Genomic DNA, 106,415 nt, shown 5'->3' with positions numbered 1-106,415 from the left:
ATAGTGTTGTAGTTTTTGTAACACATTGTTGGATGAATCTTTTTATATAAAAAAATGAATGTAAACATTTTCTTTAAGGAGTTTCCTTGGAGATGTACACCCTCGGGTTAAATAACAATTTGTATTTTTCAGAGAACATTATTATTATTTATTTTTTGTGGTTAATGTATCTTTCCTCTTTGTACCTTTTCTTTCAAGAAAAATACAATGTTCCAGAAGACCTCCAAATGTGAGGGGGGGGGGTCTTTAAATGTTCACTGTAGGAAATCTGGGTCTCTCAAACTAGCACTGGTGATTTGACAGGGTAAGGAGTCACTCTGTTATTATTTGTACCTGTTATCAGAATGACTGCAACGTAGAGTTCCCCCTAGATTCGCCGGAATAGAGGCCCAAATAAGTGCTCTGTTTCAAGACACCACCATTTTTTAGATTTTTTAAAAAAATTAATGAATTTGGTTAATAGTTCTGTATGTTTTGTCATTCACACACACAAAAAGCAAAAATGAGAATAGGCCTGCTAGAAGCTTAATTAGTTTAGGTGCACTTTGGGTAGATGGGGCAGACTCTCTTTTCAGACTTTGCCAGTAGGTTTTCTTTAGACATGAATTAATTTAATTTTATGAATTAAAACTGAAGTTCTGCATCCTTTCCTTCCTCCCTGAGAGACCCGTGACTGTCGATTTGTGTAATACACATGGTATGATGTATCTTTTGTATTCTTTAGCAAGGAAGAGGAACTCAATGTGTTTTTCCTACAAAACTATACTGAGAAATCAACTGAAGAATATACCAAGGACATAATAAATGTCCTTGGTATATTCTTATATTCTTCATTTATCAGTAATCAGTAAATGTTGTGTGTGTGTGTGTGTGTGTGTGTGCACACGTGCGCGTGTGTGTGTGTGCGTGCACGTGTGTGTGCATGTGCATGCGAGCTCAGTCATGTCTGACTCTGCAGCCCGCCAGGCTCCTCTGTCCATAGAAATTTTCAGGCAAGAATACTGGAGTGGGTTGCCATTTCCTCCTACATATTTTTCCATACCTAAGGATCGAGCTCACATCTCTTGTTTTCCTGCATCGGCAGGTGGATTCTTGGGTCAAAAAGAACACATTTGTTGACCTTGCTTACCTTAAAGATATTCATATTACTTATCTACAATTCTGGCTGCCATTATCAATAGGCAGTATTCAGTTTTCTTCACATAACTTCTGGCCACATATGATCACTGTGTTTTTTTTTTTGACAGACATTCAAATGAAGGGTACAAATAACCTCTAGAATATCATGTTAAAATTGGGCCGAAAACCTTCAAAAATGACTTGCAATGATCCCTCCCCCTGGTATTCATACCCTTGACTAATCCCTTGCCCTTGAATGCGGGTTGGAGCTAGTGTTTTTCTTCTAATGAACATGGCAAACATGATGCCATATCAGTTCCAAGATTAGACCATAAAAGTCTGATCTCTGTCTCACTGACATGCTCTCTTGCTTTCCCATTTCAAAGAAGCCAGGTGCTGTGTTGAGAGCTGCCTTTTAAAGAGGTTCAAGTGGCAAGGAACTCAGGGTGACCTTGGGTAACAGCGGGAAATTGAAGTTCTCAGTCCAACAGCCTGCAAGAAACTGAATCCTGCCAATAACTACTAAGTGGGCTTAGAAGCAGATCCTACCCCATTTGAACCTTCAGATAATTGCAGCCTGGGCCCATGCCTCCCTGCAACCTTGTGAGAGACCCAGTGCAGAGGACCGTGTTAAGATATATATGGATTTTTTTCTGGACTGAGAAAAGCTCTGAGATTATAATTGCTGTTGCTTTAAACCACTACATTTTGGTGGTAATTTATTATATAGCAATAGGTAATAAATATTTCCCTATAAATATTACTTTTCTCACTTAACAATACACTATGGAAATATGTTTAAATGAATTGATATAAGTTTGATTCATTCTTTTTAATAGTGGCATAATATTACCTGGTAGAGATTTATTGTTTTTTTTTAAATTTCTTTATGGCTAGTCATTAAGGCCACTCTATTTATAATTGCTAAATGTTTTGAAAATACAATTAGAGATTTATTATCTTACTTTCTATATTTCAGATGTTCATTTAGAAACTGGGAAAAACATATAGATAAGAAAGTATACTAAAGAAGTCACCTTTTCATTCCATAATAAAATGTGGATCAAATTATAGTTTTAAAACAAAATATCATTACATCAGAATTATATTTTTTTGTTTGTTTTGAAGGAAACACTTGGACACTTTTAAAAAATGTAAAAATAAAAAGAAACACTTGATTTTAACTCAACTAACTATGTGGATTCTCTTTAAATTCTCTTCAGAAGTATAAAATTAATGTAATTATTTAATCTTAGGATAGAAGGGATGCTAAAAACTATCCAATATAATCACTTATTTCATATATTAACTCCCACTAAAAATTTGCCATTGAAAGATATTTTAAACAGTAATTTATAATTTTACTAATTATACAAATGTATATTTGTGTAAAAATGTAAATATATGAATTAAAACTGAAGTTCCGCATCCTTTCCTCCCTCCCTGAGAGACCCATGGCTGTTGATTTGTGTAGTATACATGGTATGATGTATACTAGTATTTTGTATACTCTCGAAGGCCTTTAATTCACTCCCACTCCAGTATTCTTGCCTGGAGAATTCCATGGACAGAGGAGCCTAGCAGGCTATGGTCCAAAAGCTTGCAATGAGTTGGGCACCACTGAAGCATCTTAGCACTATATAGTGCTTCATGATTTATGATCAAGCTTAAAGAATGGAGACTGCTATGTTTCTTTCATGTTTTGTTATTTTATACTTATATTGAGCTAATTTTAATTTTTTGTTATGTGAAATTAATATTATTTTACTTTTATATGAGTGAAATGATGTTAGTAGCTAAGCTGGCAAACAACATTCCTTCCATTTAAAGCATCTCTAAGTAACTTTCACCTAAGGAAATGTTTTCAAACCATGTGAAGCTGAAACTTTGCCTGCAAACATTTCCACTGACAGTCACTTTCTTAGTTTAAGTAAGGGCTAGATATGTTTTTTTAACACTCAATGTCCTAATGCCTTTAAAACAAAAAAAATTTTTTTCAGCCTGAACGTCAAAAACACATTTTAGAAATGCCTGTTAGTAGAGTAAACATTTCAACCAAAAACACATTTGAACTGTTAAATTCCCTTGGTGAACCAAATGTTTTGCTTCACAAATGGTTTTTAGATATGTCTTGGTTCCAACTCTATTTCTTCTGAAATATCACTGTGAGGATTTCATAAATTAAGAGCCTTTTGGGAAGCTATTTACAGAGCACCTTCTTTGTGCTGACTGCCACGACAGGTACTGATTCAATGATAAATAAATACTACACAGTCCCATCCTTTAAGGAACATGTTATGAAATGGAAGAAACAGAAAAATATCAGGTGATAAATCCAATATAATGTAGCATGTCAGAGTCAGTAATTCATTCATTCGTTCATTAATCCATCGATGAAATCTTATTTTTGTAAGCTCTTAGATGGGCCAGGCATTATCCTAGATGTACTATAGCTCTGGCTTCTCTGAATTAAGAAGGGACATGCAAAAGAGCACAAAGAGTAGATGCCCAATCTCCATAGACAAAGGAGATCAGGACAAGCTTTCTGAGAGATGATACACCAGCCAGGACTTGAAGGAAAGAAGGCAGTCACTGCATAGGAAAAGAAAACCATTATCAGCCAACATGAGGCACCAGGAAAAGTAGATCATGGATGTGGAGGACAAGCTGGGAGAAGCAGACAAAGACTAGGCCATGTATACATGTGGCGGATTCATTTTGATATTTGGCAAAACTAATACAATTATGTAAAGTTTAAAAATAAAATAAAATTAAAAAAAAAAAAAAAGACTAGGCCATGGAGGACTCTGCAGCCTATCTTTAGGACAGTAAGAATCCAGAACTTGAACAACAATGTTCTTGCTGAATCCCAGCTGCTTACTAGTTCAGTGATAATAAATTTAGTCCTCTTACTACCTTAGTGACTTTTGAAAAAGAAAATCTGATAAATTTTCAATGGACTGGAAAAAAAAATGTTCAGCAAACTGTGCCCAGTAATATATTGGTGGTTAGTCACACTGTGATGTCAAAAAAGTCAGACTAAAGTAGATCAAGCTTACATCCAACGGTCTGGTTTATCCTATAATTTGGTGATGTGGCAAGGGCTTTACATGCTATTAACAGTGTGAAAGTTTTCCATGCCTTTGATTTGGATTTACCAGCAAAGAATTCATCTAACAGTGGTTATGTACAATTGGTTAAAGTGATAATGACTTTTGAAAACCTCTATAGAGCTATGAGGGCTTCTCTGGTGTTTCAGATGGTAAAGAATTCATCCTCAATGGGGGAGACCTGGGTTCATTTCCTGGGTTGCGAAGATCCCCTGGAAGAGGGCATGGTAACCCACTCCAGTATTCCTCCCTGGAGAATCCCCATGGACATAAGAGCCTGGTAGGCTACAGTCCAAGGGGTCACAAAGAGTTGGACATGACTGAGTGACTAAGCCCAGCACACAGAGCTGTGAAGATTTTAAAACATTGTAAGGTGAGTCAAAATAGTATACTACTGTTTAGGGATTATCAATGTGATGCAAACACTCCATATTCTGGTCAGATTTTCATTGTTGAAAACTAACAGCAGAAATTTGGAAAAAACATATCTCTGGGCCTTAGTTTCTATAAAACTAAGGGAACTGGGTCTTTTAGTCTTTTCTAGTTATAAAATTATGCAAATCAAAGTCATATACTTTGTGTGTGATAAACATGTCCTTCTGAGTGACAGAAATATGTAGTAGCTCAGTTACTGGCACAATTGTTTATATCAGTATATATTAAACAATCAATTTTATATTTACTATGTACCTACAATGTTGAAGTAGTATAACAGGTAATGGGAATATGATGGCTATGTTCATTTGTGCTAGTTATCAAACTTTTCTATCTCGCTACACTTTATGGGTTCTTGGCAGAATTGTGACTACTTCTGGCCAATGAGTTGTCAGTGAAACTCAAAAGTCATTTTTGGGCCATAGCAACTGAATGCTAGTTTGGTGGCTCAGTTGGTAAAGAATCTGCCTGCAATGCAGGAGACACAAGAGATGCAGGTTCGATTCCTGGGTCAGGAAGATCCCCTGGAGAGGGAAAAGGCAACCCACCACTCCAGCATTCACAGTCCACAGGGTCGCAAGAGTCAGACATGAGTTAGCAACTAAACCACCACCATTAAGATTCTCAAGTGCTCTTTTCCTTTCCCAGGAAAATTACTGATGTCCTAGATAATAGCTATTCTATCAGCCTGAGTCTTGGTGAACCCTCAGCTGCTATGAATATACAGAATGAGTGAGAAATAGACTTTGTTTTAAGCTCTTTAAATGTGGGGCTTGTTTGTTACTGAAGCCAAACGTACTATATCCTAATTGACAGAATGGGGAGTGAGACAAATAAGGCCTCTGTTCTTGTGGTGCTTACAGTCTAGCAGGAGGTAACAGATAAGAAACACATAAGGCATTTTCAGATAGAGAATGGCTAGAATAGATTACAAATGACCTGGAAGTCTGCAGCCTATCATGTGACCTCATCTCAGAGATTTCCATCTGTATCTTTGTAATCCAGTTGCTATCTAGTCTCTGTGTGTTCCCTAAACAGGCTGAATTTATTCCCATTTGTTCAGGGCCTTTGCACACACATTCCTTCTGCCTGAAATGTTCTTTACCGAGATCTGGTTGGTGACTTTTCATCCTTTTGGTCTTGGTTGGAAGTTTTTTTCAGAGGTGTCTTTCCCAAACTGCACTTTCCTATATTCCCTCACTAGTCTTTACCCTATTGCCTGTTAGAAAAGAGTTGTCTTCATGGCACTCATCATTATTTGAATTTTTTTTTTTTATTTGCTTACTTATTCATTATTTGCCTCCTTCCTCTATGTTGTGACTTTATCAAAGGAAATCAGTCTTGTCCACTATTTTATTCTAGTCTTCTAAAATAGTGATGAATACATAATAAACTTTTGTTAATGATGAACTAGTTAAATTCATATTCTGGTTTCAACTAGATTATTTCTTGTCAAATTCCCCTAAGAGAATTGTTTCTTTGCACTGTGCACCTTGTTTTTAGCCTTAAAGACACTGATGGATACACACAGCAAAATTTACTTGAAGAACTATTTGGCTCATTGGTCCGCCACTACAGAAAATATCAGCTATTCAGCTGGCAGCAAAGAACTGAGATCTGGAAGTTCAGTCCCATTTATGACACTAAAATGAGAAACCAAGGTTATTGCAAAAAATTCTGTTTTTACAGTCCGGATTTCCATTCATTCTATCTGGATATGCTATACGACATGAAAATATTGGTAAATCATCAAGTTACTTTTTTCTTTTTTATACCATCATGTTCATATCATGCCCTGCCCCGCTGTCCTAGAAATTCCACTGGGGAAGTGGCAGAACAAGAAGCAATGTCCTGAACTGGGAATGGACAGGAAGCAGTGCCTCCTTCCCTGTCTATGTTTACTCAGAATTGCATACACCAAAGTATAGGATTATAGCTCTGGGCTAGGTTTCCTTGTGCAGTCCTCATTTGGTTGCAAATAATTTATAAAGTTTTTCCACTGACAAGGTCAATCTCTCAAAAAGCCAGTCATGGTGCACTTATTTTTATCATTTATGCCCATAACAAACATTTTCCAATAATCGGCTATGATGGTTAATTTTATGTGTCAACTTGACTGCACTGAGGGATGCTCAGATAGCTGGTAAAATATAGTTTCTGGTTGTGTCTGTGAGGGTATCTCCAGAGGAAATTAGCATTTGAATCAGTAGACTGAGTCAAGAAGACCGTCCTCACCAACGCAGGTGAGCATCATCTGAGTCACTGAGGATTAGAGGATTGAGGATTAGAATAAAAAGGCAGAGGAAGGGTGAATTCTTTCTGCTACCCTCAGATATTGGTGCTCTTGGTTCCTGGGCTTTCTGACTCAGATCAGGATGTACAGTATTGGCTCCTTAATCCTCAGGCCATTGGATGGAAGAAATCACACCACCAGTGTACCTTCTTCTCCAGTTTGCAGACTGTAGAAGTTTTTGGCCTCCATAACTATGTGATACAATTCCTATAATAAATCTCCTCATATATGACAATTTAACTATTTCTCTTTCTTATTTGTTGTGTTTTCTTGGAGGACACTGATTAATACACTGGTTATAACCAGGTTGTAGATAAATTTTGGTCTATATTAAGAATTATGAAATGCAAAATTTTAAGGCAGCTATTGCAACTTAACAGCTGTCCATTCTAAAATTATTATTGTTTAAATTGCAAAGCCACTATACCACACTTTAGCCAATCTGTAAGTATTAATATTTTTGAGTCATCAACAGTCCAGTTTATTAAAATAATTAAATATCAGTATTTCCTGCATATTTCGCCCTCTTCATCTCATTGCTTTTAGTTCTAAGTTTAAATGAGTTTCAAATAAGTTCTAAGTTTACTTTTGAAGATGATGAGCATAAGAGCAAACAATATTAGCAATCCAAGGATGTCCTTATTATTTGTCATTATTTTCTTTCAAAACTAATTAAATGGAAATAATATTTTAATCTTTTATTCACATACAGCATTGTTGATACTGGGGGCATAATAAACTAAATATTTAAATTTTTCATTCAAATACTAGACCCCAGCCTGGAAAATTAAGTTATTATAATAAATAATTTTTATTTGATTTTCTTTAAACATTAATGCCCATTACTTAAAGAATATCTCCTTAAATCATTCAAATGAAAAAAGAAGAAAGAACTGATTTTAGTAAACAAATAGCAATGTAAAACTCAATAACAAACTTACCTTAAAAACTACTGTGTATACAAAAATTTTGAATAACATTCACATTTGAGGGAATGCAGATATGTGAAGGAAAGATTTACGTGATCTAAGCCAGCTCCATCCTAAAGGAGATCAGTCCTGGGTGTTCACTGGAAGGACTGATGTTGGAGCTGAAACTCCAATACTTTGGCCACCTGATGTGAAGAGCTGACTCATTGGAAAAGACCCTATGTTGGGAAAGATTGAGGGCAGGAGGAGAAGGGGATGACAGAGGATGAGATGGTTGGATGGCATCACTGACTCAATGGACATGGGTTTGGGTGGACTCCTGGAGCTGGTGATGGACAGGGAGGCCTGGTGTGCTGTGGTTCATGGGCTCACAAAGAGTCGGACACGACTGAGCGACTGCACTGAACTGAACTGAACTGAAGCCAGGTAAGATTTGATAGATATAGGTAAGAATTTGGTATGTTTATAGAGATTTTATTTTGGAAAGAACTGGCAACTGAAGAAAAACAATTATCTGTTGCTAATTTAAACCTATTATTACTCAATATTAGTTTAAATCCACCTTCATGATTTCAGGTGTTTATTTTCCCTATTGCTGGCTGCCTTAACAATATTTTGCTTTCTGAAACCAGCAGTGAAGGTTTAAAACCCATGCAGTATTTTCTTCTCATAGTCCAAGAAGAAACTTATTTTTCTCCTTGATTTAGAAGTAACTCACCTCAAATCCTTGATCAAGATTTTTACATTTCAGTTCAAGAAACAGTTCAGTTATCTGTGAGAGTTGCCTGGTCCTTAATAATCTCTAAACTAAAACAGCCATTATTCAAGAATTTAGTTTAGTTAAAATTACAATTTTTACTTGCTTTGTTGAATTTAAAGAAAACCTTTACTCTATTTAATAGGTTTATTATCCAATTACGGGTACACAGCTGGAAATATTCAAATGAAACTTATGCTTCTCATAGTTTATTTTTGTTTCAGCATTTTAAAAATACACTTATTTCTGCATTTTTGAGCTGTAGTCACTGAGTCAACTGTTTCCAAAGCCCTCCTAATCTTCTCTTCTTCTATGAGTACTAAAGTGTGTGCTTGAAGGATAAGACTGTGTCTTTGTTGTCTTTGCCTGCCTGGCACTGGAGCAGCAAGTAAATTTCATCTCCTGTGTCAATTGCAAATAGATGGCTAGTGACTGCCTAGAGTGATGTATTGAGAATCAATCTGAGGCCCTGTCTGACATCAGTGGGAAAGATTGCTCTGTTTGATTAGAAATGCCTGCTATTGCCATGGCCTGGCAAGGAAAGGATAGCTCTGAGGAAAGGAATTGATATTTGCTCTCCTTGTCTTTGTGCTTAAAGAGGTACCTATAATAGCTTGGCATATACTGAAGGTTTTCTAGATAAGTGGATGAACTTAATTTTATTTGGACAATGCTATGCAGAAAGAAAACTCTGAAGTTCCCTTTGATGCCAATCTTCTGAGTTTTCTTTCTGAAACATTAAAAGCAACCAGTCCATAACCAATCCTTCCTTGGATTGGCCAGATAAAATAAAAAGAATTTGGTCTCATTAAGACTGAACTCCCACAGTGGTCAATAATTTACCATTTACTTTCTACTCAAATTATGTATTAGTCCTTAAATCCTATTTGTGTCCGTATGTATATCTAGTGTTAGTCATTCGGTCATGTCCGACTCTTTGCAAACCCGTGGATTGTAGTCCACCAGGCTCTTCTGTCCATGGAATTCTCCAGGCAAGAATACTGGAGTGAGTTGTCATTCCCTTCTCCAGAAGATCTTCCCAACCCTGGGATCCAACCTGAGTCTCCTGAAATGCAGGCAGATTCTTTCCCATCAAAGCCACCAGGGAAGTCCCAATATCTATCTGGGATAGTGATATTTTTGATGTGGCTCTTAATTTTATTGTGCCTATGTTCATGGTTAAGTTCAGTTCCATTCAGTCCCTCAGTCGTGTACGACTCTTTGAAACCCCGTGGACTGCTGCTGCTGCCGCTACTAAGTCGCATCAGTAGTGTCCAAATCTGTGCGACCCCATAGACGGCAGCCCACTAGGCTCCTCTGTCCCTGGGATTCTCCAGGCAAGAACACTGGAGTGGGTTGCCATTTCCTTCTCAAATGCATGAAAGTGAAAAGTGAAAGTGAAGTCCCTCAGTCGTGTCTGACTCCTAGCGACCCCATGGACTGCAGCCCACCAGGCTCCTCCGACCATGGGATTTCACAGGCAAGAGTACTAGAATGGGGTGCCATTGCCTTCTCTGCCATGGACTGCAGCACACCAGATTTCCATGTCCATCACCAACTCCTGGAGCTTGCTTAAACTCATGTCCATCAATTCAGTGATGCCATCCAACCATCTCATCCTCTGTTGTCCCCTTCTCCTCCTGTCCTCAATGTTTCCTAGCATCAGAGTCTTTTCAAATGAGTCAGTTCTTCACATCAGGTGGTCAAAGTATGGGAATTCCAGCTTTAGCATAAGTCCTTCCAGTGAATATTCAGGACATTTCCTTTAGGATTGACTAGTTTTATCTCCTTGCTTTCCAAGGAACTCTCAAGAGTCTTCTTCAACATCACAGTTCAAAAGCATCAATTCTTTGGTGCTCAGCTTTCTTTATTGTCCAGCTCTCACATCCATACACAACTACTGGAAAAACCATAGCTTTGACTAGATGGACCTTTGTCAGTAAAGTAATGTCTCTGCTTTCTAATATGCCATCTAGGTTGGTCATAGCTTTTCTTCCAAGGAGCTAGCATCTTGTAATTTCATGACTGCAGTCACCATCTGCAGTGATTTTGGAGCCCAAGAAAATAAAGCCTGTCACTGTTTTCATTGTTTCCCCATCTATTTGCCATGAAGTGTGCAGTCATGAAGTGTGTAGGTCAGGAAGCAACAGTTAGAACTGGACATGGAACACAGACTGGTTCTAAATAGGAAAAGGAGTACGTCAAGGCTGTATATTGTCACCCTGCTTATTTAACTTCTATGCAGAGTACATCATGAGAAACGCTGAGCTGGAAGAAGCACAAGCTGAAATCAGGATTGTGGGAGAAATATCAATAACCTCAGCTATGCAGATGACACCACCCTTATGGCAGAAAGTGAAGAGGAACTAAAGAGCCTCTTGATGAAAGTGAAAGAGGAGAGTGAAAAAGCTGGCTTAAAGCTCAACATTCAGAAAACGAAGATCATGGCATCTGGTCCCATCACTTCATGGGAAATAGATGGGGAAACAGTGGAAACATTGTCAGACTTTCTTTTTTTGGGCTCCAAAATCACTGCAGATGGTGATTGCAGTGATGAAATTAAAAGATGCTTACTCCTTGGAAGGAAAGTTATGACCAACCTAGATAGCATATTCAAAAGCAGAGACATTACTTTGCCAACAAAGGTCTGGCTAGTCGAGGCTATGGTTTTTCCTGTGGTCATGTATGGATGTGAGAGTTGGACTGTGAAGAAAGCTGAATGCTGAAGAATTGATGCTTTTGAACTGTGGCGTTGGAGAAGACTGCAAGGAGATCCAACCAGCCCATCCTAAAGGAGATCAGTCCTGGGTGTTCATTGGAAGGACTGATACTAAAGCTGAAACTCCAGTACTTTGGCCACCTCATGCGAAGAGTTGACTCATTGGAAAAGACTCTGATGCTGGGAGGGATTGGGGGCAGGAGGAGAAGGGGACAACAAAGGATGAGATGGCTGGATGGCATCACTGACTCGATGGACATGAGTTTGAGTGAACTCTGGGAGTTTTGAAGGACAGGGAGGGTACTGGCGTGCTGTGATTCATGGGGTCACAGAGTCGGACACGATTGAGCGACTGAACTGAACTGAACTTGAGCATTCTTTGGCATTGCTTTTCTTTGGGATTGGAATGAAAACTGACCTTTTCCTGCCCTATGGCCACTGTTGAGCTTTTCAAATTTGCTGGCATATTGAGTGCAGCAGTTTCACAGCATCATCCTTTAAGATTTGAAATAGCTCAGCTGGAATTCCATCACCTCCACTAGCTTTGTTTGTAGTGATGCTTTCTAAGGCCCACTTGACTTTGCATTCCAGGATGTCTGGCTCTAGGTGAGTGATCACACCATCGTGGTTATCTGGGTGATTAAGATTTTTTGTGTATTTTTGACGCTTCTTAATATCTTCTTATTCCTTTAGGTCTGCACTGTTTTTGTCCTTTGCTGCGCCCAGCTTTGCATGAAATGTTCCCTTGGTATCTAATTTTCTTGAAGAGATCTCTTCTGCTGCTGCTGCTGCTGCTAAGTCGCTTCAGTTGTGTCCGACTCTGTGCGACCCCATGGACAAGCAGCCCACCAGGCTCCCCCGTCCCTGGGATTCTCCAGGCAAGAACGCTGGAGTGGGATGCCATTTCCTTCTCCAATGCATGAAAGTGAAAGGTGAAAGTGAAGCTGCTCAGTTGTGCCGACTCTTAGCGACCCCATGAACTGCAGCCTACCAGGCTCCTCCGTCCATGGGATTTTCCAGACAAGAGTACTGGAGTGGGTTGCCATTGCCTTCTCCGGAAGAGATCTCTAGTCTTTCCAATTCTATTGTTTTCGTCTATTTCTTTGCACTGATCATGGAGGAAGGCTTTTTTACCTCTCCTCGCTATTCTTTGGAACTCTGCATTCAGATGGCTATATCTTTCATTTTCTCCTTTGCCTTTCGCTTCTCTTTTTTTCTCAGCTGTTTGCAAGTTCTCTTCAATCATTTTGCCTTTTTGCATTTCTTCTTCTTGGGGATGGTTTTGGTAATCGCCTCCTGTACAATGTTATGAACCTCCGTCCACAGTTCTTTACGAACTCTATCTATCAGATCTAATCCCCTGAATCACATTCATGGTTGGCCCTAGGAAAAAATATGAAGCAGGCTAAGTGTGCTCCCTGTTGCCTAAATTTTATGTGTATGATTTGTTTTCTTTTCCTGCATGGCTTTTCCTATAGTATCAAAGCCTGCTTTCAGGAAATGGTCTGCTATTATACAGTCTAATACTTTTAAGACGATGTGTTAATCTTTACGTTGTTCAGTTGCTAAGTCAACTCTTTGCAACCAAAGGGGGCCCAACTCTTTGTGACCATGGACTGCAGCGTACTAGAATTAATCTTTATAGGAGTATTTTAAAAAATGTCTTTTCTATTTCTAGAAGACTGAATGACTTCACTTTCACTTTTCAATGCTTGTCAAAATGCAAATAACGAAATCTACTTTATAAGTTGTATTAGGATGTGTGCTCAGTCATGTCTGACTCTTTGGGAATCCTGTGGATTGTAGCCCACCAGGCCCCTCTGTCCATGGGGATTTTCTAGGTAAGAAAAGTGGAGTTGGTTGCCATGCCCTCCTCTAGGGGATCTTCCTGACCCAAGGATTGAACCCGTGTCTCTTATGTTCCTACATTGGCAGGTGGGTTCTTTATCACTAGGGACACCTGGGAAGCCCTCTACTACATATTGTTGTTTGGTCACTAAGTCATGTCTCACTCTTTGAGACCCCATGGACTGCAGCATGCCAGGCTTCCCTGTCCTTCACTATCTCCTGGAATTTGCTCAAATTCAGATCCACTGAATCAGTTATGCCATCCAACCATCGAATTCTCTGTTATGTCCTTATCTTCCTGCCGTCAATCTTTCCCAGCATCAGAGTCTTTTGCATTATAGATAACTAATGAGAACCTATTGTATAGCACAGGGGAAAAAATGAAGGTATAACCTGTTTGTAGGACATATTGAAAGGGAAAGGGAAGTCGCTCAGTCGTGTTGGACTCTTTGTGACCCCATGGACTGCAGCCCACCAGGCTCCTCCATCCATGGGATTTTCCAGGCAAGAGTACTGGAGTGGGGTGCCATTGCCTAACTTAACCTTAAAAATGCATTCCAATATACAGTAGATGCAGACCAAAACTGTTTGATTCCACTTCTAAAAGATACCTAGAATAGTCAAATTCATAGTCAGAAAACATGCTAGTTGATAACATAGATGCCAGGGCCATGTGTGGGGTGGTGGTGGCAGGTATGAGTAGTTAGTGTTTAATGGGGACAGAGTTTCAGCTTAGGAAGGTGAAAACTTCTGGAGCAATCTGATGGTGAGATTTGCATAACAGTGTGAATGTACTCAGTGGTACTGAACTTTACAGTTAAATATGGTTAAGCAATATGCTTTATGTTATGTCACTTTTACCACAATAAAAAAATTTTTTTAAAGAGCTATGTGATCTTAGACATATTATCTAACCAGAGTCTTGTTTTTCTACAAGGTTCCTCCCCCATACTTTCTACCCAGTAGATTACTAAGAAGTGAGTATGAAGATTACTATGAAATGAGATCATGGCTAGGAAGCATCTGGCAACATCAGGCGCATGGAAGGTGATCACTGTTTGAGGTGCTCGGAGGATGAACAAGCAAATGAAAAGACTTTGGGGGACCCCAGAGGAAAGAAGAAGCAGGTAAGAAGATTCTGGAGGGAAGGGATGCTGAAGTCTGGGGAGGCCTGAGGAAAGATCCCAGAGACTGTGAGCTGGGGTTCTGTTCCACAGCAGGACACTTCAGAGGTGACGGTAAAACGCTTCCAGCCACACTGGTCTTCGGTTCCTCCCAGAAAAACGCTGTGTTCCAGGAGTAGCACAGCGAGGCAATTAGCAGATTGCAGAGGGACCGGAAATCAGGGGGCGGGCAAAGACAGCTGCAGACAAATGTTTTTAACTCCAGAGTTACTCTCTACTAGAAAAGGCAAAATGTCCAAGGTTGTTTTTTTTTTTTCTTCCTAGATCTATATACCTACTCTTTTAATCTGAATAACCTGGCTTATCATGAAGCAGCAGGAGAAACACAGAGTCCCTCCCCTCTTTCAGCTGCTCCCCTGTCTCATGGAGAAGAGGCACAGCTAAGGATCTTCCGGGCGACTCTCCATCGAGTCTAGCCTCTCCATCGAGTCTAGCCTCTCTGTGCTCCTCTTTTATGCTTCCTCCCCAACATATCAACAGAGGAACTGCCATACAGGAGGTAAGATCCCGGAGAGGCAGATGTCGGGTCAGTTGTCCATACCTCCATTTCTGTTGTCTTGCTCATCAGTTTCTTTATCTGAGGGCTGCCTGCGGGTGAAAACCACGACATAGTAACTGCCAGCACCAATTTGTCTTTGACATTTTTCACGTTTCCCAAATGCCACCAGAAATTTGTGGCTTCACCCCACAACTCTGAGCAAGTTCAATGCCTTTCCTAGGGCCCCAAATGAAAACTGAGCCCCTCCGGGCTTCCAGTGGTGCACTGGCACACAGAGCTGGCTGGAAGGCGAGCTTGCATCATAGCCTGGCCCGGGGGTCTGCCTCAGCTTTGGGGGTGGTCAGGGCTGAGATGGCAAAGCTCGTGGGCTCCGTGGGGAGTGGACCCCTCTGCTGGCCCTGCCTTAGGCGCTGAGTTACCACCTGCCCCAGTATGAGGATTGACACACAGATAAGTAAGTTCAGCCTCTCAGTTGTGTCCGACTCTTCACGACCCCATGAATCGCAGCACGCCAGGCCTCCCTGTCCATCACCAACTCCCGGAGTTCACTCAGACTAACGTCCATCATCTCATCCTCTGTCATCCCCTTCTCCTCCTGCCCCCAATCCCTCCCAGCATCAGAGTCTTTTCCAGTGAGTCAACTCTTCGCATGAGGTGGCCAAAGTACTGGAGTTTCAGCTTCAGCATCATTCCTTCCAAAGAAATCCCAGGGCTGATCTCCTTCAGAATGGACTGGTTGGACCTCCTTGCAGTCCAAGGGACTCTCAAGAGTCTTCTCCAACACCACAGTTCAAAAGCATCAATTCTTCAGCGCTCAGCCTTCTTCACAGTCCAACTCTCACATCCATACATGACCACAGGCAAAACCATAGTCTTTACTAGACGGACCTTTGTTGGCAAAGTGATGTCTCTGCTTTTGAATATGCTATCTAGGTTGGTCATAACTTTCCTTCCAAGAAGTAAGCGTCTTTTAATTTCATGGCTGCAGTCACCAACTGCAGTGATTTTGGAGCCCCCAAAAATAAAGTCTGACACTGTTTCCCCATCTATTTCCCATGAAGTGATGGGACCAGATGCCATGATCTTAGTTTTCTGAATGTTGAGCTTTAAGCCAACTTTTTCACTCTCCACTTTCACTTTCATCAAGAGGCTCTTTAGTTCCTCTTCACTTTCTGCCATAAGGGTGGTGTCATCTGCATATCTGAGGTTATTGATATTTCTCTTGGCAATCTTGATTCCAGCTTGTGTTTCTTCCAGCCCAGCGTTTCTCATGATGTACTCTGCATATAAGTTAAATAAGCAGGGTGATAATATACAGCCTTGATATACTCCTTTTCCTATTTGGAACCAGTCTGTTGTTCCGTGTCCAGTTCTAATGGCTTAGCACAAATACAGGGCTTCTGTGGTGGCTCAGATGGTAAAGAATCTGCCTGCAATGCAGGAGAACTCAGTTGAATCCCTGGCTGGGGAAGGTCTGCTGGGGAAAGAAATGGCTACCCACTCCAGTATTCTTGCCTGGAAAATTCCATGGACAGAGGTGCCTGGTGAGCTATAGCCCATGGGGTCAAAAGAGTCAGACAGGACTGAGCCTCTAACACTCATTCACTCAGTACAAATACAGTGCCAGGAATATGATGGACACTCATTAAATGAAAGATATTACTCTTGGTGCTAATCCTTGTATGTATCTCAAACATGTTTTCCCTTCACAAATATGTCTGTGAAAATGTCATTTCTTATTATATTAAACTTGAATATTTGTAGTACTAAGGCAAGATGAGCATGAAATGCTGCAACAAATCAGTATCTTCTATTTTCCCAACCAAAAATGTTTCAAGAACTAAGGACAAACAGCAAGAATAACTGGCTTGAATTTCACACCACTTTTCTGTCTGCACTATTATTTTGTATATATTTGTGTGTGTGTATACATAAAAGTGAAATAATTTTTAAGCAAAAAAAAAAAAAAAAGTTTAGAGAATATGGTTAACAGATACCTCAGGACATGGATCTACCAGTGGGCTGGCAATAGTTTCAGGACAGTTTTGGTCCTTCAGCCAGCCACCCTGGGATCCAGCTGCACCCATCAGCCAGCTGACACCAGTTGAAGACATCTCAGACCCCACAGCCAGCCATGTCAGGAACTAGCCCATCCATCAGCAGTCTGACAGCAGCCTTGACACCCCCAGTCATGACTTACACTGTCAGCAGGCTGACACCAGCTCTGGGAATTTTCAGCCCCACAGTCAGCCATCCTAGGATTGGCTCTGTTGACCAATGGGCCCCCACTAGCCCTGGGGCAGTGAAGCCAAAAGTGTGACCTGAGCCTGCCCAGCAACAAGGCAGCAACAGGACCAGAACTTCCAGGCAATGCAGACAACTGTGTCAAGACCCTCCACACTTTTCAACAGCCACAGGTCTCCACGTTAGGCAGGGCTTGGCAACCAACCAGGCCAGGAGCCAGCCAAGCCTACCAGCACACCCACAGTAGTCAGCCCACCCTAACAGAAGAGCTCCTAGAGCCACATAGAGAGCGCCCTTGGAGCATACAGCTCTGGTGGCCTGAAGGGAATATACTTTTGGGCCTCATAGGAGATTTCGTTTCTTTTTTAAAAAATTTATTTTTTTATTGAAGGGTAATTCTTTACAGAATTTTGCTGTTTTCTGTCAAGCCTTAACATGAATAAGCCATAGGTATCCAGTCCCATCACTTCATGGGAAATAGATGGGGAAACAGTGGAAACTGTGTCAGACTACAGTGTTCTAATTACATTCTTTTACATATAGCTGTCCAGTTTTCCCAGCACCATTTATTGAAGAGGCTGTCTTTGCCCCATTGTATATTCTTGCCTCTTTTGTAAAAAATAAGGTATCCATAGGTGTGTGGATTTATTTCTGGGCTTTCTATCTTGTTCCATTGTTTTATATTTGTTTTTGTGCCAGTACCATACTGTTTTGATGACTGTAGCTTTGTAGTATAATCTGAAGTCAGGAAGGTTGATTTCTCCAGCTCCATTCTTCTTTCTCAAGACTGCTTGGCTATTTGGGGTCTTTTGTGTTTCCATATGAATTGTGAAATTTTTTGTTCTAGTTCTGTGAAAAATGCCATTGGTAATTTGATAGGGATCACATTGAATCTGTAGATTGCATTTGGTAGCATAGTCATTTTCACAATATTGATTCTTCCGACCCAGGTACATGGAATATCTCTCCATCTGTTTATGTCATCTTTGATTTCTTTCAATAGTGTCTTATAATTTTCTGTGTACTGTTCTTTTGTCTCCTTAGGTAAGATTATTCCTGGATATTTAATTCTTTTTGTTGCAATGGTGAATGGGATTGATTCCTTAATTTCTCTTTCTTATTTTCCATTGTTAATATATAGAAATGCAAGTGATTTCTGAGTACGGTTTTGTATCCTGCAACTTTGCTAAATTCACTGATTAGCTCTAGTAATTTTCTGATACTATCTTTAGAGTTTTCTAGGTACAGTATCATGTCATCTGCAAACAGTGAGAGCTTTACTTCTTTTCCTATCTGGATTGTTTTTATTTCTTTATCTTCTCTGATTGCTGTAGCTAGGACTTCCAGAACTATGTTGAATCATAGTGGTGAAAGTGGACACCCTTGTCTTGTTCCTGATCTTCGGGGGAATGCTTCAGTTTTTCAGCATTGACAATAATGTTTGCTGTGGGCTTATTATATATGGCCTTTACTATGTTGAGGTAGGTCCTTCTACGCCTATATTTTGAAGAGTTTTAATCATAAATGGGTGCTAAATTTTGTCAAAGGCTTTTTCTCCATCTCTTGAAATTTATCATATGGATTTTATCTTTCCATTTGTTACTATGGTGTATCACATTGATTGATTTGTGTATATTGAAGAATCCTTGCATTCCTGGAATAAACCCAACTTGATCATGGTGTATAAGCTTTTTGATGTGTTGCTGAATCGTGTTTGCTAAAATTTTGTTAAGGATTTTTGCATCTATGTTCATCAGTGATATTGGTTTGTAGTTTTCTTTTTTTGTGTTGTCTTTGTCTGGTTTTGGAGTCAGGGTGATGGTGGCCTCATAGAATGAGTTTGGAAGTGTTCCTTCCTCTGCAACTTTTTGAAAAAGTTTTAGAAGGATAGGCATTAGCTCTTCTCTAAATGTTTGATAGGATTCTCCTGTGAAGCCATCTGGTCCTGGGCTTTTGTTGTTTGGGAGATTTTTGATCACTCCTTCAATGCCTGTAATTGGGTTGTTCATAATTTCTATTTCTTCCTGGTTCAGTCTTAGACAATTGAACTTTTGTGAGAATCTGTCCATTTTTTCCAGGTTATCCATTTTATTGCCAGATAGTTGTTCATAATATTCTCTTATAATCCTTTGTATTTCTGCATTGTCTGTTGTAACTTCTTTTTCATTTCTAATTTTGTTGATTTGATTCTTCTCTCTTTCTTTCTTGATGAGTCTGGCTAAAGGTTTGTTAATTTTATCTTCTCAAAGAACCAACTTTTAGTTTTATTAATCTTTACTATTGTTTCTTTCATTTCTTTTGCATTTATTTCTGAGTGGATCTTTATGGTTTCTTTCCTTCTACTAATTTTGGGGTTTTTTTGTACTTCTTTTTCCAATTGTTGTAGGTGTAAAGTTAGGCTGTCTAATTGATGTTTTTCTTGTTTCTTGAGGTAGGATTGTATTGCTATAAGCTTCCCTCTTAGAACTGCTTTCAATGCATCCCATAGCTTTTGAGTTGTTGTGTTTTCATTGTCATTTGTTTTTAGAAATTCTTTGATTTCCCCTTTTATTTTTTCAGTAACCTGTTGGTTATTTAGAAATGTGTTGTTTTATCTTCATGTGTTTGTGTTCCTTACAGTTTTTTTTCTTGTAACTGATATCTAGTCTCATAGCATTGTGGTTGGAGAAGATGTTTGATACAATTTCAATTAAATGTGCTGAGGTTTGATTTCTGACCCATAATGTGGTCTATCCTGGAGAATGTTCCATGTGCACTTGAGAAGAAAGTGATTTTTCTGCATTTGGAAGGAATGTCCTGAAGATATCAATGAGATCCCTCACATCTAATATATCATTTAAGACTTATGTTTTCTTATTAATTTTCTGTTTTGATGATTTGTCCATTGGTGTGAGCAGGGTGTTAAAGTCTGCTACTATTATTGTGTTGCTGTCAATTTCTCCTTTTATGTCTATTAGTGTTTGTCTTATGTATTGAGGTGCTCCTATGCTGGGTGCATAGATATTTACAATTGTTATGTCCTTCTCTTGGATTGATCCCTTGATCATTATGTAGTGTTCTTCCTTATCACTTATAATCTTTATTTTAAGGTTTATTTTGTCTGATATGAGGACTGCTACTCGAGCTTTCTTTTGCTTCCCATTTGCATGGAATATATTTTTCCATCCTTTCAGTTTCAGTCTATATGTGTCTTGAGGTCTGAAGTGGGTTTCTTGTAGACAACATATATATGGGTCTTGTTTTTGTATCCATTCAGCCAGTCTGTGTCTTTTGGTTAGAGCATTTAATCCATTTACATTTAAAGTAATTATTGATATATATTTTCCTATTGTCATTTTGTTAATTGTTGGGGTTGCTTTTGTAGATCGTTTTTCTCTTGTATTTCTTGACTATGTAAGTCCGTTTAACATTTGTTGTAAAGCTGGTTTGGTGGTGCTGAATTCTCTTAACTTTTGCTTGTCTGAAAAGCTTCTTATTTCTTCATCAGTTTTGAATGAGATCCTTGCCAGGTCCAGTAATCTTGGTTGTAGATTTCCCCCTTTTATTACTTTAAATATATTCTGCCATTCCCTTCTGGTCTGCAGAGTTTCTGCTGAAAGATCAGCTGTTAAGTGTATGGGGTTTCCCTTGTGTGTTACTTGTTGCTTTTCCCTTGATGTTTTTGATATTCTTTCTTTGTGTTTAGTCTTTGTTAGTTTGATTAGTATGTGTTGTGTTTCTCCTTGAGTTTATCCTGTATGCAACTCTTTGTGCCTGTTGAACTTGATTGACTATTTCCTTTTCTATGTTGGGGAAATCTTCAACTATAATCTCTTCAAAAAATTTCTCATACCCTTTCTTTTTCTCTTCTTCTTCTGGGACCCCTATAATTCGAATGTGGGTCCGTTTTATGTGGTCCCAGAGGTCCCTGAGACTGTCTTCAGCTCTTTTCATTCTTTTTACTTTATTCTGCTTTCAGAATTTATTTCCACCATTTTATCTTCCAGCTCACTGATTTGTTCTTCTGCTTCAGATATTATGCTATTGATTCCTTCTAGAGTATTTCTAATTTCAATAATTGTGTTGTTTGTCTCTGTATGTTTATTCTTCAGTTCTTTTAGGTCTTTGTTAATTGATTCTTGCATTCTCTCCATTTTGTTTTCAAGGTTTTTCATCATCTTTACTATCATTATTCTGAATTCTTTTTCAGATAGTTTGCCTATTTCCTCTTCATTTATTTGGGCTTCTGTGTTTCTAGTTTATTCCTTTATTTGTGCAGTATTTCTCTGCCTCTTCATTATTATTATTATTATTTTTTAAGTTATTGTGTTTGAGGTCTCCTTTTCCCAGGCGTTAAGGGAAGTTTAATTATTTCCTTGACAAAGCTTGAATACGTTCTTCCTTTTGGTTTCTGCCTTCCTGAGTTTGGTCCAGTGGTTTGTGTGAGCTTAATATATGGTGAGATTAGTTCTGGGTTTTTGTTGTTTGTTTTTCCTCCGATGGGCAAGGCTGAGTGAGGTGGTAATCCTGTCTGCTGATGATTGGGTTTGCATTTTTGCTTTGTTTGTTGTTTAGATGAGGTGTTCTGCACAGGGTGCTACTGGTGATTGGGTGATGCAAGGTCTTGTATTCAAGTGGTTTCCTTTGTGTGAGTTCTCAGTGTTTGATACTCCCTAGGGTTAGTTCTCTGATAGTCTAGGATCTTGAAGTCAGTGGTCCCATTCCAAAGGCTCAGGGCTTAATCTCTGGTCAGGAACGAGGATTCCAGGAGGGTTTGTTATTAAATGGCATTAAATGAGATTAAAAGAAATATCCAAAAATGAGAAACCAAAGATGAACCCCAGACAAATGGAAGTTACAAAATTAGGCAAATAATAATTAAATAATGGAATATACACATATACATATACATCCATGAGCAAAGTGAAAACAGTCCAACAAAAATATAGTAGATTGACCTGGTGAACAAAGGAAATCAAAAATTATATTTACCAGTTAAGAACAAAGCTAACTTAAGCACAAACTGGAAAACAAAACTAAAGCAAGGTCCTAAGTGGGGAATAAAGCAATGAAAACAAAACAAACAAATATGTTGAGAGGAAAGGAAAGAGAGAAATGAGAGAATAGATATGCAAAGTTAAATAGAGGTAGATTATGAGGATTTATATACATTAGAGATTAACCGCAAGGGGAAAAGAACAGTAGGAAAGGCAAACAAAGGAATAAATGTAGAAAAAATATAATAGGTTTTAGAAAATTAAAAATATAAAAAAGAGAAAAGGAAAAAAATGTAAGAAGAAAGAAAAAAGGAAAACTCCACAGAACTTAAAAGCCCAGCATAGAGGCAGGGGTTTAAAACAACAATAGAAAGTGTGACGTAATATACACACACACACACACATATGTATATACACCCATAAGCAAAGTCAAAAGAGTCCAACAAAAGTAAAGTACAATAGATTGACCCAGCAAACAAAGAAAACCAAAAATTATATTTACCAGAACAAAACTAATTAAAGCAGAAGCTAGAAAACAAAACTAAAGCAAGGTGCCAATTGGGGAATAAAATAATGAAAATAAAACTAACAAATATGTTAAGAAGAAAGGAGAGAAAGAAAAGAAAGAATAGAGATGCAAAGTTAAATAGAGGTAGATAAAGAAGATTTATATATGTTAAAGATTGACTGCAAGGGGAAAAGAACAGTAGGAAAAGCAAATAAAGGAATGTATATAGAAAAGATAATAGGTTTAAAAAATTGAAATTACAAAAAGAGAAAAGAAAAAAAAAAAAGAGGAATACTCCATAGACCTGCAAAAGCCCAAGTAGAGGCAGAGGTCTATGACAACAATGAAAAATGTGACAGAGAAAAAAAATAAAAAAAACTCAATAGCTTAATTGGATTTCTTAGTGCCAATAAAATTGACAACTACAACAGAGGGGGAGGGAAAGAAAAAAAATCCCAAAGAATCTACAGAACAAGTTAAAAAATAAGAACAGTAAATGTTTTTCTCGAGTCACTGCTGTCAGAGTCCTTTCCCTCCCTGGGAGTCACAGTCCACCTTACCTCCCTAGGGTGACCTCCAATGCTGTGCTGATCTCTGGACCTGCTGTGGAGGCAGCTCAGATTCTAATCTGGTCCCAGCCCTGTTTGTTCTTGCCTCCAATGTTCACAGCTATCAGAACCAGTGTTTTCTTTTGTGGGAGCTCTGAACAACCTTTTATATATTCCATAGACACAGAGTCTGCTTAGTTGATTGTGTGGATTTAATCTACAGCTTGTACAGCTGGTGGGAAGGTTTTGGGTCTTCTTCCTTAGCCACACTGCCCCTGGGTTTCAATTGTGGATTTATTTCCACCTCTATATGTGGGTTGTCCACTGGGGTTTAGCTCCTGAGGCTGCCCCGGAGGGCTTGGGTTTGCCCCTTTGAGGGCCAGATATGGAGGTGGTGCAGCTGCTTGGGCCACAGAGTTCTGGCAGCACCAGGTACTCTTGGGGTTTGGTGGCTAGGGCAGCAGGAAATATAGTGCTCTAGAAGGGTATGGCAATCAGTTTTGGCCAATACGCTCCAGTATTCTTGCCTGGAGAACCCCCTCTCTGACAGAGAAGCCTGGCAGGCCACAGTCTATGGGGCACAAAGAGTCGGACACGACTGAAGTGGCCCTGTGTGCATAGACACAAGACTATTTTTGCCTGTGGCAGCAGGGAGAGTTGAGTGTGAAGGTGGTGCAGATGCTTGGCTTGAGGGGACCCTGGCAGCGCCAAGTGTGCAGGGACATGGACTGCCTCTGCCGCAGGAGTTATGGCCCTATCAGAATCTTTTTTTGAGCTTCTTGTAGCTGGCATTCAGAAGGTCTTTTTGGCCAGTCTCTTTCCATAGGTTCGCCCATTCAGGCACTTAGAGGGCTCCTTTGCCTGGGGCCTTTCTCTATTGTTTGGTGCCTCAGGCACATAGAGGAACCTCCCTGACTGGGGTCCTACTCTGTAGTTTGGTGCATCAGTCACTTAAACAGCACCCTGGGTGGGTCCTACTCTGTAGTTCGGTGCATCATGCATTTGATGGGCCAGCCTCTCTATTCAGCTGCCTGATGCTGGCAGGTAGGGAGAGAGAGGCTATGGTGATGGCTCCACCCCCTACGCATGACTCAGCAGTATCACCTTGCTTCCATGGCTTCCTGGCTTTCCTCCACCGGCATTTCCCACCACGATCTCCTCCCTCGCAACCCCTCAATCCCTCTCTCTGCAGTCAACAGCTGCCCTTGCCCTGGGATTGCTCCACAACCCCTAAACTCCAGCACCCAGCCTCTGCGCCTTCCAGGAGACCAGCGTTCCTGTCCGAGGTATGTATGGCTGTGACAAGGACTGTATGATTCTCATTCCATTTACGCTGCCACAGATCAGCTCTTTTGCTCTCAGCCTTAAATGTTTCTCCTCTGACTCAGACAGTTGCCCCGCTGTGGGGATCGGACCCCTGCTTCAGTTCCCTCACCCACTGAGGGCAGGTCCAGTCCTACTAACACTCCTGTTTTTCCCCCTAGTTCCTTTGTCCTACTGAGTTTTGCATGGTTCTATATATTCTTTTCCACTGGTCAGCTACTCCTGTCCACCCTGAGCTGGTGTTCTACGTGCACTTCCGTATCTGAAGGTGTATTCCTGATATATCCGTGGGGAGAGATGTATTCCATGTCCACCTACTTCTCCACCATCTTGTTCTCTCTGAGATTTCTTATAATAGACCACTTCTCTAAGATCGGAAAATGTAACTAATCTACCAAATACATAAAAGTAAAACAGAGAGTAGGTAAAAATGAAACAACATAGGAATATATTCTAAACAAAGGAGCAAGATAAACCCTCAGAAGAACTAAGTGAAATGAAGATAAGCAATCTACCTAATAAAGAGTTCAAAATAATGATCATAAAGATGCTCAGAGAACTCAGGAGATGAATAGATGAACACGATGAAAAGAGTTTTCTAACAAAGAGTTATAAAATATAAAGAAGAAAGAAATAGAGATGAAGAAAATAATTAAAATAAAAATACACTAGAAGAAATCAATATATTGGCATATTGGAAAAAAAGCATTAAAGGCATGAGGACAGCTTCAGAGACTTCTGGAATGATATCAAGAATACTAACATTCACATTATAGAGGTCCTAGAAGGAGAAGAGAGAAAGAAAAGGGCAGAGAACATATTTGATGACATAATGGCTGAAAACTTTCCTAATCTGGGAAAGAACACAGGCATCCAGGTCTAGGAAGAACAGAGAGTCCCAAACAAGATGATCACACCAAGACACATTGTAATTAAAATGGCACCATTTAAAGATAGAGAATATTAAAAGCAGCAAGGAAAAGGCAACTAGTTACATATAGAGGAACTCTCCTGAGGTTATCAACTGACTTTTCAGCAGAAACTCTTTAGGCCAGAATGGAGTGGGACAATATATTCAAAGTGATGAAAGGAAACACTTTACAACCAAGGATACTTTACCTGGCAAGTGTATTTTTCAGACTTGAAAGAGAGACAAAGAGTTTCACAGGTACGCAAGAGATAAAAGAATTTAACACCATAAAACCAAGTTTACGGGAATTTAAAGGGACTTCTCCAACTGGAAAAGAAAAGGCCCAAACCAGAAATTTGAAAATGACAAAAGGTAAAATCTCATCAGCAAAGGCAAATATATAGTAAAGGTAGCAGATTAACCATATATAAGGCTAGTAGAAAGTTTAAACAACCTTAAAGGTTAAAATCATCTGTATCTACACTAAGTAGTTAAGGAGTACATTGAATTTACCAGAGGTGGGAGGTGGCAGGAGCAGAATTGAATTAAGGAAGTTAAAATGTACAAGCCTCCAGTTAAAGATAAATAAGTACTAAGGATGTAATGTACTAATTGTGATCACCATATCATGATGCATGTAAGTCAGATCATTTTGCTGTACCCTTAAACCTATATAATGCTATATAAGTCAATCACATCTCAATAAAACTGGGAGAAAAAAATATTAAAAATATGTCTAAAAGAAACAGTTTTTAGCAGTCCAAATCCAAAATAGTCCTCTGAATAACGAAAAATTGATGGTATAAAAGCCTGCAACATATACCATGAATCTGTTTTGTTTTCCCATTTAGATTATATGCTGCTTGAAGGAAGAAAACAATATTTATAGCTTCATAGTGCTTTCCATAATGGTATACACATAATGTAATTTAGCAAAAATTATCTGAAAAAATATAGCAAACTTTCCACCAAATTTCATGTAATTTTTTTATAATATAGATTCATCATGGACTGCCTGACTTAGAATGCATTTCTCACCCTCCTTTGCAACTATTTCTCACATGAGAATGTGTGCTCAAATGATTATCACTTCAGGGTCAAAGTGGTAAAGAAGGGAGTGCGTTTGCTCCATGTTCTCTCTCTTTCTGAGGACTCTCGATTCAGACTTTGGGGCCCTGAGGGTTGTGGAGACATCCAACAGCAGGAGTTTGTGTCTCCATTACCACCAGGATCACTCACACTGAACTGTCAGGGAGCAAAAAACTTTCATAACCCAATACTGATATTGAAAATTATATATATATAATTCTATATTAAAATAATTATATAATATATGTAATTATGTATTAAAATAATTATATATATATATATATGCACACACACATACATACATACATATATATATAGGCTTCCCAAGTGGTGCAGTGGTAAAGCATTCTCCTGCCAGTGCAGGAGATGCAAGAGACATGGGTTTAATACCTGGGTTGGGAAGATCCCCTGGAGTAGGAAATGACAACCCACTCCAGTATTCTTGCCTGGAAAATCCCATGGACAGAGAAGCCTGGTGGGCTACAGCCCAAGGGGTCACAAAGAGTCAGGCATGACTGAACATGCATATATATATACATATATCAATAAAGATATAGAAAATTTAGCACTTATTTGTTGCAGTAGATAATCATCACTAAATGAATATAGCACTCATTTTTCGTTCACATGCCCTGGATTCTCCCCTGAAGCCCAGCAAATTTGAGTTGCTCTCAACATCAAGCCTAATTTGACTCCCCTGCTAACTTTGACTTTTATCCTTATTACAAATTGCAACCTCTGCTAGCTTAAATATCTAAAGTCTGACACCCGAATATCTAAGGTTTTGATATGCCATGTGTTATAAAACCTAGTAGAAAACTAGCTGTGTTGGCATTCTTATAATGTTCTACCTTTTAGCATATCAAGACAGGATGATGCAACACCACAACATTGTTGTTTTATTCTTATGAAGTATTTCTGTAGATTGTTGGTCAGAATGATTAGATATTTTGGCCCATGACTACTCTGTGGCCTATCAATGACAGTTTGAGTTATAAAACTTACTGTCTTCTGTTTTTCTAGATTTTCTCTATATTAGGGAATCCATGGTACTTATAAAACATGCCTGAATGAAAACCAAACCAACCCAACCCAACCCAATCATCCAAAACAGAAGTTTTTGTTTGGATGGCGAGAGGACTAAAAATCAAAGAGTAAATTACTTTCAATTGGTATCTTTCAACTATAATTTCACAAAGTTGTTGTTTGGAGCATTTTTATGTTGTATTTTCAAACATTTTTTTCTACATAATGGTAAAATAACAGTCATTTGGTCTTTCTCAAATCTGACTTGTTTTGTGCAACAACACAACTGTTCATCACAGGACATGTTACAAGAAAAGCCTAGAATGATTAAGTCTACTTTATTTTAAACACACTCTGCTTTTGAAACACTGCAAATAAAAACCATCTTCCAAATCCGCTTTGACAACCTCCATAATAGCTTAAAATTCTAAATTAAAAAAAAATGTCAAATTGTGCTTATGTGCATAATTTAAATGATTTAAATATTTTCAACTTTTTATATGAAGGGAGTCTAAGTCATTTGCTACCCATCACCTATCGATCAGAAACTATATCAGAACATAACAGTAATTCTGGTGACGGTCACTTTAATTGACAGCATAAATGATAATGTACAGTGTAAGAGAGGAGAAGGTAGAAACCTAGGGTTGAGCTTCAGTCCTGAAAGTCACTAGAATCATGACCTTGAGGAAGTTATCTAAACTTTCTGGATTATTTTTTTTTAACCTGTAAAATGGTGAAATAGAAATAATGCATATAAATAATGTCTGACACAGAGTTGCTCAATTATGACTACAATTAACTCTTTTATCTCCTCATTACATATGTAAGTCATGTAAGTCTTGGGAGAGATGCTTAAAATTCCATAAATTTGAGGACTTTTAAAAATGCTTTAGTCCAAAAGACTGTTCTATACATCTGTGTCTCTTTTGCTGTCTCACATACAGGGTTATCGTTACTATCTTTCTAAATTCCAGTAATTAGCCTCTAATTAAAATAAATAAATTTCAAAAATGCTTTAGAATCAAAAAGAGTGATAGTGCCAGGAAGATTTTTATATCAGCCAGCTCTTACCACAATTGTTGGTAACAAATGATCTGAAAACAGTGATTGACAACAGTGGGAATTTACTGTCTTGCTGTAAGTTCTACAGGTAAACAGGAAGATCTGATTTAGGATGGGCTCATCCTTACAGGTCTGGGTTAGGTGGCAAGCTCTAGATTTTGCATTAGGTTCACTTGGGCTCATTGTGCTTGGATCTAGGGCCCAATTGCAAGGAGCACATCCAACTGGGGTGAGCTTTTGTCATGGAATCACCAGGCACAAGAAGCCAGAGAAAACATTCAAGCACATCTGCTAGTATTTCAACTAATGAAGTGAAAAAGTGTACAGTCATCCCACGTATCTGCAGATGTGGAATCCATGGATACACAGGCCAACTGTGCTGTGCCCTTTTATATAAGGGATTTGAGCATCCTTGAATTTTGGTACCCCTCGACAGTCTTGCTGACTCGATGGACATGATGGACACCGACTCGATGGACATGAGTTTGAGTAAGCTCCAGGAGTTGGTGAAGGACAGGGAAGCCTGGGGTGCTGCAGGCCATGGGGTCGCAAAGAGTTGGACACGACTGAGTGACTGAACTGAACTGAATGACAGTCTTCCACCCAATACCCTGTGAATTTTGAGGGACAACTGTGCTCTCAATGGCTTGGAAGTTGAGCGGATGTTGTGGGACACTCATTTCAGGGTACAAAAGAAGAATAAAAATGTTTAGGTCATCGGAACAGAAGAATCAAATCAAACAGCAGGTGTTGCTAGACTTTAGTCACAGTTTAGAAGAAACAGAATGAGACAAGAAAGAGAAGGGAGACAGAAAAAGATTCAAGGCAGTTCTGAGGACTGATATGCAATAATGCTAAAGAGACAAACATATCCACAATAGAAATGACTTTAAAAGCACCAGTTAGATTTGAAAAACAGCATGCATATTTAGCTTCATCAAAAAGGGGGACAGACAGAGCAGTTATTAAAATGGACTTATGTGTGTTCAGTATTACAACTTATTCAGGCGAAAGCAAGTCACTCCTGGATCATCTCTGAAAAAGATCCATTATTCTTACAATAAAATATAAGGTGAATTGAAAGCCAGGTGAATGATTAGTTTAAATGAAATAAACTGTTTCTGCACAATGTTAAAACCATTTTTTCCGTGTCTATTTACATGAAACAAATATGCTTATATCTAATAACTCAATTAAAACAGATCTATCAGAATATTCATTATTTAATAAATTATTAGCTTTAGTTTCATTACTGTGTATGCTGAAAAGTTTTTTATAACAGTACTTTAAAAATATTTATTCATTGAAACTTTTCATAAGCTCAGATTGAGTCTCTTGAATAAACTGGATGAATAATTTTGTAAGAAAAATTATAATTAATTTTCATTTACATGTTCAATCAACAAATTATCTAAGTTCTAAATATATACAGATGAATGAAAAATAAGGATCCCTGCCATGAAGAAGTTCAGAGAAAAATTAATACATGATTTTATACAACATTTTTGGAGCTATAGTTGGAGAATACACAAAATACACATTTTCAGTACATACAAAGGAAGTGAAAGTATCATCAAGATGGTGGTTTTGGGTTGACTTGGAAGGATCAGTAGAGGTTGGTTAGGTAGGGGGTGGAACATTCAGATGGAAGGAACAATGAACGTGGAAGGGCACAGTGGCTGACAGATACAGCACTTGTGAGAGATGAGTCATCCAGTGTGGCAGGAGCCGTATCTACTTTGCAGGGAAGTGGGAGGAGACATGGTTGGAAGCATAGTTTGGAGTCAGGATGAAGAGGCACGTTAGTCAGGCTGTGTGCCCTTCCTACAGCCCTTCTTAGACTCTCACCTGCCCCAAGATGACCAGTCATTTCCAGGTTCACAAAAATTTTGAAAACTGTTTTTGTTGGTAACTTCTCAACTTGAATTGAGAACACATGTAGGAAATCTTAGGCATTTGCTTTCATAAGCATCATGAAAAATCAGCAGAGAAAGTCAGTCTTCATAGAGAGAATGAAACAGATATAGTGAGAAGCAGGAACAAAAGCTAGTGTGGGTTTGGGAAATGGGAAAAAAAGACAGCTGCTTTGAATCATAATGCTTCCGAGAGCCTCATCCTGGGACCCTGTGAGTCCAGTGGTACTTTTGGGCTTGAACTTCTGGTGTGTACTCTTTGATTTAAGTTAGCTCACCTTCAATTAGATTCAACCAAATCCTCTTCCTAAGTCAGTTTCAAACTTTGACCGGTGAGTGGTAGGAAAAAAAAATCTAAGTATTATAATTGTAATAAATTATAACAGCAACAATGATGACAACACACACAGGCTGTTACTGGGTAACAAGCTACCGTATGAGCATTTAAAGGTATTAACTTTAAAGGTATTAACTCATGAATCCTCCATATAATTGATGAGTCACATGTTATTACTAAACCCCCTTTTTAAGAATGATTAGACTAAACTGAAATATAATTATTACCAGTCTAAACTAAGGTTGATGTGCCAATCAACAACAAAGTCCATAAAAGAAACTAATGTATTGGAGACTGGCAAGAGCCTCCAGTGAGGAGGCTGTTCCAACAAGTAGAGATGTGGGCTGGCATGGACTGATTGAGATGGACTGGAGTAGTGTTGGTGGGAATGGTAGGAAGATGACTGATTCAGGAGATACTTAGGAAACAGGATCAGTAGGGCTAGGATGTGGAGGAGAGTAGTCAAGGAGTTTCCCCAGGTTTCTGGCTAGAATAAGAGTGGTGGTGCTAGCTCATGTCCTAAAAAAGTGGACACTTTTAGAGGGTCTAAGTGTTGGGATGCAACACTGCTTTTCTCACTGTAATCTCTCCAGGTCTGTGTCTGAGCTCCTCCCTGCATCCACTATCTCAACCCTTCCTCAGTTCATTGAAGTCTTTCCTCTCTCCACTTTACATTCCAGAATTTGGGATGCTTATAGATTACAGATCTAGATCTATTAATCTTATCTATCAATCTACAATCTATCTGCTCTCTTCTTTCATCATCATCATCACCACCACCACCACCACCATCATCATCATCAATCTTCTCCAAAATGTATTATCTTCCCCTTTCTCCAAATATTAAATACTAGACAGCTGAAACAACAAATATGGAGTTACACTCCCTCTCACCCACTCTTCTCTGTCATTCTGTTTTGACATCCCTCACTGAGGCAGTGACTAGAGAATGTCCTAACTAAAACGTGGAATGGCCAAAAGGAAGGAGAAACGAGTGGAAACAAGTAACATAAAGCATAAAACTTAAAAATACAATCTTGCCACCACATTACTTTCTTTGTTGAGGGTTTTGGAAAAGAGTTATTAATGATTAATGCTAGTAAAAGAAGTAAAGGGTGAAGAAGTAAATTACAAGAAAGAGAAATATACCTATTCTTTTAAGTAGTTTCCATTAGAAATGAATAGACAATAAGCCACAGTTAGAGCATGAAACTGGGTGAGGTCAGAGCTTTAACTTGACTGAAATTTCCTAAGATTTGATACTGACTGCCTCCTACATGTGTTTCTTCATGAAGCCCTATTTCCTGCCCTGCACCATTGCTTTTTCTTGACTCAGTTTCCCAACTCATACTCAGCTCCTTGTATCTTTGGCCAACACTGCCTCATCCTTTGAATCACTGACTTAATTTTTAGGCCATATTTAACATTTGCTGTCATTTAACATTTTTTGGTAATTTTCTCAGGTTTCTGGATTCTGTCCTGCTGTACCTTACTCTAAGTAAAATATAAGAAAATCTTCTAGAAAGTTATCCATTCATTTTCAGTGTCCATACCTTTTGATTCAAATTAATGGTGATTATTAATTAATTTGATCCAAATTAATTATGATTATTTTGAATAGCTATAAGTGAAGGCATTTTGTTTAAGCTAAGCTTCTAGTTATTAGAGAGTTTTTCAATGATCATCCCAGTTCTACCTCCCTGGAACCAGAAAATGACTCTTCTTTCATTGCCCTAACATCCAGCTAGGGTGACTAATCATCCTGGTGTTCATAGGATTCTTCTAGTTTAAGCACTGAACCTTTCATATCCTCAGAAACTCCTCAGTCACAAGCAAAGTGGGACAATATATTTGTCATCGCTCTCTTTTCATGATCACAAAACCTAGTTAAGGGACTTCTTTTTTTTCCCCTTTACTGTGTTATTTCAATAGCTTCCTAACTGGTCTTCAGTCATTCCTTATTAAAATCTGAATTGCCTTTTACCACCAGTTTAATTTTCCTACAGGGCTGTTTTGGTAATGTCATTGCCTTGTTCAAATACTTTGAATGTCTCCCTTTTGCCCATCAAATGAAACTTAAATGCCTTAGGCTGGTATTTGATGTCCTTCATAATCTTTCAGTAGCCAACCTTTCTTGTTTTTCTTTTGATGACTCAGAAGTCACTTCAGTATCTTTCAGAGCTTTGCAGTCATTATTATAAACAACTGTACTTTTTTTTTTTTTTTACTGGAATACTGAAGTGACTCAGTGTGAATTTCTAGTTGATAAAAAATGGATAAAGCAACACTTTTGTATATCAATTCACATTTCTGTCTTTCCTAAATGTTTATGTGGAATTATAGAGTAGATCTTAAAAGCAAATTTGTTTCTTTATAGGGAATGTTCAGTTTGAAACAGTTGTTACAGCACATAGGATAGGAAAATAACCATAAAACAACCTGGAAGTTGACAATTTTTTAGCAAGCCATGATTACTTTTCTAGTCATTCTTACTGATAAAAACTAAACTTGCACTATAAATTATTATGTTGTTAGTTTCAAGGGGGCTCAATTAGTAATTACAACTCTTCTAAATTCTGTTTCATTGTTTTCTTTTGTAGTTAGAAAAAAACCTGACAGTCCTCAATTGTTTTATTTACTTATCTTCATAGTAATTTTTAATGCCTTAAGAAAATATCCTCAGTGGGCCATAAAAACAATACCCTGTACATTTCCCTTTGCCATGACTAATAAGATGGTCTTCTTCACATGGAAGAATAACCTAGACTTTTCTTCCTTTTTTTCTAAGCTTCTTTTTTGCCTCTGGAATTTTTCAGGCTGATTTCCGGCCCCCTCACAGTTAGTTTTATTGATGGGTTTACCTTCGTCTGTGGAGGGGTTTAGGGCATCTCTATTTATAACCCTCCAAGCTTGGTCTAAACTCCTGAGGGGTTCTGCTTGTTCATACACTGTTGCTTTCCTCCTTGTAAAGACTTTGGAGTAAATCCATTATTGCCCTTCAAAGCAGGCAAGTGGCTATTAACAGTGCTTGGTACTTGCTAATATACATACTCTCATCCATCATCTCTTTGTCCTTTTGTTATTCAGATGCCAACAATTTCAGCACTGGTCTCTGCTGTGACTTTTACTCTATTTTAGGTGCATTTCTCATTAAGAACAAAAATGTGTAAACATCTTATGCTTTAAATGAATGGACTGTTTAAAAATGTTCTTAGGTTGGCATTGTGTTTCAAATGAAAATGTCTTAGAGTTATATGCACTTTCATTTTTTAAGGCTGCATTATTAGAGTAAGTTTGTATCAATTACCTATCTCTTTCCTATTTTCTTCACTAATAACAGTGTATAAATCCCTAGAACTAAATATCATATAACTATGATATGACCTGGAATAGGGGCTTTTGAGTCTGTGATGGCTTTAAAACATGGTCATGAATACTTTGACACTTCTGCCATCAAGAGATGGGGTCTAGGGTCCCTCCTCTTGAATCTGAGTAGGCTTGTGATTCTGACCAAAGACAAAGATAAAAATACTACATGACTGCAAACATTAGGTTATAGAAGACCATACAGCTTCTGTCTTGTTTTCTGGAACACTTGGAGCCTTGAGCCACAGTGCTAGATGTCTGATTATCCTGAAGAAGCCATGCTTTGATGATGCTCATACTATATGGAAAGGCCACATTCAGGCATTCAAGTTAATAATAGCCCAGCTAAGTCAGTTTTGTTTTTTTGTTAAAGGTTTATTTATTTATTTACTTTTGGCTGTGGTGGGTCTCTGTTGCTGTGCACAGGCTTTCGCTAGGTTGGCGAGTGGGGCTACTCTTCCTTGCGGTGTGCAGGCTTCTCATTGCAACGGCTTCTCTTGTTGTAGAGCATGGGCTCTAGGCACATGGGCTTCAGTAGTTGCTGTTCTTGGGCTCTAGAATGCTGAGTCAGTAGTTACGGCTCATGAGCCTGGTTGTTCTGCAGCACGTGGGATCAGGGATCTGACCAGTGTCCCCTACATTGCAAGGCAGATTCCTAACCACTGTACCATCAGAGAATCCCTAAGCCTAGTTTTTGAGTATCCCCTAATAAGGTACCAAGTCTGTAACTGGACTGAATTTTCCATATACCTACTGTTCCCACACATGAATATTTTTTCCCATTATCAGCATCACTCAACAGAATGGTGCATTTTTTATTCCCAAGGATGAATCCACAGTGACATATCATAATCACCCCAAATCCACAGTTTACATTAGGGTTCATGCACGGTGTTATATTTATTTGGGGCCTGTTTCTTCGCTCTCTAGTTTGTTCTATTTATCTGTCAGTTATTTCTACAATACTGCACTGTCTTGACTACTGGAGCCTTACATTAAGTCCTTTAAAAAAAAAGAGAAATTGATTTATAATGTTGTGTAAATTTTTACAATGAGTCTTGAAAATGAATATAGCATCAGACCTCCAACTTTGTTGTTCTCTTTCAATGTTGAATTTACTATTCTGGGTCTTTTACCTTCCCATAACTAAACTGATTGCCACTTTAGAATCAGTTTGTTGATATTAATAAAATAATTTTCTGGGATTTTGATTGGGATTGCATTGGCTCTGTAGATCTAGTTGGGAAGAGCTGAAATGTTTACAACATCGAGTCTTCCTATCCACAAACAAGAAATATTTCTCTATTTACTTATTCTTTGATTTTGTTCATCAAAGTTTTATAGTTTTCATCACTTAGGTCTTGTATGTATTTAGTTAGATTCATACCTAAGTAATTCTTTTTTGGTGCTATATCTGTCTATCTATCTATCAGATCAGTTGCTCAGTCGTGTCCGACTCTTTGTGACCCCATGAATCGCAGCATGCCAAGCCTCCCTGTCCATCACCGACTCCGGAGTTCACTCAGACTCACGTCCATCGAGTCAGTGATTCCATCCAGCCATCTCATCCTCTGTCGTCCCCTTCTCCTCCTGCCCCCAATCCCTCCCAGCATCAGAGTCTTTTCCAGTGAGTCAACTCTTCGCATGAGGTGGCCAAAGTACTGGAGTTTCAGCTTTAGCATCAGTCCTTCCAAAGAAATCCCAGGGCTGATCTCCTTCAGAATGGACTGGTTGGATCTCCTTGCAGTCCAAGGGACTCTCAAGAGTCTTCTCCAACACCACAGTTCAAAAGCATCAATTCTTCGGCGCTCAGCCTTCTTCACAGTCCAACTCTCACATCCATACTTGCTAAAAAGCAACCATTGCACAATTAAAGAGTAAAAAGGCAGCCCACAGAATGGGAGAAAATATTTGCGAATCATATATCTAATTAAGAAGGATAACATACAGTGTATAGAGGGAACATCTATAATAAATAGCATATATATATATAATATATATAAAACATACAGTGTATAGAGGGAACATCTACAATAAATATATGCTATTTATTGTAGCATATATATATATATATATATGCTATTTATTGTAGATGTTCCCTCTATACACTGTATGTTATCCTCCTTAATTAGATATATGATTTGCAAATATTTTCTCCCATTCTGTGGGCTGCCTTTTTACTCTTTAATTGTGCAATGGTTGCTTTTTAGCAAGTATCTTGATGTATTAATTCAGTTAAAATCAAGTTTTGAAAATACATCATCATAAATGTAAATATGATAGTAGATTTAAAATCAAATCAGGGATGGTTCTCATTTTAAATCGGGCTTCACTTTGAGATTCACAGAATACATGGTTTTGGTGAGACAATCAAGTAAGCAAGGGGCTCTTCCCTGCAATGATGGCATATTTCCAGGAGCAAAGGATTCAGTTGTTGGGAACTTCTTAGTCAGTGTCACTCGCAGTGAAATGCACAGCGTCCATCAAGTGCACTGGTGGTCTCCTCGCTGTAACTCCCAGCAGCCACTGCACTGATTTCTACCCATCGTGTTTTGCAATTTGTTGACTGAAACCCCCTGGAGTAACTCTTGTAGCTCTTGAGGTTAATGCAGTAATTCAGTGTCATAGTTATTGACCTTATTATTTTGACTTCAGAAATTCATGTATAGCAGAATGATCCATTTTTATTTTCTTTTAAGGAGTTTGATTTACTTTCCTTTGGTGTTGCCTTATAATTACATACCTCAAAGTGTATCTTAATTGATCACTTGAAGTTTTCTCTGTTCATGTATCCATAAATCTTCATTATGCTTGTTTTAGCACAGATGTCTTCAATAAAGATTTATGTTCGGTTCAGACTTCTGGTTAGGGCATAACTTCTCTTTCAGCGAGGTGGAAATCAACATGAGAATTCTATGTGAGATTTTAGAGAAAATAGGAAATTCCTATGGAAGTTTAAAAGTCACTAACCTTTAGGCAAAGTCTTGACCTTTTTACATGTGAAATATAGTGAAATAAGTTTAATATACACATTTTGGGGCAACAGTCAACAAAAATTATTACCAGAAATTTAATATTTCATGTATTCCTCTACCTTCTAGAAGCAGTTTGGTACCTGTTTTCCTGAACCTTTGAACACTGGATAGATGAAGATGATTTGTAAGTTTGGGATTATAGTTCTTACATGTATGCAGCTCAGTTCTTCATAGGTTCAACTTAATGCCTTTCTCTGGACCTGTAACATTCTTAAAGATGCATTAACTATACGTTTATCTTGAGAAACCATTAGAAGTTTGTCAGAGCACATATCTGTATATTGAAAAGAGAGAAAACTAGAGCCAAGAAATGTGGATCCTAGGTCTGCTCTGTCAACAGTTATCTCTGTGACCACTGGCAAGTCACTCATATTTTCAAGCTGTCATTTTCCTGATTAATCTCAGCTTATTTAAGCCTCTGACATTTTATTTTCCTATATGTATAAAAGTTATATTAAAATGTAGAGGAAATGCTTTTCCATCTATATGCACACACACAATCTTCCTGTCTTAACTCACCTCATGTCAATTATTGTCTCTGTCAACTCACCTATTTTAAATAACAATATACAAGCAGTGCTTACTTATTTATGTATCACACTCAGAGGGCACATCATGATGAATCTATAATGGATGTAGCGCGGACAGAGTAAATATGTTATGGATCCTGTCCCTGACATTCATAATTTCTGATATATATCTGTATTATTCTGGCAGGACATCAAGATAATAGTGAAATGCATCAAAATAAGACAAAAAAGTAGTAATAGAAAAAAAGGGAAAGTTGTGACTTATACTCCATTTTGATGGGGATATTAATTTCATCATGACAAAGAAGACTGTGGCAATTCTGTTTTTTTCATTAATATCTAGATAATATTTAGAAGAAAATGACCAGAAAGGCCTATGTGTTGAGAATCACTGACATAGGTGGAAAGGTTAAAAGAATATATAGTCTGGAATGACGAGTCAGGGGAAACAGATGATTGTATACTCATAATCAAAGTGGTGTCATTTAGATTTAGGTGTTAAAACAGATCAGATGGTGAACTTTGGTAAATTCAGTGTAAGTTTCACAGAAATGGAGTTTTATTCAATATGAGGGAAAACTTTCTAACTATTTGAACTGTCTAATAATAGATTGGGTTGTCTTGTGAGACAGACCATTTCCATAATGGGAATTGTTCAGGCAGAGGTCGAATCAGTAGACAAAGCTCAAGCCTGCTTTCCAGGCAGATAACTTACACAAGTAAAATGGGTCAGTCAGGGCAAAGGAACTGCATGTATTCCATCTAAAGGTAGCCGGATCTTCTGATTTTTTTCTATAGAGTCAGGAAATTAGGATTTTTTTATGTAAGTTTTCTAACATGTATATGTTGACTTGAAATTTTTTTAGACACTCTGTGAACTAAACAAGATACACCTGGTTTGAGGACAATCTGATCCATATAGTTGGGTCTCTCAACTCTATTTGTGATACCTAATAGCTAGCCACAGGTTTGGGTGTTTGGAAGGTCAACATGTGAAAAATCTAAGGGTATCAAGTCCTTGTACTTAAGGAGTAAGTATGATATTACTAATTGATTTATTTTTTATTTTTTTAAATATTTATTTTGAGTTGATTATTGCTTTACAGTATTGGTTTGATATCTGTCATATATCAACTTGAATTAACCATATGTGTACATATGCCCCCTCTGTCTTGACTCTCTCTCCCACCTCCCACCCATTCCCACCCCTCTAGGTTATTACAGAGCCCTAGTTTGAGTTCCCTGAGTCATACACCAAATTCCCATTGGCTATCTCTTTACATATGTTAGTGTGTATGCATCCATGCTACTCTCTCCATTTATCTGACCCTCTCCCTCTTCTCCCCAACCCTTGTCCATAAGTGTGTTCTCTATGTCTGCATCTCCATTGCTGCTCTGTGAACAGATTTGTCAGTACCATCCTTCTAGATTCCATATGTATACATTAGTATATGACATTTGTTTTTCCCTTTCTGACTTACTTCACTCTGTATTATAGTTTCTAGGTTCATCCACCTCATTAGAACTGACTCAAATGAATTCATTTTTATGGCTGAGTAGTATTCCATTGTATATATGTACTATAATCTCTTTCCATTCATCTGTTGATGGACATCTAAATTGCTTCCATGTCTTGGTTATTGTAAATAATGCTGCAATGACCGTTGCAGGTACACGTTTATTTTTCAGTTGTGATGTATTCAGGGTATATGCCTAGGAGTCGTATTGCTGTATTGGTTTTATTCCTAGATTTTTAAAACAGGAATCTCCATACTGTCTCTCATAGTGGCTGTAACAATTTACATTCCAACCAGAAGTGTAGAAGGGTTCCCTTTTCTCCACACCCTCTCCAGAACTTGTTTGTGAATTTTTTGATGATGGCCATTCTGTCTGGTGTGAGATGATATCTCATTGTAGTTTTGATTTGCATTTCTCTAATAATGAGTGATGTTGAGCATCTCTTCATGTGTTTATTAGCCATCTATATGTCTTCGTTGGAGAAATAATAATTAATTTGTGATGTAAAGTCATTGTATGTACTAAGTTATATATATATATATACACACACATATATATATATATATGTGTTAGTTGTTCAGTTATGTCTGACTCTTTGCAACCCCAAGGACTGTAGCTCGCCAGGCTCCCCTGGCCATGGAATTCTCCAGGCAAGAATACTGGAGTGGGTTGCCATGCTCTCTTCCAGGGGATCTTCATGACCTAGGGATTGAACCAGGGTTTCCCATATTGCATATATATGTGTGTGTGTGTATGCATAACCATATAGGACTAAAGATTACCTCTCTCAATAAAACATGTTAATACAAGAGAAAACACAAGGCTACCAACATTCTTATCACCCATGTTTTTGAAGTCAACTATGTAAAACTAGAATGGGAGGGAGAAAACTTCAAGCAGATTTTATAGGTCTGGATAGTGCTTCAGGAAATGAAACCTGAAGAGTCAAGGGTCACCAGCTTGGGTTAATATAGTTCATGAATCAGCTCTGGTGTTTTCCTGACTTATATGCATAGTACATCATGAGAAAAGCTGGACTGGAAGAAACACAAGCTGGAATCAAGATTACTGGGAGAAATATCAATAACCTCAGATATGCAGATGACACCACCCTTATGGCAGAAAGTGAAGAGGAACTAAAAAGCCTCTTGATGAAAGTGAAAGTGGAGAGTGAAAAAGTTGGCTTAAAGCTCAACATTCAGAAAACAAAGATCATGGCATCCGGTCCCAACACTTCATGGGAAATAGATGGGGAAACAGTGGAGACAGTGTCAGACTTTATTTTGGGGGGGCTCCAAAATCACTGCAGATGGTGACTGCAGCCATGAAATTAAAAGACGCTTACTCCTTGGAAGGAAAGTTATGACCAACCTAGACAGCATATTCAAAAGCAGAGACATTACTTTGCCAACAAAGGTCCGGCTAGTCAAGGCTATGGTTTTTCCTGTGGTCGTGTATGGATGTGAGAGTTGGACTGTGAAGAAGGCTGAGCACAGAAGAATTGATGCTTTTGAACTGTGGTGTTGGAGAAGACTCTTGAGAGTCCCTTGGACTGCAAGGAGATCCAACCAGCCCATTCTGAAGGACATCAGCCCTGGGATTTCTTTGGAAGGAATGATGCTGACTCTGAAACTCCAGTACTTTGGCCAGCTCATGCGAAGAGTTGACTCATTGGAAAAGACTCTGATTCTGGGAGGGATTGGGGGTAGGAGGAGAAGGGGGCGCCAGAGGATGAGATGGCTGGATGGCATCACCAACTTGATGGACCTGAGTCTGAGTGAACTCCGGGAGTTGGTGATGGATAGGGAGGCCTGGTGTGCTGTGATTCATGGGGTCCCAAAGAGTTGGACACGACTGAGCGACTAATCTGATCTGATCTGATCTGATGAGGTCCTTTATTGTTTATAATTTAAATTGTTTTATATATATATTTATGTGTGTGTGTGTATATACATATATATTGGCCTGCTATTTAAATAAAATGGCACTATCTCACTTCCCTTTGGGAGTCTAGAGCCTTCTCCAAGATTTCCACAAATCTTTAGGGCTTATTTTATTAGTGCCTCTTTCTGTTCTGTGAACTTCTTCCTCTCACTTATATCCTGCATCCTGTTGCTTCTCCCAGGCCTGCACCAATCCACATGTGGATCAGACTGTGGGAAAGCATCAGGACAGGTGCCATGTAAAGATGGGAGGAGAGGAGTGTAGCTGCCACTTAGCTCCAGCCGGTGATTGAGATACAGATATTGCATTACACACAAGGCAGTCTTGTTCATGGAGACTTGGAAGACAATAGAGGGAGATTATGTGGGAGAAGGCAATGGCACCGCACTCCAGTACTCTTGCCTGGAAAATCCTATGGACAGAGGAGCCTGGTGGGCTGCAGTCCATGGGGTCGCTAAGAGTCGGACATGACTGAGAGACTTCACTTTCACTTTTCACTTTCATGCATTGGAGAAGGCAATGGCAACCCACTCCAGTGTTCTTGCCTGGAGAATCCCAGGGACGGGGAGCCTGGTGGGCTGCCGTCTATGGGGTCACACAGAGTCAGAAACGACTGAAGTGACTTAGCAGCAGCAGCAGCATATGCAGAACAGTCTATAGATTAATATTAAATATTAGACCTCCTACTGCTTAAAAATTGCCTGGGCCCCATTCGAAATTTGTCATAGGCAATTTTCTTACCAGTTTTTGTTTGAAAAATTTCTAACATCTTGACAGCGCCTTCTGTCCTTTCCTCTTCATGGCCTTTTCTGCCCTGACCCCCATAACTCAAGTTCATGCTTCTTCATGAAATCCAATTCCTTACCCCTTTGCTGAACTCCCTCTAGTTCTGCCTTTGCCTATCCAAAACTGCACTCAATTACTCTAAACAAAGGTCCTATACTCTTAAGTCTCAGCCTTTCAATTACTTATCATACCAGCAGGATCTTTGAAATGACTCTTTCCTTTCCTAAGATCCTATTCTTGGGTATGAGCTACTCCCACTCTGTCCATGTAAGTGAAAAGCAGACATGCACAGGTTTATCTTTCTCCCTGCTCTGAAGTGTTTCTTTTAGACAGCAGGAATATAAAAATACAGCTAGTTTTTCTCTAAACTGTATTTTTTTCTTTTTGTTTTCAATTATATTGCGATACAATATTCAATTCTGTCTTACATACACTTTGAAGCACACAGGGATTTCTGTTGCTTGAAGTCTGCTGAGAGTGGATGATGGTTCAAAGTAAGTCCTGGAAAGACTGGATACGTGGCTGGCAGGAGAAGGCCCCAAGGGAAAACTTCAGCAGCAGACATCATGGGAGAGAAGATGGGGAAAGAGAATACAGACTTCCAGCCCTACTAGAATAACCTTTACCAAAATTATTGTAGAGGCTGGAGAAATCCTTCTTTCTCTCCCTATCTTTTTGCTTTAGCCCAAAGTGGGGAGAGTCACTTATCCCTTTTCCTCCTCTATTTTTTTTTATTATATAGGTTGATCCAAATTACTATTAGATCCCCAAATCATGGCAAGTTCCCTTTGGCTTGACTCTATAATTATTAGACTTTCTTGCACTGAACTGGGCTTTCCTAGTAGTTCAGCGGTAAAGAATTCGCCTGAAGTACAGGATATGCAGAAAATGTGTGTTCGATTCCTGGGTCAGGAAGATCCCCTGGAGAAGGAAATGGCAACCCACTCCAATATTCTTGCTGGGAAAATCCCATGGACAGGGGAGCCTGGTGGGTTACAGTCCATGGGGTCACAAAGAGTTAGACATGACTGAAGTAACAGCACGCACTCCCTCGACTAAAGTGGGTTTCTTTCTGGCTCTCTGTCAGTACGCTGTAAACCATTCCCATTCTTAGTTCTCAAAGGGTGGTTCTCAAAAGCAACACCTGCATCAGCTGGGAACTTTCAGTTTCCATTTATTCTGCTGGACAAGCAGTGTGGATTTATCTTTGGTTCAGTGGAGAGACCTCTTGCCCCTGTGTGTGTCCTTCTTATAGGGAAATCATGAAAGCAACCATCAGTAAAGGCTAGTTAACCTACTTTGGGAGTAGGCAGTCTGAATTTGGGTACTAGCCCTAGAAATTCCAATTCAGAGTCTGTGTTATATTGGATTAAGTTTTGCTTCTTCGTAGAGGCAACATTATATGGCAGGGAGACACTCAGAGTCAGTTGGATCTGGGTTTCCAGCACAGTTCCGTTTCTTTCAGACTTTGGAAATCTGAAATGTCATTCAGGTATTCTAAACCTCAGTTTCCTCATTGTTATTAAAGAAATATAAAATTTGTCATGCAGGCTGTTTTAAGGATTGGCCATTAAAAAAGTAACTAGCACAGTCTGATTTTAATGTGTTCATATTTTCTACTTTTGAAAAAGACATCACCCCAAATGATGTATATTTACAGTAAGATAAATATACCAAGCATAAGAACAAACCAAACAAAAGAGATTATGCAGAAAATAAAAAAAGAAACCATCAGATCACAATATATTTTTTCAGAAATATATATGGATGATATATTGAGAAAGGAAAGGGGGGCGGAGAGAGAGAGAGATTGGTTTATAAATTGGTTAATAAATTGGCTCAAGTGATTGTGCAATGTGGAGACCCAGGAAAGAGATGCAGTTTGAGTCCAAACGCAATCTGCTGGCAGAATTCTGTCTTCTAGAGAAGTCAGTATTTTTTCTATTAAGGCTTTCAACTGATTGGATGAGGCCTACCTACATTAGAGAGGGTAATTTGCTTTACTCAAACTCTACTGACTTAAACATGAATCTCACCTAAAAATATCTTCACGGAAACAGAATAAGTATTGGGTACTGTGACCCAGCTAAATTGACATATAAAATTGACCACCACACTAAGACTACTTTAAAATTCAAGTTTGAGTTTCCTGGTAGTTGAGGGAAAAAAGGAGGACATGTTTTTTATTCAGTCCTTTTTTAAGAAAAATAATTTTCTTATAGAAATCATTTTCCCCTATACATTAATTTACAAATATGTAGCTACTTTTACTTCTTCCCAGTTTGACTAAATCAACTTCGTAGATATCTTTGAATTAGGAAACATGCCATCTCCTGCCTCCAATCTGTCACCAAATCCTGTGATTTCTAACTCCAGTATTCCTTAGAAATTATGCGCTTCACTCCCCGGTTGCCAGTGCCTTAGTTCATCTCTCATTGTTTCTCACATGAACCTTGGCAACATCTTCCAAATTTATCTCTGCTCCTCCTGCTTTGGTCATTTCAAATGCAGTCTGTACGTTATCAGCAGGCAGTCCCCTTTTAGGACAAAATTATTACTTCTTTGTTTAACAATTGTTTCTGATATCCCAATGTATAAAGTCCAAGGTTTCAGCATGACTCTTCCATACGCACTTTAGTCTTTGACCATATCAAATTATTTAGAATTTTTAGAATATGCATTATTTCATACATTTCTGCCTTTGCACATTGCTGTTTCCTCTGCTTATACTGTCTTCCTTATTAGTCTAGACAGATACCAATCATTCCTTAAGACTCAACTCAAAGGCCCTCTCCTTTGTTGGACTTCTGTGACACAGGTAAACAAACAGCCACTTCTCTTTCTCTTCCCAAGAGTGACTTAAACATTCCAGTTACATCTCCTTGGATGTTGGAGTCTGAAACTGGACTGCAACATAAAAAGTTACAATTACTCTTGAAAATCCCTTAAATTGCCCGTCAAGTGGAGTATGTAAGTCTGTGCTCACGCCACAGTAGAGACTGACAAGCTGTTACTCATTGAGTCCTACAGTGTCTTTTCTCAGATGTTGGAGCAGTATGCATTTTCATTAATTATGTACAGTAAAGCAGTTGGCTTGTATTTAGCTTATATTTCATGATATGTCTATGTATATAAAGTATCTTTAAAACGAGATTTGTAAACTATTTTTAAATCCTCACTCTGAGTGGCACACATTAGCTGAGCTGAGGCTGACTAGGAAAACCATTGACCACCATTTTCTGTCCCATGCACACACTAGGGTATGTGCTCCTTGAAATGAGCACGGTGCAGAATTACCTGCATAGTTTACATTATTACTTTCTCTTTTCTTTCTTTTTTTTCCTCTTTATTTCTCCCTCTCTTGTACCATGCTTCCATAGTTTAATGCAATCAGGGTAAATGATTATACTCTGCTGTGTGTAACTTGATTGTACTCTATTAATCTAAGTATAGCACTCAATCACACTGTGATGCATTTTAAACCTTCTTTTAATCCTTAGTCCATACCACAGTGAAAGCTGCATGAGGGCAGACCTGTATTTTTCATTTCTGTTTCCTTTCCTAATACACATTAGGACTTCAGTGACCATTGCGTGAGTGGGTGAGATCAGTTAACATAAGGCAAAGGGCAGGCTCTGCAATTCCCTTCAGCTTTAGTTATGAACTTTGTGTGTGATGAGGTAGAAATTTAACATCTCTGGCCGTTTTTGATCAGGTTCCACACAGGGTTAAAACTAGTCTACTTGATATGCTTGTGAAAAATAATATGGGACAGTCAAATTACTGCATAAATGCTAAATAATAAAGTGACAAGCACAGTATGTCAGGGGACGCATGGTAATGCAACTATGTCTGTAAAACATTTACTGTATTTTGTCTCTAAAATGTACAACAACAACAACCCACCAAATGGCGGCATCTGTGCTTATTTCCTCCCTGGTCCTCGATATTTGGAATCTTTTCAATGTTCAATGCCCAAAAATGCAATAAATATTTTTACTTTGGTACATTCTTATTTTAACATTGGAATTGGTACCAGCCAGAATTGTGGGGTTACTCACATCATGTGACTTTCCTCTACCACCATTCAATGTGTTTATAAGGGAAAATTGATAAAATGAGCCTTGAAGGCAGTCAGGGAGGGAAACTGCATGGGAAGAGGCAGCACAAAATGAATTCTGAAGGTTAAGTGTGAAAGGCCCGAGAGGGCTCTATTTATAGGCAACTTTGTAAAATTGGTGCTTGGGGTAGGAGGCAGCAATAACAGGTGTCCAGAAACAGACTCTGCAGGAAAGGCTGAAGGTTGCAGAGTTATATGGGTTGGGAGAGGAATGAATACATAATACAGAGATCAGAATGTTCTTTATTTACCACATCCTAGGAATGACTCTAATCATGGGACCCTGAAAATCTTTAATATTTCACAAGGCATAACAGGGCATGCTTTGGTATTGTTAAACTCAAATTTATGAATCGGAGATATTGTTTAGCTTAGGGTATTATTAGATTATAGATTTATTAACTAATTGGCTTGTCAAGTTCCTAAAGGCAGAAAAATGTGTAGAAAACAAACAAACCAGACTGAATCAAAAGCCATCAGTATGTTACTTAACACATGTTTAACCAGCCATTGGAGGGAATCTATATCTGCTTGTGGTATCAAGAAGATTCCTTCTCTTCTAAGGAAACTATAGATAGTGTAAGTCATCTAAGTCTCTTTTCTAATTTGCTGTTTGTAAGTTTAGAAGTAAATATGGGATCCAACTGTAGCCAGTATAATATTTTGCAGGATGATAAACATATTTTAGTCAATCCCTGGCTTCATCTTATATCTTGCTTATACGTCTTACATCTACATCTTATGTTCTTTTTCACTTTCACTTTTAATTTATGTTCTATAAGTTTATATTGTCTTGAAAGCATCTTTAAATACTTTCTCAGATAAGGAAGGGAAGGCATATAATTCATTACATAATTATAACAAATCCCATTAGTATACATTGCTAGGTACCAAGAATCAATAGAATTACTCTTGTTCTCAAGAAGTTTACAACCAAGTGACAGACTTTATGAAGAACTGTGCCTTAAATGAAGAATCTTTTTAAAATACAAGTTTTAGAAGTAGAGAAATATGAACATCCTCAACGGGAGGAGGAATACTTGATTCCATGGTTAACTTTGTAGTTCTACTGTGGGCTTTGTGTGGCCTCGGGCAAGATGGATAAGCCTCTCCAAGCATCAATATTTTATTAAGAAAAGGTGGATTCATCTTGGGACAGTCAAACACTCGGATAATGTAAAAGGATGAGAAGCATGGCCTGTGTTATATTGTTATATAACATTTGATTATAGTATCACCACCACAAAACTAGCAGAAAAAAAATGTCAATTTAAATCACATACAAAAAGGAAAAGATGTGTTTCAAGTGAAATTCAGCAGATTTTCAAAAGGAAAGTGCCCTACCACTGAGGCTACAGGTATGATAAGTGCTGTTTTCATTTTAAGCTTCTATTTTCAGCAGTTTGAGACAAATATTTGGAATTGTGGTGTTAGTGTAAGAAAATATTGTATTTTTGGAAAAAAAATACAAACATAAGCCTATCTAGGGTTTTAAGGCTAGAAAAGAAGGAAACTGAAGAGAGTAAAACTGGAGAAGATCTCCACTGGTTACTTTTAAGTAAACTTTAGAGCAATGAAAAACAAAAATACCTGACATTTGCATCAAAATTTTCTCAAATATTTCTTATTTTTTATTAATTTTTTAATTCTCTCTTTAATAGATATGATATGAAGCTTGTAACACAGTGCATTACTTTGTGGAAAATGGTGGCAAAAGTATTTTGGGAGAGAGGGAGAAGAAAGGTGTAGAAGTAGGCAGGTAAAATTATTATATTTAGGCTTACTGATTTTTTGGAAAACTGGGGCCAGAGATGATAGAACATACCTGGCTCTGGATTCAGATACACCTGGGTGGATCCCAGTTTACTTTGTGACACTGGGCAAGCCCTTAATTTCTCTTGTCCTTGGTCCTTTATATTCCTTGCATATACTGGGCATAACAGTAGCCTTGTGGAAGAATGGTCTTCCCGAGTGACTCAGATGGTGAAGAATCTGCCTGCAAAGTGGGAGACTGGAGTTTGATTCCTGGATTGGGAAGATCCCCTGGAGAAGGGAATGACAACCCACTCTAGTATCCTTGTCTGAAGAATTCCATGGACAGAGGAGCCTGGTAGGCTACAGTCCATGGCATCACAGAGTTGGACACAACTGAGCGATGAGCACTTTCACTTTGTGAAAGAATAAAAATGTGTACCAAGTTTCTAGCTCAGTGCCAGGCATGAATGGAGGCTCAATAGATGCCAATCAATAGGACAGGGACGATTCATCTGAAATCTTCTTTAATTCCTTTGACCTGTTTGGGTGAGGAAGAGAAATAGTGGCTTTGCTCTGTTATTTTGCTCCATTGGTGCGTGGAAGGTTACTTTAGATAAACTAATTTAATTGTCTTTAAACTACTGCGTAAAGCCCATCTTTCTCCAGTTTTAACAAAGTGGCTCCCTCCAGGTTTTCATTTGTCATTGAAATCTGCCTTGATCAAGAGCTAGCTTCCAGGAGGTCTGGGATTATGTGCCTTCCTTATTCATTTTCAGAGGGCAGGGACCATGTTTTACAAAAATTTATAGTAGCCAACACAATAAAATGCTAATTTTACTTCTTCTTTGAGCCATAACTTTTCTGATGTTACCATGTCAGGGCACCCAAAAACCAGCTTGATCTCTTACTCCTCTTTTGCTTTTACTTCTTGAACTACTTGCCACTGGTGACTAGCAAAGCAAATCAATACTTCTTGAACATATACTCTGCAAATCATCTTGCTTGGTCCACTGCACATGAAGGGGGAACAGCTTAGCTCCCAACCTCAGGTATAAAATAAATGGGAACTTTCTTGATTTTTCTATAATTAAATTTAATCTCGTTTTTGAACCTCCAGTTCACTAAATCATACCCACTTAATATTAATCAAATTGGGGTTCTTTTTTCCTCCAGATTCTATGTGTTAGGAGTTGGAACACATTCCTGGGCTCTTTATTTACCAATGCTGACATCTGCAGAAATGTCTTCATACAGATCTAGTCCTGAGAGTTTGGTCTTTACTGTTTACTAGTTGGACTTCTTTCATTCCTTCTTGCAAAACCTTTGAGTTCAAGTTCATTCCCAGACTGCCAGGACATATTCAACTGCTCCTCTACTCCTCCTGGGAAGGAGTTCTGCTTCTATGGACATTTCAGCTACCTGGACTCCTTTCTCTGCTGCCATCCAGTCCTCAGCAGCCTGCCAGGAAAGACTTAGTTAAATCTATTTGTGAGCAAACGGAGTCTCAGAGAAGCTTAGGAACTTGCCAGTTGCCATATATTTCACAAGTAGAGGAGCATATTTTTCGAAGCAAAGCTCAACTGACTATAACTAGAGTTCCTTTCACTATGCCATGCTGTCTCTTCGGTTGTGTCTGACTCTTTGCAACCCTAAAACCTGTAGCCCACCAGGCTCCTGTGTCCATGGGATTGTCCAGGCAAGAATACTGGAGTGGGTTGCCATGCCCTCCTCCAGGGAATCTTCTGGACCCAGGGATTGGCTCAAACCTGTCTTTCGCATCTCCTGCATTGACAGGTGGGTTCCTTGCCACTAGCACCACCTGGGAGGTATTAAAATGTTAGGCCCTTTCAATTCTCATGCTAAAATCTATCATTGAATACCAACTTTCAATAAATTAACTCATAATTTTAAATTAAGTGTCACTCTGGAAAATAAACACCAAAGTTTGAAGGTAATGTTTTTCAAAATACAATCTACATCAAGATTACCTAGACTGCTTATTAAAAATGCCTATTCTTGGGCCCAATCACAGCCCTACAGAATCAGTATCTCTAGTAGCTGGAACATGGAATATGTATTATTAATAAGCTCACCTCATACTTATTATTCATGCCAAAATTTGAAAACCGTTGCTTTAATATGTATAAACAAGTTTATTTTGATCTTGGTAAACAGGCAGAAAGGTATGAAATATGAGGTGCTACAGTTTTTGAGTCACTTTATCAGACCAACTAACTACTGAAAACTTTGGAGATGGAGGAATGACCTTGATTCTGGGGGAGGGAAAAAAAAAAAAAACAACAATGAAGAAAACAGAGAAACAAAAGATGGGTTCCCGAGACAAATTCCTCTCCTTTCTGGTTTTGCCTGCAGGCAACCCCGTACAAGTGTGTATAAACTGGTGAAAAAGCTTATTTGGAATTTAAACCCAAAGAAACTTCTGGGTTAAGAACTATATTCCCAAATGAAATAACTCCGTTATTATTTTTAATTCCCCTTGCCCAAATACCCCAAGGCATTAAAGCTGCTTGATATAGCAGTCTAGGTGTTAGCGCACTCTCAGAACCAAAGCAGCTTTTCTATTTTATTCTTCACATCGCAGTAAAAATGTGTTAGATGGGTGGGATGTCTGGTTTCAAAATTTCAGAAATTTGCACCTAAATTGCACCTGTAAAATATGTCCTCACACATGCAAGAGAGTCATTTTACTTGCAAATTATTGTTTTGCATATGCAATTACTTGCTTGCATCTGGATATACATTTTGTGGGACAATTAAGTGTTTATGTTAGAAAATTAGATCACTAATTTTGTGTTCATTTATATAAAACTTAGAACTTAAACTTCCAGAAATTTTTTAAGGCAGAAAGATCAGTATGTGCTGCATATGGCCTAAACAGGGTGTGGGGGATCATTGTTTTATCCAGTCGTTTGTTAATTTGACAAGTGTTTCCTAAATGCTACTGTGGGTCAGGTGTTGCTCTAGACCGCTGAGGTTACAAAGATAACTTGATGGCCTCACATTCCAGAACATAGATATTAACATTGTGTCCAGTTGGGTTTAGAGAGACTAGTAATTTGTTAGTATATTGTTTAATAACTTCAAAACAAGGAATTTCCGTTATGTGTAATCATCTGAATCTCAGGTTATTTCCCAGCATGTGCTATGGCGAGTTGAAAAATGACAATTGTCATTATTCCTCACTATGTTTAGCTGATGGGGTGAGTAATAAAAAAGGAAAACCATTTCTGAATCTGTTTTGCTTGCTTTCTAGTTCATGAAATCATTATGATAGTTTTTGTGTTTTCTGTGGGATTGTTGGACTCTTCAGTTCAGTTCAGTTCAGTCGCTCAGTTGTGTCTGACTCTTTGCGACCCCATGAATCACAGCACGCCAGGCCTCCCTCTCTATCACCAAAAACCGGAGTCTACTCACACTCATGTCCATTGAGTAGGTGATGCCATTCAGCCATCTCATCCTCTGTTGTCTCCTTCTCCCTGAGCATCAGGGTCTTTTCCAATGAGTCAACTCTTCGCATGAGGTGGCCAAAGTATTGGAGTTTCAGCTTTAGCATCATTCCTTCCAATGAACACCCAGGGCTGATCTCCTTTAGGATGGACTGATTGGATCTCCTTGCAGTCCAAGGGACTCTCAAGAGTCTTCTCCAATACCACTGTTCAAAAGCATCCATTCTTTGGTGCTCAGCTGTCTTCACAGTCCAGCTCTCACATCCATACATGACCACTGGAAATACCATAGCCTTGACTAGATGGACCTTTGTTGGCAAAGTAATGTCTCTGCTTTTGAATATGCTATCTAGGTTGGTCATAACTTTCCTTCCAAGGAGTAAGCGTCTTTTAATTTCATGGCTGCAATCACCATCTGCTGTTCGACTCTACAACAGACCATATATGGATAACTCATAAAAGCATGATTTGGTTAAAATTAAAGGTTAAGAACAGTCTTTGAATGCACCACCTTCTTATGGGATGATATACAGGGGCTTTGAAACAACTAGTCTTAGGTTTCTGCACTTTTCTCTGTGTATAAACTATATTTTAAAGGGCTTAATTTGTTGGAAAACTGACTTCAAGAGTGGAGAGATATTATTTTGCACACCTACACGTTGCTTAATAAATAAAATACATTGATACACATGCATACATATGCATCTTATTTCTGTAAAATCTATAGAAAGATAGTGGTCTGTAAAATACATTCAAATATCTCAGAATTTAATTAATAATAAGTTTACATATATATTGAGCTGAAAGAACATTGAAAATATTTTGGTTCAATTACTTTATTTGACAAATGAGTAAAACTATGGCTTGGGAAGATTAAATGGCTTTTAAAGATCATATAGAAGCTAGAATAAAAACTAAAATCTGTTACATCGGCTTTTATTTTTTAAAACACAAAAACCTTTTGTGAATAAATGTAATAGGAGCCAACTAACATTATTTTTGCATGTGTTGTTAAGTCATGTCTGACTCTTTCTCGACCCCATTAACTATAGTCCACCAGGGTCCTCTATCTGTGGGATTTCCCAGGCAAGAATACTGGGTGGGTTGCCATTTCCTTCTCCAAGGGATCTTCCTGACCCAGGGATCCAACCCACAGCTCCTTCCTGGCAGGTGGATCCTTTACCACTGAGCCACCTGAGAAGATCTTACCATAATGTTGAATGTGGACCCTCTTTAGATAAAGGCGGGAGGAAGACAAAATTTACATGAAATCAGAGAAGAGTTAGGAAAGCAGGAGAAGTCCATCCTGTTTCTATTAATAAACTAGTGGTCTTTCTAGTAAGCACAAAGCTTGATACCCATCAAAGGCCAGTAAAGAAGAGGGTGCAGGAATGGTCAGGGAAGAAATAGGGACAGAGATATCTGGGCAAGTTACATAAATACACACTGTCTTTTTTCATTTGTTTGTTTTAATTAGAGTCCCAACAGGTATTTAAGTGTCAATTAAAAATTAAGAAAATTACGAGGTTTATTTACACAGGATCCAATTACAGAAGGGCGATCTTGATAGAACTACAAATAGAGACATGATCCTAGGTTAGTAATCATGAAGCTGCCTCTAGACATGAGGGGATGAGGAGAGAGAGTGGTTACTAGAATTCCAGAAGGATAAAATTTTCCAGAAAAGGCTGTCTTGAGAGCAGCAGGGACTTGTAGTAGAGGAACACAGTCAGCTTGAGGTGAGGAAAGTAGTTCTGTAATATCAGGGAATAAATACCCTGATATTATTCTCTACTCATCTCTTCTTTCTTGCTGTTGTGCCCATTTCCTAATTCTAAATGGAAGTCAGTTGATATACTCTATCAGTGAGGAAGAAGCAGGGCAAAAGGTGGGCAGAGACCTGGAGAGGCAAACAAATGATGCAAGGTATATTCCTGAAAAGGATTAAGCACTCTTTCAAGGATATATTGACAGTGTGTGTCCAACTCTTTGGAACCCCATGGACTGTAGTCTTCCAGGCTCCTCTATTCATTGGATTCTCCAGGCAAGAATACTGGAGTGGGTTGCCATTTCCTCCTCCAGGAGATTTTCCCAACCTAGGAATTGAACCCAAGTCTCTTGCATCTCTGCATTGGCAGGCAGATTCTTTACCACTGTACCACCTGGGAAGCCTATGTATCAATATTACAAGATAACATAAGTTAAACTATCATGTAAGAAAGAAAAGAAATGATGTCATTGAGACCAAAGACTTATTTATACAACTGTTCAAATGAGATGGACATTTATCTCTCATATAATAGTTCTAGAGATAATGGTGATGGAGTGCTTAGTTGCTCAGTTGTGTCTGACTCTGTGCAACCCCATGGACTGTAGCCCACCAGGCTCCTCTGTCCGTGGGGATTTTCCAGGCAAGAATACTGGAGTGGGTTGCCATGCCCTCCTCCAGGGGATCTTCCCAACCCAGGGACTGAATCCAGGTCTCCTGCATTGCAGACAGAATCTTTACTGTCTGAGCTACCAGAGAAACCCAGTGGTGATGGAGAGCAGGTAGCAGCTCTGTTCCATGAGGGTATCCACTGACTCAGATTCATTCTCTCTTTCTGCACTGTTCAACAGCACTCTGTTTGCATTTGAATCCACAGAAAGGTCAAATTCTGTGGACGGTAAATAGTTTCCTCTTAAGGAAGTGACTAAGACATTGCACACATCATTTTCTGTGTAGGATGCTCATTTTCTGTACCTTCTCAGATTCTCTCAATGTTAGACCCCTCTGTGACTCTTGGTTGTTTGATTCACCTTGGCCACCAGTGGCCTGAGTGGACTCTGGTCGAGTGGTTGTGCCCGTAGGCCTGATCAGTCTTTTGCTCTGGAAAAGCTGGGCGTTCTACTTGGCCCCCATGCGGGAGTTCTATGCATTGTACAGATACATCTTTCTTGCATCAGGTGATTAGCTGTGTGTCCCTGAAATATCATGTGACATCTTGCATGCCTTACTTCCTCTTATCTTCATCCTTGACCCCCTGACTTTACAACTCTCCAAAAAGCATTCTTGCTTCATCCTTGCTTCAGGCTTTGTGTTCTTGGGATCCTAGGATAAGACATACCTATTCACATCTAGCTGATCAGTCCTGTTCCATGATGAAACTTGAAATAGGAATTTCTTTAAATATAAAAAATGAGAGAAACACAGTTTATGCCAAAAGGAAACAAAATTAAGTCAGAATAAGATCAACAAATAAACTAAGACACAATAAAATGCTTAATATTACCCTTTATACAAATAGAACTAAAGTTTGGTTTTAACTTTCATAGAAGCTGGCATGAAAAAGAAAACATTGTTCATTCCTATGTTCATGATATCTGGGAGAGTAAGAAAACAAACTTGAATCCTTAGGAGAATTCCAAATTCTTGATATGAGGCTTAATAAAAGTTTCTTTTTGAGTCCTGTATCTGTTACTATCAGAAGTCAATAAAAACATCCAAGTAATAATGACTTCATAATAAAGATATTTGATTATCTCACTTAAAAAGAAATCTGGAGGGAAGCATCTTAAGGTTTATTTGGCGATCTTTTAATATCATTAAGAACCCAAATTCTTTTCATCCTTCATTTTCTCCCATCCTCAGTATATTGTCTTTGATCTTTTAGCTTGTCTTTTCTTGGTGACAAGGACCAAAGATACAAAGTATGGAAGGAAATGTACGGCAAGAAAGAAGTCTCCTTTCATGTCTCTCAGATTTTATTGGGATAAGGGAAGATATTTCCTGAAGTCCTCCCCCCAAACTTCCAATTATGTCACACTGGCCAGAATTGGGTAATCATGGCCACTGGAACCTGCAAGAGAGGCGGGGATGGCCTTTTTTGAACCTGGAAAACTGGCATAGGGAAAAGAGTTGAGAAAGGCTGATGGAGAGTCAGCGAACAGTGCTTTTATGGGTTCTCACAAACAGAACGACTGTAACATAATGAATAATATCCTAGAGAACAAGTTTCACTAAGCACGGCCCTATTCTCTATGGCTATATCTTAAGTGCTTTCCATTTTTACTAATAGCATTATACTATCATATGACACATGCAAATAATTCCTCACGATTGGGACAGATAGGATAAAATGGGTACAGCCTAGCTACACAGGCAACTGATCTGACTTGCACATTTTAGAATATAGGATATCATGTTTGGGCTGAATGTTCTGAAAATCTGTCCCTGGATTTTCTCTCTCTCAACTACATGTTCAAGGTATAGAACCTGCCTGCAATGCAGGAGATGCAGGAGGTGTGGGTTCGATCTCTGGGCTAAGAAGATCCCGTGGGGGAGGTCATGGCAACCCACTCCAGTATTCTTGCGTGAAGAATCCCAAGGACAGGGGAGCCTGGCAGGCTACAGTCCATGGGGTCACAGAGTTGGACATGACTGAAGCGACTGAGCCCACATGCACATAAGGCTAATTTATACAGAACTGAGTTCCAGATTATGCTCCATGGAAAATGCCTAGGAATGACTCCATGATTTTGCCAATTGTATACTGACTCAGCTATAAGTTAGGAGTAAAGTTACCTGTCTTTGGAAAAAACCCAAGATACGTAATGGGGAATACAGGCATGTTATTTCTGCTTGGATATAATCTTACCAGGGGGCCAGAATTCTGCTCAGAAAATTGTTTTGAATTAGTTTCTGTGTCTGCACAAATGGGCAATAAAGGCACCCAAGATATACTCCATATTGTGCTGTGGGGCATAATTATATCTGAAGAATCTTAGGGCAGGCAAAATCATATTTGCCTGGACAAAAGTAAAATATTCAAAAAATATTCATAAAATGCTAAGTTTTCAGTAGTGTCATTTCCTGGTGTACCCTCTAAGATGTACTGTTAGTGAATATGCACCAAAATAACTAAATGAGGTAATTCGTTGTATGGGGTTGTTATTTATATACCAATTAAAAGTAATAGAATGGTTTCCAAAAATAAGTACTTTCGTTTTAGAATAATTTCTCTGTGCTTCTTTTTGGCAATAATCAGCAAGTAGAATTGTTGATTCGGGCCACTACCAGTATGAAATCATAAAACTGTGCCATCTTTATATAGTAGAATCTTTGTCTTTTTCTTCTTAAAGGTAACATGAGCCAACATTTATCCGTTACCTACTTAAGTATCTCAACACCCATGAAGTAGACATTATGTTTAAAATGTTAAGTGACTTACAAAAGTTGTGTCCCAGTTATACAGCTGAAAGTGATGGATCTAGAACAACAGACAGGCTTGAATCTAGTGAGTGCAAAAGTGAACTAGGATCACTAGGAAATGAGAATGGGAACTGTCCAGAATCTCAGCTTGGCATAGACCCATGATCTCTGAGTTCAAGATAATAAAGCAGGAGAGGTACAAAGTGTCTATCTTTTTCTCATACAATGTCTGTTTGATGAGACAAACCCGAGCAGAGTCATAAGCTGAAGCCTTCACAAGTATTTTCATAATCCAGCTCCATCTGGCAAATGAAATTCCCACTCACATTCCAGCATTTGATTGCTGGTGTTATTGTTATTTTTCACCTTTTTCTTGTTTTTAAATGTGCCCCAGTGAAAAGCTGGATAAGACTATGTCAGGCACTGGTAATTAGAAACAGTTTTTAAATTGGAAGTCTTATTTCGTGGATTTTTAAAGTGCACTTTTATTTACTTTTTCCTATATTCTTAAATTCTAATCTCTGTCTTCTAAGGCTGTAACTCTAGTTTTATGTCTTATGTTAGTGTTCAGAACCCCGTCTCTCCCCACACTCTTCACAGATAGCACAGACACAGCTCACATGTACACACTATCATACACCATCCATACACGTGATCACACACAGCTGCTTTCTTTTTCATACCTGCAGCAGTCATACACAATTGGGCAGGAATTAGTGGCACAAAATGGCTCTTAGAGGTGTAGTCTTTTGAAGTCAAATATCAGAAGTGAGAGACGAACATGGAAAGCTATACTAGCAGTGCCTATGGAGAACTAACGTTTTTCAAGACTTTCATCCATGCAGGATATCAGAGACATAGACCTATCTGAGTTCAGTATGCACCCTCTGTTAGGCCATACAGTTCAGTGGACGGTGATATTTTGCGATTAGAATTGCCTGGTCTTAGCAGCTTCTCCCCCCAACAACTCAGAGGTCACTAGGTATCTACCCTAGATCATTCAAATAAAGACTCTTCTCTGTCTCTCTCTGTATAAGATTTATTTCTGTTCAGAGTAGATGGTGAGCATTAACAGGTACAACCAAGAACATGTGTGAAAGCACATCCTGAACTTAGGCTGATAAGAATTGAAGAAGAACAGAGCCCCAGGATAAAGTGAATTGGGAAGGATTCAAGTTAAAAAGGCACAATATCTCAGATTTACAATAGAAAGAAAGAAAGAAAAAGATATATATATATAAATGATGGAAGAGAACACAGGTAATTTGAAAGCCTGAGGACAAGAGCATGATCTCTTTATTTCCCCAATTAATAGTTTCTAGAGTTATTTCAGGTTTTATCACCCCATAAGATTGTCTCATATATCTGAAGCAAAGCTGTGCTTTTCCTTATTTTGAAAGATTTCCCTTTATATTCCCCAGGATTTACTGAACGAGTTTTCACTTTGTTGATGAAACCTGTATATCAATAATCTAGCAGACAGCACTGATAGTCTTGAAGCAAAATTATGGTGGAATAATTAAATCCAATTTAGAATACCACATGATGCTTTGCATATGGTGATGATGATTTGGAAAACTGATATTGAAAAGCGGACTAACACAATTTTCAACAATAATTTTACATTTCAAATTATTCTATTTGGATTCTCAGGGCAAGTGTGTTAAGAGAGTGCTAAAACAGTACAAAGTTAGTGCAAAGGTGTTGCAATAATAAAATATACTGAGTACATTGTCCAAATATTTGTTTTTGATCTCTTAACAAAGAGGTCAAAAAATATATCATCTTTTCTTTTAAAAGGACACTAATAAAGTCATGGAACCAGATAGAAGTTCTCTAAGTTCTAGTTTAAAATGGTAGGTCTGGGTACAGTGATGAAATAGGATTTAATTCTGCCTAGAAGATAGAGGGTAGTGAAAAGTGCTTTGTAGATGAGATAAAATTTGAACTAGTCCTTAGAAGATAGTCAGTACTGGGACTTCTATCTAGTTATGGTGAACCAATTAATTTGAACCAATCTTTCCTGTAAGGAGGGACTTCCCTGGTGGCTCAGATGGTAAAGAATCTTCCTGCAATGTGGAAGACCTGGGTTCAATCCCTGGATTGGGAAGATCCCCACAGAGATGGGAATGGCAACCCACTCCAGTATTCTGGCCTGGAGAATTCCATGGGCAGAGGGGTCTGGCGGGCTACAGTCCATAGGGTGGTATGGGGTCACAATGAGTTGGACGCAACTGAGTGACTAACATTTCCCCTTAAGGACAATTTCAAAAGCCTCTCAAAATCTTTTAAAAGAAGTCCTTAAATAAATCAAGGTGTTTGATGAAGACTTATCAAGTAGGATCTGAGAGGATAAGGGGATGAGCATCACCTTTGACAATCCTCAGGCTCTTGGTCCAGGGACCAAGGGCATGAAAATTCCTTATCTTAGGGTAGGAAGCCCAGTAGGCTGCACCCTAGGAGTGAAGGTGAACCAGTAAGCTGCTTCTGGATTTGTATAAAGATGATCCCAGAGTGTTAATTCCCATTGGAACTTGGCAGATACAATGACACATCCTCTCTGGAGAAAGATAACATCATCCTAGTTCTCAAATTATTTCTATAAACAATTTCTATATGAAAGATTCAGTACAAAATAAAAAATGATCAGGCATTCAAGAAGATAAAATAGCATGAACAAAACCTATAACATATAACAGATGAAAGAAACAGTCTACAAGGTTATTAGGTATAGACTTTAAAATAACAACTCTTACTAAATCAAAGGAGACAAAGATTAAAAAATTTAGCAGAGAATCAATTGGAGACTCTTGAAATGAAAAATACAATGATTCAAATTAACTCAACGGATTTAATAGCAAATTAGACACAGCTGAACAGAAGAAGAATTAGTCATCTAAAAGATAGGTCAAAAGAAAATTTCTAGACAAGTAATGAGACCGCTGTGATGAAAATAAAAAATATAAGGTGATATGTGAAGTGAAGTGAAGTAGCTCAGTTGTGTCTGACTCTTTGCGATCCCATGGACTGTAGTCTACCAAGCTTCTCTGTCCATGGGATTTTTCCAGGCAAGAGTACTGGAGTGGGTTGCTATTTCCTTCTCCAGGGGATCTTCCTGACTCAGGGATGGAACTCAGGTCTCCTGCATTTCAGGCAGATGCTTTACCCTCTGAGTCACCAGGGAAGCCCTAAGGTGATATAGAAGGGAGGTATGTACATTATTTAGAGTCCAAGAAGGAGAGGAGAGAAAGAGAAATGTGTGAGATGCATTTTTTTGAAGAGGTAATGGCCTAAATTTTCCAAAACCAAAAGCAAATATCAGGGCTATGATTCAAGAAACTATACAAACTATGGGTAGGGTAAAAAATCCACCATTAGACCTATTACAATAAAATTGCTGAAAATCAGAGGTGAAGGGAAAAACCATCTTAAAAGTAATTAGAGAAAAGAGAAAGACTTCTTTCAAAGGAACTGATTTCTCCACAGAAAGTATGGAGGCCAGAAGAAAACTGAATGATGCTTTTATATTACTAAAAGAAGCCTAAGAATTCATCAAACAAACAAGGGTTGCAGGTATATTTCTAGCACTGTCCAAAGACTACAGTTCACATAGGAGCAAGGGCAAGGGAAGAATCTTTTTCTGGCAACGTCATTCGTATGTGGGGGTTAGAGATGACAGAGGACTGAGAACGTTAATATACTGAGAAATCTTGTCCCTGATATACTTATGGTTGAGGAAAAAAAGGCTTCCTATGATAAAACTTGAATTTGAAGTGTCTTAATTGGTAGAACTCGATCAAATTCTATGGTCTAGATCTGAGAACCAGTGAAACTGATGTCTCTCATAGTTTCTGTCCTAGGGGAATCTCTTCACCTCACCATGGACTAATTGCTTTGTTCTCCTATAAGTAAGCACAAGGAAATGTTTACATTTGTAGTCAGTATGACTGTTGTGACTATAATTCATTTGTTCAAAATTCATTTAATTGAGTTCAAATAATATCTGAAATTAAATAGTAGTTCAGAAGGGTAATTTATATTTAATTAGACACACAAAGGTTGTCGTGAGCAATGATTAATGGACTTCACCCTTTGTATATGTAAAGAATAATTTAAAAAAACTTTATTATCCATCTACCTCTCTGCCCATAAGCTTGAGTTATTTTAGTAACTAATAGAAAATGTTTAATCTATTATATGTAGCAATTTTATGAACTGTTTTTTAATCACAAGGCTATATAGTAGCATACCTAGTCCTTCACTTTTTTATACATTTCTTTTTAAATTTTCTCTCTTTGATCACAATTTTAATTTAAGCAGCATTGCATGCTCTTTGCATATGGTTAAGTTCATATCCATAAAGCATTTTAACTCCAGGGGTGAACAGTATTCGTTGATGCAGTACATTTACTTAATGAGAAAATAATACAGTTAATTATCTGTAAGAAACTCAGAATCAATATAGCAGGACTTTCTCTTCATAAGGAAAGCTACTACATATATATTTATACTAGTCTCTGCAGTGTGAGTAACACTGTAAAATCACTGTGCTTGTGAAGAGAAACAGTTTAGAGGCCTCTGCTAAGTAGGATTTACTTTTCTGATCTATTGTTGATGAGAATGTCATCCAGCAATCTTTAGTCATAGGAAGTAGTAAGTACAGGAAGGGAGCAAAGGAGTTGAGAGAAATTTTCTCTCCTAGAGAGGCTTGCAATTCTAGGTGGTTTTGGGAGAAGCAAGCCTAAAGAGGGAAGGAAATATTCAATACAGAACTTAAAAATAATAAATTAAGTCAAGGAACTCATTTGAAATAGAAGATGATTTATTTTGGTTAAATGTATCTAAGATATTAGTGCAAACTTCAGCCTAGTGCACTTTGGAGAAAATATATGATAAAGATTTTTTTTTTTTTTCCCAGTGTGTAGGAGCAACTAACAAACTGAAAAATCTGTCTTGCTTCAGAGGTATTACTATAATCCCTGGTGGGCAAGTTATTGTGATAGCAATTACAAATTGCTCAGGGGCCTACAGATCTTAGAAATCTTTAGAAATTACCTGGAGGGGCAAGAGAGGGCTCCAAGAAGAGCTGCTAAGCTTCCTGAGCCCTGTCAATCCAAAATCTACAAAAATACGGCTTCTCAGTTTCAAAGTCTTGAGTAGCAGGGCAGCCATCTTAGAAGTGCACTTCTGCCTTCCCCAGTGATGGAAATGTACAGAGCAAAGTGGAAACGAAAACAAGCTGTAGATACACTGAAACTAGCACCTGTGCTGGACGGTAGTCCTAGCACACTCTCAGTTGATGCTCTTAATCTGCCGATCCTCAGGGAAAAGACCACTGCAGCAAGTCACTTCTGGCTTTTAAAGTGGTGGACTCATTTGTGAAAGGAGAAGTTATTATTTAGTCAAATTCAGCCATGAATTCATCAATGATTTAAGGGAAGAAACCAATATCTTTATTCTAAAGGCATTTCACCCATCCAGCAAGCCAAGTCTGTTTTATACTTAATGATGTTATGAAGGATTGAATGAATGGTTATTGCCACATTATATGGGTGTAAAATTAAGGGTGAAGAAAATGAAAAACATACATCTTTTCAGGGTCAAGGCTTGATGAATTTTCTTTGCCCCTGATCTGGGGACATTTATGATCTAAAATTCTCTCTGCTCATGAGGTGTTTCACATTACTGATGGTCCCTGCCTGCTGGAGCTTTTACTCCTGCAAATATTACTACTTATAACAGGCTGATACTTTTGTTTGTAATTTTAGTCACTTCAGCAAATATAAATAGGTGACTCAGCCTGTTAACAAAGAACATTTGAGAATCCTGGAACACAATCCTGTCTTTATGTTATCTCTTATCTCAGTACCCTTTGTGGGGAAGTCAGGAAGAGAAGATGGTTAACACACATCCCAGTCAATCCCATGTGATTATTTGCCCAACACAGAAATGTAAATGGATTAGTACAGCATGTTTGAGTGTATTCATGGTGATCTTCTAGACTTATCATTTCTAAGTTTTACTTAGGCTACAACAGGTGACAGAGGTTCACACTTTTTTCTGAGGGGGGCCAGGAACTATAACCCTATGTCAGTCACAACAGAAATCTATAGTTAAGAAAGATTCTAGACCTTAACAACCAGGAAGAAACACATAAATCCTAGTTGTGAGTCAAAAGTGACTCATATCCTGATAACTGGTTACTCTGTTCCTTCACCAGAGAAATGGCATAAATCAGAGATGTAGGAGCTCTTGTGGAGTCACAAGATCCCACACACTTATGCTGCTCTGATAAGCATCATCATCATCACCACCACTTTTTACAATTAAACAGTGCTATTAATTCTGCAAAGCACTTTCATATTGATGATGTCTTTGATTCTCACAGATAAGCAGGTGGGTATTACCACAGTTCATTTTGTAGATGAGGAAATCAAGGCACAGGGCCATTAAATAATTTGCTTAACGTCACATAGCTAATTAGTATCAGATTGGAGCCTCTTCACCATCAGACTTGGGCTCTTAATAGCGAAAATTTTCAAATAAGAAATCAACATCCTAATTTTTTTCCTATGCAAAGGGTGAAAAATATTATTAGTGACTTCAGCAGAGGTTGTGGTAGAAGCTGGGTAATAAAACTGTGCAAAAATAAGTCTATCTTACCTAATTCAGATTGTTTGTAAGGACTGTATTTAGAACAATATATTCATTTGACCCCAAAGCTATGGTGGAAGGCAGCAGTATGGCAGCTGAAGCTTTCAGAACTGTAGAATACTAAACTCAGGTTAAAAAGATACTGTCCATGCAAATCAAATGATAGGTACTTACTGTTTCAGCTTCACTTTTTAAAAGACAGCTTTGAATAGGTAACCTAAGTCCTTATCAGAATATTTTTGGCTTAAGATGAAAAACTTGGTGGGGAAGATGAAGTTCAGTTTAACTTGTGTCAGTCAATGCCGTGCTTAAGTAATTGTGAATAAATGTCTTTTGATCATTAAGGACATGTCCACTTGCTAAATAATCTAAATTTTATTTAACCTAAACTATCTGCTCCAGAGTACTCTCTATCAATTGTGTGACTCAAGAAAAGCACTTAATTTCAGTAAGTCTCAGTTTCCTCATGGGGGCTTCCCTGGTGGCTCAGTGGTAAAGAATCCACCTGCCAGTGCAGGAGATGTGGGTTTGATCCCTGGGTCAGGAAGACCCCCTGGAAAAGGAAATGGCAACCCACTCCAGTATTCTTGCCTGGGAAATCCCATGGACAGAGGAGCCTAGCGGGCTACAGTCCATGGGGTCAAAAAGAGTTGGACACGGCAGAGTGACTGAAACAACAGTTTCCTCATATAAGTCAAGTGTTGGCTCAGATGTTTTGCATATTTGAACTTTGTACCAAGTTTGACAAAGGACAGAATCCTCTAGTTTTTCTGTAAAACATGATTTCATTTTCTTTATTTCTTGTAGGAGGAAAGGTGGGAAAAGTTGTCACAGAAGCACTTACTGAATAATGTATCCTTTCTCCATGCTCATATTTTCAAATGACAACTTGAACATTCGCCTTCATTCCATCTGATCCTAGGCTAGTTCGCTGTTGCCACTTGTTTCCTAAACGCAGCCGTTACAATGGTTCTGTTGCTGTTTATTGGTTTTAGACAAGGTAAGAGTAAACATTGCCAAGAAACTTTCAGGGATATGCTATAAGCTTTAAGCCTAACAATTTTATCTTTATTTTATCCTTAGGAAAGAGAAAGAGAGGAGAGATAAGGAAGGAAAAGAGTTTTTCCAAATATGTGATGCTTAATAAGACTTTTCTATTTTCCATCACATCACATTAATTGTTTTTAATTCTTTGAGCTATCTTGGCATTCATGAGATATGACAAACTGAAGGAGCAGAGGGAGACATTTATTTCCAGAAGAGGTCAGAGAGCATAATCAGGGGACAAAACTAGTAAGTAATCAAGCATGCGGTACACACTTTCATTAAGGCCCATGTGTTACCAAACCACAATATTTAAATTTTCTGGTTCCTGCTGTTTAGGCTGAAGAGGTTCTGTTAGGGTTTATTTCAGTTATATTTTGCAAAGGATAAATGTGTGATATTTTCAGTCTTATTAGAGGTGCAATGTTTTATTCTAAGCTTCATCTTCACTTACACGAAAGGAAAAAGCTCCTCGTGATGGTTAAATAATAAAGAAGGCTGATTGCTTACAGAGTCAAGTAACAAGACTCGATTGTGTGCCATGATCCAATCTCTCCTTAAATCTTGAAATTCTTATCCAACTTCATGATGGCATCTGTTGGGAGGAGAAAATTTCCATGGCACATCTTTGTAACAACCCCAAATCTCATGGAAAGAAGCCAGGAGAAAAATTTAAATGAATGTAATCCCCTAGGAAAGATACACTTAGAAATATTGTCTTAATGGGAACTTTGTTTGCTGACAGTGAATAGTCTACCCAGATAACACCAACAACATCTGCTGCTGTTGGTAAAAACTGACCTCTTAATCATGAGCTACTGACATCAAAATGACTGCAGGCTGTTGGAACAACACAAGTTTTCCTCAAGCCTGTCTCAACAATATCATGCAGACTGAAGGCCAAAATAATATTTTACTTTTTGTTTTAAATGCAGTTTGCTAAGACAAGGTAAAGGGAACACACAGAACAGGGAAGAACAACAGATCAATCAGGTGAGATGAAGGTGATCTGATTTGTTTGGCATCTGCTCTGGAAGAGAAATGCTCTGGTATGCCTTTTATTTCAACTTAGATTTGTCAATTTGGGGGAATTATCTCTCTTTTTCCCTTCAGTAAGTCCATCTTTACTGTGACTGTGCCTACTGTTTGTTTTGATTACAGGACGTTGGGATACCAGTTTTCTGACCAAAATATCTGTGAGAAGAGGAAGGATATGGGGGAGGGAACCACTGTGCTTTACAGGTTAAAGGTCCTTACCTCTAAATCTCTGTCTCAGGCCACGGAAGTGACAGAATATGACTTCTATGTCATATAGTCAGGGATTTGATGGCTGTTTTATTTGTGATCCAGAGTAGTTCACTTTGTTGTCAGTCTGCTGTCATTTAAGGTAAAGCAGCAAAATAAATACATCTGTTGATCCTCGTGGCTAACTTAGAAACTGCATCTCCTGACATAGTATTTTAGGTTATTTTATGTTATCTATTTCTAGAGTACAAAGAATTTGAAAGGACCGAAGAGGTCATCTAGTCCAATTCCATCCTTTCACAATATTCCTGGCAGGAAATCATCATTCTCGCTTGTGTATTTCTAGTTACTGTGTAACTAGTAACAAGCTTTACAACAGAGATGGCAGGGAAGAGCCCCAGCCTACCTCTAGGAAGTTTCCACAGTAAGAGAAAAAACACGTGAATCTCTATTCTATAGATCATCTCTTCAGGTAAATAGAGAATAGCGAAACAAGAGAATACTTCACTACTGCATTCTCCCCACACTTAGGCCATCTTTTCAGGACTGTTGACAGGTAATTCCTCATCTGATGTTGTCCCACGTTGCTAGATCCCTCTCTGTCCTGGCTTCTTTCCTGTGGACACAACTTAGGGTATCTAGGATTATTTTAAAGTGTATTACATGCAAAATGGAACAGAACAGACCTACCAGAACGAAAGGATTTCAGAATTGAAAGGAATATCCAATTTTTTAAAAAGTAGAAATAGGACCCAGAGAAGTTGGGCAAATTGTCCAATGTCATACGAATAGGTCTCCTCTTCCCCCAAACAAATCTCTTTTCAGTTATTTTCCCTAAACTGAACTTTTTCAACCAGATATAATATTTCAGATACTATCTGATCTGCCCAGACCTTGGGAACATATGCATTTGCTTTTTAAACAGCCATATTATTTTGTTGTTTATTTTGTATTACTTACATGGTAGTTAAATCGAGTCATACACAATTATGTTTTCTCTTATGTTTTGTCTTTTGAAGTTTAGCAATGTGCAAGTGTCTCAAGATATTATGTTTGTGTCCTTTCATCTAATCAGTATATCATCTATCCTTCTTTGACTTGTGCAACTATTAATTGTCAGAATGTCTTGGTTCAGATTATTGTTAAAATATTCAACAAGACAGAGGCAAACCAACAAACAAGCAAAAACAAACCAAAAAAAATGCAGCTTTGTATCATTATATTGGACTCTAGTTCTAGACTGATGATTCATTCCTCAAGACATTTTGAACCATTGCTTAACCATGGATGTTTATGCTTAACTCTGTACTTACCCATGTTACGGGTTTCCTTCTTGTCTACAAACATTCTATGAAGATGTCTTCAGAGATGCCCTACTGGAAGTAAGGCATTGTCTAGGATCTGATAATTTTATTTGAAAAGGAAAAGAGGTTACTGTGAAATGATTTATTCTTATATTCCTCAGTATCACTTAGAGATCTCTTTCTTTTCTATGTGCTCACAAATCTGTTTAGTAACTTACTCTAGAATTTTTCCAGGGATTAATGAAAAATCCATACATCTTTGGTATTATTGTTAAAAAATCTTTTGGAAATCAGTGCCTTTCCCAGGACCTATATTCATGAATTCTCAGACTGTTACAATGTTTAGGAGATCATATGTGTAAGTGCTTAATAACTTGGTATATAATTGTTGTTGTTCAGTCACCTACTTGTGTCCTACTCTCTGTGATCCCATGGACTGCAACACTGCAGGTATATAACTGTACTGAGCTTAACTTAAACCTATTTAAAGTTGTTTGTACTCTGTTAGAAACTAAACCTTGGTTTCAGTTTCCTTTTACTAATGTTCATTGTCTTGGGGAGTACTTCTCAATTAAAAAAGAATATCATCCAGTTTAATCAGATTGTATTATTATTATTAGGATATTAGTACAATGTGTGTGTGTGTGTGTGTTCAGTCACTCAGCCATGTCTGACTCTTTGTGACCTATGGACTGTGGCCCACCAGGCTTCCCTGTCCATAGGATTCTCTGCCATTTTTTTTTTTTTTAATTAAATACTGACTAGATAAGAAGAACATTTATAAAGTATATGTCATTTATGGAGAAAAGGATATAAAAATACCCATGTACAAACACACAGTTTAATAATTAGAACATTTTCACTTACTGTGAAGTCATTTGGATGCTCTGCCCTAACTACATCTCTTTCCTTCTGCTGTCAGAAAAAAAGTGCTATACTAATTCCTCCTTGAGTCTCATTTGAAGATGTGATTCTATTTTTCTCCATGGGCTCTCACTTGTGGTATTTTCGTACTCTACCTAGCTCTGATATGCGATTTTCCTTGCAGCCCCTCATTTGGTGGAGTAGTGGTAGTCATATACATATATACATATATATATTTTTTTACAGTTTTGCTGAGAGCTTTGAATTTTAGGAATTCAAATTTAAGTGGGTGTGTGTATTTCCTATTTGACTTGCCATCTTGGTGTTGGGCCTTTATCTACTATATTCCTATGCCGCAAGGACTGTGAAAAGCTCACTGGAGCTCAGTAAATCCCTCATTTTAGCCAGCAACTGGGTTTCTGCGGGATTTACTCATTTCTCTGGGCTCATGTTTGCTGCTGGTTTTTGATCTCTGTGTAGTTGTTATTTTCTAGGTCAGTGGTACATTTATAAGTATATGTTTTCTATGCCTTAATTAACGTTTAAGTCATTTTCAGCAGGAGCATTGATTAGGAAATGAAAGTGTGCTCTACTCTTTCCACTTTGAGGTAATTCTTGATGGAGAAGACATGATGAAAACAGGAGTCGAATAAATAGTTCTATTATTGACTGATGTCACACCATTGTGTGGCCTTATCTTCTGCTATTAGCATAGCTGTTGTCTTAGTATCCTTTCCCTAGTTTTTGTTTATTTGCTGTTTCTACTTTTGCACTTATCCTCAGTTCTGACCTTTTGTATTTGTATGGATTATATTCAATCTGATATTATAAGTCCTCTCAGTTTTTGGAAATTTTTCACCTTTAAACTCTTTAAAGATGGAATGATAACTATCTTTACAAAGGTACAACAGAGTCTTAGAAAATTTCTTTCTAAGAACTTGCATCAAATTAGTTATTTTTCCTGTTTTATGGACCCTCCTTATTCATGAATCTGTTTCTTTATAAGAATATCTTGATCCCATATATTTTGGGATTTGAAAAGCCATAAAGCATTCTCTGGCACATTATATAGCTATATAGTATAAAACATATGCTCTGTTCTTTGAAACCAGTCATTGTTCATTGTCTCAGGGAGTACTTCTCAACTGCAAAAGGATATCAACCAGTTTAATAAGATATTAGTACAATGTGTGTGTGTGTGTTCAGTCACTTAGCTGTGTCTAACTCTTTGTGACCCATGGACTGTAGCCCACCAGGCTCCTTTGTCCATGGGATTCTCTAGGCAAGAATACTAGAGTGGGTAGCCATTTCCTCCTCCAGGGGATCTTCTTGACCTAGGGATCAAACCTAAGTCTCTTGTGCATCTTGCATTGGCAAGAAGATTTTTTATCTCTAGCACCACCTGTCTGCCCTCTGATGGAGAAGGATAAGAGGCTTATGGAAGCTTCTTGATGGGAGGGACTGACTGAGGGGGAAACTGGGTCTTGTTCTGATGGGCGGGGCCATGCTCAGTTAATCTTTAATCCAATTTTCTGTCGAGGGCGGGGCTATGTTTCCTCCCTGTTGTTTGACCTGAGGCCAAACTATTGGAGGTAATGAAGATAATGGTGACCTCCTTCAAAAGGTCCCATGCTTGCACTGCTACACTCAGTGTCCCCAACCCTGCAGCAGGCCATTGCCGACCCATGCCTCCTTGGAAGCAAAGTTATGACCTAGACCTAGACAGCTTATTAAAAAGCAGAGACATTACTTTGACAACAAAGGTTCATCTAGTCAAATTTATGGTTTTTCCAGTAGTCATATATGGATGTGAGAGTTGGACTGTAAAGAAAACTGAGTGCCAAAGAATTGCTGCTTTTGAACTGTGGTGTTGGAGAAGACTCTTGAGAGTCCCTTGGACTGCAAGGAGATCCAACCAGTCCATCTTAAAGGAAATCAGTCCTGAATATTCATTGGAAGGACTGATGTTGAAGCTGAAACCCCAATACTTTGGCCACCTGATGCAAAGAGCATTTGAAAAGACCCTGATGCTGGGAAAGATTGAAGGTGGGAGAAGAAGGGGATGACAAAGGATGAGATGGTTGGATGGCATCACCGACTCAATGGACATGAGTTTGAGGAAACTCCAGGAGTTGGTGATGGACAGGGAGGTCTGGCATGCTGCAGAGTCGGACATGACTGAACTGAACTGAACTGAGCGCCACTTGGGAAGTCCATTAGTGCAATATAGATAACTAAACTCGTTTCACTTATTAATGTACAGTCTGATTTCATTTGGAATATTTAGAGAATGACTTGGCTTACTCAAGGCTTTTTCTTATTAAAAAAGTAAAGGGCTCTTTCTGATTCTCGGTTCTTAGTGCCCTACAAAGATAAGACAAGATGGGATCAGTGGTGTAGTAAGTAGCTGAATTCTGCCTTGATATGATAGAAATGACTCCTGGTATATTTCACCTAGTTCAGATTCTGAATACCACTGGAACACCTATGAGAGATGGGAGAAATTAAAGAAATAGAACAACCTATTATTCATCATACAGTGATCTTTTATAACCACCTCAAATCTTTAGAGTGTTCGTTTTGAACAGAAATTTATACCTTGGTGGTATTTAATTTGGAACTTAGAATGTGGCATTTAGGCTGATTCATCATTTTAGCAACTATCCCTAGTTTCAAAACATTTACTATTTATTATTCAAGCAACTGGCACTATACATTGAATAAGACTTAAAGGAGAGTTGAATTACTGCTGTTTGTAAATGTTTCCTTCATAAACTATATTAAATCTAAAATTTGATTAATTTTAATACTTATAAAACTAGATGTAGTAAACAAAACTGACACAGGTATATTTTATATCTGTGAATACATGACTTTTATGCAATTCTCACTTTTTTTTACTTTTATAATTGTGAATTTATATTTCTTTTAAGCTGGAAGAGTTTGTTGATTGTTTTGCTTTGCAAATCTTGGTCACTATGACTTGAAATTGTACAGAAAAACTGGAACCTAGGTTTTCTGCTGTGTGTAATTTATGGACTCGAGATAATCTTGACTTCCTTGTAAATTTTATTAATTTTGGTAAAAATGTCATTGATATTAGAGGAGGTTATATACCTTGAGAGAAGGAGAATGGAAACCCTTAAGATTCTTTCCTTGAACTTAAAGAAAGTTTGAGCCTAACAGGGGAGAAATGAATGTACACAAATGATGGAACAAATAGAGGACTCAAATAATGAGAACAAGCACACCTATTTAATCTGATAGTTCTAAACTAAAATAATTGTGTTATGGCTTGCATTGCTTTACAGTGTATTTCCCAGTCCCAGTGTGGTGACTTTCCTTGCAGACTAGCTCATGAGAGTGAATCAGATGGAGTGACCATGGTAAATTATGCTCTAGTGATATAAGAGATTTTGACATATTTGTTGTAAGGCTAGAGAATAAGGAAAGAAATAATACTTAAAATCTGGTCTTTGTTGGGGTTTCAGTAAACCATAAAACATCCTTCAAGGGCTAAATGGTGAAGGAGCCATGCTTCCTCGCCTCTCCAGTTATTCTCTGTGTCTGAACTCATAGTTTCCATGGATAAGAACAAAATCACTATCAGTATGGCCACTATAGTCTTCATGTATATCTTGCATACTTACTATGTACCATTAATGACAGGAACCATGAGTTAAATAGACTGCTACAAATATGAAGTAGCATAAATATTTAACATTATTGTATTTTCAGTGGACTCAAATTTTTGATCCTTGCAAATAATAGTGAATAGGAACTTAAGAGAATTGTGTCTAGTAGAAACATGACTTTCAAAGAAAACAAAAAAGTTTTCTGTGTTGCAACCAGAAAGACTTTTAACACTTGGGTTTTTTTTAACTGATGAATTTATATTGACATACAATAGTCACCCAAAGGCCATAGTTTACATTAGAGTTCACTTTTGGTTTTGTACATGCAATTGGTTTGGACATGTCTGATGATATGTAGCCATCATAATGGTATCATACAGAGTATTTTCACTGCCCTAAAAACTCTGTGTTCTATCTATTCATCTTTCCCTTGACAAAGTCACCTCTTGACATGTCTCCACAGTTTTGCTTTTTCATGATGTCATATAGTTGGGATCCTACAGTATGTATCATCTTTATATCGCCTTCTTTTAAAGTGGTGGTGGTGGTTTAGTCGCTAAGTCATGTCTGACTATTGCGACTCCATGGACTGTGGCCTACCAGGCTCCTCTGTCCATGGGATTCTCCAGGCAAGAATACTGGAGTGGGTTGCCATTTACTTCTCCATCTTTTACTAATCACTAGATGGTGACTGCAGCCATGAAATTAAAAGACGCTTACTCCTTGGAAGGAAAGTTATGACCAACCTAGATAGCATATTCAAAAGCAGAGACATTACTTTGCCAACAAAGGTCCGTCTAGTCAAGGCTATGGTTTTTCCTGTGGTCATGTATGGACGTGAGAGTTGGACTGTGAAGAAGGCTGAACACAGAAGAATTGATGCTTTTGAAGTGTGGTGTTGGAGAAGACTCTTGAGAGTCCCTTGGACTGCAAGGAGATCCAACCAGTCCATTCTGAAGGAGATCAGTCCTGGGTGTTCTTTGGAAGGAATGATGCTAAAGCTGAAACTCCAGTACTTTGGCCACCTGATGCGAAGAGTTGACTCATTGGAAAAGACTCTGATGCTGGGAGGGATGGGGGTAGGAGGAGAAGGGGACGACAGAGGATGAGATGGCTGGATGGCATCACTGACTCGATGGACGTGAGTCTGAGTGAACTCCGGGAGTTGGTGATGGACAGGGAGGCCTGGTGTGCTGCGATTCATGGGGTCACAAAGAGTCCGACACGACTGAGCAACTGATCTGATCTGATTTGATGCTTTTAATGTTCCTTCATGTCTTTTCATGGCTTGATAGCTCATTTATTTTTAGCACTGAATATTATTCTATTGTCTAGATTTACCACAGTGAATTTATCAATTCACCTACTTAAGTATATATCAGTTGCTCCCAATTTGGCAATTATGAATAAAACTGATATAAACATTTGTGTACAGGTTTTTGTGTAAATACAAGTTTTCACCTTAAAAGCATTATTACCCAAACAAATAAAAATACTTAGGTATAAATCTAACAAAATATGTAACAATGTGATCTACATGAAGAAAACTACAAAATTCTGATCAATAAAATCAAAGAAGAACTAATAGTAGGGCTCAATTAAACCTAGAACAGAGATTACTTCAGATCATCCTGCTGCTGCTGCTGCTAAAAATAAACCTGAGGGCTTCCCTGATTGCTCAGTGATAAAGAATCTGCCTGGCAATGTATATATAAGATGTGTATAAAGAACACTTGCAGCTCAACAACAAGACAAATCACCTAATTAAATAATAGGCAAAATATTTGAAAAGTATTTCACAGAAAGATATATGAATAGTCAACAAGCACATAAAATATGCTCAACGTCATTAGTTATCAGGAAATGCAACATAAACCCACCATGGGATATCACTAAACAACCATTAGAATGACCAAAATTAGAAACACTGACAATACCAAGTGTTTATAGGAACGCTTAGACTTGGCTGGTGGAAACGTCCAGTGGTGCAATGACTTTGTTAAACAATTTGTACCTTTCTTATAAAGTTGAATATACTCCTAGCATATCACTTAGGGCTTCCCTGGTGGCTCACATGGTAAAGAATCCGCATACAATGCAGAAGAACCGGGTTCTATCCCTGGGTCAGGAAGATTTCCCTGGAGAAGGGAATGGCTACGCACTCCAGTATTCTTGCATAGAGAATTCCATGGACAGCGGAGCCTGGTGGGCTACAGTCCATCGGGTCACAAAGAGTCAGACAAGACTGACCGACTAACACTTTCACACATACTAGCATATCACTTAACCTTTCCACTTTCCAGATATTTACCGAAAATAAGTGAAAATATATGTCCTCCAAAAGAGGATACTCTTTCCTCTAGTCATTTGTTTGTGGTAATTTTGACAGTAATATTGTTTAGTTGCTAAGTTGTATCTGACACTTTTTGTGACCTCATGGACTGTAGCCCCTCTAGGCTTTTCTGTCCATGGGATTTCCCAAGCAAGAATACTGGAGTGGGTTGCTTTTTTCTTCTCTAGGGGATCTTCCTGACCCAGGGATCAAACCTGCTTCTCCTGCACCTGCAGGTGGGTTCTTTACCACTGAGCCACCAGGGAAGCCCAATTTTGGCATATAGAAATTTAAATTTTTAAAGAGTCACAACAAAGACTGTATCTACACAAAGACTTATACAGGAATATTTCTAATGGATTTCTTTATAATAGCTAAAAACCTCAAAACAACCCAAACTGTTCATGATCAAGATAGATTAATTATGATATAATAGCAAAATACTATCTGCAATAAAAAGAAATGAACTACTGATACATACAACATGTATGAATCTCAAAAACATGAAGTTAAAAAGCCAGACAAAAGAGTATATACCATATGATTCCATTTACATGTACTTCTACAAGAGATTAATCTCTTTTCAGTAACAGAAAGCAGATTAGTTGCTTGGGGTCAGGGTGAAGGGCTGATGTCAGGATAAGAGAATAATTAACTGAAAATGAGCAGAAGAAAACTTTCTTGAATAATGGAATCATCTTGAATATGGTGGTGGTTATAAGGTTTACAGCCAACAAAAGCCATCAGACATACACTCAGAATGGAGCATGAACTATATACTTCATTACTGACTGAATGAATGTGTGTCTAAGCAAACTCCAGGAGACGGTGAAGGACAGGGAAACTTGATATGCCACAGTCCATGGGGTTTCAAAGAGTTGGACATGACTGAGCAACTGAACAACAACTATATACCTTGACACAGTTGACTTTTTTTTAAGAAAGGATACTCTTTCCTCTAGTCATTTGTGGTAATTTTGGCATTGATATTGTTTAGTCACTAAGTTGTATCTGATTTTTTTTGTGACCCCATGGACTGTGGCCCTTCCAGGCTCGTCTGTCCATGGGATTTCCCAAGCAAGAATACTGGAATGGGTTGCTGTTTCCTTCTCTAGGGTATCTTCCCTACCAGGGATCAAATCGTGTCTCCTGCATTGGCAGGTGGGTTCTTTACCACTGAGCCACCAGGGAAGCATAATATTGGCATACAGAAATTTAAGTTTTTTCACAGTCAAACTATATTAATCTTTCATCCACAGTTCTTGAGTTTTGTGTCATGTTTAGAAAAACTTTCCTTGAATATTTCATAGAGAGGTCATTTGACAGAATGTTTTATAATGTAGATTCAGACACCAGATAGCCATCAAGAGACTATTCACACTTGTGCAAATTAACCTCTATTTTATAATTTCATCATTTAAGAATATGTAGATAAAGTTTTTATTTTAAATGGTAGACAGTGACAAAATGTAGTTAAAATAGAATACTCATAGATACACTGAAAGGCTTAATTAAAACTAGCTATTTTTATTACTATATTTCCATAGTGTTTATTATTTGAATTAACAGCAGTACATGGATTATAATGAACACCTGTGTAGACACTATGGACTGTTGTCAAATCTATCTCCATTAACATCCCGACAAGTTTGTTTCAGATGTCCTTCCTTTGAGGGCAGCTGGATTCCTTTTTGTATTCTTTGATTCCAGTCTTTCCCCAACTTACATATAATCCCTTTCCTGAAATTTATGTGCATTTTTCTTGTCCACAAATATAAAATATATAAAAATAAAAACTAAAAATATATAAAAATAAATATTATTGGAATTTTCAATTTTGTATAAATATTTGCATTATTATACAACTTAATTTTCTTAATCAACTAATACAGTTGAAATTTATCTATGATTTTACATGTCAAAACAATTCTTCATTTTTATTTTTCACATCTATGTTTTAACCTAGTTGGATTTTACTTTCATATAAGTTATGATGTAGGCTTGTAATTCAGTGGTTTTGTTAATGGTTGTTTCTGTGTGTGTTAGTCACTCAGTGGTGTCCGACTCCATGAGACCCCATGGTCTGTAGCCTGCCAGGCTCCTCTGTCCATGGGATTTTCCAGGCAAGAATACTTGAATGGATTGCCATGGCCTCCTCTAGGGAATCTTCCCAATGCAGGGATTGAATCTAGGTTTCCTATATTTCAGGCAGACTCTTTACCATCTGAGCCACCAGGCAGGCCCTTATTAATGGTTAGCTGGTATCAAAATGGTGTATAGTATTTTGCCTCACATATTTGAAATTATACTTATTATTTAAATTTTTTTGTTTCAATTTTATGTATAACTGACATACAGTACTGTATAACTTTTGGAGAAGGAAATGGCAACCCACTTCAGTATTCTTGCCTGGGAAATCCCATGGATGGAGAAACCTGGCAGGCTACAACCATGGGGTCACAAATACTCAGACGTGGCTTAGTGACTAAACAACAACAACAACAACAACAACTGTATAAGTTTAAGGTGTAAAGCATAATGATTTGACTTATACACATCATGAGATGATTACCACTATAAGTTTAATGAACATTCATCATCTCATATAGATACAAAATTTTTTTTCCTTGTGATGAGGACTCAGGATTTATTCTTAACAACTTTCCTATATAACATACAGCAGTGTTAATTCTATTAATCATGTTGTATATTACAACCCTAATATTTATTTTATAATTGGAAGTTTGTATCTTTTGATCACCTTCATCCAATTCCTACTTCCACCCACCACTGCCTCTGGTAATCACAAATCTGATCTCTTTTTCTAAGAGTTTGTCTATTTGTTTGTTTGGTTTTTTTTTTGAGGTATGATTGACCTGCCATACTATGTTATTTCCTGGTTGTTCAACATAGTGATTCAGTAATTCTATACATTACAAAATGATCAGTCACTATGCTAAGTCTGGTAACCATCTGTCACCATGCCAAGATATTACCTTGTTATTGACTATATCCCTCACTCTGTACATTTTAATCCTGGGACTCATTTATTTTGCAACTGGAAGTTTGTAACTCCTAATTTCCCTCACCTGTTTCGCTCACTCCCCACTCCAGTAATCATGTTTGTATCTCTGACTATGTTTCTATTTGTTATGCTTATTGTTTTTTCAGTTCAGTTCAGTTCAGTCGCTCAGTCATGTCCGACTCCCCGCGACCCCCTGAATTGCAGCACGCCAGGCCTCCCTGTCCATCACCAACTCCCGGAGTTCACTCAGACTCACATCCATCGAGTCGGTGATGCCATCCAGCCATCTCATCCTCTGTCGTCCCCTTCTCCTCCTGCCCCTAATCCCTCCCAGCATCAGAGTCTTTTCCAATGAGTCAACTCTTCGCATCAGGTGGCCAAAGTACTGGGTTTCAGCTTTAGCATCATTCCTTCCAAAGAACACCCGGGACTGATCTCCTTCAGAATGGACTGGTTGGATCTCCTTGCAGTCCAAGGGACTCTCAAGAATCTTCTCCAACACCACAGTTCAAAAGCATCAATTCTTTGGCGCTCAGCTTTCTTCACAGTCCAACTCTCACATCCACACATGACCACAGGAAAAACCATAGCCTTGACTAGAAGGACCTTTGTTGGCAAAGTAATGTCTCTGCTTTTGAATATGCTATCTAGATTGGTCATAACTTTCCTTCCAAGGAGTAAGCATCTTTTAATTTCAAGGCTGCAGTCACCATCTGCAGTGATTTTGGACCCCCCAAAATAAAGTCTGCCACTGTTTCCACTGTTTCCCCATCTATTTCCCATGAAGTGATGGGACCAGATGCCATGATCTTCGTTTTCTGAATGTTGAGCTTTAAGCCAACTTTTTCACTCTCCTCTTTCACTTTCATCAAGAGGCTTTTTAGTTCCTCATCACTTTCTGCCATAAGAGCGGTGTCATCTGCATATTGTTTTTTAGATTCCAATATAAGTGAAATTTTACAGCATCTGTCTTTCTCTGACTTATTTTACTTGGCATAATAACCTATAGTTCTATCTATGTTGTTGAAATTAGAAGATTTCATTCCCTTTTATTCCATTGTATATATACCACATCTTCTTTACCCATTTATCTATTGAAGGGCCCTTAGGTTGCTTTTACTTCTTGGATATTGTGGATAATACTTCACTGAACATAGGGGTGCATATATATTTTCAAATTAGTTTTTTTGTTTTCTTTGGAAAAATACCCAGAAGTAAAATTATGCTATTTTGCATACTACTATATATAGACTTATGTAATAATATGTTTAAAATGTATTAAGCATATTTGGGTTTAATTTTGTCTTCTGTTATTTTGATGTAAATCTTGTATTCTGTGGCAATACCACATATTTCAAATATTTTAGCTTTTTACTTAATGATTGCAACTTATATTATTATATGTTTGAGTGTAGATATATATGGAATACATATATAATCATAATGCTGTAAATGATGTTATTTTTAATTTTTAGATTTATAATGTACAAAACACAGAAGACAATTATCGCTGCAGAACAGATATAAACATTGTGTATCTTGACAATTTAAAAATAATATTATAAGTAACAACCCTGGAGAAAGGGAAGAGGGAAGACTGGTTGAATAAAGTTTGAGTGCTAAAATCTTAGTCTTTCCAAAGTGGGGAATCAGTAGGTCCCATGTAAGCTTACTGAACAAGTCCAAATTTATTGTTTAAGTTTAAACATTAACTATAAACCAAAATTGGGAAGTAGAGAAATAGTGTTAATATTCTAGACTTTTTATCTTTTAAAGGACTGTCAATAGATAGTATTTAAGATGGTAAATCAAGATATAAGGGCACATATATATTATTTAAGTTATACTGAAAACTTCCAGAAAATCTAAAAATTGAATTTATTAATAATAATTATTCCTAGAGAATGGATTAGATATTGGGGAATAAATTTTAACTCATGTTTTATACCCTCACATGTATTACTTTCACCATGCTATGCTATGCTAAGTCGCTTCAGTCATGTCCAACTCTGTGCGACCCCATAGACAGCAGCCCACCAGGCTCCCCCATCCCTGGGATTCTCCAGGCAAGAACACTGGAGTGGGTTGCCATTTCCTCCTCCAATGCATGAAAGTGAAAAGTGAAAGTGAAGTCGCTCAGTCGTGTCTGACCCCTAGCAACCCCATGGACTGCAGCCCACCAGGCTCCTCCATCCATGGGATTTTCCAGGCAAGAGTACTGGAGTGGGGTACCATTGAATAATTTAAGAAATTAATTGTCTCCAGGGCTGCTTCTTAGGTGGCTCAGTGGTAAAGAACCCACCTGCCAATGCAGGAGATGGGGGTTTGATCTCTGGGTCAGGAAGATCCCCTGGAGAAGGAAATGGCAACCCACTCCAGTATTCTTGCCTAGAAAATTCCTGGACAGAGCAGCCTGGTGGGCTGCAGTCTGTGGGGTCACAGAAGAGTTGGACATGACTTAGAGACTAAATAACAATTGTCTCCAGACTATATCACTAGATTTTGGATAAATTTTACCAACTGTATGCCACAAGGCAAAGGCAGATGATCCAGGGACTGATGTAGGACTCATAAGATTAAGTCCCCAAACTAACCGTTATAAGGAATCACGAATTGTTGGATCACAAAAAGGTTTACAAGAAAAATAGCTCTGTCACTAATTAATAATCAAAGTCTTAGAACCAATTTCAAAAGAGTAAGTTACAAACTATTTAATTAGTAGAATCTTTATTTTTTCTGGCAGTATTAAGAGAAGATTCTCTGGTGATAGGGCTTTTTCTCTGATTATGAAGGCTAAAGAGAAGCTGTCTAGAGTAGGTATATCCTATTTTTTTTTAATGGAATCAGTTTTAGTTTGATAGGTATTCTTGAAATATTTGACTTTTTAGAAGATGAAGTCTTCAGTGAAGATGCTGATTTCCTTTCAAATTAGAGTCCCCAAGAGACTCTGAATTAAAAATCAATACTGATTCATGAACATCTTTCATCTGACATTCAAATGCCATCATTGAGATGAGAGTTATAGCAAGGCAAGTTGTTGAAGCTTCAGGGCTATCTTGATAATTCTCCTGATATTATGCCAATTTCCTCTTGTTTGATTCTGTCAGTTATTACTGAAAGTGAATTACTTCTTTCAGTTCAGTTCAGTTCAGTCACTCAGTCATGTCCAACTCTTTGCCACCCCATGAACTGCTGCACACCAGGCCTCCCTGTCCACCACCAACTCCCAGAGTTCTACCCAAACCCATGTCCCATCGAGCCAGTGATGCCATCCAACCATCTCATCCTCTGTCATCCCCTTCTCCTCCTGCCCTCAATCTTTCCCAGCATCAGGGTCTTTTCAAATGAGTCAGCTCTTCGCATCAGATGGCCAAAGTATTGGAGTTTCAGCTTCAACATCAGTCCTTTCAATGAACACCCTGGACTGATCTCCTTTAGGATGGACTGGTTGGATCTCCGTGCAGTCCAAGGGACTCTCAAGAGTCTTCTCCAACACCACAGTTCAAAAGCATCAATTCTTCAGTGCTCAGCTTTCTTTATAGTCCAACTCTCACATCCATACATGACCACTGGAAAAACCATAGCCTTGACTAGATGGACCTTTGCTGGCAAAGTAATGTCTCTGGTTTTTAATATGCTGTCTAGGTTGGTCATAACTTTCCTTCCAAGGAGTAAGCATCTTTTAATTTCATGGCTGCAATCACCATCTGCAGTGATTTTGGAGCCCAGAAAAATAAAGTCTGCCACTGTTTCCACTGTTTCCCCATCTATTTCCCATGAAGTGATGGGACCAGATGCCATGATCTTAGTTTTCTGAATGTTGTTAAGCCAACTTTTTCACTCTCCTCTTTCACTTTCATTAAGAGGCTCTTTAGTTCTTCACTTTCTGCCATAAGGGTGGTGTCATCTGCATATCTGAGGTTATTGATATTTCTCCCGGCAATCCTGATTTCAGCTTGTGCTTCTTCCAGCCCGGTGTTTCTCATGATGTACTCTGCATATAATTTAAATAAGCAGGGTGACAATATACAGCCTTGACGTACTCCTTTTCCTATTTGGAACCAGTCTGTTGTTCCATGTCACCATTACCCTACTGAAACATTCATATTACTGCACATCCACTCATTTTCAAAAGTAATTTCTCCTCTGACCCTTTACTTGTTGAGAGATAGGACTCCAAAGTGACATTCTACTTTCCACTACATTTCTGGCCTCAAAATTTTCTGACTCTTCTTTTTCCTACTGAAAATCCTTAGGAAATCTATATTCTCTCACTTAAGCTCTACTACTAATGCTTTGGTTTAGAAAGCCAGTAAATACATCTTCTATCAGGAACTGGTTGGATAAGTTCTATTTTGGTCCAGTTGATCTGCCAGATTGGGATACATCACACAGGGTACTTTTAGAACTATATGAAGCAATGACCCTGGCTGATGACGAGTCCAAAAGTAAGAGCTATGAAAAGATATTTTTAGATCTGATAGAATCCCTTGGATCATGCTCCATGGGGACCAAGGATTATTTTAGAAAAACAGCTTATCGGGGTAGATAGAAAGCAATTTTATGTATTATATTTGTGAGAGACTTTAGAATTCTATGCTTGTAGATAAATACTAGTTTGTTTTTAAGGGTTTAGAACTTTTCTCTTTCTGGCCCTTGGGGGAAAAGGAGTAGGAGTAGAGACAGGAAGGTATTTTGGTGAATTGGCCAAATCTACTCTTCAAGGTTCAGGGGCTCTGCTGTCAAGCCCAACTCAAATGATAAGAGCTATTTTATTCTGTTTTTTATATAATTCCCTGGCAAGCAGAATATGATATCTGTCTTAACACTTATATTCTCCCTGCCAAAAGCGCAGGCAGTATGTTTGGACATATGGTCTCATTTTTATGATCTTTTAACCTTTATTTATTCTACATACCCTATGGCAGAGGTAATCACTTGTGGGACTTGAATTGCTAGGAAAGGGTCCCATCTGGAGCCTCCTTGCTTCTTCAAGGGAAACATTTTAAAGATAAATAGAATCATTTAAATATGATCATTTCAGTTCCATTCTTGATGAACTTACATACTGGTATAATATGTGTGTGTGGCAAGGGGAATCTATGGGACATTTTGCCTATGTCTCTTTCTGGAGTTTAGCACTATAAAAAAACAATGTAGTAAGATAAGAAACCTGTGCTGCCCACCAGTCTTGGTTAGAAAGAATTTTTTTAAAGCTTGCTGCTGCTGCTGCTAAGTCGCTTCAGTCGTGTCCGACTCTGTGCGACCCCATAGATGGCAGCCCACCAGGCTCCCCCGTCCCTGGGATTTTCCAGGCAAGAACACTGGAGTGGGTTGCCATTTCCTTCTCTAATGCATGAAAGTGAAAAGTGAAAGTGAAGTCCCTCAGTCGTGTCTGACTCTTAGCGACCCCATGGACTGCAGCCCACCAGGCTCCTCCGTCCATGGGATTTTCCAGGCTTGGTCATAGATATCTTGAACTATTTTCTCCACAAGTGGCTGTATCAGTTAGGATTATGTTTGCCACAAATAATAGCGAGCCCTGAACAACAATGCTTACAAAAGACAGATATTTAATTTCTTTTCATATAAAACAAGTCCAGAGTTACACAGGTCAGACTTGTGTGATAACAATATGACTTATACACAGACTCCTTCAGTGCTTCTGCTTCCTATTACTGCAGTGTGGCCTTTGTCTAAAAGAGCTTCCAGAGCTCCAGTCATGACATCTGAATCTCAGGCAGTAGGCTAAAGGTGGGTGAAGGTTGAGTGATAAGGGTTAACTTGTCCAGACAGAGCTCTTGCAGTAAAATCTTGATTGAAAGCAGTCACTGAGGTCATCTTTTGGGCTTCCCAGGTGGCTCTAGTGGTAAAGAACCCACCTGCCAGTGCAAGAGACATCAGAGATGAGGATTCGATCCTTGGGTCTGGAAGATCCCCTAGAGGAGGGCACGGCAACCCACTCCAGTATTCTTGCTTGGAGAATCCCATGGACAGAGGAGCCTGGCGGGCTACATCCCAGAGGGTTGCAAAGAGTTGGACATGACTGGAGCGACTTAGTACAATGTCATGTTTGTCTCATTCCCAATCTTCATAAATGTTTTAATCTTTTTGTAAATATATTATGGTTACAGCTGTTTTAAATTAAAAAATCAGACTAAGGAAGTTCTCTTTATTTTTAATTGCTAATTTAAAAACTCTGAATGGTTGTTGAATTTTATCATGTGCATTTTTCTTGCAGTGTTTGAGATGTCCAATAGTTTGTCTAATATATTGATTTATAAGGTGAAATACATCGGTTCTTTTTTTTGAAGATTAAATCAATTTTACATTTATGGGGGGGTGGGAGGAATTGGTTGATTAGGATTGACAATATACACTATTGATAATATGTATAAAAGAGATGACTCGTGAGAACATACTACATAGCACAGGGAACTCTGCTTAATGCACTGTGATGACCTGAATGGAAAGGAAGTCCAAAAGGGAGGTGATATATCATTATGTATGGCTGATTCAGTTTTCTGTACAGCAGAAACTAAAACAACATTGCAAAGCAAGTATACTCCAATAAACACTAATTTAAAAAATCTTAACATTTATGGAATAATTACAGCGTAATCATTATTTTAATATATGACTGGATCCAATTTGCTGATATATTGTTTAGTATTTCTTAATTTGTATTTATGAGAAAAATTTGCCTATAGTTATCCTTTATTGTATACTTATCAATTTTTATTATATTAGTTTGAAGTGACCACTGTTTTTCTCTTTGTTAGAAGAATTCTGTAAGATTGATATTATTTCTATCTTGTATAGTTAGAAGAATTTACTGCTGAAACCATCTGTAGGCTCTTTCATTTTGGGTAATGGTAACTCCTGCTTTCTTTTCTCTTGATCGGTATTACTAGAGATTTGTTAATTTGGTAAGTCTTTCCAAAGTCAAATAATTGACTTCATCGATTTTTCTATATTGTACATTTGTTTTCTATTTTATTATTTTTACTCTTATCTTCATTACTTAATGCCTCCTATGTTATTTGGATTTTATTTACTGTATTGTTCTAATTTTGGAGACTGCTATTTAGATAATTTATTTTTAGTGTTTCTTATCTAATCCATGCATTTAATACAAACTCCCTTCTAAGCTATGCTTTTGTTGCATCCCACAAATTTTGATATGTGATATGGGAAATAGATGGGGAAACAGTGGCAGACTTTATTTTTTGGGCTCCAAAATCACGGCAGATGGCGATTGCAGCCATGAAATTAAAAGACGCTTACTCCTTGGAAGGAAAGTTTTGACCAACCTAGATAGCATAATCAAAAGCAGAGACATTACTTTGCCAACAAAGGTCTGGCTAGTCAAGGCTATGGTTTTTCCAGTGGTCATGTATGGATGTGAGAGTTGGACTGTGAAGAAAGGTGAGCACTGAAGAATTGATGCTTTTGAACTGTGGTGTTGGAGAAGACTCTTTAGAGTCCCTTGGACTGCAAGGAGATCCAACCAGTCCACTCTAAAGGAGATCAGCCCTGGGTGTTCATTGGAAGGACTGATGTTGAAGCTGAAACTCCAATTCTTTGGCCACCTGATGCGAAGAGTTGACTCATTGGAAAAGACTCTGATGCTGGGAGGGATTGGGGGCAAGAGGAGAAGGGGACGACAGAGGATGAGATGGCTGGATGGCATCACTGACTCGATGGACATAAGTTTGAGTAAACTCCGGGAGTTGGTGATGGACAGGGAGGCCTGGTGTGCTGTGATTCATGGGGTCCCAAAGAGTCGGACACGACTGAGCGACTCAACTGAACTGAACTGAACTGTCACTATTATGCAGTTAAAATACTTTGTAATTCTTCTTGTAATTGCTTCTTTGACTATGGATTACTTGGAAATTACTTAGAAATCTATTTGGATATTTTCTAGTTATCTTTTTATTTCTTTCTAGCTTAATTTCTCTGTGGTCAGGGAGCATAATACATATTCTTTTATTAATCTTTTAAAATTTTGCTAGACTTGCTTTGTAGACCAACATATGGTCAAGTTCAGTTCACAAAATAAGTATACACCTGTGTGAAGCATCCCATAGATGCCCATACATGTTAATCAGCTGAATTTAAATTATTTGTATCTTCTATATCCTGATGATTTTATGTCTACTTGATTTCTCAGTTATTAAGAAAGGAGAATTAAAATTTTCCACTATGATTGTGTTTCTCTTCCTTATAGTTATGTCATTTTTTTTGTTTTATGTATATATCATAGATATATATTTGGGCTTCCCAGGTGGCGCTAGTGGTAAACAAAGTGAAAGTGAAGTCGCTCAGTTGTGTCCGACTCTTTGTGACCTCATGGACTGTAGCCTACCAGGCTCCTCCCTCCATGGGATTCTCCAGGCAAGAGTACTGGAGTGGGTTGCCATTAACCTACCTGCAATAGTGCATATAAATTTAGCATTTTGAACTTCCTTAGACTTGGCCTTTTATCATTATAAAATACTTCTCCATTTCTCTAGTACTGCTTCTTGCATCAAAGTCTATGTTAACTGATATTAGTTTAGTTACATTGACTTTCTTTTGTGTAGTGTTTGCATGGCATATCTTTTTTCATTTTACTTTCAGTCATTCTCTTTTCATATATCTAAGGTTTTTCTATTATAAACAGAATATAATCATATTTTGTTTACTACCTTAGTCTTACAATCTAAACCTTTCAATTAGAGTGTTTAATTTATAAGCAAAATTATACAAATACAATTATTTCCAGGGACAAAATTATATCAGATATTACTATTTGCTTCCCTTATGTCCTGCAAGTTTTTTATTCACTTCACTATTTTATTCACTTCACTATTCATTAAATAGTATTTTTCCAAAAAATAGAGCCTCTATGCCAGCAATTATTTTCTTTCAACATTTAAAAGATACCATTCACTTATGTTCTACTTCCTTTGGTTTTCATAAGAGATCACTATCAACTTTATTATTTTTTTCTTTTAAGGTAATATGTCTTTTTACTGTGGCAACTTTTTCTCCTGTATGTGATTTCCAGGAGTTTTATTATGGTATCCCTAGTTGTGATTTTTTTCTCATTTATCCTTTTTGGAATTTCATTCTTCAAATCTCTGTCTTAATTTTTTCACAAGTTCTGGACTATTCCTGTTTACTATTTCTTCAAATATGCTTCTGCTTCTCATTCTCTCTCCTTATATTTTGTATTTCCAATTACACATATCTTAGAGCTTTTCACTACATTCCATAGCTCATTTATATTCTTTTTACATCTACTGTATATCTTTTGCTCTGTATTTTTAGCTTGGTTATCTTCTAATATTCTGCCTTCTAGACTACAAACTTTCTCTTCTGATGTGTTCCTTTTGTTATTAAGCCCATTTTTAAAAATTCAGTTGTTGGGTTGTATAGCATACAGTTGCTTATGAATTTTTGCATCTTGTCTATTTTCATGTACAGATTAATCACACTTAAGGTGCATGATTCAAAATTCTGATATATGAATTGCATATGGAGTTATCTGAATTATCTGTTTTTTTTCTCTTGGTCATTTAATATACCTGGTAAGTTTTTATTAAATACTAGCTATTTTGTATAAAGGTATAGTTATGACCAACTGATAACAACAACAACAATAGTAGTTCTGAATTATACTTTTTCCTTTAGAGAATAGTTATCCTATTCTCTCATGCAGAGCTTAAATAAGATCAGAATACAATTTTATTCCGAGACTGAGCTAAATAGAGGCTGTTATATTATTTGTAAGCTTTGATCAACCTCCAGTTTGTTTCCACCCTTAAAATGTAGTATTCTCGAATTCTAAACATTGGGATTAATGTGTTTAGTAGAGTCTCTATTTTCAAGTCTAATTATTATTAGTATTATTTTTTTCCTCATCACTGTGAGACTGCTGACAATTATCTTTACTTTTCAGTCTTTCTATTTGGTTTCTTAGCCTTCTCCCTAATGCAGTCAGAATTCAACAAATACTCGAGTGAAACAGTGTCAAGTGCTGAGCTCAATTCACTGTTAATTCCATTTCTTTTGAATTTTTGCTCTATACATTCTAGTTTCTGTGAAAGCCCTAAACTTTATGCTTTATCTCCGTAGTTCTATGAGAATGTCAAAGCTCTTCTGGATTTTCTTCCTCATAGCAATGTCCTCCTTCCCAGATTCCCAGCCTCCCATCTGTACCAAAAGTATAGAAATGCCTTTAGCAGAAGAGTAGCTAACAGATTATATTAGGTCATCTTTCTGTCATTCAATTATTTCCTTCTTTCTGGTACGTGTGCCTGTTAAGTCCTGGCTTTTGGGAAAGCTGTCTGATGCTTTCAAACAGGTTTTTGTTTCAATACAGATTTTAAAAATATTTTCAATGAATGTACTAGTCTTTCAAAAGCCATGGTATCTCAATTGGAAATAAAGTACTCCCCTTAAAAACTAATATTATATTAATCTTTTCTGGAGCTCAATTAATGAAGAAAGTGACTAGAAGTTAGAGATATTTTACTGGTGGGAAAGTTGAGGTTAAATAAGATACTTATGGAGGTCTTACTATGAACAGAGTTTCCCTGATAGCTCAGTTGGTAAAGAATCTGCCTGTAATGAGGGAGACACTGGTTCAACTCCTGGGTTGGGAAGATCCCCTGGTGAAGGGAAAGGCTACCCACTCCAGTATTCTGGCCTGGAGAATTCCATGGAGGAGTCCAGGGGGTTGCAAGAGTTGGACATGACTGAGTGACTCACTTTCACTTACTATGAACAAATGGTGGAATTAATACATTAAATGATATAGTCATTATAATAATTACTTATAATACTGATAATAAAAGGCATAATAAAGTCTTTTTTCTGCTAAAGCTTATAGATTCATAGGAAACACAAAATTAATCTACTGAATTATTAGAGAAAAATGTCAGAGTATGGTCATACACAATAAAGTATGTTTATATTCTAGTTGAGGAGTTGGTATAATATAGCCAGAGGGCCAAATCTGTCCCATAGGCTGTTTTTGTAAGTAAAGTTTTGTTGGAACACAGCCACAGTCATTCTTTTATATATTGCTACAGTAGCAGAATAGTTGTAACAGAGATTGTGTAGCCTGAGAAGCCAAAAGTATTTACTAAATTACTGTAAAACAGAAATAATTTGCTAAGTCTTTTTGTAATTTTAGTATTACTTTGGGGCATCATTTTTTTCTCTTCTAGACCACATAATTTTAGTTGATGGAAAATTCAAAAATACCTTCCTAAATTAAATCATTTCCTTCTTTTGTGGTTATTTTAAAACCATTTATCTTTGCTGGTTCTGTTGTGAGGACTTCAATTCTGTGGTTGTAATCTTGAATTATTACTGTTACTTGGACTGAACCTACAACAGAATTCATTTTGTTTGCAACTGACAAAGACTTCTATCTCCTGTACAAAATTCTTGTGACTTCTGTTGTTGCATCTTTTCCTATCCTGGATACCATTTATCTTGCTGAGATTATAACTGAAAAAAAAAAAAAAAAAGCATTTTGAACTGTTGCCAATTTTGGAGTCAGAAGGCTCAAAGGGGAAAACAATTTCATGTTTGGAGATTTGCCATGAGGCATTTTACTTCTCAAGGACCATCTCTTAGGGAATATTGGGCCAAGTGGAGTATTCCCAGGAGAAAGAGAGGGCTCAAAACAGCTATTATCTATATAATTGTCAGCTTAGAGTTCTCAATAAGGACAGATTTTCAAACCGTTATTCTTTCCTTTCTGGCATCTTCTCTTCCACACCCACTCCTTCATTTTTATGGTGCTCCTATAGTGGTAGCACTCTCTATTCCCCCATCCCCCTTTTCCAATTTTAAGAGAATTTTTAAAGTGCTGGCTCGTTGATTTGAATTGTTCTTTGGGGCTTTGATCTGTCTTATGTTTTGTAGTAACTGGTACTCATTTTGGCTCTTTGTGTAAATAATTGCAGAGGCCATTAACAGAAGATTAATTGTTGACAGTTTCATTACTCTTGGAATAAATAGAAAGTCCATGAGCTGAGATTGAAGAGGCAACAGAATAGCTTTGAAACTGTAGAAGACAGATTTCCAGGATATATTTTTGAGGTGGCAATGTCAGACAAATAGATATAGTATGAATTTCTAAAGTTCCCACCCTAATGTCCCTCAAATGACATAAATGAATTGATGGGGAAACAGAAGCATAAAACCAAAGGAAAAAATTCGTTTTCAAGGCAGGAGTTCATTAGTGAATGCAATAGCACATTTGAGGTAAGTGGAAAAAAATTCAGTTTGTCAACAAATTGTCTCATCCACATAGTCAAATTACCAGTGTTGATAGATTCCCGCACTAACTGACCAAGTTGATTGTTTATATTATAATGTGAATTTAAAATGTCAATTTTTGTCAGTCTTCCACCTGAAGTAGTACTGAATACACACAGGAGGTTACTATAGTACCTCCTGATGTTTCTTTGTGGGTGAATTCATCAGGTAGTATTGGTGACCCCCAAAACCTCAAGTGTGATTTATCAGCTGAAATTCTAATTGATTATATTGTCAACAGCCTTTGTAGTCAATTATGCAAAACCACAGGGTCAGGTTAATTGATGATAGCACTTCAGTCCAGCATGCTGATGTTTTACTCTAATCCAAGAGGAGTAAATACCTACATAAAGATTACCATATTGGTCAGTCCAGAATAGCCCTAACAGCCCAAATCTTCATAAGTAAAAAGTGGGTATGACCCATCACAATTGATCAGAGTCATTGATTGACAATCCATGTTATTGACAAGTTCCTCTTGACCACTAAATTACTTCTTATTTCTATTAGATGTGAAGGGCTTACAACTCAGGCTTAAACTTGGACATTTTTCTATCTAAAGAACCATTTTGTTACCCTTATATTGTTTTCCTTTCTCACTAAAATGTTGTGATTTGAATGGAAGGCAGTGTTTGCAGTGTTTGAAACAGCTAGTGAAAGGTTTTTAGGGAGAAAAGCATCTAATTACTAGTGGGAAAATTCCTTTAGCTCTCCTCTATTTTTGAAAGATAAATGAAGGAGCTGTAAACGTTTAACTCCAATTATGTTTCCATTTAGTTGATGCTATTGAGGTTGATTTGTATGTAACCAGAGTGAGTTGTTCATGTTTAGAATCAGGGTTTTTTCTTGTAGTTGTAGAGATCACAGTGGCATTTACACCTGCTAACCATAGGCTTTCATTACGATGATTGATTGCTTGCATTGATTTATTTGATATGTGGGCATTTCTATGGTGTGAGTTTTCTCTGTAAAATGTACACAGTTCATCATTTGGGCTCTTCTCTTGCATTGCCATTAAGGAAATTTTGGGCATGTTTGCTTCCAAAAGGCTTTTCTTGATTAGGTAAAAATGTATTGCCTTTGAAGGAATAAGATATGAATCACTGAATGCTTTTCTGGGTTGGAGTGGTGGAGGGGACACTTAATGAAAATCATTTTTATTAACATTTAGATGTCTTTTTGACTTGATAGCTGTGGTTGCCAGTTTATTTAGACATCTGCTCCTCTGGTTGAAAGCAGACTTAAAATCAGAGGGATGTTCAATGTTTACCACTTAAAAGGGTAGAAGCAACTCACATTGGTTCTTCCTAGGCCCCGGATTGTACTCTGAAGCTCCTTTTGAGCTATCATAAATGAGGTCATTGAACTAAATCAATCCCTGCTTACTAGGAAATCCTATTTAAAAAAATCTTTACTAGATTTGTAATCTAGTAAATTGAAATTGTAAACTAGATTTGTAATCTAGTAAATTCTAATTTGAAAGCATAAGAAACTTACATACTTATAGTTAGTTGTACTGTGTCCCCCCAAACACATATCCATGTCCTAACCCAAGTACCTGTCAATGTGACATTATTTGAAAATGGGGTCCTTGCAGATGTAATTTAGTCATGTTTCTAGAGATGAGATCATTTTGGATTTCAGAAGGGTCTTTCATCCAACAATTGCTATTCTTCTAAGAGAGGGAGATTTAAAAAACACAGTAAAGAAGGTCATGTGAAGATGGAAACAGAGACTGAGTCATGTTGCCTCATTCCAGGGGTGGGGTGAATTCCATGCCTGGGGTGAATAACTAGAATGTCAGGAGGTACTAAAAGCTGCAAGAAGTAAGGAAAATTCTCCCCTATGGCCTTTGAGAAAGTGTGGCCCTACTAACACCTTGATTTTGGACTTTTGGGCTTCCAGAACAGTGAGAAATATTTCTGTTGCTCTAAGCACCAAGTTTGTGGTGATTTGTTGCAGCAACACTAGAAAATGAATACAGTATTCATGTTGTAGTCTGTGTGAACAGCATCCTTAGATTTGTGTCTTGTACCACCTGTACTACTTGACTGGACAGCCCTGACCTTCATGCTTAGAAAATACCCACTGCCAAATTTACTACCAAATATTTGCATTCATGCAACTTGATTCATGGAATCTCTATGTTTATACTTTGATTTATTTTGAAATCTTAGTCAAGAAATTATAAGACCATATAAAGTTTTCCTGGGCTTCCCTGGTGGCTCAGTTGTAAAGAATCCTCCTGCCAATGCAGGAGTTGTAGGAGAGCCCAGTTCGATCCCTGGGCCAGGAGTAGAAAATGGCAACCTGCTCCAGTGTTCTTGCCTGGGAGATCCCATGAATAGAGGAGCCTGGTGGGCTGCAGTTCATGGGGTTGCAAAAGAGTTGGACATGACCTAGTGACTAAATGATGACAACAAAGCTTTCCTAGTTAAATTTCAATTGAATTGGTCTTGAGAACTGGGTATTCTACTTAACTTAATTAACAGCTCACTTTATGTTTTCTATGATGGTCTCTTTAACTTTTATACAATGCTTACAAATTTATCATTTCATATAATTGTATTTTTCATTGTTCTGCCCACAGAGCCAGTATATACAACAACAGAAAACACATACAAGTTACATCTCTTGCCCATAAATAAAGAATGACAGGGACTCAGGACGAGAACTCTCTTCTCAGAACTCTTATTGTCAGTATACTCAGGTGAGCACTTGGTTATCCTAAGATGGGTTTCGTCTCAAACTGTTTTTTGGGGTATAAATCTTATTGCAACTATGACATAAACTTTCTGAAAGAAGCAACTGCCTTAAACCCATGACCATTGCCCTCCCAGGGTTATTCCGGGTGGTGGTGGTGTTTTAGTTGCTAAATCAGGTCTGAGTCTTTTACAGCCCCATGGACCGTAGCCCACCAGGCTCCTCTGTCCATGGGATTTCCCAGCTGGGTTACTATTTCCTTCTCCAGGGAATCTTCCTGACCCAGGGATTGAACCCAGGTCTCCTGTATTGGCAGGGGGATTCTTTACCACTGAGACACCAGGGAAGCCCTGTTCCTGATGTAGTTGCTGGATAAATGCTAATCCAACTAAACTGATGTGTGGGCTTCTGACTCAGCGTTAGCACTTTAAATCATTTCCAGAATTTCCTACAGGATCTAAGAATGTATGATAATGAAAAATCATCAAATCCCTCCCTCCAAAACCTTTTACTTAATACTTTCAAGTTTTGGTGAAAAAAAATTAAACATTATACAGAGAAAAGATTTTATAACTTTTATCAATTATTTAGGAGGGTTCTACCCTCAGAAAAGAAATCCACATAACCTACTCCTAGAGGAAGGTAACTTAGGAAGCTAAGTTTGTGATAAAGGGTTTTTTTGAGGGGGAGAAGATAGGAAAGGATAATTTGTAATATTAAAAAAATAGTTGTGTAGACTGAAAATTGGGCAGCTCTTTTAATTTGCAGGAGTGGACAAAATGGGTGACTTTAATCCCATGAGGGGAAGGGGCAAACTCAGATTGGCCACTCTGTATTGAACCTGAGTATTTCTTATTTTAATTGACAACATTCACATCTTTGAGCTTCTCATTTAGACTTTGATAAAATCAACTTGCAGAGGCAGATGGCGGGCTGTTATTTTTAATTCACAAGCCATGTTAAATGTATGCCATATGTTATAGAACTTTTCAGGCTCAGCCTTTTGAGTGCTACCACAATAAACTCACCAACTTACAGAAAAGGAAATCTGACAGGAAGAATTATGCACTTGCGGGTTACATTTTTGAAAACTGAAGTCAGTTACTTGTCTCTTTGCCTGACTTAAGGAGGGGTAGGTGGGGAAGAAAAACCTCTCAGCAAAATGAGAAACCACACATTGAAATGGTAATATCTGAGTAAAAGAGAAGTGGGATTAGGGGATCAGATTGTAGCTTTGTACTGAGAAGTGATATGTCACATCAACAGTACAACACTTCCCAAGAATATATGAGGCGGGCCATTATAATCCATAAAGGGACTGAAACATGAGTTCTAATTTGTATACTGCTAACCATACTCAGCAGGGGGGCTCAGTTCTCTGGCCCTCAGTATTCATATATCAAAATCTAAAAGTTGAATTAGGTAAATTCTAAAGTTTGTTTTAGAATTTATATAGCGCAGATCACAACCTACACTCATTGTTACTCACAGTTAATCATTGCCGCCTTTATAGGGGCTATGTTATAGAAAATTGATCCTTTTTAAAGAAGCTCTTCACTTGTCAAGACTCTCAATTTCATGGGCCTTTTGCAAATTTCCATTAATGAAGGTCAGCACAGTGTTAGAAAAAGATTTTGAGTTACTTTTATGATCTCTGCTTACTTGTTCATCTCTATGTCGAAGATGATCTCTGTGCCTTCTAGGTTTAATATCTGAAACATCTATACTGGTGATTGAGATACAGCAAAGCTTTTGGCCACCTGCCTCTGTTTGTCTGGATAGAAGTCACTTCCCAGAGACATGATTCTAGTTACCTGACCAGAGTGTGTGGAACTCAGGGATCATTATCCAATGATGAGAAATCTTGTGTCTCCCTGTTACAAGATTTAATATGAATACTGACATTCATCTTAAATATCTATTAAAATGAATTTTAACTTTTTTTTCCCTTTTATTCATACTTAAAATAGGAAATGCCTTCTGCTCCAAGAGTAAGAGATAAGGGAGAAATGTCAGACAACATTAGAAATCTTTGAACTAGTTGGTTGGAGGTCTAGGAGATAGACAATGGAGACTTTTCACAAGCTTTTCATAAGCTCCTCATCCTTTTATTCTGTTCTTATTCTTGGAACCATGAATGTAACAACCATGTTCAGTAGGAAGCACAAGAGGTAAGTCAAGGTCTTCCTGGTGTATCTTGGGAGGGGTAGAGGCAGGCACAGGAGTGTCTAGTGCTGAGATCTCAAATTCCTTGTTTAAGGATTTGTCTGAATTAAGGATTTAATTGTCTGTCCTCTGTTAAAGGTGGGCATTGCACAGGAAATGTACCCCTTTTCATAACTCAGAATTACCCTTGTCTAACACTCAGACTCTTTCCTTATTATAACTTCCTGGTTTCTATCCCAAGGTGCTATGCTAAAGTAGCAGCTCTCTGAGATGATTTTCTTGTTCCTATCTGGTTTGACTTTTGCCACTGCAAACAGCATTTAAAGAGAGCTTTCCCTTACTCCTACGTGCCTACCTCCACTCCTCCAAGCCTACTTCTTCTTTGCTTTCACACTTGTGTGTATGTGCACACACGCACAAAGCTGTGTAGGCATCTTGTGTTACAGTTACCATCGTTGCCTGCCCCTATACAGATTGTACTTCCCTATGCACGTTCCATTCATACCCATTTCTTTACATGTTTGTCTTTGTCACTTTTCTGAACCTGAACTCCTTGAGGGCAGCGACCTTGTCCTATTTATCTTTGTTTTCCCAGTATCTGGCTGAATCTGGCATATTAAGAGTAAGGACGCAAATAGATGTTTGCAGGGTAAAAAAGAGGAATGAAAGTGCAGTAAAGTATGATTTCATAAACATCTAGTTAGGTCAAGAATTACTTTAATTTCTAGGTCATTTACTCATTCAGTCATTCATTAGACAACCGTTTCGCTGATTATTTTATGAAAGAGGTTGTCATCACTGCTTACTATACAGAGTTTGCTGTTTGTGTATGTGTGAGTGCCTTTAATCTACATGTGAATGAAATTAACTATTAAATGGGAAATTATTCATTTCACAGTGTTAATCATTCCTACTAATCTTTTTGTTGCCTTCAAAGTTTCTAGAACATTTTTATATATAGATATCTGGTCAAAGTGTGCTGCACTGCCAACTGTAGTTGAGATCTGAGAGTCCAGAATAGATGGACCAGATGGGCAGCTTCCCTCACAGCAGAGTTTCCCAAAGTGCATTCAGCAGAATACTTGTTTCATGGGGTGTTAAAGGGATGTTACTAGGTGTGATAGGAAAAGGAACAGAGATAGAGATAGAAATTGAGAGAGAGAGAAATTGAGGAGATTTATATACTCACATATATTCATGTATATAGATATATATATGAATATAAAATATATATTCATAGTTCATATATACATGAAACATTTTGATTCAATGATGTTAAATAGACATTACTTTAAGATTTTTTAGAACTTTTGATCCACTAATGTGCTTTGCAAATAAATAAAAAACAAATGTATAATATCTAGCACTTCTCAAATACACTTTTTTCATGAAATTTAAAACTTTTAAAGCATTTTTCAATAAATGCTGGTTCTATAAAACTTTAGAAAATAGCTAGATTATTACATTACAGCTCAAGGACATCCTCCTATCTGGTTGTGCCACATTTTATGAATCCGTAGATTTATATTTATGAGATCTCAGCTTGTCTTGAATTCTGGTATACATGTCTTTGTAATTTTTCTGGATTTGATTTTATTTTGGAAAAGGAAATGACAACCCATTCCAGTATTCTTACCTAGAAAATTCTGTGAACAGAGGGGTCTGGCAGGCTACAGTCCATGGGGTTGCAAAGAGTTGGACATGACTGAGCGACTAACACACACACTGGGAGAACTGATGCTGAACCTGAAAATCCAATACTTTGACCATCTGATGCGAAGAGCTGACTCATTATAGAAGAGCCTGATGCTGGAAAAGATTGAAGGCAGGAGAAGGGGGTGACAGAAAATGAGATGGTTGGATGGCATCACTGACTCAATGGACATGAGTTTGAGCAAACTCTGGGAGATGGTGAAGGAAAGGGAAGCCTGGCATGCTGCAGTTCATGGGGTTGCAAAGAATTGTACATGACTTAACGCCTAAACAACAACCAACTAGCTTTTGGATACAGTACTAATTGTTTCCATTCATCTCCTTGGCCCCCATACTTCCTCCTCTTTATTAGGCAGTATCCTATTAGGAAATCAGAAATGTCTCAAGATACTTCAAACAGAATGGACTTAATTTAGGGTATTGCTTAAAAGGTTTTGGAAAATCTTGGAAAGCAAACAGAAGTAGAGAGGGACTGGAGCAAACAAAAGAAGGGTTTTCTCATTTTAAAATTCAAGATCTGTAGCCACTAAATAATCCTAGGCTGGAGCCACGCTGTCTTTCATACTGAATTGCTGGAGGTGCTGCCATAATTGGAACCATGCTGATGTCACTGAGTTGGACCTATCCAGGGAGCCAGAACCCACTGCTGCTGCTGAGCCTCCATGGACAGAGCTAGAGCCCACAGTCAACTGTGGTTACTGCCATTTGCCCATGGATACTACTGCTGCTACTGAAGAGGTGGCAAAAAGAAGAAAAAGATGGCATTTTCTTTCTCTCTAATTTCAAAATCTCCAACTATTGCCTTCCATTGACAAACCTATCAGGAACTCAACTGGCAAGTGGATTTTAGAAACGTAGCACATGGGCTTTCAGTCCTGGTGGGATGGAGAATACAGAAAGGCAAGCATGGGGATGAAAACAGCAGACACTCTTGAGCACTGTCCACTTCTTTGGATATCTGACATCCATAAATACCTTTATATTCATATTTAAGCTTTCATACAAGAACAAAAAGCACTGAACCTCTACTTAACAAGATATACTACCACTTTTATCAAGAGACCCTAAAATTGAAACACTGGTAAAATTATTTGACTTCATAAAATTATGTGCTATACTGGCCCAGTGTAAAAGCCTCTGCTGACCTTCATTTGCCTTATATAGCTTACATTCTAAGTTCATTATTATAATCATTTCCTCACACAATTTCTCTACTTCTCAGCCTTTTCTATATTCCTTAATAAACCTCAATCCTAGATGAACCCAAATCAGCTAACTTTTTCTGTACCTGCTCCCTTTTGCAGATTGGCATTACTGGAGAAAATCCTGTAAACGAGCTGACTTGTATCAAAATGAGTTAAAATCACTAGCCTCAAGTGAGCATTCAGTATTTCCCAGGACTTTTTCACTAAATCTTGTCCTCTCTTCCTTGCAGTAATTATCTCAGAATCTGTGCTCCCTTCCCCACATTCATACCATGATACTGGGAAAAAAGAAATCAACAGCTATGAGTTCTGTCATATTCCCAAGAGAAAATCTTACATAAATCTGCATCTTTATGTCACTGACCTTTCATCCCTCTGCCACAAGAAAGAAATGGCCTTCATTCTCTTGAATCTAATGCCTTCTGGAACCCAACATTGCTCAGTTTTTCAGGATCTCTGCTTTTCTTTAAAAGCATATTTACACCATTATTTCAATATGTGCCTTTGCATTATTCTCATCACCAGATAAACCTGACCTAGAATTTTAAATCACAAAAAAAGTTAAACAATCTTTCATTGTCTTCTTTTACCTTTTATTTTTTTTCTCTGTTACATTTCAGATGTTGTCTAATTGAACTGCCTCTTCTTCCTCATTTTCCAGTGACTCTTTTTGTACTCAAGTTTGGCTTCTGTTACCGATACTCAAGACTGCTCAAGTAAGCAATAAACTCCACTTAAGAAAATACTTGGCCCAGTTGACTTTCTCCATCTTGAAATTGACTTTTATTTTGTTGATTATTTCTCAATGCAGTCTCTCTCTGAAAAAGTACTTCTCTGTGTTGACGATCTTCAGGCCCATATCTTAGGAAGATGTTGTCTTTCTTTATACTCTTTTCATAAAAGAATTCATTAATTCCCAAGGCTCTTGATGACTCTGAAATCCCATCTCCATCCAAGAGCATGCCTCTGAACTCCACTCTTGTATTACATAACAAAATTCTTCAAAATTCCACTTAAATATCTCTAAAGCATCTCAAACTAAAACTCTCTAAAATTGAATCCGTTGGTTTCTCTTCTAAATCTTTTTCTGTCACAGCCTTCCTCATCTCAGAAAAGGATCCTATCCATGTGCAAATTTGGAAATTACCTTTCATTATTTCTTTCTTTTATCATTTTTACCAGTATGATCTGTGAGTTCGACAGAAATCTATTTCTCTCCAGCTTTACTGTTACCCAACTTGTCTGGGGCTCCTAATTAGACTAAAATCCAGAATCTTACCATGCTTTACAAGGCAGAGCATGATACAGTCTTGATATATCTCTCTGACTTCATCTCCAGTCTTACTCTTCTCATTTACTGCCTTCCAGCATGCAAATAGAAACACCTCTGGTTCCTGAAATACACCCACTTCTTCTCTGCTTTAGGATCTTTTGTACTTCTGTCTTCCCTTCCTGGAGCTCCCTTCCTCTAGTACTTCATATGGTGGCATTTTCTTGTCTTTCATAATAGTCAATGATGTTTGCCCATTGCCTTAGTTAGCTCCTACAAGTCCCTTCTTACAGCATTTATTTTACTTTCATTTGAGCACCTATTTCAATATCTAATTATCTAGTTTGGATTTTATTGTTGGATCCCTTTCTAGGTTGCAAGCTCCATAAGGCAGAAACCTTGCCAATTCAATCTAGTATTAATAATAATAAGTCTAGTACTTAGCACATAGTAGATACTCAACAGAATTTGATGAAAGAATGAAAGCATGAAGCTCAGTCACTCAGTCATATCTGACTGTTTTAGACCCCATGGAACTGAAGCCTGCCAGGCTCTTCTGAAAGCATGAAGATTGTTATCTATATGGAATTGTAGAAGGATCTTGGTAAAAGAGTATGGTTATTTTAATTTCATCTGTTGAGATCTAGCAAGAAGTATATAGAGAGAATTGTTTGGTTTTAAAGATTAAATAGAGGGAAATAAGATTTTTCCATTTAAATTTGGACATTAAAAATATCAAGTCTGTCCTCATAGAAGAAGTTGCTTGTCAGTCCAATGATGAAGAGGCTCTGAAGGTAGTTGTGGACCAAACCTCCAGAGACATACCATCATAAAATTGTTGGCAAGTGTCTAGTAGGATTACTAGTTTCTCTTAAAATACCTTGCCTTTTGCATGTAGTTTTATATGCACAGAATTCTGATTTGTATCACTTCATCTTGTAACAGAGGGCTAGAACATTTGATATTACTGAAAGCATTAAGGAGAAATCAAATTCCATTTTGAATTGTCTGTTTCTCTTTTCTCATGAAGTGGAAACTGAATAGAAAAAAAGGATGCTTGAGAGGTAACAAAATATATTATTCTCCTTGGCCTGACAATTTTTGGGGCTGGGCGGAGGTTGGGTACTCTTCTTCTGTTAACATGAGAAAAGAAAGGACTGTATGAAAACTTTCCCTTCACTTTATTCTATCAATACTCCTTCAGTTTCCATGGAAATAAGAACTGAAAGGCCAGTGAGAGAGTGAGTTCTTCCTGGCATGCTTTGGCTGCTTACAGTCAAGGGCTTGTAGGAAGTGTCAACTACCAATTTAAAGAAGATTTAACTTTTTGTATTTTGCCCATTTTTTTTTTAACTGTGCAGTTTCCCTCATATCATTAACAAAAACAGAAATAGGAAATAAAAGATAAGAAACAAAATTTGAACAAGATCTTTCCATGACTGTAATTTGGGGACACTTGTTTGGGTCTGAACATCTAGACTCGATTCCTTTAAAACCAAAAGGACTCGCTTGAGTTCTGCTTTTGGGGACTGTGAGAAAAGGGTGAAGAATTTGGAAGACTGATTTACACTTTGCAGTCTCTTTTAAAAGCGATGAGAGCCACTCCTAGCATCTCCCCCACACTTCCATAAGAGATAGAATGAGTGGTAGTTTGAATGATAAAAAGAAAATGAGCCCAAATTTTGAAGAATTCAGTGGTCTTGCAGGAAAAAAGAATGAGCGGAAAATGGGTTGAGAAATTACCCTGGAGGTATGAACACTGTGAGGCTCACTGGGTCTCTACTATTTATTGCATTTATTTTTTATATCATAGCTTTTACACTTTCTCTTGAAAGTCTTTGCAAAATGTGAACCTGAAAACTCTAGAATGCACTTATTCAGGGAAAATGGGATCTGGTTTTCAAATTGTCCGAGTACAGTTTATCCATGTCTTATTATTTGCTTCTTATTTGTTTCCCCAATTGAAGTTCAACAGCAGGAATTGAAGATCACTGTATTTTTCCCTGTGGATGAAACATTCATTATTATTAAATTATAACCAACCAGGAATGTTTAGAGACTATCTTAACTGTCTCAAACATGGCCCTTTTTCATCTCAATTAATGAGTCCCTTCTTTTTCTACAGTACTGTGTGCAGTATAGAGTTTGGGTCAGAACACTAAATGCAGACCACGAGTGCCCATACTACTGTTGGTTCTGAGTTCCTCAGCCTTCAGAGTAATGGTGTTATTGGTAGTAAAAGACACAGAGTTCTAAAGAGTAAAGATTGTCAATTGCTCAGAAGAAATAAAGAATTATTTTTTGGTACTAGGAACCCAAGGCAGTGTATCCTCAGGACTTTTACACAAAGTATACACTCTGTAATAGAGACAAATATATCTGCAATACCCTTTCTATATTTCATCTGGCAGGGAGTTGTACATGCAGAATCTTTCAATGTCCTTCAATATATTTTGGCTGCATCATGCTAAAGTAAGACTGCTTGCTTGCTTAGTCACTAAGTTGTGGTCTGACTTTTTGTGACCCCATGGACTGTAGTCCACCAGGCTCCTCTGTCCCTGGGATTTTCCAGGCAACAATACTGAAGTGGGTTGCTGTTGCTTTCTTCAGGGGATCTTCCTGACCCAGGGATCAGACTCATGTCTCCTGCATTGGCAAGCAGATTGTTTACCACTGAGCCACCAAGGAGGCCCAAATTAAGACTGAGTAATGCCAAGTATATGGAGGGCCAAAGAATGTGGTCCAAGAAATACTCAATTGATTTAATAATAAAAATATACAATACCTAGGAAAGTGCATCATATATTAGAAACACTATGATATAATACCAGAAATAAAAAGTAATTCTCTTCTATTCCACTAGAAGATGTTCAAATAGTAACTTGAACTATATTTTTAGCTTTTTTTGGGCAGAATTTGAGGCAATATGGGTTTCCTTTGTGGCTTAGCTAGTAAAGAATCTGCCTGCAATGCAGGAGACCTGGGTTCGATCCTTGGGTTGGGAAAATCCCCTGGAGAAGGGAAAGACTACCTACTGCGGTATTCTGGCCTGGAGAATTCCATGGACCATATAGGCCATGGGGTCGCAACAGTCAGACACGACTGAACGACTTTCACTTTCACTTGAGGCAATATTGACTCCTTATTGCTTGAGATACTAACAAAGCAAAAGCATTTTTCCTGTAAGATTGGTTTATAATTGTCTTATTTAAGAAAACAATATAAATATTACTATAAGGATCATTTTCTGGCTCCAATGATAATGCATTTGAAAACACACATACCTACACAGCCACAGAGAATTGCCAATTGATGCTAAACTAAATTTTTAAAATTTTAGATTATAATTGAAGGAATTTTATTTACAAGTTAAATAAGTAGTATTTTTATCAAAGAATTATTTTTCTCTATGTGTTTTTGGTAAATACCAGAATTCCCTTTAGGAATGAAATGTAGCTGGAGATCCATCCATTCTCTCTTTTATAATGGAGATGTATTTCAGTCTCTGTAAATCTCACATAGCTCTTAAAAATCATGAAAATGGATAGACTCTATTATAATATTTGTAGGAATTGACTAGAGAAAAGGTTTTCTTTGCAGAACTCCTGCTAAGAGATGCTGGGCTTCCTGAAGTTACTTCATATCCATTTTAACTTGGATTGTGATACATCATCTTAAGTATTATTAAGGCTTTATTCACTAGATCAAAATATAATTGAGCCAAATATAAAATTTTTACATCCAGTTTCTATTAAGGACTTCCTGTTACCATGAAACAGCATAGCACAGCATTGATATTCCATCTTACTCAATTTTAGTAAAATTTTAGTATTAATGAGCTTAGAGCTTGGTTATCTCCAAGCGATAGTATGGTTAGATAGTCTGGATATATCTAAATCCTCCTACCTGTGAGATTTCTAAGGAAGTTGTGATAATGTGAATGGAAATAAAGATATCACTCATTCAAAACTTTTCATCATATATCTACTTCATGTCAGGCACTGATTTTGGAGTGAACAAAAGTGACAGAAATGCCTCATTATAGAGCTTACATTTTAGTAACCAAATCAATAAAGCATGGAACATGTTAGACCGACTTAAAAAGCAGCAACAATCTAGACTATTTCTTAAATTTCTTATTCCAAAGCAGATCTCTGTGTGAGGACTAGATTGAGCATGTGGCTTAGGCTCTTCTTTTTCCTTACCTTCACTGTTCCCCATCTGACCACTGACTGTGCTTACAGTGATGAATGTACTCCACCCACAGCACAGAAGAGAGGAAAAGCTGAGATGTTTTATGATAGATCTTCCCCACCATCATACAGTCCCTATGCTATCAAAGTTGGACGAGTCAAATTTTCAACTCCTTGGGACAGAACTGGTATATTGTAGAGGGGGAGATTCTGGTTAAGAGGTCATGTGAGGAGAGCACTGCCCACCCTTCCCTGGTGCATAAGAATACATGCATTGCCCCTCTTGTGCAAAGACTTCTTATTCATGTAAACAAAAGAATTCCTCCTCTTCGGGGCACACTTCTCCACGGGCATACACAGAGCTGGTAACTATGGTCTAGTAATGTTCATCCAAAATATGGATGCCCACAGCCAAAGATAGCTTGTCTGTGTACACTGTATCAAGAGACCCTCCCTTCAATGCACTCTCACAGCTGTCGTTTTTCTTTTTAATTTTGTTAGTTAATTTATTATTACTAATATGGAGTGATGAGAATAGGTTTTTATTCCTCTAAGATTACAGTTGGGTAAAAAATTTCTTAGTATACATGGTAATTATTTTAGGAATATATAATTTGTCTCAAATTGGCTGCTTCTGGTACACTGATTCAGAAGGCATTAACTCATCTGCAAATAGGATCATTAGAAGCCAAGCCAAAGAGGTAGCTGATTTGCTTGGTATGGTATATAGAGGCTGTTTCAGGAGTTCTTTCTCTCTCCTCCTTTATTGCTCTCTTGCTCTCTCATTTATTCCATTTCAGGGCAACTGCAGCAGGTAAGGCATTTTTTACTCTCATCTCATTAATCACTTGTGGGTTGCTGAGGAGAGTTCTATTAATACCTGGTCAAAGACAGGATAATCCATAACATCTTCCAGCAGCAGCAAAGCCAGCTGTGGAAGCAATGTGTTACTATGTAACCAGGTTGAAGTGATTTATGCAAACTAACATGACACATCTCTAAAGGAAACCTGCTTGCTCAAACCAGGAGAGACATGATTCCTTTAACCCTTGCCTGTAGGACTGGCCCTCTGCAGAACTGTAACATGATCAAAGTTGACTTTTGGACTTGTAACACCGCTGTGTGTCTTCTCTCTTTTCTACCTCTTCCAGACACTATAGGATCCTATGGTTTCCGTTAACTGCTCTCTCAAATTTTTGATTCAGATTTTTCTTTAAATGTCTTACTCCTTCCGTAGTAATTTTTTAAAATTGTGGCTAAATTTTCAGTTTAGATGTTCGAATCTGAAGGTGAAATCATATTAGTGTTATTTGAAACCTCTGAAAAGCCATAGGCTACTGCTTTTTTAACCAGCTCAACACCAAAATCTTCCATGATCCTCACAAAAAGCTGTAGGTATCAAGCATTAATGCATTTTATAATTTTTTTTTTAAAAATCACAGACATGATAAAATTGCTAGTGGGTTATTTGCTGCAGGAGATCAACATTCCAGCTAAAAGCAAAGCATGTTGTCACTTAGGTTAATTTTTACAAACTTCTTAGGGGAAGTGGAAGGATATACTGGATATGAATGTTGAAAATTGCTTTGAGATCGCCATGACTAGCTTCATGGATCTCTACAATATATGGCAGCTTACAGTGAAGCCAGGCTTCACACCCACCAGAGAACCAAAGATGCAGCTCTAACACGGAAGGGCTTCCATTTTGGAAAGTTGGACAAATGGTATTTTATGTTGTTACTAAAGGAACTGTGACTGAAGTATTAAGAGACTAATACAGATTAAGGTGTAAGGCTGGGTTATAGTGAATGTTGTCCAGTTAGAAAAGTTCCACAGATATATACATATTTGTACACTTAAAAAACTTAAATATTAATAGAATTTGAATACGACTATGGTTAGAAAGTCAGAAGTTAACGGCTGCATACTGATTGGCATCAGTGTTCCTGCAGTTCCGCTTATTAAAGCTATCCTATAGCATATTTGTTCTAAAACCTGCATGTCACGTATGGTCTGGGGACATGGTTTCCCACTGAAATTCACTATACTTGGTGTGCTTAATCTTTGAGGTGCCATAGACTACTGTGGCACCTTGATGAAGCCCAAGAACCCCCAAATACCACTGTGATTTTATTGCTTCTCACAGACTTAACTGAAGGAAATGATAACTTTTAGAGGCTAGTTGAAAATAAGAATATTATTTTTCCCCATCTCAATATCTGGACTTCCTAAACTCTATTTTAGATTAAGAACCTCTGCAAATGTAATCCATTTTCATGAGTTATTGAGGCACAGTGAAAACTGGCTATGCATTAAGTTGCATATAGAAAGATAATGCTGAGGATTTTTTAAGCTGTTAAGTCCACTCCATGATTGAACAACCAGAGATACAGAGAAGCAGCTCTCTAATGCTTCCTCAGCCTTTATGGTCCGGTTTCCATTCTGTATTATGACTTGTCCTGGATCTACCTGGTAGTTAACTCTTCTTACAGTTAATATATGACCACTGTCCCTCAGATTAGAAACTCCATAATGATTTCTTTGTTAAAAAAAATATCCCTTCCCTTTGTGATGCCCATTTTCCTTTGACTTCTCTGCATGTGGACATTTAGTCTGTCTCTGGGCCACTTTCCATAGCTCTACCCCACGAATGGCCCACCTCCAACCCCACAGAGGAATTTGGACAAATGAGAAAATAAGCAGTTTCTTGTATTAATTAGGGGAGGTAGAAGCTTAATGAAAATTTGACACAGTACTTTGCCTTTTGCTATGACTTTCTTTTGGCAGACAGAGTTAAGCAGTGAATAATTTTAACTATATCAAGGGTTGATGCAATTTACAATAACATGTTCACTTATATTTTGGAATGCAATAGAGAGGTTCTAATGTGGTTCAGGTCATCATCTCCATTGCAATTTCTGCAGTGGCTCCTACTTACGAGGATATAGCAGTAAACCAAAGTCTAGCACCCTGAAGTGATCTGACTCCATGTTGCACTTAGTTGGCAGATAATATATGAGTTAGTTTGTTTACTTTTGAGACAACAGACCCTGCCCCCCACCTTCCTTGAATCAAATTTACTTTCTTGAACATATTCCATGTGTCTCTCTAAGTTTTCCAAAATTTTATTTAGGATAATACACATATTAGTTGATTACAGTGGATTTATAACTAACCTGGTTTAGGTGGTAGAACCTCTGTAATTGAGAGCAATTGGTAAGACACTCTGTAATTGAATAACAATCTTGTGCATTATTCAGATGCACAGTGACCAAACTAATGATGATAAATGTCCTATACACTCCAGGATTATCTGTCCACGCTTGCATAAGGATGATAAGAAGGCATATAGAGGAAAGGAATATGATGGACCTGGAAACTGTACCACAGGTAAAACGTTTGAGGAAACCGGACTGTTTATCTTGGGACACAATAGTAACATTTAAGAATCCAAATAACTGTCTTTTTAAAAAATGTTTTATTTATTTTATTTTTGGCTGTGCTGGGTCTTTGTTGCTGTGAGGGCTTTTCTCTAGTTGTGGCGAGTAGGGACTACTCTCTAGTCGTGGTGCATGGGCTTCTCATTGCGGTGGCTTCTCTTCTTGCAAAGCACAGGCTGTCCAGCATCTAGGCTTTGGTAGTTGCGGCTCCTGCACTCCGGAACACAGGCTCAGTAGTTGAGGCGCACAGTCTTAGTTGACCTTCGGCACGTAGGATCTTCCCGGACCAGGGACTGAACCTGTGCCTCCTGCACTGGCAGGTGGATTCTTTACCACTAAGCCATCAAGGAAGCCCAGGAATCAGAATAACTGTCTTGGGTAAGTGGGCTTCAATCCTGAAGGACTCACTGCACAAATTTAAAATAGGATGATGATGCGAACTGCACGCATGATCAGTCACTCAACTATGTCTGATTTTGTGATCCCACAGACTATAGCCCGCCAGGCTCCTCTGTCCATGGGATTTCCCATGCAAGAATACTAGAGTGGACTGCCATTTCCTTCTCCAGAAGATCTTCTTGAGCCAGGGATCCAACCCGCATCTCCTGTGTCTCCTGCCATGGCAGGCAGATTCTTTACCACTGCACCACCTGGGGATCCCCAGTGTAAACTGTGTTAGGTCTCTGTTGCATTCTAAACTGAAAGCAAATATGGTGTTGAAAACTGCATCAACCCACAATATAGTTAAAATTAT

The 106,415-nt window shown here is 38.0% G+C and overlaps 1 long non-coding RNA gene across 1 annotated transcript; it reads left to right on the top strand.

Annotated features, from left to right (window-relative positions):
* The first annotated feature begins 24,151 nt into the window (after nt 1-24,151).
* Nucleotides 24,152-91,679, top strand: LOC129651579 (uncharacterized). The gene is made up of 3 exons (XR_008714210.1): nt 24,152-24,455; nt 37,300-37,357; nt 91,562-91,679. It is a non-coding gene; the product is annotated as an uncharacterized LOC129651579 (long non-coding RNA).
* Nucleotides 91,680-106,415: the final 14,736 nt, after the last annotated feature.

Source organism: Bubalus kerabau, chromosome 4 (genome assembly GCF_029407905.1).
Source record: "Bubalus kerabau isolate K-KA32 ecotype Philippines breed swamp buffalo chromosome 4, PCC_UOA_SB_1v2, whole genome shotgun sequence".
Classification (NCBI taxonomy): Eukaryota; Metazoa; Chordata; class Mammalia; order Artiodactyla; family Bovidae; genus Bubalus; species Bubalus kerabau.
The sequence above is the reverse complement of the archived record's forward strand: the minus strand, read 5'-3'. Positions and strand labels throughout refer to the sequence as shown.